General features: G+C 63.4%; 4 protein-coding genes and 2 long non-coding RNA genes across 23 annotated transcripts; 3 read left to right on the plus strand and 3 right to left on the minus strand.

Moving 5' to 3' along the window:
• Positions 1-2,203: 2,203 nt before the first annotated feature.
• SIVA1 (SIVA1 apoptosis inducing factor) lies at positions 2,204-10,282 on the plus strand. 2 transcript variants are annotated; one of them, XR_014809381.1, is made up of 5 exons: positions 2,204-2,355; positions 4,373-4,567; positions 5,021-5,177; positions 6,842-7,481; positions 7,864-10,282. XR_014809381.1 is itself a non-coding variant. In XM_021081564.2 (4 exons), the coding sequence occupies exons 1-4, from the start codon at positions 2,238-2,240 to the stop codon at positions 6,897-6,899; spliced, it is 528 nt and encodes a 175-aa protein (XP_020937223.1). In that variant the 5' UTR covers positions 2,204-2,237; the 3' UTR covers positions 6,900-10,282. The 2 variants fall into 2 exon arrangements, 1 of the variants encoding a protein (XP_020937223.1); XM_021081564.2 differs by having other exon boundaries at positions 6,842-10,282.
• Positions 10,283-12,383: 2,101 nt separating this feature from the next.
• Positions 12,384-33,708, minus strand: AKT1 (AKT serine/threonine kinase 1). Of its 5 annotated transcripts, XM_021081500.2 has the most exons (14): positions 33,407-33,641; positions 30,798-30,935; positions 19,937-20,065; positions 17,897-18,008; positions 17,588-17,735; positions 17,042-17,173; positions 16,896-16,961; positions 15,861-15,929; positions 15,655-15,780; positions 15,339-15,467; positions 15,036-15,250; positions 14,802-14,889; positions 13,399-13,501; positions 12,384-13,177 (listed from the first exon to the last, which is right to left on the minus strand). In XM_021081500.2, the coding sequence occupies exons 2-14, from the start codon at positions 30,841-30,843 to the stop codon at positions 13,098-13,100; spliced, it is 1,443 nt and encodes a 480-aa protein (XP_020937159.1). In that variant the 5' UTR covers positions 30,844-30,935; positions 33,407-33,641; the 3' UTR covers positions 12,384-13,097.
• Positions 33,709-38,324: 4,616 nt separating this feature from the next.
• ZBTB42 (zinc finger and BTB domain containing 42) lies at positions 38,325-42,463 on the plus strand. Its single transcript, XM_021081526.2, has 2 exons — positions 38,325-38,520; positions 39,011-42,463. Exon 2 carries the CDS (start codon positions 39,028-39,030, stop codon positions 40,297-40,299), a length of 1,272 nt encoding a protein of 423 aa, XP_020937185.2. The 5' UTR covers positions 38,325-38,520; positions 39,011-39,027; the 3' UTR covers positions 40,300-42,463.
• Positions 42,464-45,270: 2,807 nt separating this feature from the next.
• Positions 45,271-49,289, minus strand: LOC110258334 (uncharacterized). 2 transcript variants are annotated; one of them, XR_014809382.1, is made up of 2 exons: positions 49,076-49,289; positions 45,271-45,729 (listed from the first exon to the last, which is right to left on the minus strand). It is a non-coding gene; the product is annotated as an uncharacterized LOC110258334 (long non-coding RNA). The 2 variants fall into 2 exon arrangements; XR_002341074.2 differs by having other exon boundaries at positions 49,072-49,289.
• A 27,017-nt stretch (positions 49,290-76,306) lies between these two features.
• On the minus strand, positions 76,307-81,336 carry LOC146402114 (uncharacterized). Its single transcript, XR_014809360.1, has 2 exons — positions 78,660-81,336; positions 76,307-77,949 (listed from the first exon to the last, which is right to left on the minus strand). It is a non-coding gene; the product is annotated as an uncharacterized LOC146402114 (long non-coding RNA).
• A 105-nt stretch (positions 81,337-81,441) lies between these two features.
• Positions 81,442-108,020, plus strand: CEP170B (centrosomal protein 170B). Of its 12 annotated transcripts, XR_014809358.1 has the most exons (20): positions 81,973-82,170; positions 84,906-85,036; positions 91,948-92,037; positions 93,217-93,295; positions 94,023-94,081; positions 95,099-95,237; positions 95,927-96,094; positions 96,223-96,705; positions 96,823-97,547; positions 97,626-97,766; positions 98,229-98,319; positions 98,448-100,127; positions 101,378-101,621; positions 103,525-103,588; positions 104,697-104,856; positions 105,094-105,237; positions 105,316-105,404; positions 105,738-105,831; positions 105,965-106,016; positions 106,172-108,020. XR_014809358.1 is itself a non-coding variant. In XM_084967087.1 (19 exons), the coding sequence occupies exons 2-19, from the start codon at positions 84,932-84,934 to the stop codon at positions 106,734-106,736; spliced, it is 5,112 nt and encodes a 1,703-aa protein (XP_084823213.1). In that variant the 5' UTR covers positions 81,442-81,463; positions 84,906-84,931; the 3' UTR covers positions 106,737-108,020. The 12 variants fall into 12 exon arrangements, 10 of the variants coding, with proteins under 10 accessions (XP_084823213.1, XP_084823212.1, XP_020937176.2 ...); XM_084967087.1 differs by lacking the exons at positions 81,973-82,170; positions 103,525-103,588 and adding an exon at positions 81,442-81,463 and having other exon boundaries at positions 105,734-105,831; XM_084967086.1 differs by lacking the exons at positions 81,973-82,170; positions 103,525-103,588 and adding an exon at positions 81,705-81,727 and having other exon boundaries at positions 105,734-105,831.
• The last annotated feature ends 5,864 nt before the right edge of the window (positions 108,021-113,884 follow it).

Here is a 113,884-nt window from a genome sequence, read left to right on the forward strand (position 1 = left end):
TTGCATGAGTTCGGTTCTGGCCAGCCAGCGTTCCTGGGGTGTCCCCGGCCCCAAGCAAGGCGGGGCTCCATACTTGGCTTTCACAGCCCCCCACACTTCCCTTTGGTGCTATTTGTCCCACCAGAGGGAAGGGACCCTGCTGGCCCTGATCAACACCCCCCCAGAGGCCTGGCACCCAGCTTGGCACGTATCATGGGCTGAATCACGTCCCTAAAACTTACATGAAGTCTCGATTCCCAGGACCTCAGACTGACTGCACTGGGAGAAGGGGTCTTTACAGAGGCCATCAGGTCAAAACCAAGCGCCTAGGGTGGTCCTAGTCTAGCTTGACTGGCATCCTTATAAGAAGAGACGAGGACACAGACACACACAGAAGGCAGGCCACGTGAGCACACGAGGAGGTGGCAGCTGTCTGCCAGCCAAGGAGAGAGGCCTCGGAGAATCCAACCCCACAGACGCCTGCTTCTTGGATTTCCCGTCTCTAGGACGCTAAGAGAATAAATAGCCGTTGTTTAAGCTACCCCATCTGACTACTTCAGCTGAGGACTTTGGCAGCTTCAGAAAACTAATCCAACACTTCATGGGCCCTCGACAAATATTTCTTAAATTAAAGTTAGGTTGAAACATAAGAACTGACCAGGCTCCCTCCTTTTTTTCTCTTTTGGTTGCCCCTCGGCATATGGATTTCCTGGGCCAAGGATCAGATCAGAGCCACAGTTGCAACCTACTGGGCAGTGCCAGCCAGGGATGGACCTGCACCACAACAGAAACTCCAAGCTTCTCTCTCTCTCTCTTTTTTTTTTTCCCCAGGGCTGCACCTGCAGCATAAGGAAGTTCCCTGGCTAGGGGTCCAATCAGAGCTACAGCTGGCAACCTACACCACAGCCACAGCAACCCCAGCTCCAAGCCTCGCCTGCCACCTACACCACACCTCACGGCAAGGCAGGATCCTTAACCCACCGATAGAGGCTAGAGATTGAACGCACATCTTCATGGATACTAGTCAGGTTCTTAGCCCACTGAGCCAGGAGGGGATCTCCACCAAAGTTCTCTTTTAATCACAATGTTTTGCATTTATTTATTGTATCTTAAAAGAGCTTTAAGGCACTTTCAAATCTAAAGGTGAAATTTTTTAAACATTGTGGTGATCATTATACGACTACAGATGTGATAAATTCATTGAGTAGTAAAAAAAAAATAAAAAATAAATAAATAAAATTCCCAAGACATGTAAGATTAAAAACAACACTCCGGGGTTTCATCTATTTCCCGTATACAACAAGCCAAGCGTCTGTTCGGGTACAACTGACTGTAGAATCCTTACGAGAGCAGTGCACAGGCTGGCCGGCGACGCAGCAAGGAAGACAGGTCTTCAGCCCCCCTCCGTCAGCTGGTCTCCCTGGACCCAGGCAGAGGCAGCGAGGACCACGTGATCAGAGACTGGTCCCGCCCCATTCCCCGCGGGGATGGTTCCAGGCTGTGACGTAGAGTCACGTGGGACTCGGCCTGTAAGGCTCGGCCACGTCACCGGAAATCCAGGCCACAGGGGAGCTGGCCGGTCGAAGGCTGAGTGGGTGGCTGGCCCGCCGAGGCGGAGCTGGGCTCGGGTCGTGGCCAGGCTGGAGCCCGATGACTCGGCTGTATAAAGGCACCTTCGTGCGGCGGAGGGCACCTGCCTGCCCCGCAGGGGGAAGTAGGGCCCGCGAGGCGGCCCCTGAAGTGTGCCCGGGGCGTTAAGGCCTCACTCTGCACTTCTTGAGGGCGGGGAATTCCTCCAAACTGAAGAAAAGTGGCTCATCCTCGAACTTTGAGTGATTTATGCGAGGACGTATAAGAGCTTCCGGAGCTGTTTGGGAGCAACAACAAAGAAAACCCAGCACGCCCGCCCTTACGTGCCGCCTCATACGAGTCCCACCCCCATCTCGCCTCCGACCTATTGCAGGCCGCGCCTAACGCGAGTCCCGCCCCCGGCGCGCCCACTGCGACCCTTGACCTCTGCTGGACTTTCCCGCGCCGCCGAGTCCCGCCTCCCGGCGCACGAGCCCCGCCCCGCCCTCGCTCCGGCCTATCCCGCGTCGCGCCGCGCACGAGCCCCGCCCCGCCCTCGCTCCCTGCCTATCCCGCGTCGCGCCGTGCAGGAGCCCCGCCCCCGCCCCTCGCGGGGGTTGGCGCGCGGCCGTGACGTCGCTGGCGGGCCAGGCGCGGCCGCCGAGCCGAGCCGCTCCGGGCCCGCGGCCATGCCCAAGCGGGGCTGCCCCTTCGCGGACGCGGCCCCGCTACAGCTCAAGGTTCGTGTGGGCCAGAGGGAGCTGAGTCGCGGCGTGTGCGCCGAGCGCCTCACTCGGGAGATTTTCGGTGAGTGCCGGGTGGAGGGGTTTCTCGCTGCGAAGCGGGGCCGGGGCAGGCGGGCCCCGCGGGCCGCGCCCCCTGGAGCCGGGGGTCCGGAGCTAGCTGTCCGACTGGGGTTTGGGAGCAATGAGTAGGGCGTCCTGAGTAAGCCCTTGTACGCTACCTCCTGTCCCCTGCCACCCCCACCTCTCTGAACCGCGTGGTGTCGAGTCGGGGCTGTGTCTTGTGGGGATGCCGGACTCGCGCGGTAACCAGCCCTGGTCCGACCAGCACTGAGATCCCTCAGGCGCACTTGGAGGCCGGGGAGGGGGATGTCCTGGTGGAACAAGTCCGCAGCAGTACCCATTCTAACCCCAGACGTATTTCTGGAGCGCGCCTTCTCTGCCAGGCGCTGCAGCTGCGCAGGAGACCCTGCCTCCCAGTCTAGTGGGGGGACCTGCCAGAGAAGGACGTGCCAGAGGTCATCAGGGCAGCGACGGGGTGCTGCAGGACCACCTGCAGGCTGTCAGTGGTCTCATGGAGAAAGAGAGTCCTGCAGAGATAGGCAGGCAGAGAGGGAGAGGAAGGGAATTGCAGGCAGAGGGAACAGCCTACGCGAAAACCAGGAAGCAGCAGAGTGCAGCAGGGCTCAGGGTAGCTGGACTGTCCAGGTCAGACCTGTGAGGGCAGCGAGCTCGGAGGCCTTCTCGTCTGACTGGGTCATGCCGATTTTTAGGTGCACGGGTGCTGTTGATCACCCCTCTGGGGTGGTTCATCCACCGTGGAGTTTGCTTTATCTGGTGGTTGAGGGCCCGAGGTTTGTGGCCGGAGTGTTTGTAATTGAGCGATGCTGCTGTGCTTTAGGGGTGTGGGGAAGAGCCTAGCCGGGGGAGACCCTGCTTCTCTCTCTCCTGCTCCCCCAGCCCAGCCCACCGCCCCCCTCAGCAGCTGCTCTGCCTTTTTTCCTTGCACACTGGGGTTGCAAATGCAAATCCTTTCCGAGGCCACGCAGGCAATAGAAATGAGTGAAGCTGTGGGTGCTCAACCGTTATTCCCGCCCTGGACAGTCAAAAAACGTAAACACTGCAGGCGGAAGAATTAAAAGTTGATAGGGATTAAGTCAGGCTGGTTTTTGACCTTCCTTGACCACAGTGTCAAGGTTTGCAGGGGCTTGTCCCTCACAGGCCCGTGAGGGGGGGGGGGGGTTGCTGGGCTTCCCAGACATTTCCCGAGGGCAGGACCTAAGGTGGCCTGTGTGAACTCAGGGGTAGTGAATGCCAAGCCTGACCGTGGCCTCTTTATCTTGATGGACCACAGGCCTTGGAGGGGGGGGGGGGCTGGTTTCCCCTCAATCCTCCCATCCTGCTCCAAGGGGGAGGGTGCTGGGGCTGTCACCAGCCACTCAAGCTCTGTCACCCAGCAGCTCGTTTCTGTCAGTCACAGAGCGCTGCCAGCTTCTAAGCGCGCCTCCCTGGCTCTGTTGGGATACGGCAGAGAACCACAGACAATGCATTTCTGGGGCTGGCGCCTGGCATTTGACCCTGCGAAAGCCCCCAGCCCTGATGGAAAGCCACTGCTCTAGGTGCTGAGACACCACCTCAGCTCCGAGGGTGGGACTGTCTGTCCAGGACCCACAGAGGTCTCGAGAATTCTGGAGTACTTGTCAGGAGCCCGTTGCTGCCATGTCTTTGGCCCGCAGCTCCAAGGTCGGGGAAGGGGTGTGTACCAGCCGGGGCTGGGTGCTGCACAGGAACGAAGCTGGCTGCTGGGTGCGAAGGCCGAAAGGGACAGCAAGCATGTGAGGCCACCGTGTGGAAAACGAGCAGAGTGACAGGAGAGGAGCCCGGAGGGGCTTGCGGAGTCCAGAGCCTTCCTGGAGGAGGTGGCCGCTGAGCCCAGGCAGGAGGGGAAGGTGGGACCCAGCTCGCCAGGGCACAGCGTTGTCCTGGTGGCTGGATGACAGCTCCGAGGCCTGGCTGGGCGCAGCCCACAGGACAAGGAGGCTGTGCGGGGTGGAAACGGAGGAGTGACTCCTCTTCCCCAGAGAAGACCACCCAGCTCCTCTTCCGAGGGGCCCAGGCCTACATGGACCACGCGTGGGAGGAGGGCTGTGCCACCGTTGACCTGCCGGAATCCCCGAAGCCCGGCCCCACGGAAGCCCCTCGGGCCTCGCGGGGGCAGATGCTCATCGGGCCCGACGGCCGACTGACCAGGAGCCGAGCCCAGGCCTCTGAAGCTGGTGAGTGGGGCCCTGCAGGTGCGCTTGGGACATGGCAAGGGCGTTCCCTTTATTCTCAGTGTGTTTCCTACCTGGGCCGGCGGGCACTGGGTCCCGTCTAGGTGGGGAGAGGCTATTTGGGTCCCTGCGCAGCGTGGTGTGCATCCCAGACTGTCACCTGGGTTGCTGGTTAGAAACTCCCTCACCCCCAGTCTGGGTGGTGCAGGAACCTCTGTGCTCCCCCGAGCCGCAGAAGGGACACTGGCACCAGCCGTCGGGAGCCGTGGGGCGGGGGTCCGGGCACCGGGCGCCCTCCCTGGTGAAACCGGCTGTGTGCTGTGCTCACGCACCGGTTGTCCGGAGCACCTCATGGTAGGTCAGGTGCGGGAGGAGGGTCGCCTCGTTCTCAGGTGGGGAGTTGGGGGCCCCCAGCACTCTGGGTCCCTTTGGGCTGACAGGTGTTCTTCCTTGCAGAGCCGGCCGGGGCCGCGTCGGGGGCCTGCTCGTCTTGCGTGCGTGCCGCGGACGGGAAGGCGGCGTGTGGCCAGTGTGAGCGAGCCCTGTGCGGGCGCTGCGTGCACACCTGCTGCAGCTGCGGGGCCCTGGCCTGCCCCCTGTGCGCCGTCGTGGAGTGAGTGCGGGCCCCTGCGGGCGGGCGGGCCTGATGGGACCATGTGACAGCAGTAAATGCTTCCGCCAGCCGGAGCTTTTCCTGAAGGCCCCGGGACCCTTGCTGAGGCAATCCAGCCCCCGCAGCTTGCCCACCCCGCCCCGCTGCGGTCTATCCGCCCCCTTGGTGCTCCGGTGCTCTAGGGCCTTGAGTTAGGATGTCTCACCTGGCCTCTCGGTGTCGTTGGCTCACTCCTTGGTAGCCGACACCTGTCGGGTGAGGGCGGGAGATGAGCGTTTGTAACCTGAGCTCGTGTCTGCTGCAGGTGGTGGGTCCAGCCTTGCTCAGGAGGTGCCGGGCACTGGCCGGTCCAGCGTCCACTCCACGGACAGGTGTGGCTGGGCTGTGCCCTCTAAGGAAGGTTCTGCACGCTTCAAACTAATTTAGTCCCGGGGTCTTCTGTTTTTCTACTTTTTTGAAATCAGAGCACAGTCCGTTTACAATGTGCCGACCGAGCAAAGCGACCCAGGCCCACATCGACACGTGCTCGCTTGTCCCCAGCACGCTCGATCCCAGAAGGTTGGACACAGTTCCCTGTGCGCACAGTAGGCCCAGGAGTCTTTAAAACCAACCAGGGGGTTCCCTGGTGGTCTGGCAGGTTAAAGATCTCGCATGGTGGCTGCTGTGGCACAGGTTCCCTCCCTGGCCAGGAACTTCCTCCCACCGCAGGTGTGGCCACAGATAAATGCAGACATAAAAGTCACACTAACCAGGAAGAGTTAAAAACATACCTCCCAGGTGGGGGCAGGGCAGGGTGGGTGGCGCTGGCGAGGACTGGCCACCCTGTGCCCTTGGTTTGAGGACTAAGACGGCGGGTGGGTGGCGAATGTGGACTCTGTTTTGTGTTCGCCAGCTTAAATCTTCTCTTCCTGCTTCCGTGTTAAGTGAGGAGGCAGGGCCTGGCCAGTGGCCTTTCTCTGGAGCAGGGCTGCCCACAGCACCGGGCACCCCGCGGGTCCTGGACCAGGCGCTGCTGGAGCCTCTGCATCCCAAAAGCGCCTCCCTCCCCAGGGCGGGTCCTGGGGGCTTCGCTGGTCTCCTCCCTCCTCCCCAAACACCAGCTGCGCCAGGGCAGGGGCTTTGTCCCCGCTGATAAGCAGGTGACTTGCTCCAGGCCACCGCCCTATCGGTCCCCCCGCACCCCCCACCTGCAGCCCGGGGTGGGGCTGGCAGGAGCTGGGGCCGGGACTTGGGGCCCTAAGCGCCCGGCGGCACCAGGCGCTGACTGCCCCGCAGACCTGTCTGGACGCGGAGCACGTGGCCAGCGCCCTGCCTCTCAGGCTCTTCTGCCGGATCCCCCGTGTCTGCTGACTTGCGGGTCCTCGCCCTCCCTGTCCTGCTCCCCCCGTGGCCCCGGGGGCGGGAAATCCTCGCCACGCCCCTCGGGGGGCAGCTTCAGGACCAGACCTCAGGCCCACAGGCGGGGCCGGGGACGGGGCTGGTTCGCGCCGCTCTCCATGGATGCCGAGCTTCGGCCTCTGCCTGGGCTCTCGGCACCTTCCCTCAGGTCGCGAGTCCACCCGCCTTGTGGGCCGAGGAGGTGAGGGCCAGGATCAGTGCCTCGGCACGTCGCCCAGGGGCACACAAGGCGGCGCTGACACCAGCTCCCCGCCCCCTCCCCACAGCTGCAGCAACATTCAGGAGAAAGTGCTGTGTGCCAGCTGTGCCGTGTTCGAGACCTGAGGCAGGAGTGGACAGCGGCCTTGCCTGGACAACCCCGCTGGTGTGGACGCTGGGACCCGTGTGGTGGGCGGGAGGGGGCCTTTCTAGTCCGTATTTTGTGCTCCTGACAACAGGAGTGAATAAACCGTTTATGTTTGGACGCGGGGACTCCCTGGGGCCTGTGGGGAGCAGTTGGTGAGCTCTGCCAGGTGCCACCCCATCGCCCTGCGGCCGGCGGGGGGGCCGGGGCCCCGTCCAGGCCGACCCTGAAATGCCACCAAAACACCTCGACGGGAGGTCGGGGCCCCGCCTGACCTGCCAGTCGGTTCCTTGGAATGCTGGCCGGCTGGGCAACGGCCTTGCTCACCTGGGGGAGGTGCGGTGTGTGGTCCAGGGAGGGGACGGGCCTGGAGGGAGAGTCGCAGGCCGGCCGGCTGTGCTTGGAGCCTCCCCTCCAGGCACTTGGGTCCCGGCTCCCACACCAGGGTCCCTGCAGGGCCGCCTCAGCGCAGTAGGCCCTGCCCCCTGAGGAACCCTGGGCCACAGAATAGGGCGGGAGTGACACGGGACTGGCCAGCTTGGAGGGTCCCTGACGCCAAAGAGGCTGGGCCCATGTGGGGCACAGGCTGCTGAGGCAGGGGTGAGAGAGCATGCGGGGTCACTGCATGTGAGCGGAGGTTGCAGGTGCATGTTCCTGAGCAAGGGCGTGGGACACTCTGGGGCCGCCTCGGCCTTGCCCCGTGAGGCCGTGGCTGGTGGGTGTCTGTGCCACTGGCACTGGACTTGGAGAGCCCACCGTTGGCCGTCCTCACGGGGGCCACCTGGCTTCCTGCAGAGGCCCTGGGCCTCCAGCAGTGTCCAGCGTCTGATCGTTAGGGAGATGCGGGTCCGTGTCACAGGAGAGGCCACCTCACACCCATCAGGACGGCTGCGGTGTAAACAGCAGCAGACCCCAGGCGCTGGCGAGGGTGTGGGGAGCTGGCAGCCTGTGCCCTGGCGCCAGGGCTGTGAGATGCCGCGGCCCTGGTGGGAGGCGGTGAAGCAGTTCCTCAGAAAACTGCGGGGGGATCTCAGCGACGCTGCAGTCCCCCTGGGGTGTCCACGGCCACGCACAGCGGCGGTCCCAGGAGGGAAGGTGTGGCGACAAACCCGTGTCCTGTGGGCTGACCTCGAGACAGCAGCCAGCGACGGCTTCCAGTGGGGTCTTTTCTTTCTTTTTTCTTCTTTTTTTTTTTCCTGGCTGCACCCACAGCATGTGGAAGTTCCCCGGCCAGGAAACTTCGTCACAGCTGCAGCAACGCGGGGTCCTTACCCCTGTGCCACCGCAGGAACCGCCTTGAAGTGATGTCTGGATTCTCTGCTCAGGACTTGAACCTGGGCAGCCTGGGTGAAAGCCAGGGACGCCACCGCTAGACCAGCTGGAGGCAAGAGCAGAATCGCCCTGATTCTCGCCCCTGGTGAAAACAGTGTTTCCCGGAGGCCGAGCCTGCAGACAGGTCAAGGGTTATCGTAGAGACAGCGCAGCGAGCGGGAGAGCGTGGAGAAGCGGCTTACTGTAGACACGAGCAGAGCAGGAGGACCCACCCGAAGGAGGAGTGCGGGTGTGGGTGTCCCCCGAGCGAGGCGCGCGCCAGACAGGTGACCTGAGGTGCTCACGCAGCGCGGCTCTCCAGCCCCTGCCTTCCTCTGGCCGCTTCTCCTGTGTCTCCCACCAGACCGGGTCCAGGGCCCTCCCCGATAGGCGTGCGCATCTTTTGGCCGAGACGATTCCAGAGCAGAGGGTTCTGGCGCCCCTCGCCTCCGATCCCGGGAGTCTCTGTGCATGTGGAGTCGGGGAATCGCCGCCACCCCGGGAGTGATTGACGTGGTCATTGCTGTCACTCCAGCAGAGCTCAGCTCCTGCAACTAACTTCCTCCTCGAGGCGTCAAAGAGAAGCCGGGCCCAGCGGTTCCAAGCCCAGGGGCGCATCTACCTCCCACCTCGCGTCTGCACAGCGCAATATTATTCAGCCCTAAAAAGGAAGGAGCTCCTGGCACGGGCTACAGCACGGATGGCCCTGTGGACACCTCACTGAGTGCAGTGGCCCAGTCACAAAGTAACAGACCCTATGTGACTCCGCTTCCGTGAGGCCCCTGGAGACAGTGGAAGGTGGGGGCCGGGAGGCTGGGGCTGGGTGTCAGCTTTTGATGAAGAGCTCCGGGTGAGAGGCACGACCACCCGGATGTACTTAGCGCAGCCAAGTGGGGCTCCCGTGTGCCTCAGCCAGTTAAGAACCCAGCACAGTGTCCATGACAGTGTGGGTTCGATCCCTGGCCTCGCCCAGTGGGTTAAGGATCCGGCGTTGCCATGAGCTGTGGTGTAGGTCACAGACACAGCTTGGATCTGGTGTTGCTGTGGCTGTGGCGTAGGCCGGAGGCTACAGCTCCAATTTGACCCCTAGCCTGGGAACCTCCACAGGCCACGGGAGCGGCCCTAAAACAGCAAAACAGAAAAGTCACTTGGAGCATAAAGATGCAAGCGAATTGAAAGTGAAAGGACGGACTTGGCTGGACGCCGACCCATCTTTGAGCAGCCTTCCCTGGGGGGGCGGCTACCTGAGGCAGGCCCTCCCTCCGCCACCACGATGCCCCAGCCGGACACCCGGCCTGAAGCCCCAGACCCCCATCTGCAGCACCCAGTCAGAGCCTCTCCGCATACCTGCCGAAACGTGGGCGCTCCAGGTGCTGAAGGCACTTCTGCTCCTGGCTTCCTCTCCTCTGGAGGCTGGCCTGGTGCGGGGAAGGGCAGGGCGGGATGGGAGGGCGTTGCCGCCTCCATGTATGCCAGGCTGCGGGACTGCAGCTCTGCTGGTCCTCACTGTCCCAGGCCACAACTCACCAGGCCCCTCCGGGCCTGCCCTGGCCCCGGAGTTCTCTCCCCGAGGAGCCGGCTCCCTGCCTGGGCTGCTGCAGGTGCCTGCAGGGACTGCCCCCACCTCCTGGAAGGTCAGGGCATTCTCTGGGTGTCCACCCTTTGCTCATTTCCTCCTGGCCTCCTGGTTGTGTTTGTGTCCAGGCTCATGACCTTGAGCCTGTCCCAGGCCATAGGAATGCCCTTAAGGCCATCTCCCAGTCAGCCCCAACCCCCAGCCACCCCATCCCCAAATCATCCGTCATCCCCCAGTCACCCCAACCTCATCCCCCAGTCATCCCCCAAGGGGGTCCTTTGGGAAGAAGAGCTGGTGCCCCTCTCCCTGGCAGGCTGGGCCCCTGATCCTCGGCTCCAGCTTGAGCCACCTCCCGGTTTTTCACACCACGCCTGCCACTTTGGGGCACCATTTGCTCAAAGTTTGAGGATAATGGGAGGCTACTGCTGTATTTTCTGGTTTCTGAAATATACATTTTTCTTTTTTATTGTGTTAAAATACACGTCACAGGAGTTCCCACTGCAGCTCAGTGGTTATCAAACCCAACTGGCATCCATGAGGACTGGAGTTCAGTCCCTGGCCTCGCTCAGTGGTGTAGGTTGCAGGTGTGGCTGGGAGCTTGCATGGCTGTGGCTGTGGCCTCGGCCGGCCGGTGGCTACAGCTCTGATTGGACCCCTAGCCTGGGGACCTCCCTGTGCTGTGGGTGCGGCCCTAAAAAGAAAAAAACAAAAAACAAACAAAAAAAAATTACACATCACATCAAGCCATCTTAGCCTGTTTCCAGTGCACAGATCCGTGGTACTAAGCACAGCCTCTCCAGAACGTACATCTTCCCAAACAAATTCTGTCCCCATTAAACAGTCACTCCCCACTCCTTCCCCAGCCTCCGGCACCCACCATCCTTCTGTCTCCTGGAGTCTGACTACGCCAGGGATCTCAAGTAAGTGGAATGTACTGCTTCTGTCCCTTTATGATTGGCCTCTTTCCCTCAGCCTTGTGTCCTCAAGGTTCATCCATGCTGCAGCAGGTGTCAGAATGCCTTTTGTCTTTTGTTTTTTGCCCTTTTTTAGGGCCGCACCCACGGCACATGGAAATTCCCAGGCTAGGGGTCTAATCGGAGCTGTTGCTGCCAGCCTACACCACGGCCACAGCAACACAGAATCCAAGCCGAGTCTGCAACCTACACCACAGCTCACAGCAACACCAGATCCTTAACCCACTGAGCGAGGCCAGGGATCGAACGGATTTGTTGCCACTGCGCCACGACGGGAACTCCTCCAAAATGTCCTTTCTAAGGCTGGATGACATCCCGTCGTACGGATGGGCCGCATTTTGCTGACCCATTCATTGGTCCATGGACAGTGGTGGTGCATCCACGTTTTAAAGCTATTGCGAAGGATGCTGCTATAAACACACATGTACCGGTATCTCAAGACCTTGCTTCCAGGAGTGGCCGCTGTGGTGCAGGGGGACCGATGGCATCTCTGGAGCCCTGGGACGCGGGTTCAATCCCTGGCCTGGTGGAGGGTTAAGCAGCTAGTTGTGTTGCCACAGTTGTGGCATAGATCTCAACTGCAGCTCGGATCTGATCCCAGGCCAGGAACTCCATATGCCTCAGGGTGGCCAAAAAGGAAAAAAGACCCTGCTTTCGGCTCTTTGGGGTGATCTGTGTACCCAGGAGCGGAACTGCTGGGTCGCGTGCCACTCTGTATTTTAATTTCTTGGGGAACCTCCATACGGTCTTCCAGAGGCTGCACTATCTCTCGTTCCTGCCAGACGTGGACAGGCTTCCAGTTTGATGCATTTTTTTCTATCTGAAATCTGGGTCCAAAGTCTTGTTTAGTAGGTAGCATTTGCTGTGGTTTGGGTATCCCCAAAAGCTGTGTCCTGGAGCCTGTCAAAACGGAGGTAGTGAGGGACCACCCGGCGGAGAACCAGGCTGCTCTGGATGCCCTCGGCCCCATGCTCCTTGCAGCCGCCCCACCCCAAGGCCTTATGGTCAGAATCAGCTGCCGCGGAGCCTGGGGAGACAGGCAGCTCTGCCCCCTCCCCCAGGCCCGGGCGCCAGGTCCGGCAAACGTCGTGCCCTGTGACGGTCCCCGCGTCCTGGCCACACCTGCGAGGTTGAGTCCACCAGGGACAGGAAGAGCAGCAGGCTCGTGCTGGGCAGCTGGTTCCTCTCCGCGCCCACCAGGTGGCGCCCGCGGCACGTCCTGCCCTCCCGTGCCGCCAGACTCGGCGCGGGTCCTAGGGCGGGGCACCTGGGTAACGCCTTCCCCCCCGCAGGTTGCTTTTTCGCACCTTCTCAGGTCCCAGGGCCTGGCGGTGGCCCTGTCTCGACCTTGGCCAGCTCTGGGCCCTTCAGGGTCCCGGTCCTTCCCCGTGACCAGGATCTGCTGGATGGACAGGGCTGGTGCGCAGGTGGCCGTGCAGTCTGGGTGGCCTTCTCGGGGCGTGGGGCTGGGGCGAAGCCACCGAGTCCTGCCAGAGCTGCGTGGGGGACACCTATCCTCGTAGGCTGCCCTCGGGACCGCGAGGCAGGAGGGACAGGGCGCTCCACACCAGTGGGCCGGCCACCTAACTAAACAAGCCACGGAGTTGAAAAGCAAGTTTTATTGAGGAATTTGGAGGGAAAGTCTCATAATAGTAAAAATACTAAAGTTGAATATAAAAAACCGCCGTGGTGCAGCGTAGCGTCTGGCCGGAGGGCGGAGCGATGGCCCCTGCAAAGGGCGTGGGGCGGGGCCGCGGCGACAGCGGGAGGGTGAAGCTTCTATGAGGACAATTGCTAACCAGGGGAGCCATCGGATGGGATGGTCCCAACGGGCAGGGGCAGAGGGGGGCTTCCTTCTGAGATGAAGCCCCCAGGACGCGCGTGAACAGAGCAGGATCTCGCCCGGCCCAGCCCCACGCAGGGGCCGCCCGCCTCCAGCCCCGGCCAGGCCCCGGCCGGCGCTCCTGGCCCGGCTTGCTTCCGGGCCGAGTCGGTGCGGCCGGGAGCGCGGGCGAGGCCCACCCGGCCCGAGAGCGCGCGGCGCGTGGCCGCGCCTGGAGAACCGGATGAATAAATTAGGAAAAACTGCAGGGCGTTTTCCTCCCGGCCCGGCTGGAGGCTGGGGAGGCGGCCCGGGGCCGGGCGGGCAGCCCCCGCCACAGCCGCCACAGCGCGAGCCGCGCATCCCTGGTGGGAGGAGCAGCCCGGTGCGGCCCAAACGCGTCCAGAAACAAAACCCATTAAATACAGGAGGTCCGAGCGCGGCTTCCCGCCTCCCTTCGAAGCCGTCGTCCGGAGAGCGCGCCCGGCTGGCCGCCTCAGGCCGTGCCGCTGGCCGAGTAGGAGAACTGGGGGAAGTGAGGCCTCCGCTCGCTGTCCACGCCCTCCATGCTGTCGTCTGCGGGCACGCGCGGGGCGGCTCAGAGCCCGGGCACCAGCGAGACCCCAGCGCCCGGCAGGCTCGCCTCCTCGCCCCGCGAGGCCCTCCTGCCGCGGCCGCCACCCCCCAAAGGCAGCCTTCCCGAGGGCCGCTGGACGGCCGGCCTCCCGCCGAGGGCAGCGCCGAGGGATGGTGCGCGCGCGCGCCCGGGGGAGCGGAGGGGAAGGCGCGGCCCTCACCTTGGTCGGGCGGCGTGATGGTGATCATCTGCGCCGTGAACTCCTCGTCGAAATACCTGGTGTCCGTCTCGGACGTGACCTGAGGCTTGAACGGTGGGCTGAGCTGCGGAAAGGGGGGCTGGGTTACAGACCCGGACCCGCCCGGACCACGGCCCCCAGGGAGCTGTGCCCCTGGCTTGGGAAATGACTCCTGTCTCCCAGGGGACGGTGTCCAGGCAGCCGTCCCCACCCACAGGCAGAGTTCTGGAAGGAGACCTGCACAGGAGGGGACCCACCTAGGGCCTAGGTGGGTGCCCCTCAACCAAGAGCCCGCAAGCAGTGTCACGGCGCCCCTGCAGGTGATAGGAGGCAGTGCAGCCCAGCTCCGAGGACCCCACCCCCGGGGCAGAAGGGGCCCTGGCCACTTTTCTTTATCCAGCGCTCCTATTTTCCTTTCCGGGTGTCTCAGAAACCGCCGGCAGGCCCAGGCTGCAGAGGCTAATGCCAGACAAGGGGAGGGCAGGGTTCGGGGGCCCACTGCCACCCGGGAGGGGGCCCCGGAGCAGCCGGCCACTGCCCCCTGCCCAGGGCCTGTGCCAACCGCACCAGGTGCCCTGGGGAGGGAGGGGGATGCGATGCCCAAGCCCCGCCCAGGAGATGTGGATGGGGCCCCGCCCTCCCCTGCCCGCTTCCCCTCGGGGGGCCTGGTCCTTCAGGGGTCCACCGGAGGGAGTCTGGTGCCTCACTCGCAGCTCCCGGGTAGCAGAGTGGCCCTGAGCGTGGCCACAGGCAGGACTCCCCACGACGCGGAATGAGAGGCCAAGTGTAAGGGGCCAGGCTGGGGGGAGAAGCAAGCGCCCCACCCCACCCCCACCAGGGCCCTGGCCTGGGGGTGGGGCTGCCCTGGGAACTAGCAGGGACCAGCAGGGTGGGCACTGCAGCCCCCAGAGGGCAGGCCCCTGGCCTGGAGCTGAGCAGGGTGGGGCGCCCGTCTCTCAGGGGCTAGAGGCCCAGCCGGCTGCGTGTGGCCTGCAGGCGAGGGAGACTGGAAATGGGGGCGAGGTGTGCTTGTGACAGGACGTCAACGAGCCCGGGGACATCCCCCTCCTGCCCCCAGCCTGCTGGGCCAGGGCCTGGGGCTCCCGAGTCCCTCAGAGGCAACGGGCAGAGGCACATGTTTAGGAAGCAGCTGCCTCGCTCCTCAGGGGCCTCCTCACGTGTGGGTGAGCAGGTGTGAGCCTGTGTGTGTGCAGGTGTAGGGTGTGTGAGACCAGGTGTGCCAGCAGGGGTGGGGGTGGGAGCAGGTGTGTGAGTGGATGTGCGTGTAAGCGTGTGTGTGCAGGTGTGCCACCGTGTGGGGGTGGGGGTGAGAGCCTGAGTAAGGGTGTGGCTGGGGGGGGGCCGGCCCACAGGCCCCCACGCACCTTCTTCTCATACACGTCCTGCCACACGATGCTGGCGAAGAAACGGTGCTGCATGATCTCCTTGGCATCCTCAGAGCCCCCGCCGAGCCTGGGGGAGACGAGGCCATGGTGACGGGGGCTGCCTCCTGCCCGGCCCAGAGCTCGGCCCTTCCCCCACGAGGTCTCGGGCAGCGGGGGACAGGCAGCCTCCCTGGGGGCCCCGGGGCTGAGCCCGCGGCTGGAGGGGGCGCCCACCGCTGCTTGGGGTCCTTCTTGAGCAGCCCTGAGAGCAGGGACTTGGCCTCGGGGCTGAGCGTGCGCGGGAAGCGGATCTCCTCCATGAGGATGAGCTCGAAGAGCTTCTCGTGGTCCTGGTTGTAGAAGGGCAGGCGGCCGCACATCATCTCGTACATGACCACGCCCAGTCCCCACCAGTCCACCGCCCGGCCGTAGTCGTTGTCCTCCAGCACCTGGGGACATGGGCGCGGGCTCGTGGGGCGCTCAGGCCGCAGGGACGGGGCGGGGGGGGGCGGGGGGCCCGGAGACACGCGGACGCACCTCGGGGGCCAGGTACTCGGGCGTCCCACAGAAGGTCTTCATGGTGGCGCCGTCCTTGATGCCCTCCTTGCAGAGCCCGAAGTCAGTGATCTTGATGTGCCCGTCCTTGTCCAGCATGAGGTTCTCCAGCTGCGCGAGGCGGCCTCGGAGTCAGCCCGTTCCGCGAACCCGGCCCTGGGTCCCCTGGCACGCGAGTGGCGGCCTGGGGGCGGGGTCAGCAAGGCCCCGCCCCGCCCCCCGCGGTCCCGGCACCGCGGCGGCGGCAGCGGCCTGGGGGGAGGAGTGTCGGGCCGGCCCCGCCCCCGGCCCCGCCCACCTTGAGGTCCCGATACACCACGTTCTTCTCGGAGTGCAGGTAGTCCAAGGCCGACACGATCTCGGCGCCGTAGAAGCGGGCCCGATCCTCGGGGAACACCCGCTCCCGGGACAGGTGGAAGAAGAGCTGCGGACGGACCGGAACTCAGGGGGGAGCGGGGCGGGCGGCCACCGCAGCGGGCATCGCGCGCTGGGGCCAGGCCCTACCTCGCCGCCGTTGGCGTACTCCATGACGAAGCACAGGCGGTCGTGGGTCTGGAAGGAGTACTTCAAGGCCTGCAGGGGAAGCAGCGCTGGAACGCGGCCCAGAGCCGCGCGGGGACGCCGGCTGCCCCACGTGGGCCGGCCGGGATCTCGGCAGCTCTCCTGTCCCCTGCAGGGCAGGCCCGGCCGCCTGGCACCTCAAGCCCAAACAAAGGCCCCCGCTGAGCGAGCGCCTCCCTGGCAGAACGCGGCTGCGAGCGGCCGGCCGGCCGCAGACCTCGGGCCTCGGGCCCCGGGCCCCTCCCCGGAGCTCGGCCCCCACACCCCCGGGACCCAGCGCGGTTTCTGCAGGACAGGGTGGCGCGCGGCTGGCGCGTGGACCCACCGAGGGGCGGAGGGCGTGACAAAGCCTGGCCTCCTCCTCACCCTCCTCCAGCCAGACGGGGGCAAAGGGCGGCATGAAGCAAAGGAGACAAAGCCACAGTAATGAGCGGGTCTGGCCGGCTCTCAAAAACGCCTGCCGTTTCTCAGGAGAGAACATCCTTTGAGAGGCGAAATCGCCAGAAGCAGGACCGCTTCTCTGCTCTGCCGCTGCTCTGGATCAGGCCCTGCCCCGGCGCGAGGACATGGTGCCGAGCAGAGGGGACAGGCCCGCGGTGGTCCCAGGGACACGTCGTCCACCGCCCGAGTCCTGACCACCCTCTCCCCGGCTTCCAGGAGCAGACAATTCCAGCTCCTTCCCTGTTGCCCCCAAGGCTGTGGGTTTTCCATGCACCCCCTGGGGCTGAGTTCCCCCAGGGCAGGGGAAGCCCGGGAAGGCCCTGAGGAAGGGTGGGCCTGGGGCTGTGGCCTCCCAGGGTCCCGGCGGGGAGGCGGAGGGAGGGCCAGACCCGCTGCCCACCAGCACAGCCCCCCCCCCCGGCCCGGCACCGGGCACGTCCGCCCGCGCCTCCAGGAGGCCGGCTGAGGTCTGACGGGCTGGCGTGAGGGACGGCCGGACCCCAGCACCGCGCGGGCGCCCTGGGCCGGGGGACTCACCGTCAGGAACGGGTGCCGAGAGTTCTGGAGGACGCGGTTCTCCGTGAGCGTGTGGGCGACCTCGTCCTGGGAGACAGGGCCCCGTGAGCCGCCCGGCCCCCCGGCCCCGCCCGCCCGCCCGCCCCCGGCCCCGGGCCGCCCCCCACCTTGGCCACGATGACCTCCTTCTTCAGGATCTTCATGGCGTAGTAGCGGCCCGTGGCCTTCTCCTTCACCAGGATCACCTTCCCGAAGGTGCCTTTGCCCAGCAGCTTCAGGTACTCGAACTCGTTCATGGTCTGCGGGCGGCAGGCCGGCGCCGGGGTCAGGGGGCGGCAGGGGGCTGCTGGCCGCCCGAGAGCGGTGAGGGGGACAGAGGCCTCGGGGCTGAACACAGCCGGGGGGCTCAGGATGTCCACGGGGTCCAGGGGGCGGCGGGAGCGGTGGCGCCCGGGCCTCCTGGAATCCAGCGTCTCTTCCTCGCTTCCCTCTTTTTAAATTTTACTGGCCTCACCTGTGGCACGTGGCCGTTCCTGACCCGAGCCACTGCGGTGACAACGCCTGATCCTTAACCCCCTGTGCCGCCAGGAAACCCCTCTCCCTCGCTTCTGACCCGGCGCTCTGGGCGGTCGGAACCCGAGGGCCAAGGTTCTCCTGGGCCATCTGTGGGGACCTGTGACCACGGAGCCCTGGGAGCAGGGGCGGGGCCTCACCACGCGGTGTTTGGGCTTAGCCAGGGACACCTCCATCTCCTCGGCCCCGGAGTTCTCGCTGGGCGAGCCCGACCGGAAGTCCATCATCTCTTCCTCCTGCCGCTTGAGCCCGTCGGCCACCGTCTGGATGGCGGTCGTCCACTCCTCCCTGCAGGGCGGTCGGTGAGGCCCCAGCCCCACCCGGCCCGGGCCTCCCCGCCTCGGGAGCCCCAGCCCAGAGCCCCCACGGAGACCCAGGGACACGGCCCGCTGACCCCGCTGACGACGGGGGCTGCGAGGGGCCGGGAGCAGTGGGGAGGGCGCGCCTACCGCTCCTCCGGCGTCTCCACGTGGAACGTTCGCTCGATGACGGTCGTCCACTGCAGGCAGCGGATGATGAAGGTGTTGGGCCGCGGCCGCTCCGTCTTCATCAGCTGGCATTCTGGTGGAGGCAGCGGCCATGTCCATCCGCACCCCCCCCCCCCGCCCCCCGCAGCTGGGACCCTGCTCGGAGCTCAGAGGCGCCCGGTGGCGGGGGGGGGGCTCTGGGGCACCTTCCTTCAGTCTCCCAACAACTCCCCGCCCCCTCCGCCGGCCAGGCCACCGCCCTCAGCCCCCCGGAAGGCGAGGCGTTTGGGGCCCTGGGGAGGGGCCCGCAGGGCGGAGGCACCCGCGTGGACAGGAGCTGGCCCCCGTTCTCCCCGGCACACGAGGACAGCGGCCCGGCCGCCCCCCTTCAGGCGCGAGGCCAGTCCCACGCGGAGGCTGGAGGCGACTCACCCTCGAAGAGGCCGCCTGTCCTCCCTGGAGGCCGCCGGGGCTGTCTCCCCCCACCACTCTGAGGCCCACACCCCGGAGGCACACGCGGCTTAACAGGAGCCGTACTAACAGGAGCGCGGGCACACCTGCAGCCCGGGACCTGGGGGCGCCCCAGGCCTGGAGAGGGGCCGATGCTGGCCCAGCCCGCGCGAGGCGGAGGGGGCCGTGGGGCCCGCGCAGGGGCCTGACATTCCAGCGTCCAGGCCCTGGCAACCGTGAGGGGCCCCAGGCAGGCTCCGCCGAGAGCTCAAGGGAGCGAGGAATGGTCTGCCAGGCCTGGGGGCCGGGAGGGGGGCTGGCGCCCAGCCTTGTGGGCAGGGGACGGAGGAAGCTTTGTGGCCAGCTTTCTGAGTTCCCCTCCCCAACGTGCTCAGCCCACTGGAGCCCACCAGCCGCTCCCAGGACAAGGTGCCTGACACCCACCCCACCCCAGCCCAGGGCCGACTACTCCTCCCCACCAGGAAGAGCCCCTGGTGTAGAGGCCCCACACAGACGCCTCCCCCTCCCGCCAGCTCTGCTCCTGGTTCAAGGCCCCAGCCCCGCCCAGCGCCGAGGAAGCCCCTCTGGCTGGTGCCCCCACCCATGACCCCTGAGAGTCCCCACTCCCCGGCATTTCAGCCTGGGAATCGCTCCCAAGGGGCCTCGTTTGCCCAGTAAGGCAGCACCCCACATAGCCAAACTTCCTTCCTGGGGGGCTCCCATGGGCCCTGAGGCGGCTGGGGCAGGTGTCTGCCTCCGTGACCTCCCCTCACCCAGTCCCTACTCTACCCGCCGCTTTGCTGAGACTTAAGGCGCCGGGTGGGGGCGGGGGAGGGAGCGCTCAGGGCCCAGAGGAATGGGGCCTTGGTAAAGCACCCCCAAAAGGAGCCCCCCAGGCTGGGGCCTCGGAGGGCAGGGCCTCTGCTCCTCCCATTAGGCGCCCTGGAGTGGGGTATGCTGGCTGTGCCCCTGCGCCAGGACGGGCTCCCGTACCAGGACGGCCCCACCTCTGGGGGCCCGGAGGCTGGGAGTCCGTCGGCTTGGGGACAGGCCCCTCTGAAACCCTGGACCAGAACATAGTGGGATGGGGGAGCTGGAGGACCCCGGGCTCCCAGGGCACGTGGCCCAGAGGGCAGAGCCAGCCGCCGGATGGGGACACCTGAGGAGGCGCCTGGGGCAGAGCCAAGGCAGTGCTCTGCCCTTCCGACCACACCCAGAGGCACCCTCTCTGGGCTCACAGCCTGGGCCAGCCCCGGGCAGCGCCCCCCTGTGGGGCTCCAGGCCTGGGTCCCCCCTGCGGGCACAGGACAAGGCCGCAGCAGCCCTGGGTCAGCTCGGCAGGTCTGAGACGCCCGGCCCCGGCTGTGCACGGAGCCCACGCGCCACCACGGGGGTGGGGGGCCGGGGCGTCTGAGACCCTGCGCCGGGGAGTGGGAAGCCGGCCGCCCCCCCCCCCCCCCCCCCGTCCTGCAGCCCCAGGGCCCCAGGGCCGTCGCAGGCAGAGCCCCGCCAGCTCTGCCGCGGCCGGGGGCCGCGGGCCCCGGCCCTGGGCGGCTCGGGGCCCCCACTCACGCGCCACGGAGAAGTTGTTGAGGGGCGACTCGCGCTGCTCCAGGTCCTGCGGCCGCTCCTTGTAGCCGATGAAGGTGCCGTCGTTCTTGAGGAGGAAGTACCGCGGCCGCCACGTCTTGATGTACTCGCCTGCGACACGCGCGCGCCGTGAGGGCCTGTGCCGCCCGCCGCGCCCCGCGCCCCGCCCAGCGCGCCCCAACTCGACGCCCAGACCCTGACGCCTACCAGGGCGAGCAGAGGGGAGGCAGGAGGCAGGGCTCGGCGTGGCAGAGCGCCCACCTCGGATGGGAAGCCTGCCCCCACCTGTGCTGGAAAGGGGGCCTGGGGTCACCTAGACATGGAGGCCAGCCCAGTCCAGAGGGCCTTCCTGGAGGAGGCGGCGCCAAGCCAGCAGGTCTCCAGCAACAGGGAAGGCACCAGCGACAGCCACTCCCAGGGGGTTCAGAGCCGAGAGCTCCCCCCACCACCCTGGCTCCCGCAAGGTGGCGGCTGCAACAGTTATGCCCACCAGAATTGCCCCCCCCCTCAAGCCCGGGCGAGAGGACGGAGCCTGGCATCCAGTGGGAGGGGGCGGGCCGCACACTCAGAGTGGGACTCATGGGCTTGCCCGGCAGACACAAGCCACCTGCAGCCCGTCCCCAGGGTGGGCGCCTGGGAACAACGCCACGCACTGTCCAGGGGTCAGAGCAGTCGTGGGCATCCCGCGGAAGCCAGAGCCAGGCTGGGACCTGCCGTCCTGGACCCTGCATCCCGCCCGTGGGTCACCCAGGTCCTCAGCAAAGTTCCCCCCAGTTCTGCAGCATCAGCGGTGAACAGGCGCTCGCGCTTCAGAACCAAGCAGATGTCCTGTGATGTTCCAGCGACTGCCATTTTTCATACTGACACCCAGGAAAAATGTTTCATTTACATTTTGCCAAGCAAGGAGTTTGAACAACAACACTGAACTTCCCAAGTAGGCAGCCGCCTCCGCAGAGGGTCACCGGGCAGCAGCCGGGAAAGCGGACGGGGTCCCTGAGCCCTGGATGCAGGCACCCGGAGGCCCGTCCCAGACCCCTGGCTGCCCCCGGCCCCGCCTGCTCCTGCTCCCACCCGCTGCCCAGCCCCTGCTCTGCATGGGTGCCCCGGAGACAGACAGAGGCTCCAGCCACTGCAGCTGTCCCTGCCCAGGGGGCCCAGGCAGGGGTCACCACCAGGCCTGGACACCACCTACACAGAGGACCCAGGGCCAGCCAGTGACCCGCCCCTACCTCCAGCACATAGAGTGCTGCCTCCACCCAGCTCTGCTGAGCCTCCAAGCCTGTGGGGACACGGGCTGGAAAGGCGGTGGTACAGCCACCTTCAGCTCCTGCCCTGGGCCTGGCACCCCCCCCCCAGCCACAGGGCCCATCCAGCCTCCCAACCCCCCTCCCCGCTGGCGCAGGGGGCTGGCGAGCAGAGCTGGCTCCAGGGCTGTGCGGCCCACCGCCCGCGCCCTCCCAGGCCCCCACTGCTCGCTCCCACCCGCCTGTGCGCCAGTCTGGAGCTGTCGGCCCCTGATGGAGTGCCTCCCATCCCGCCAGCTGCTGCTCCCCGGGACGCTAACTGCGCAGGGAGAGGGATGAGCGCCTCACCCGTGCAGCCCCCGAATCCATCTCGACTCGCCAACTGCTTGCCAGCCCCCACCATGCCCAGCGCGGCTCCCCCCCCCGGCGCTGCCCCAGCGCAGGCAGCCAGCACAAGTGTGCCCACAGAGGCCTCTGCGCTCGGGCGGCCTGGGCAGGACCCCCACACCACACCGGGCCTCGGAAGCCACTGTCGGTGACAACCTGGGATGGGGACCTGCCCCCACCAGCCACGTGGCCCTGCACCTGCTGTCTACCGGCTTTCGCCCCCCAAGTGGACCCCCCAGGGTAGGGAAGGTTCTGGAACCAACACTGCTGAGCCGGGGAGGGGGGGCCGGTCAGGAGGATGGGCTGCTGGGTCGCTGCCAGCCCCCAGCCCCAGGGCAAGAAAGGGGGCCAGGGCCAGCCCTGCACTGCCCCCCATTCCACGCCACGTGGTCGAGCCCAGGAGCCAGGCACACAGACCCTGGAGGAGCAGGCGGACCCTGGGTGAGGGGCCGGGGAGGCCAGGGCCGAGGCTCTGAGACACACAGACCCTTTTCTTCAGCCTCGGACACTCCTGCCTGCAGACGTCCAGCCAGGCGGTCACTTGGGGGCCGCCAGCTGCGACCTGGGCCGTGGCCTGCATGTGAATGAGCTCAGCCCAGACAGAACGCCTGGTGGGCAGCCGGCCCAGACAGACAGGGCCCTGGGGGGTGGGGCTGGGGGTGACACAGCATGGGGCGAGGGACGAGGCAGGACAGAAACACACAGCCCATGCTGGCAGTGGGGGCTGCGGGCACAGATATGGCAGGTGACAGGGAGGGAAGCCTGTCTGCCTCTCAGGCTGCCACTCCCAAAACAGGGGTCCCCTGGTCCCTGGGGCGAGATGCCCACCCACAAGCAGGGTGATGTCCCAGCAGCCACCACCACTCCAGGAGTCAGCAGTACTGGCCGGCACCCGTCTCCCTGGGGCCTCCACTCCCGCCCCAGCTCAGCAGCCCCGGGCTCCAGAAGGACCAGCACAGCCTGCAGACTCTTGACCAGGGCCCTGGAGCCCCACGGGGCCTCGGTACAGCCTTCGGCACGGCTGGTTCAGCTCCCCTGCACCCAGGTCAGGCCCACCCAGTGGAGAGAACCCTGTGCCTGCGGCTGGGATAGGCATGGAGGAGGGCACTGGGAGGCACTGGTGGCCTGGTGCCCATCTCCAAAGCCCCCCCCCCGAAGGTCTGTCCTGGGCTCTGGCAGGCAGCTCAGCCACCCCCCACCCCCTGCAGTGCCCTCAGAAGCCCAACCCTGGCCTGGGGTTGGGGGAGGAGCCGAGCTGCCCCAGGCCCTCAGCACCAGACCCACCCCTGAGGCCTCGTCCTGCCCCAGCACTAGCAGAGGGGACCCTGCCAGGGGAGCTGGGGGGGTTTCCCGCACCTTGTTCACCAGGAGGGCCCTCCCACCGTCCCAGCTCAGCCCCAGAAAGGGGCCGCAGGACCCTCACGGAAGATTCCTCGCCAGCATCACTGGCCTCGCACAGCCCAGATCACCCCAACAGGCCCACAGCCAGGCCTGGGGACGGGATGGGCGCAGCCGAGGACCTGCCCGCTCCACACTCCCAAGCACGCGTCCCAGGCCAGGTTGTGGGTCAGCACACCCCGGGCAGGAGCCTGGGAAACCAGGACTCCAACTGGGGGGGGCGGGGGGGGGCACAGCCTGCGGGCTCCCCACAGCCCAGGCCTGACACACGCGCGTTGCTCCCCCACCAGGTGTCTCGCGCCCCATGAGCACGGGCCACCAGCTGCCACGCCCTGAGCTGCGTGACCATTCTAAGTCCCCGGCTCTTGGGGAAACTGCTGGATAAACACTTTGCCGCAGCGGTGGTGGCGGTGGCAGGCGGTGGCTGGCAGGGCGCCAGGCGGCACCGAGCTGTTTCTCCACAGTAAAGCGAGCCCCAGCAGGCCCGGGGAGCGGGCGCCAGCTGACAGCGGCCACCGCGGGTCCCCCGCCGCCGACACATCCATCGCTCGCCGACAGCTGCCGGAGCGCCACCTCTTCCAGCACAGCAAGCAGGCACCCCGCTGCCGGCCTCATCCGCTGCCACCGGCCGGGTCATCCTCACGTTCCCCCCCCGCTGGCAGGACACTGGGCTGCAGACAGCCCAGCGCCCGCGCTCCAGCTAGGCCAGCGAAAGCCCTGGAGCCTGAGGACCACTGCGGGGCCGGGAGGGGCTGGTGTTCCGTCCCTGGGGTGCAGCCCTGCCGAGGGCAGCACTCCCAGTGCTCGTGGGGGCCAGGCGGCCAGTTTAGACAAGAGCAGAGAAGGGGTGTCCGCTCCGGCCCAGCGAGGAGGTGACATGGAGGCCAGGTGCTCCCTCAACGTAGCCCCTGAGCCCGGGGGGCCATCCCCAGGCTGCCTGGGTCATTAGCTCCCTGGGGAAACTGAGGCCCAAGCCAGCGCCAACCAGAGGCCCAGGTCCTGCCGCCCAGGCCGGGCTCCCTCCTTGACCCACGCAGAGAGCTCTTCGCATGTCCTTGGTTCTGCCGTCCAGCCGGCAGGGCCCCGAGGCCTCAGCCCCACGCGACAGACGTGGGAGGAAAGGGGGTGGGCGGGTGGGGGAGGGACGCAGTCAGGGACAGGGCGCACCCCCTCCGCCACCGTGGACTTACAGCCCCAGGGGCCCCTCCTGCTGCCCCGGGGCCGTGCCTCTCACCAACCACCGCCCGCCAACCCCACCTGGCTACGTCTCCAAAAACCCTGCCTCCTCCTTGGGTACCAAACATCACCCGCTGCCCAGGCCAGAAAAAGGGGCCACCCTGAGCCCAGCCTGCCATGGCCAAACCCATCAGGGCTCCACCCCAGGTACCCCTGGGATCTGGCCCCTGGCCTGCCCACACTGCCCTCTCCCCTCAGGGCACCTGGCCTGACGGCTGCAGGGCTCAAAGAGCTGGGTCTCAAAGACCTGTGCCGGGTCCCGGGACAGCCACACCTCTGCCTGCACAGGCATCTGGGGGCTGACACTTTGGGGTGGGGAGCTGGGAGGCGGAGCAGGCAGCCCCCAGATCTGTCAGTCTACCAGCTGCGCCCATCTACCAGCCCCCTGGGTCACAGGCCTCAGGTCCGCAGTCCTGGCCTGGGCCCTCAGGCAGCCCTGTGAAGCCGTGGGTTTCCAGAACGCCTCCCTGGGGACACACTCTCACTCCTGGGCCAAGAGCCACCCAACCAAACCCAGAAAGGCCTCGGGGTCCTGAGCAGGCAGAGGCGGAGACAGAGCGGGCGGACGGCGGCGCACAGACGGGCTGTGGTAGCTCCCGCAGGGTGGCTTGGGGCGGGGGGCAAGAGGGATGGCCGAGCCCTCCCCGTGGGCAGGGGCCCTGCCCAGACCCCTTCCCTGCAAACACCCAGAGGAGGCAGAGGCAAGACCTCGGCGTCCAAGTGACCCCCAGCCTCCCTAAGCGAGGCCCGGGTTGGGGTGCAAGGGGCTCCGGGCACCGACACCCAGGAAGAAGCACAACCCGCACAGGAAGGGGCCAGCCCAGAGGCGCAGAGGAAGGCCTCCCAGCCCAACACCTGCTCTTCCCTGACCGGAGTGACATCTGCGGCGGGACAGCCGGGAGGACAGCGGGGCCTGGTGGGGACAGGGCCCCCTCCCTCGGCCCCCTCCTCTGTGACCCGGGGGCAGGCTGCATCCTCCCCGCTCCAGGCGTCACCTTGCTCCCGCGCCACAGCCCCCAGCACTGGCTGTGAGGCCCCCACGGCCCGAGGGGGACGCCAGCGCCTCAGCAGCAGGGCCCAGGGTGGGCTCCCGCCCCTGCTGGGAGAAGCACTGAGACCTCTGGGCAGGCCCGACCACCCTGGAGATGGTCGGGGCAGGGGGCAGGGATCGGTGACCCCAAACCCAGTGCCCCAGCCTAAAGCCCCCAGGGTCAGCAGAGGCGCCACCAAAGAACCGCCACCATCGATCCTGCTGTTTCTGACACACAAGCCTGTCCCTTCTGAAGGTTCAAGAGGAAGCAGGGCGTGGCTAAGCGGGGCGCACGCAGCTCCACCCCAGCCCGGAGCCAGGGCCCTCTGCCAACCCGCCAGGGGCCAGGTCCGGGCTGGGGGGCCTCCTCCTGGGGCTGCGGGGCCAGGCTCGGCGAGGGGGCGGGAGCAGTGGGCATCCACCCTCTGTGGGCACAGAGGCAGCCGCCGGCTCCTGCGCGGGAGGCCCGCGGGGAGGGCACTGGCCGCGAGCCTGGCCGGGTGTGCCCGGGGAGAGGGGACGCCAGCCACAGCCGAGCCAGCCCCCCCGCCCCGCCCTCCCGTGGCACTTCTAGGAACTGGCCTGACGCAACCCAGCCCAGGCCTCTCCCTAGGGCTGGCGCAGGGTAGGGGTCCGGGCCCAGGGCTCCGGACTGGGCCTGGCATCCCAGCCCATCCCGCCCAGACCTGGGTTCCCCTCCTGGGCGTGCACACCATGCCACCTGGGGCAGCTGGGGTGTCCGCAGAAGCCAGCCCGGGACCCCAGCGGCGTCCCAGCCCCCTCCCCTGCCCGGCAGGGCCAGGAAGGAGGCAGGAGCACTGCCCACTCGGGGCCCATCAGGCAGGAGCCCAGGGACACCAAGCGGGGCGGGCAGTGACCCCTCACCCCCCAGCCAAGGACGCCTGAGCTTCCTCTTTTGTTGTTTGTTTTGAAGAGAAAACTCAACGCGCTCACAAAACAGGAAACTCGGCCCCACACCGGCTGGCTGGCCACGACCACGGCCACAGCCTGGTGCCGCCGGGGTCCCAAAGAAAGCACCCCAGCCCCAGGAGCAGGGGCCCAGCACCGTGCCCACCCTCAGCCCGGCTGCCGGCTCGGATCTGCCCCAGGCCAGTGCTGGGCCCTCGCAGAGGGTACTGCTTGTGGATGAGGGACTGCCCGGACTGGAGCTACAGTCACTGCAGCATGACCTGGGCGGCACCTAGGGAGCCCCTCACCCGGCCCGGGGCACAGGGCAAGGGGAGCAGACCCTGCCCCACGCTCCCGCGAGCCCCTCGCCCTGGCAGAGCCCCCGCAGCGGCACCGTGCGCCCAGGCGGGCTGAACAGGTCCCTGCAGGCCTCGGCCCGCTGGCCACTCAGCAGAGCCACCGTCGCCTCGAAAGGGGAGCCAGGCTGCGCCCCCACAGCCCCCGCCCCATGTGAGCCCAGGGCCGGGACCGTGGGTTTCGTGTCAGCAAATGGAAGTGGCGTCTGGGCAGCTCAGAGCCGCCTGAGGGCAGGGAAGCCGCTGCGGCCACAGCAGGAAGCAGGATCCGGCCAGGGCTGAGCGGGGCAGGAAGAGGAGCCACCACGGCCAGGAAGCCCACTCCCCACCAGGGTGCCTGGCACCAGCGCAGCAGGGGTGGTGAGGGCCTGGAGCCGGCGAGGGTCCAGGCCAGAAAGGGGCTCAGGCAGGGGGCACAGCAAGGCCCAAGACACGCCAGGGACCAGCCCCCCCCGGCCCCGTGCCTGGGGTGGAGCTCGGGTGGTGAGCAGGCCCGCGCCTCCCCTGTGCACACATGCCCGCGGGCCTTGCAGGTGGCCGGTCCAGGCCGGGTCCAGGGGCAGGAGCCCCGCTCCCCTCCACCTGCCCGCTGGCTCCTTGGCAGGCCCAGGCCGGCACCCCCTCCGCTTCCCAGGCCCGGCTCGTCCTGTGAGCCCGCAACCCCTTCTTTTAGCCCATGGCCAGCATCTGGCTGCCCCCTTCCCTTCTCCCAACCCACCTGGTCTAGGCGGCCCATCCACGGGTGGGGTCACCCAGGAGGACAGCCAGACACGGGCTCTAGGTTTGGGACCCCGCAGGGCTGGGCTGCCGCCGAGACAGTGCACAGACCACGGGCACCAGGCCAAGTAGGCAGGGAGGCCCGGGCCTTGGGGAACGTCCCGAAGCAGCTGCGCACACCGGCCCGCGGCCTGGCACAGCACACGCAGTCTGAAGACACAGCAGGAGGCTGCAGCCGAGTCCAGCCAGACCTGCATCCTGAAGGAGGGTTGGTTTTTTTTAACTATCAGCCTTCAAAAATCAGGAGAGCACACAAAAGACCGAATCTTTGAAAATGCGCATTTCTGAGCCACACGGAGCCCACCAGCCCCCAGCACCTGCGGCTGAGCTGAGCTGAGCTGCCCAGCACTCGCAGTGGCCGCCATAGCCTGGGGTGTCTGCCCGTCAGCTGCCTGGGATACCCCACTTTGCTCAGGAAGTCGGCCTGCCTCTGGGGACACCCACTCATAGCTTGAGGGCCACCTGTCACACAGGCGGGGTCCCTGCAGGCCCCTCCCAGCCCAGTCCTCTCCCACCCCCCCCAACTTTCTGAGCCTTCAGCAGCCTGACTCCACCCAGGCCTGACTCCACCCTCCTGGGACCGGCTCCCTGGCCAGACACCAGGGGACAGAGGCCCGAGGGCTTGCCTGGTGCTGCAGGTCAGGCAGGGCTGGGACTCGAGCTGCAGCGCTGGCCACCCAGCCCGGCTCTCCTCGGCCCCCCTGGCAGTCAGGACACCGGGGAAGTAGCCGGGGCACTCCTCAGAGATGGAGCCCCTGCCCGGAGGGGCAGGAGAAGGACGGACTGCAGCCACCCCTCAACCGCCAAGTCTGTGCCCACGGGGCCCCTTGAGGGCAGGCCCTGGGCTGGACGCAGGACAGACGCGACAGAAGGCAGACCAGTTCCTTGTACCCTGTCACCTGCGTGGCGGGAGCCGCACTGGCAGTGGCGGCGGGGGATCAGGGGGTCTGTGAGGAGCTGGAGGACAGGCACAGTCCCCCACCCTCACTCACAATCAGACCCTGGCGGGGGGCGGGGGGGTCCAGCCTCTCACCTGTGCTACAGGTGGCGCCGTCTGCCCCCCCAGCCCAGGGCTCCCCCACTGCTCCCAGAGCTGCCCCCAAAGGAGGCTTTAGTTCCTTCGAGGGGGAGGGCACAGCGGGGGTGGGGGCGCCACAGGGAAACACGGAGACGTCCTCAAACTACCCCCTCTCCTGCACCGCCACCTGCCCGCGGGGGACCAAGGCCAGGACGTAGCCGAACACCCCCCCCCCCGACCCAGGCCCAAAAACGCTAGTTCCTCACCCATCATGGGAAACAGCCCCACCTCCCACCTCCAGCCCCAGTCAGAGTCATCCTTGGTTCCCACAACATCTCACCCAAACCCACCCATTTCCCGCCCCCACCACGTGACCTCTGCCCCTGGCCCAGTCACCTACGTCTAGCACACGGGGAGAGCCCACATCTGGAGGAAGAACCGACTGGGAAAAGACGGCTTTTTCTTTTGGAGGGACAGGAGAGGACAAGACACACGGGGGTCCTGGGTTCACTGGCAACAGGGAGTGGAGGGGCAGGGGCGCCCTGGAGGGCAGGCAGGGCAGCCAGCGCAAGAGGGACAGGGCAAGGGCACCTGCGCCAGGCACGTCCCCCACGGCCTGGCACCCACCACACCACACGCCGCCGAGGGTGGCACGTGGTCTGGGGGAGGAAGAGCAGGAGGTGTGGGGCTAGGACCCCCCGTCCTGGCCTGTGGCGGGGAATGGCTGCGGGCCGGGGGCTACTGAGGTTGCGGGTGCCCCACCTGAGGGCCCCACACCCTCTACTGCCCCCGCCTTTCTCCATGGCACTCCCGGCATACAGGCGGGGAAACCAAGGCCCGGGGGGTCAGCAGACTCACCCCTGGAGAAGGTCATGGTGACAGGGTGGCCGAATCAGGGTAAAATCCAGCTCCCTAGATGCCCCACTGTGCCCAACACCCCACGCCCCAGCCCTGCAGAAGGCATCCACTCTGAGTGGCACCGTAAAATTCACCCAGGCATCAGGGGGCCCTCCTGCCTGAGCCTGGCTGGCCAGGGGCTGCCCCAGTAACTGGACCCTGGCAGCCTTGATGCCCAGGCAGCTCCTAGGGCAGTTCTTAATCTAACAGTCAGTCAACAAACAATTGCCAAGGATTAAGAGGTACCGGTCCCAGGTGTGTTCTTGTGCCGCCACAAGGCACAGAGGGAACGACGGGGACCAGGCTCGGGGAGGGGATCTCTGCCCCCAAGGAGGTAAGGCAGACAGAGCAGGACCCGATGGAGCGGGCTCCGGGCACAAGAAGCAGCATTCCTGGGGATCGAGGAAGGGGCAAACCCTGGGGGAGGGGACCAAGAAGGCGGCGCAGGAAGCCTTGGGGGAAGCCAGGCAAGGGGCTCGCCGCGGACCACAGGCCCCTGCGGCCTCCTCGCCTATCTCAAGGCCCAGTGCACTGTTCTCCCTGCAGCTGCCAAAGTGAGCTGTAAAAACACACAGCTGACCACATCCTTGATCCCCTGCTTCGAACGCTCCGCAGCTGCCCGACGTCTCATCTCCATCGCTCCTTTCCTCTCCAGCCTGCTCTGCCAGGAAGCTCCTATGCGTCCCTCAAAACCCAGTCTTGTGACACCCACCTGTGCCACGTCTCCCTGTCTGCTCCACCTGTATCTGAGGATCCGCCTCCCAGCCGCCGGCGGCATCCCGAGGTGAGGAGAGAGGGACACGCTCACCGGAGGATGTGCGTGACAAGCGGCGGGGCTGGTGGCGAGGTCGTGTGGGATCCCAGAGCTTTAGGAGGGAACAGGTCTCGGGGAAGAGGAAGTTGGGGGCAGGTGGTGACAGGCCGATCCCCGCCCTGGAGCACAAGGCGCCTTGCCCAGGGCACCTGGATGTGACGCCTGTCCAACCCCCACTGCCAGGCCCTAAAAACAGAGGGCAGTGGGGCAGGGCTGGAAGGAGAGGGCCGAGGGCCAAGCGCCCGTCCCCCTCCCTAGGCACCGGGCCCTGGGAGAGGGGAGAGGGGAGGCTGGGCGGGCGCCAGGCTCCGCCAGCTCAGCAGCTCCAGCAGAAACACACTCCAAGCTGGGCCCCTGGGTGGCTCGGGGCCCCTACCCCGCACAGCCAGGCCCGAGGCAGGCCAACAGCCCTGCCCTGCCCTCAGGAGCCCTCAGGCAGTGCCCCTGGCTGCCAGCAGCCAGGCCTTGGAATGGCCCCAGCACCTCACTGCCTTCCAGGAAAGCTCTCCCTGCCCTCGGCCCCAGCCAGGCGGCCACACCACCGGCCGCCCGCGAGGCTGCACGCCGGGCTCGCGGCGCCCCATCCCCCGCCCCAGAGGTCCCGTGAGGCCGTGCCCTCCAGGTCGTGGGGACGCCGGGCCTGGAAACCCACCCAGACCAGATCAGGAGCCAGGGGAGGACCCACCCAGCCACGGCCCTGGCCCAGGCCGCACCTGCCACCCGAGGGGCCGCAGGCCGGCTCAGGACCCCGGCCCGGCTGGCCCCGAGGACACTGACCTCGTTTGTGCAGCCAGCCCTCCTTCACGACGGCCACGTCGTTCATGGCGCCCAGCTCCTGCGGGCTGGCACGGCCCGGCCCCCGCTCACACGCTGCTCTCAGCAGGGTCCTCCGAGCCCAGCTGCCGCCAACGGCCTCTGAAAGAAGCGAAGGGATGTGTGACGCTGTGTTGGGCTCAGGGACACGCCTCAGACCCCGAGGTGAGCCCAGGAGGCCCGGGGAGCTGGTCTCTCAGCCTGGCTGCCCGTTCCCACGCCACCTGTCCCCTCAGCCTTCAGAGCCACAGCCTGATGCAGTCACTCACGCTGCTCCCTGGGCCCAGGGTCCCAGCCCCCTGCCACCACCCCTCCCAGACCCCCCAGGCCCTCAGAGCTCAGTGCCCGCCCCCCCAACCCCATTCCCACCTCCCCGACCTTTGTGCTGGTCACCCGCCCACCCCCCAGAGCCCCTTCTGGCAGATCCCAGCCTCCCTGACCTTCAGCCCCAGCAGAGGCCGCCTCTTCCAGGGAGCCCCTCTGACTTCTTGGGCCCACACCACCCGGCCCCCTCGCCCCGGGGAGGGTGCCTGGTTCTCCCTGTCCATGGTGCTCCCGCCCGGAACAGGAGAGGCGTTCAGACATGAGGAGGGCAAGGCCAGGAGTGCAGGCGGCTGGTGCAAATGACAGCCCAGAGCCCTCCAGGGTGACAAGGATCCCCCACACCCATCCCAGAGAAACCCCAGGCCCCTCCTAAACCACAGCGCCCCTGCCGGTCTGAATCCGGTTCATTGATTCAGCCGGCATGTACCAAGCATCTCTGGTTTTGCCAGGCGCAGCACTGGGCGCTGGAGACAAAGAGAGGTTCAGAGGCGTCCTGTCTGCAAGGAGCGCCCGGTCCAGGGTGGTTACAGACCCATAATTACAGCATTCAGGAGGCAACACACTGGGAGGGGGCGCCCACCCCACAGAGGCCCACCGGCAGCCTACTCCTGAGCAGACACTTTGGCCATTGATCCTGCACGGCCCACCCCCTTGCTTCCCCACTGGAGGAACTCCTAGGCATCCCTCAAAACCTAGTTCCGCATCACCAGTTCTGGGCATCCTGGGAAGCCCTCTGCTACCCTCCAGATGGGCACTCCTGAGGGCAGGCCAGCAAAGACTCCCCTCTGGGACCCCCAGGCCGGGCAGAGAGTCCTTGGCACCTCGGGAACGGATCCCACCTTCCGTTCTTCCTACAGCCACCTAGACACTCTCCTGCGGCCCCTTCCCGGCCTCCTGAGGCATGGGCTGGGCACCCAAAAAAGGCCGCTCTGCACTGACTCTTCTGGGCTAAATTTGGACAAACAGCAAAACCCCACCTACTCTGCCCAAGGAGGAAAGTGCCTGAGACACATAGTAGGCCCACAGGCCAGGACGCCATGCAAGGCCAGAGGCAATACCACCAGAGACAGGGCTCTGAGCCCCGGGGCAGGCCCAGGGGGATCTGGTGACAGGACACTAGAGTGGGCGTGGCCTGGAGGCAGAGGCCTGCAGGAAGACCCCTCTGGAGGGCCCCCCACCCCCACTCGGGCCTGCCCCTGACAGAGTCAGACAGCTGTCCAGAGCCCCGCGTGTAAAAATACATCTGCAGAGAAAGGGACACACCAAGCTGGCGCCCTGGCTGCCTCTGGGCGCAGGGTGGGCCACGCTGAGGGGACCTCTGCTTCCTGCTCCTTCCGGACGGTGAGTGCCTTCAGCACAGAGCCGTGTCACTACCTCAAAATAATAAACCACTAAGTAATCTGTGCTCCGAAAGGGTCCCCTCCAGCTGCCCCCAAAACCTTGGGTTATGACGAGCTGGTTGTTCGGCAGGGAGGTGGGGAAGCGAGCCCCCACCAAGGCGCCCGGCCCTCCACTGCGGGGTTCGGGGTTCGCAGCCGTCGCGGGCAGGGGGAGGCTGGACAAGGCTGGACGGCCAGGAGTGAAGGCCAGGCCCCAGAGCACAGGCCCAGCGCCCCAACTCTGTCCACCACGGCAACACCCGGGAACCAAGGCCAACCTCCAAGTTCACCGGCTGCCCCGGGGTCCCTCCATCTGGGGCTCAGGCTCCAGCTGTGCTCCAGGCCCCAGCCCCCCCCCACCCCCCACCCCGGGGCCGGGTGGGCAGCACTTCCAGAACCCACCCAGGTCAGCCACCAGTTTCGGGGCCCAGGAGGGCTGTCGCCCTTTGTGGGCCGGCCTGGGCGCCCGGCCACCAGGTACAACTTTCCGGCTGGGGCAAGAGGAGGGCTCCCTCCAAACGCCCAGCCCCAACCCCGAACCGGGGCCGGGGCAGCCTTTTCCTCCGGCTCCCGGGCACCTCCTGGGCGCCGCGGCCGCGCCCCTCCACCCGGCCCGGGCCTCGCCCGGCCGAGCCGCTTCCCCAAGGTCATGAGGGAGGCCGGGGCCGGCGGCCCGCACCCCCGGCGCCGTCCCGGCCCGCGCCCTCCCCGCCCAGGCCGCGCTCGGCCACTTCCTGCTCCCGCTCCTCCGCTCGGGCCGCGCGCGGCCCGCGCCCCGGCCCTGCCGGCCGCGAACAAAGCGGCCGGGGCGCGAGGAGGAAATCCGGGCCCCGGCGGGCGGCGGGCGGCGCGCGGCGGGCGGGGACTCACCGGGCGCCGCGTCCGGCGGGAGCGCGGGCCTAGCCGGGCCGCGGCCTCCGGCGCCCGCCTCTCCGCATCCCAGCGGGCCGGCCGGCCGCGGCCGGGCTGGAGGCCGCGGCGGGCGCTGCTCGGGCGGGCCTCGCGCGCCGCCGGACCCGGGGCTCGTGCGCGGCCGCCGGCTGGCTCCTCGGGGCTGCGCTGGCTGCGCTGGCTGCGCTGGGCCGGCCGCCCGCCCGCCCGCCGCGCTCCGTCCCGCCGGCCCGCCCTCTCCCCGCCCCGCGCCCGCCCCGCCCGGCCGCCCGCCCACATCCGCCTCCGCCGCCCGGGGCGCCCCCGCCGCGGGCCGGGCGGCGAGGGCGCGGCGGCGGGAGCGCGCGGCGGGCGGCCCTCGGGGCCCGGCCCGCGAGCGGAGCCCGGCCGCCGCCGCCCCGCCGCGCCGCCGGGGCCTGTCCGCGGGCCACGTCCTCTCTGGCCTCGGTTTCCCACTTGGTCCCGGGAGCTCGCCCTCCTCGGCCCAGTTCTGCCCCGACCCGGTCCGAATCCCCCCGCTTCTGCCTGCGGTGTTGGGCGTGGGGGGTGTCGGTCGGTCTGACTTTTAGAACGTGCCCCTAGGAACTGGTTCCAGCTGGGGAACTGGGGGCTCCAGGGGCCAAGATGGTCCTGAAAAACCCAATCCGCAGGACGTCGCCAGGCGCAGGTCGGGGCGGGGGGGGGGGGGGGGGGGGGGGCGTGCATGGAGCAGGCTGGCAGGGAGGGAAGGCTGGACGTGGGCATCCGTCGGGGTGCTGAGGGCCTCCTGTGGGCCAGGCCCTGGTCCCTGCCGGGGACCTTCCAGGAGCTCCCCTCCCTCAGAAGGAAGGTCCTGACACCCAGCAGCCACAAAAGCGGATGGGCAGAGGAGCACAGGGACCGCGTCCACCGGCCACCAGCTTCATCCAGCACACCCAGTGGGGGGTGACCACCCTGAGTCGGGGACAGACACCCAGAGGCCAGGATCCTCCCTAGCGCTGATCAGACCCGGGACACTTGCAGTCCACCGGGGGGGGGGGGGGGGGACGACACCACTAAGGGGTCAGCAGGATGCTGCAGACCCTCCCAGCCCTGACCCCTCCCTGGGCACCGGTGCTCCGCCTGAGCGGCAGGTCTCTCCAACAGCAGCCCCTTCCCGCAAGCCAGAGGCCTCCGGGTGGATGGGCGTCGTCTGGGAGCTGCCTTTCTGGGGCTGGTGTGTACTGGGGGGGTATTTTTGTTCCTCATCCAGGATCAGAGGTCAGCCTGGGAGTACAGACACTTCATGTGGGTCAGAGGTAGAAGCAGCTGAGCGCCCAGGTCAGCGTCCCCAGCTGAAACTGGGGCTCCGTCCTTTGTCTTGGGGCTGACAGAAGGATGCTCCTCAGGAAGGGACCGTCTCCCCTGCTCTGGGGGATGCTCGCCACTCCCCCGGGGGGAGGACTCCCACTGCCGGTCCTCTGCCCTCTCCCACCCCAGTGAGCTGTCCCAGCTCTGCCTGTGTGCCCCCAGTTCCTGCCTCCAGGAGCCAGGAGAGCAGCCAGACACCTAACCCGCGCTCACCCCCCAACCCCACAGGCCCCCACCAGGACTTGTAGGGGACCACTCCCCCCACCCCCCCACCCCCCGGCCTGGGCTGGCAATGCTGAGAAGGCAGAGGAGGGGAGGGCGCCCTCTCCTGGATTGTGTGGTGATGGCAAGCCCTCAGGCTGCGCCAGGCCTGGGGGCATCTTGGCCAGGAGGTTTCGTCAGAGTGATCCTAAGCCCCCCACCCGGCTTCCTCACCATTGGCGCGTCTCCAAGAGGCCCCCTGCCTGCTCCACCACCTGCTGCAAGCCCCGCACCCCGCTCCGTGAGCACCCCTCTGTCTGCGCTGGTCCAGGCTGTCTGTGCCCGTGTGAGCCTGCTCCGTGGCTGGGGCATCTTTGCAGACAGGGCCAGTGCGCTCCTCTGACCTCAGGGGAGGGGAGAGGGAATCAGAGCCCCTCTCCTCCCTCCTGTCCCCTAGACGGAAGGTCAGTGCGAGGACCCAGCTTCCCGGCCCCCCTCAGCTGAGGTTGTGAAGAGCCCCTTAGCCAGATATTTCCAACAAAAACTGCTGCACTGGCCCCCGGGGGAGGATGGCCACCTGCCCCTTCTAGAGCGCAGGGTCCTCGGGCCCTGTCACCTTCTGCAGCTGCCGGCCGTCGGGCAGGACACAGGGGCCCGTTCCCCGGGCTGCCAGGTCTCAGCAGCAGCTGCAGGGCAGGGCCCCAGGGCAGCTCCCAGGCCAGATGGCTGCGTTCAGGGAAGCCCTGCCCCCACCACTGTGACAGCCTCCTGTCATCCTTGCGCCTGAGACCACACCGGGCCAAAGAGGGGCTCCGAGGGCCGAGGGGCAGCCAGCCCCAAAGATAGCCCCTCCTGGGGTTGGAGGGGGACTTAACTCTGAGAGGAGTTTCCCACCTGAAAGGCGGACAGGCCTCTCCCCCTGTCCCCTCCCCACCCCCAGAGGCTCCTCCTCCTTCAGCCGTCCCCCCGCTGGCCTCCCGGGCCGAACCCCAGCCTCTCGCTGGCAGCGTCCTCTGCTTCTGCATCCACCCCTCTCCCTGCCCCACCACCTCTGTCAGGGCCCCCAGAGCCCTTTGTCCTACCAGCCAGGCAGGGCAGGCCAAGACACTGCCCGCCCCAGGGCCTCGCTCCTCGCCTGGCTGGGGAGCTTCCGCCAAGGCTGGGCGGGCAGGACGTCCCTAACAGACACCATCGCCATCCCGCCACTCAAGAGATACGACTGCACCCCTACTTCGTGCCCCCCAACTTCTCCTTTTTTTTTGCTTTTCAGGGTTGCATCTGCAGCATATAGAGGTTCCCAGACTAGGGGTCGAATTGGAGCCGTAGCTGCCGGCCTACACCACAGCCACAGCAATGCTGGGCCCGAGCTGCGTCTGCAACCTACGCCAGAGCTCATGGCAATGATGGATCCTTAACCCGCGGGGCAAGGCCAGGGATCGAACCTGAGTCCTCGTGGATACTGGTCAGTCTGGTTACTGAGCCACAACTTCTCAGCACCTAGGATGGAGCAGACTGGGGTGGAGCGCAGTCACCTGACACTGGGAGCGCGCTGGACGAGGCTAAGGCCGTGAGAGGAAAACGTGGGCTTGGGGCGACCTTAGCGGGGCGATCAGGAAAGACCACTCCCAGGGGCGCTGCTTGAGCAGAGACCAGACTGGGGAGGAGCCAGGAAGGGCTCTTTAGGGAGAAAGAACTTGAGCGGCCAGTCCTGAAAGGCCCCGGGGTCTCGCTGCACAACGGGCCCTGCAGTTAATCTTCCCGTTTTGCCAATGAGAATATTAAGGTTTGAGGAGGTCAAGGGTCATGGCCAGGGTCGGGGGGACAGGGGCAGGGCTCTGACACAGGCAGAGGCAGTCCCATCTTGGTGCTAACCTGACTCGAATTCAGCTCCTCTCGCTGGGGGCGGGAGGTGGGTAGAGAGGGCTTTGGCCTCAGGAAAAAGTCCCCAGAGTGCATGCGCCATGGGCGCCAGGGTGGGCTCAGTGGCTCAGTGGACTGAGTGCGAGTCCAGGGTTCCAAGCTGTGAGGCTGATTTAGGAAATAAAAATGCAAATGTCCAGCCAAATTTCAATTTCAGAAAAACAAGGAATAATTCTGTAGCACAAGAAAGTGGCTTTCCCTTCCACAGACTTCAGGTCCTAACTTGGGTGCCCCCCTGGGCCTCTGGCCACTCTTCAGCCCCCCTACGCACCGGGGTCTGAATAGGATCCCCGGGGGCCCCCCCTCACCCCCAACTCACAGCCAGGGGCTCCCTCCTCCCAGGAGCATGGCTGGACGGCTCCCTTGTCTACCAGGCTGGTGGGGTCCCCATCCTTTGTAATCCAGCCCCTCCCCCAATAGCACCCCACCTCCAGTCAAGGGCTCCTCTCTAGTGCTCTGCTGGACCTCACCCCCCCCCCCCCCCCGCTTTCTTCCATCTCCCGGGATGCGGGGCTGTGCAGGTGGAAATTCCAAAGGGTACTCCTGGATCTGAGTCCTGGTTCAATACCTTTCTTCCTGCTGTGTGGCTGTGGGCACCTTACCTACCCCCCCCCCAAATGGGTGTGATAATCTGCCCAAGGGGATTGTTGGGAAGAGCTGAGCAGCGCTCCACAGGGCAGGGCAGCTGGGGAAAGTCTCACCTAAGTGTCCCCATACACCCCGATGTGCTCCTGCTCCTGAAACACCAGCCCCCACCCCCACCCCATGCCACACAGCCCCTGCCAGCTGTCTCTCTCCCTGAACACTTTCCCTCTTGCTCCAGGCTGGGGGTGGGGGGCTCCCCTCTCTCTCCATCACTGCAGCGGCCCCCTCACCCCATCGAGTCTTCTGGGAGTGCCCCATCCCCAAAGCTTTGGGGACACACAGCTCAGCGAGCCTGGCTCCAGGGTCCGCTGAGAGGATGCGAGTTCCCTGTTCTGGACTCAGGGTGGAGACTTTGCCTGAGTGTTTGGAAGAGAGTCGCAGCTAAACTACTTCAATTCAAAAGGAGGCTTTCGAGACCGAGGGGTGTCATCTTTTCACAGGGCATCGCCCGCGAGGTGGCCGGAGGCCAGGTCGCGGCTGCGTCTTGCGGTGCCTTGTCCTGGCGCTGGTCGGAGAGGAGGTGCTTCTCAGGAGGGGTCCCTTCACAGACGGGCGCCGTTGGGACCCCCCCCCCGGGGGGGGGGGCTCTGCGGACGAGGAGGCAAGTATCGCGAGAGAGCCCCCTCCCCCGCCGCGCCCCGCGTCCCCTCCCACCCCAGCGCCCCGGATGGCGGCGCGGCCCAGGGAAGGGGCGGCGAGGGTGACCTCAGCGGTTCCGCCGCTCCGGGAAGTCGCCTCGGCCCGCCCCCTCCAGCCCCCGCCCGGAGTTGCGCTCTCTGCGGGGCGGGGCGGGGCGAGCGGCGGGTGGTGCCGAGCCGGCCAAGTTGCAGCGCGCTCCGCCCGGGCCCTCCCCGTCCCCGTCCCCGTCCCCGTCCCCGTCCCCGTCCCCGCGCCCTCCCCGCCGGGGCGCGCTGCCCGGAACTCCGCACGCGCCGGGGCGGCACCGGGGAGGGCGCGCGGCGCGGGCAGCGGCCGCCGTGGAGCTCGGGGCGGCGGAGGTGAGCGCGGGGGGCGGGCGCCCGGCTCCGCCCGCCCCGCCCGCCGGCCCGCTCCCCGCAGCCGCGCTGCCATAAATGGGGCCCGCGGCGGCGGCGGCGGCGGCGGCATCTGGCGGGCCGGGCGGCGGCTGGAGGCGCGGGCCGGGGGCGGCGGCGCGGCGGCTCGGGCGTCGGGGGACGCGGCGGGCGGCCGCCTCGGAGTGAAGTTCAGGGGCGCCCCGGGCGCGGACGCGCGCAGGTCCGCTCGGCGCTGGCCCCCGCCGCCCGTGGCCCGGGACCCGCCCCCGCGGAGCCGCTTCTGTTTACTTTCGGTCGAGTTTTTCCTGCTCGGGGCAGGTGCCCAGGGCGGCTCCCGGCGGGCAGTTCCGCGCGGCGCCCGGCGCCTCTCTCCTCGCACCGCCGTCCCCGGGAGGTGCTGGTCGGGCGTCCGGGGGCGAGCGGCAGCCGCCGCGTCTCCAGGCGCGCTCACGGGCGTCCCGTTTGTGCCCAGGTGATGACCGCGGCGGCATGGAGTTCCCGGAGCACGGCGGGCGGCTGCTGGGCCGCCTGAGGCAGCAGCGCGAGCTGGGCTTCCTGTGCGACTGCACCGTGCTGGTGGGCGACGCGCGCTTCCCAGCCCACCGCGCCGTGCTGGCCGCGTGCAGCGTCTACTTCCATCTCTTCTACAGGGAGCGGCCGGCGGGCAGCCGCGACCCGGTGCGGCTCAACGGCGACATCGTCACGGCGCCCGCCTTCAGCCGTCTGCTGGACTTCATGTACGAGGGCCGCCTGGACCTGCGCAGCCTGCCCGTTGAGGACGTCCTGGCCGCGGCCAGCTACCTGCACATGTACGACATCGTGAAGGTCTGCGCGAGCAGGCTCAGGCAGAGGGGCCGCGCGCCGGCGCCGGAGACGCCCGCTCCCGGGGCGGAGCCGCCAGGCCGGCCCCCGTGTCCCCCGTCGGCCTGGACCCCCGAGCTCTGTCCAGCTGCCCGGAAGGCCAGGCTCCCTCCCGCTGGGGTCGAGGCCCCCCGCCCCCCGCTAGCGCTGGGGCCTCCCGCCGGGCAGGGCCCTGGTGAGCCAGACCGGGCTCTGGACCTGTCGCTGAAGCCTGGCTCAAAGTGGGAGCCAGCCCACCCGGCCTGTGTCCTCCGGACAGGCCCCTGCAGCCAGATGCAGCAAGGGGCCCAGCGGCTAGCGAAGGATGAGCCGGACTCACCGTCCGAGCAAGAGGACAGCAGCGGCCCTCGGAGCCCGCCCGGCACCCCGCAGCCAGTTTGCGTTCCTGCAGCCACGTGCCTGGCAGGGGACTTGGAGCCACTGCCAGTCAGTGAGGTGGGCCGTGGGGACCTGGAGCTGGATGCGGAGAGGGGGGCCATCGCGGATGAGCTGGGGCCCGGCGGGCACCTCTGCATCTGCCCGCTGTGCGGCAAGCTGTTCCCCAGCGCCCACGTGCTGCAGCTGCACCTCAGTGCCCACTTCCGGGAGCGGGACGGCAGCCGGGCCCGGCTCTCACCCGATGGCACCGTGCCCACCTGCCCGCTCTGCAGGAAGACCTTCTCCTGCACGTACACGCTGAAGCGGCACGAGCGCACGCACTCGGGCGAGAAGCCCTACACGTGTGCACAGTGTGGCAAGGGCTTCCAGTACTCGCACAACCTGAGCCGCCACGCCGTGGTGCACACGCGAGAGAAGCCGCACGCCTGCCGCTGGTGTGAGCGTCGCTTCACGCAATCAGGGGACCTCTACCGCCATGTCCGCAAGTTCCACTGCGGCCTGGTCAAGTCCCTGCTGGTGTGACACATCCCTGTCGCCGTGAGGCTAGAGGGGAGGGCAGGACCTCTCCAGTGGGACACCAGGATGGAGCCCGAGGGACCCAAGCTCGCTCTGTAGGAGCCCCTGAGGCTGGGCCCGCTGGCAGAAAGAGCACTGCTGCCCCGGAACGTGGCCTCAGATGGGGTGACGCCGAGCCGCCTGGCAGCCCTCCTCCACGCCTTGCCCTCTGCCGCAACTCATTCCTTCCAGAGCCTGCCCAGACCGAGACTCCGTCCCCCTCCCTGTCCTCCCTGGCCAGTCCCGAGGTGGGTCTGAAGGGCCCAGGCTCCCCGACCACCGCCCCCCCCCCTCCGGGATGAGATGAGAAGGCACGTGTATCCTCCGTGTGGAGCTTCCCTGACCCCTCGCCTGCTCGCCCGGGGTGGGGGTGGGGGCGCCACGCTCCGAGAAGGATGCTTGTGTCGCAGATGCTGTCAGTGTGAGTCCCCAACGGGGAGCTCGGATGAACAGGCCACTCTTGGCGGGTGGCAGTGGGAGCCCCTGCAGGGGAGGCCCCGGGCACAGGGAGAGCCAGCAGGGCACAGCTGGTGTTACAGGGGGTGCCGGCCCCAGCAGGGACCCCGGGGCGGCAGGAGAACCAGCCAGAAGCTGTGTGGCTCTGCAGCTACGGCCGCCGGGGTGGGAGGTGCGTCCTGCAGATCCTGGCCTCGCTCGAAGGTGACGCAGAGAAGGTTGGAATTTGGAAATGATTCTCTCTAGAAACAGAAAGAGCCTCTGGAGGTACCAGATGTCTGCCCGGGCGACAGGCCGTGCCACTTCCCTGCCTGAGCACCGGGTCGGGGCGCCTCTGAGCATCCCGTGTGCGCCCCGGGACCTGGGAATGCAGAGCCCCGCCTTAAGCATTAGAGGTCAATCGTAGGCCTGACCCTGGGGCTCACCTGCCCACCAGCTTGGAGTCTACTCAGAGCTGCTGGTCATTGCCAGGGCACTGGGGGTGGGGGGGCAAAGCCTGCTGTCTTTACGGGGCAGTGTTTGCAGGCTGGGGCTCGGGGGAGGGGCTCTGGGCTGGGGTCACTGCATGTGATCCCAGAATGTGAATGACGGGCATTCGTGCTGGGGGCGGGTGTGGGGGCACCCCCGCCTCGCCTGCCTTGCCTGTCTGCTCTCAGGGCAGGTCTTGCTGTTGGAACCCAAGAGGGTGGCGGGGGTGGGGCTGCCTCAGCCGCTGGGGGTCCTGCAGGTGGCAGAGCCCCCTGAACGCCTGGGTTCCTCAGACCCGGTGGGCTCTTTTCTGCTGTGACTGGAAGTGGTGCTGAGGTCAGAGTTCAAGTTTAAGTTATTTTCTTTGCCCCTGACAACACTTGATGTATTTATTGTCTGCCCCGTCTGGAGTGAGAAGACCGTCGGCCTTTGCGGCAGGCGGACGGGCCTCGGCCCTCCCGGTGTGCGGGCAGCAGGCTAGCCCGCGGGCCAGAGAGAGCGGGGCAGGGCCCTCGCCTGTGACTGTCCAGCCCCTGGCCCTCCGCCTCCAGAAGGGCACGCCGTGCCCGTGATCAGATTTCCGCGTGTGCACGAGCACGTGCGCGCGCCCGCCTGTGGGCACCTGCGTCCAGCAAAGGCGGGGCCTGCGCCGGACGGGAGCCCCGCCCGCCCCCCAGGAGGCAGCCGGGGAGGTGGCGGCCGCCCTGGTTTTCCCCAAGGGGTTTCCACCAGGGAAGAAATGTATTTTCCTGGGGCAGGAAGCCTGCCCTCGGTTATCGACACTGGATTCATTGTCTCGTGCAAACAGTTACTGTGAAGTTCATGTGCAGAGAAGTGGTCGGTTTTCCATTGAATCCCTGACGCCGCTTAGATGGACATGTACATAGAAATACACGCGTATGTTTAAGACACTCATCGTGCGGGCTTGTGTAGCAGGGTGTGTGTAGACGCGTTTCAGGGGGAGCCTGCCTGCTGCGTGGGGTCCTCTCCGTGGGGTCCTCCCGGGCAGCCCAGCCTCCTGCCCCGCAGTCTGGCGCCGCCCTGACCCTGGGGGGCGCCTCCAGGCGCACAGAGGACAGTGGCCACACTTAGCGTTTGGCGGGAGGTGATGTTTGCAGGCCTGCTTGCTGTGACGGTCCGGAAACAAGCCCTTCTCCGTGTTCACATCGTCTCGGTGACAGTGGCAATAAAGCCCAGCGCAGGTGGAGATGGCCGTGCTTATTCCTGGGGACAGGTGCACGCGGGAACTGTGGGCACTGCCAGTCTTGGTGGGCAGCGGGCACTCTGGCAGCCTGTCCCAGATGCTGCCTACTGTGTCCTGTTGGGGAGTGGGCTGGGGCAGGGCTGAGGACAGGTCACAGACCTTCTTGCCCAGATTTGTACCCCTGGCCTGAGCCGGAAAAGGGGAGTCCCAGGGGAGCAGGGTGCAGGCTGGGACCTGGTGAGAGGCCTCATGGGTTCCTGGCCTGGGTGGGGTAGGGCGGGTGCCTTCTGAGCAGCCGCAGGCCCCGGAGTTTGGATCTGAGGCTCCTAACTTGCGGTCCTGGGTCCTGCTGTCCCCCTGCCCTCCCCCACCTCTCACTGGTACCCCACCTCCCTCCAGGGCCAGGGTTTGGGGAAGAGGTGGGTGAGATTTGGAGGAGGCTGTGTCCTAGTCGCCCCCCCCCCGCCCCTGCCCTCCACCGTGGAACCCACCCTGATCTCTAAGGGGGCCAAGAGGGGTCAGGCAGGCAGGCCCCTTGGCGGCGCTAGGACCCCCGAGCCAGGCCCGGCTGTCAGGACTGATGGGCACGTGTGTACCGCCTTCCTGCTCCATCCCCACCTGGCGAGGGCTTGAAGCTGGTGGTTCTGAGGCGCCTATGGGCCGTGATTTCCTCGCCAACTCCGGTGTGTGTCTCAAGCCTACTTTGGGCCAAAGCATCCTCCGGGAAAAGCCGAGACAGACCCCAAAGGCAGGGCCGCTTGTGAAGGGGTCCCCAGAGGTCGCGCCAAGCTGAACTGGCGTTGGAAGGGCTGCTGGATCTTAGGCCAGCCTTGGAGGTCCTCCCGGCCGCGACCCCAAGTGCGAATCCTTGCTTCCGTGAGGTGGTGCCCTGCCTGCCTCCCACAGAGACATCCTCCTGGACCCCAATCACTGTCCTGCAGGGAGACGCTGTCGTGTCTCAGCCCAGGCCCTCCCAGAAGCTGGGAGGAAGCTGTAGCCTTGCTAACCAGGCAGGAAGGAGAGCAGTCAAAAGCCAGCGGCAGCCCACCTGCCCACCTGCCCAGCTCACGGCTATGCCCACCCCCCCCTCAGCACTCTGTAGCCCCTATTCCTCCAGGGGAGGAATGGCCCCTGGCCTGGGTGGTGCGAGGCACCTGCAAGGGCCTGGCTGGCTTGCAGTCCCAGAGCCAGCGGGGGCAAACCCAGGACCTCCTTCCACCAACTTCGGGAGCCCCAGCTGCTCTCCTGGCAGTGCTGGGGGTGGGCCCCCTTGGCACCTGGGACAGTAAGGAGGAGCCTCAGAGGGTCCCAAGGGCTCCCATCAGGATGAGCACTCAGGAGCCTCCAGGTGGACGACCAGAGGCGGGCACCAAGGGAGAGGTCACATGCCAGCTGGTGCAGGTGTGCTGGCTGGGGCCCCAAGGAAGCCACCGGCTTGGAGGCAGGGGGAGGTAAGAGCAGTTCTGGCCAGCCCCAGGCTTCCTCCCTGCCTTTCTCTGCCCCTAGGCCTGGGGCCAGCCACCAGCCTCCCAAACCATGCCTGGTCTCACCCTCTCCCTATATTCAATACGGGCTGGCAAGGGAGGCTCAGCCTTGGACACGGCGAGGACAGACACAGGGCGCAGAATGGTTCTGCCCTGCCTCCCAGCTTGCCCTGGCGGCCTCTGCCTGGTCCCCTGGCATTAGCCTTTTTTTTTGGTCTTCTCAGGGCTGCACATGTGGCACACGGAAAGGTCAAATCAGAGCTACAGCTGCCAGCCTCACCACAGCGACGCGAGGCCAGGGATCAAACCTGCGTCCTCACGGACGCTAGTCAGGCTCGTTACCGCTGCGCCACCCGGTGAACACCCCCTGGTGCTGTTCTTGCCACCCAGCCCCATCCCTGTTCCCACCTAACAGCCCAGACCCCGTGTGGACACTGTCCCTGTCATCACTGCACCTGGCCTCCCGCCCCCCGCCCAGTTGGCCAGAGGCCCTCCTTGGCCAGCCGCCCAGTCCCTGTCCCCCTAATTGCTTGTCCTTGGTCACTTCCTCTCCTCTGCCTCAGTGTTCTCACTTGTAGAATGGGCACCTTGGCAGATGCTGCCAAGGGGTGCCTGGGGCATGGTCTAGGGTCAGAGGGCAGTGCCCGCATCAGCAAGCCATCCCCAGGGTGCTGGCTGTGCTGGGTTGTGACATGAGGGGAGCCGCTGGAGCATTGCTGCAGGGCCCCTGGCCCCCTGGGGCTACCTTGCCCCTGGCCCTCATCCCCCCTCAGGGCTCCGGAGGGTGAAGGGTGGTGGCACCAACAGCTACAGGAGTCTGGGGACAGCTGGCTGGAGGCCTCAGGCAGGGGTGGTTCAGAGAGGAAACCAGCTGGGCTGATTAGAGTCCAGGCCCCCACCTGGCGAGCAGGTGGCCCCCGGAGGGTCAGTGACCACAGGTCGCTGGCAAGTCTGGGGGCAGGGGCTCACCTCCCCGATGGACCCAAATGCATTTGTACCCACTTGAATCAAAACCTGTGCAGAGAGAAACCCGTTCCCACACCCTTTTCAGCAGATGGCTGGGCCCTGAAAAGGAGACCCAGGTCCACTGTGCGTGTGTGATGGGGGTTCCTGCCCCTCCAGCATCAGCCGGGAGTCCTGCGGTTCAGCTCAGACCCCACGGCTAAGGACTCCATCCCACAAGACGCGCCCCCCCCCCATTTAGACGCATCACAAGCCCAGGCTGTCACCCATTTCTGACCCCTGGCTGTGGACTGGAGGCTCCCACGACCCCTCCCCGGGTTGGATTCGTGTGCGGGGGCGGCTCCCAGAGCTCAGGAGGACGGGTTTCTAGATCACTGGTTTATTGGAAAGGACGGACCTCGGGAACAGCCAGATGGGAGGCGCGCGGGCCGGGTGTGGGGCGCAAGGAGCTCCCTCCGCAGGGGCCAGTCTCCCCGAAGCTCCCAGGTTCACCGGCCTCGACGCCCGCGTGTTGGGTTCTCACAGACGCCACGCCAGGGCACAGCTGGTGACATGTCACAGGACGGAGGGCCGGACACAGCCTCCAGCCCCGCCCCCCCAGGTCAGGGGTCCAGGCGGAAAGTGCAGCCCTGATATCCCGCGGCTGGCGCTCCTGGCAACCAGTCCCCACCCTTGGGTGCTTCCAAAGTCTCCCGCTCACGGAGGACACCGTGATGAGGGCGTCACCGGGGAAACGCCGAGGGTTTCGGGAGCCCCGCGCCGGAAATGGGGCCAAGACCGGATATGCATTTTCTTCTCTTCTTTTGCTTCTTATGGCTGCACCTGTGTCAAACGGAGGTTCCCAGGCTAGGGGTGAAGTGGGAGCAGCCGCTGCCAGCCTACACCACAGCCACAGCCACACAGGATCCGAACCACATCTACAACCCCCAGCACAGCTCACAGCCACGCTGGTTCCTTAACCCACTGAGCGAGGCCAGGGACCAAACCCGCATCCTCATGGATACTCGTCGGCTGTGTTACTGCTGAGCCGCAGCAGTATTTCTTACGGATGCAACTCAGCTCATTATGTTTCTTCACAGCTGCACCACGTGGCCCTGCCGACTGGGGCCCAGCAGACATCATCCCGTCCTGGAGGCTGGAATCCGCATCCGGAGATGTGGGCTGGCTTCTCTAGAGGCCTCTTTTCATTTTTTTTTCCCTTTTTTAATGGCTGCGCCCATGGCACATACAAGTTCCCAGCCAGAGGGTCAAACCCAAGCTGCATCGGGGACCCACACCGCAGCCACAATAACACCAGACCCTTAACCCTCTGTGCCTGGCCAGGGATCAAGCCAGCGCCTCTGCAGAGACAAGCTGGATCATTAACCTGTTCCCATTAACCAGGGGAACTCTTGTTGCCTTTTTTTTTTTTTTTTTTTTTTTTGGTCTTTTTAGGACCACACCTGCAGCATATGGCAGTTCCCAGGGAGGGGTCAAATCAGAGCTGTACTGCGGCCTACACCACAGTCACAGCAATGCGGGATCCTTAACCCACTGAGCAAGGCCAGGGATCAAACCTGTGTCCTCATGGATACTGGTCGGGATCGTTAATGGCTGAGCCATGACGGGAACTCCTTTTTTCTTTTTTTCCAGTTGAAAAAGAGACCAGGGAGATAGATGGCCCCATGTCATACACAAAAGCTTCCTTGGCCCTTTAACTTCCCAGCGGCTGCATGGGGCTCCTTGGTATGGCTGCACCATCGTGTACTGGCTTCCTAGACATGGACACTGGGTGGCTTCCCCACCTCTGCTGTTAAATACACTCAGCTGCCTCTTCCCACGGGCGCTCCTGAACCTTCCCGGCAGGCAGAGGCACCCAACTCCCTCTGACCTTGTCAACCACAGTGTGTCATCAAACTTTGGGATTGACTGATTGATTGATTGATTGTCTTTCTGCCTTTTGTAGGGCCGTTCCTGCGGCATATGGAGGTTCCCAGGCTAGGGGTCTAACTGGAGCTGTAGCCACCGGCCTATGCCAGAGCCACAGCAACAAGGGATCCAAGCCTCGCGTGCCACCTGTGCCACAGCTCACGGCAACACCGGATCCTTAACCCACTGAGCGAGGCCAGGGATCAAACCCACAACCTCATGGTTCCTAGTCGGATTCATTAACCACTGAGCCACGATGGGAACTCCCAAACTTTGGGATTTAAAATATCTGACAGGTAATAGCCCGTCTCTCGGTCTCCTGCTCTTTGCCCTTGTCTCTTGTTATGTGCGAGCTCCCGCTGATGCTGCGCTCCCGCCCTCTGCCTCCTTTCCTACAACAGGCACTTCCACCCAATGCGAAGGAACTCCCCGAGCTGTTGTCCAGCATCTTTGTGGTTTTACTTCTCTTACTCTTTTTTTTTTTTTTTTTTTTGTCTTTTTTTGTTGTTGTTGTTGTTGTTGTTGCTATTTCTTGAGCCGCTCCCGCGGCATATGGAGGTTCCCAGGCTAGGGGTTGAATCGGAGCTGTAGCCACCGGCCTACGCCAGAGCCACAGCAACGCGGGATCCGAGCCGCGTCTGCAACCTACACCACAGCTCACGGCAACGCCGGATCCTTAACCCACTGAGCAAGGGCAGGGACCGAACCCGCAACCTCATGGTTCCTAGTCGGATTCGTTAACCACTGCGCCACGACGGGAACTCCTACTTCTCTTACTCTTCTATCTTTGAGTTTTCACTGGGCACGGTCAAGCTGTGGCTCTAACTTTGCCACTCTTCAGATAAGCCACACTCTTTAAAATGCCCATCTTCACTGGGTGACTGGGGAGAGCCCCTCCCCCCAAATCCCCACCCGTGTCCAGGTCCGTCTCCCCTCCCACCGCTCTTCCAGCAGCCAGGCCCACGGCTGCACTGAATGGGCCTTGCCGCGTGCTTTATCTCTGCTGGGCTAACCACTCTCATTCCTCTTTTCTCCTGAGTTTTTGGGCTGTTTCTCCTGTTCATTTCCCATGTGAATCTAGCGTGACCTCATTTGGTTCAAGGGGAAAGTGCCATTTATTCTGCAAAATCCACTCCAACCACTTTTTCTCCAGCCCTCGGCCAAAACTCCCAGTTGCCAAATCAAAGAAGCTCTCCTGGAGTTCCCGTTATGACTCAGCAGGTTAAGAATCTGACTAGTACCCATGAGGATGTGGGTTCGATCCCTGACCTTGCTCAGTGGGTTAAGGCTCTGGTATGGCTGTGGCTGCAACCGGCAGCTGCAGCTCCGTTTCAACCCCCTAACAGGGGAGCTTCCATATGCCACACGTGGAGCCCTAAAAAGGAAAAAAAAAAAACAGGCTCTGCTGCCATCCTGCTCTTTACCGATTCTGCCCTCAAACCTGCTCCCTGGCACCTCCTGGCTCCCTTTCTCCCCCAGGGGCTGTTCTTCCACCCCTCAGACCTCGGCACCTGCTGGCTCTCCTCAGCCCCTCAGGCTCTCCTCTCGTGAGGGCCCACTCCTCAGGGCATCTCTCCCTTGCCCACATGCCTTGCTGGGGCCTCCTAAACCAGGGCTGGCTGTCACCAGCTCCCCTCTGAGCCCAGTCACATAGGCAACGCCCCCACAGCTCCTGAGTACCTTCCAGGAACACAAAGTGAAACCCGGACTTCCGCCCACAAACCGGTTCCTCTCTCAGCTGCCCCCAGTTGGTCAATAAGAGCATCAGCCAGCCTGTTGTTCAAACAGACTGGACGTCACCCTGGCTCTTCCCTCTACCTTACTCCCCAGTCCCACAACACCTTCCGTCCTTCTGCCGCCTGTCTGCAAAATAGACCTTGAATCTCTCCACCTCCACTGCCCACACCCCAGGCCCAGCACAAACATCCGCCACACAATGACCCCGGTGGCTTAGAGCCCCCACTAGTTCCTTCCTCCCAGATAACCCAGCCCCTGCCCTCCCTCTGACCTCACTTCCCGCACCGCCCGAGCCTTTCCTCCCTAAGGCCTGGCATCACGGCCCAGGCCCGGGTACCCAGCGTGCTGGGTGCTTTCCTGCCCCGCCAGGTCTTTCCGGCGGGAGGACTGTCCTCGCGACTGATCACGGGGCAGCCTGAGCGGGGGCCGGCCCGGCAGCTGGAGTCCAAGGTCCCCGCTGCTTCTCGCCCCCCCAGGCCTCCGTTACCCGCCGCCCCATGACTCTCTCCTGCCAACGACCTGCCTGTCCTTTGAGGCCACCTGCGGAGGTTCTAGAGGGCACAGCTCGCCACGCCCCCTCCGCGAGTTGTCACAGCAGCGAGACCGGCGGCGAGGAAAGGCGGGCTGCTGGAGAAGGCACCGTGACCCGCCCAGCCGAGGAGAGCGGGCGCGGCCCGGGCCGGGCGGGCGCAGGCAGCGACCCTCCGCCGCCGCCCGCCGCTCGCCCGGAAGTCCCCGGCGCGGACCGCGCATGCTCGCTCTCCTCCCGCGCGCCCGTGGGTCACGTGGCGCGGCGCGCGGGGCGCTTCGGGAAGTCCCCCCGGAAACACGGGCCGCCGGGCGGCGGGTTCCGGCCGCGCCGGGCGCCCGGGCTGCGTGTGGCTCGCGTACCGTCCACGGTGCCGTGTGCCACGGTGTGTGGTCTCTGCGCCCGCCCCGTCCGCCCCGCGCGCGGTCGTCCTCTGGACTTACTTGGCGGAGGCCGGCCTTTCCTGGCGTGTCCGTCGGTGCCTGGCACTGTCACCGCGTTGGAGGCGGGGTTCGGGAGACCGGGTTGAGGGTTATCCGCACGCACGCTGCGACCACCCCGTGCGACGGCAGAACCCCAGGCAGACGACCCTCCGGACAGACCGGAAGCCTGCACACGGGTGGCACCCGCTGGGTGTAGGGCTTCATTCGGGCTTCTCACCCCCTGTTGTGCCCTCCCGGCGTCCAGTGCAGCTCCATCCCTACAGATGAGTAGAGATCCAGGTCCTAAGGGCTCTCGCTCAGCCCTGGGTCGCAAAGCCCGGTGCCCTGGCCTGACCTCAGCGGGGCAGCTTGCATTTCTTACTTAGCTCTTCCCAGTCCAAGTCTCTGTTGATTGGAACGCTTCCACGGCCCGGCTGGGCCCGGTTTGGGGGAGACATCCTGGTTTTGCCCCAGCCGGCTCACCCAGGGAGCTGGGCGGGAAAAGGGGATGACACAGAGCTCAGGTGGGGGGTGATGTCGCACCAGGGGCAGGAGGAATGCTAAGGGCAGCAATGGGATGGAGAGGACTTCAGACCCATCTCCAAAGGCTGAGATAGGTAAGCTCTAAGAGAAAAACCTCCAGCACTAAAGAGGGCTGCAGTGTGGGTGGGGTGCTCCTTGGAGAGCCTGGTTTGGCACACATCTGGGAAGCCTTCAAAACGGTCCATTTCCCTGAGCCACTTCTAATAGTACACAGCTCACGACAGGTGACTTCTCTGGCAGAGACTCCACCGCTCCCACGTCTATCTTCCAGTTGGTTTCTTTGCTTCCTCTCTCCTTTCCTCCAAGTCTCCCAAGTAAATTTAAGCAAATGGATAAAAACGCTTGCTTCAAACCGTGGATAACTCCAGGTGGATGGATAGATGGTTGGATATGTTAACCAAAAGCAATAAAACCAGTTATTTTTGATTCGACCCCTAGCTTGGGAATCTCCATATGCTGTGGGTGTGGCCCTTGAAGACAAATAAATAACCAGTTATTTTTACCAGCAAAATAAGTTTCTTCCAGAGAGGTAAAGAATTGAAATTCAGGGAGTTCCCGTCGTGGCTCAGTGGTTAACGAATCCGATGAGGAACCATGAGGTTGCGGGTTCGATCCCTGCCCTTGCTCAGTGGATTAAGGATCCGGCGTTGCCGTGAGCTGTGGTGTAGGTTGCAGATGCGGCTCAGATCCCGCGTTGCTGTGGCTCTGGTGTAGGCCGGCGGCTACAGCTCCGATTGGACCCCTCGCCTGGGAACCTCCATATGCTGCGGGAGCGGCCCTAGAAATGGAAAAAAGACAAAAAAAAAAAAAAATTGAAATTCAGGACCTGCAACTATGGCAAAACCACCCGACAGTCGCAAAGCAGAAGATACTCTTTTTTTTCTTCTTCTCTTCTTTCTCTCTTTTTTTCTTCCCTTCTCTCTCTCTTTTTTTTCTCTTCTCTTCTCTTCTCTCTCTCTCTCTTTTTTTTTTTTTTTTTTTTTTTTTTTTTGCTTTTCAGGGCCACACCTGTGGCATATGGACGTTCCCAGGCTAGGGGTCCAATTGGAGCTGTAGCTGCTGACCTACACCACAGCTCACAGCAACACCGGATCCTTAACCCACTGAGCGAGGCCAGGGATCGAACCTGCATCCTCATGGATGCTAGTCAGATTCCTTAACTGCTGAGGCATGTTGGGAACCCTGAGGCTACTCTTATAGAGGAAAAGGGGATGCTGGGAGGGGCTGTTGTAAACAAAAAGCCCATTGGAGGAAACTGGGGGAATTGCAGTATGGCGGCTTTTCATTGGCTGTGTTGTTACCAGGCAGGAAAAGAGCTTTCTTCCTCCCCGCAGGGTCCCTTCCTGCTGGGCTGGCAAAGTGCCTCTCTCCCTGTCAGTCTGTGTTGAGTGGTACCCGTGTGAACTAGCTCCTCTTTCCGGCCTCCTGACTCCACTTTGGTGAGCTTTTCCTTTCTTAATTTTCACAGATAAACGACAGGTAGTTGGATGAATGGATTTCAGTGAGAAGCACTTTTGGCTTCAAGTAACAGAAATTCTAACGAGTGCAGTGGTTTGAGCCAATAGGAGTTTGGTTTTTTGTCTCAGCAAGGATCCTGGAGTCAGGCAGGGCTGTGTTAGTCCAGCGGCCGAGTCGTGTCAGACGAGCATCTCTGCAATCCTGTTGGGCTTTCCCTCGTGGTCACAGAGGGTTGCCACAGCTCCAGACACCACATCCATGTTCCAGGCTGGACAAAGCGGGGAAAGGATAGTGGAAGAGATGTCTGTCTCTTGTCTTGGCTCCACGGCTGCGCGTCACTGGCCAGAACTCTGGCACGTGATCAACACCACTGCAGCACAGCTGGGGAGCGGACACCGAGCTTTTCTGGTGTTCCTAGTGGAAGAGAGAAGGGGAAGAGCACGGAGCCAACGACTGTGGTGGAGCCGTCGTTGGGGCTGCCCAGCATCTTTTAAATAGCCTCTCCGGAATTTGATAGGTCCCACCCTGTGAATCCTGTCTCTCCCACCCAGACTCTGGCAGGGTGACATTGGTCCGCCTCCCCTCAGCGCTAGGGGCAGGTGTCTGCCTTGACCCATGAGGGGCGCCTACACCCAGACATGGTGGGCTGCTGGGGCATGAGGTCTTGCTGGCGTGGTCCCAGCAGAGGCAGCTTATTGCCGGGGCCGGGAGTGGTGGTGTCAGCTTCCTGCCGCTGCAGGAACATGGCAGTTCTGGGCTTGGTGGGGGCAGCAGAGCCTTCACCGTGACCAGTCCTGGCAGGGAGGCTGGGCACTATTTCTGGAAACTTAGCCCAATCTGTGAGCCATTTGCAGCTCCTTATAAATCCACATCTGCTTAAACAAACCACAGTGGAGTCTTTTATCCACAGCTGTTCTGGGTTGGACTGTGACCCCCCCCCCCCCAGACGCCGTGTTGAAGTCCTAATCCCCTGTGAATGGGGCCTTATTTAGAAATAGGGTCTTTACAGATGTAATCAAGCTACAGAGGGGTTATTAGGGTGGGCCTCAACCCAGCAGGCTGGTGTCCTGTTAAGAAAAGAGAGGAGAGTTCCCATTGTGGCACAGTGGAAATGAATCCAACTAGGAACCATGAGGTTGCAGGTTCGATCCTTGGCCTCACTCACTGGGTTAAGGATCCGACATTGCCATGAGCTGCAGTGTAGGTCTCGTGCAGATGCAGATGCGGCTCAGATCCTGCACTGCTGTAGCTCCGATTCAACCCGCAGCCTGGGAACCTCCATATGCCACAGGCGTGGCCCTAAAAAAAAAAAAAAAAAAAAAAAAAGAGTTCTCATTGCTGCTCAGCAGGTTGAGAGCCAGACACAGTGTCCATGAGGATGCAGGTTCGATCCCTGGCCTCTCTCAGTGGCTTAAGGGTCTGGCATTGCTGCAGGCTGGTGAGCTGAGCACAGGGCACCAGAGCCACTGGAGGAGTCTCTGGAGGAGTCTGGTGGGGCCAGGGGTGTGGAGCCCGAGGCCACCGTGCCCGCTGCCTTGAGCTCTCAGTGTGCCTTGAAGAGGGATGGCCGGCGCCGCAGAATGTGCAGTCCCTGCTCCCAGTTTTCCAGGGCCTCCTGGGCGGGTGGTGCTTCTGGGGGCATCTCGGCAGAAGCCCCGCCCATCGCCGACGGCTCCGTAGAAACACCGCCCCTGCCCTCCAGGCCTGCCCGAGGCGACGGAGCGCTCTGAGCCAGGGGCATCGTGCTGCAGGCTGTCCTGGGACCCCTCGGATGAGGACTGTGCCCGTGGGCGGGGGCTCGGGCACGGGGCCGCGGGCGGCTGACCACGCAGAGCCTGTGGCAGCGCCTTCAGTTCCGCTGCGAACCAGTCCAACGGGCGCCGCAGGAGCGGAAACCCGCCCCGCAGGCTCTTTGAGCAGCGGACCCTGGCGCCTTCCTGGGCTCACGTCACTGTCGTCCGGGGGGCTCGGCGCCGTTCCGTATAGGTTTGTGAGGGTGCAAGGGCAGGGGCGGAGGTTAGCCCGCAGGCCTGACAGCCCGTCTTGCTGGCCGGCCGCTAAGCCAGGAGCCGCCTCTCCCCCGGTGGGGCCCGCTGGTGGCACCACCTTGTTCCCAGCGCGGTCACCGCCATCGTCCTGTTCGCCTTCGCACCGAACCCACCCTTTGCTGGGCTCTTCAGCGGCACTAACTCCAGTGGGTCCTGAGGCCCAGACGGTGGGAGAGCCGGGACCAGCCCTGCCCCAGGCCAGAGCTGGTGCGCTGGAAGCCCGTGTGTCAGCAAACACGTGGGGGAAACGCATCCAGAATACAAGCTGCCTCCGGAATCCACAGTGGCTCGCAGAGCAAGGCACCTCACTTTGCACAAGCATGGTGGCTGGCCCAAGTGACAGCCGCTTGTCTTTCCCTCCTGGGACAGGGGTAACTGCCAGGCTGCAAACCACCAGCCCCTGGCAATATCACCGCCTGAAACTCCAGGAGGCTTACCGCCCACCGCGGGGCACCTGGTGGGGTTACCGCCTGTGACAACTGGATCCCATCAGGTAATTCATTGAACGGAGCACAGGCGTGGCCAAGTCCCTGGGAGCTGTGCTGTGAGGCAGAGGTAACAGGATCCTCGGAGGACCCCCGGGGAACTGACCCCTGCCAAGTGGAGACAGGTGCCTTCTGATGGTCTAGATCGGTCAGGACTGAGGGGAAATGAAACGGACAGGTCACTAGCTGCCCGCTGGGGGTGAAGCCTGCAGAGTTTGCTCCGTGAAGACACAACATCCGGGAAAGCTGCAGGTGTCGCCGCCTGCCTAAATTTGCCACACTCTCCCTTGGGTCCCCAGGCCCAGCCTGCAATGGCAGAGGTGCAATAAACACATGAATGAGGGTGTGTGTCAGTTTCCTGCTGCTACTGGAGCAAATCACCACAACCGGGGGCTTCCAACAACCCCCCTGGACTCCCCGGGCTCTGGCGGCAGGGGTCTGACGTCCAGGCTTGGCAGGGCCGAGCTCCCCCCGCAGCCCCCAGGGAAGGGCTGTCCCCTTGCCTCCCCAGCTTCTAGAGGCGCCTGCATTCCAGAGCTCAGGCCCCCCCCATCTTCTGACACTGACCCCCCACCCAAGGACCCTTGTGGTGAGTGTGCCACCCAGTTAGTTAACTGAGGGCCACCCCCCCCAAGATCCTTGCTTTAACCACCTCTGCAAAGTCCCATTTTCACAGGTTCCAGGGTTGCAGAGCCTGGGAAGCGAAGGTCTTTGGGGGACCGCCCTTCAAAGGATCCTGCCCCTGCGTTTTCCAGCCTTTCAGGGGCCGTTAGCTTCCACGGCCTCGGGGATCTACTCCGGTTGGGCCTCACAGTTTGGGCAAGGCTGGCCTTCAGCCCCAGGATGTACCCCCACCCTGGGTCTTTGGTCTTTGTCCCCGTTCCTGGCACAGAGCTTCTAAAACCCATTGAATTTCCAGAGCCCCAGAAGTGTCCTTTGTCATTCATAAGGAACTTCCCCCACTTTTTTTCTTCTTTTTTTTTTTTAGGGGCACACCCATAGCAAGTGGAAGTTCCCAGCCTAGGGACTGATTTGGAGCTGCAGCTGCCAGCCACAGCCACAGTCACAGCAATGCCAGATCCTTAGCCCACTGCGCGAGGCCAGGGATTGAACCCGCATCCTCAGGGATACTCTGTCAGGTTCTTAACCGGCTGAGCCACAGCAGGAACTCCAGGAGCCCATTCTTGATCACACCTGAGTTGATGCTAATGAGGTAACTGGGGCAGGGGTCCCTAGGTGGCCTCAGGTGGGGCTGGTCACCAGAAAGCTCTAGGGGCGGAGGGTTGGACCGCTCAGCCCGGCTCACTGACCTGGGAAGCGGGAGGGGTGCTGCAGACTCAGCTCCAATGCCAGGAGGCCGTGGCTTCCGGCTGGGGAACCCTGTGCTGCGGGGCGGGCAGGGCACCCCAGATCCGGGGGGACGGACCTCCCCTCCTGGCGTGACTGTCCTTGGTCTCTCTCGCAGTCAACTGGCTAACGCGAGGAATCGTGTCCCTGAGCTTTGTCAGCCCCTCTACAAAGGAGGGACCCCGAGGAGAGGGTCAGGGACCCCAAGGCGACGCCTGGAGTCAGAAGCGCAGATGACAACCCCAACTTGTTACTGGCATGGGGGTGGGGGGCGTCCTGTGGGACTGAGCCCTCAGCCTGGACCTGCGCGGGGTAGAGAGCATCTGAATCGCTCTGAATCGAGTTGAGCTACCGGACGCCCCGTGGGTGTCCCCAGAGTGGGTGTGGGAGAACTGGCGGGAGGGCAGGCGTTTGCCTTAAACTCGCTCCTCAGCCCCTATGACCTCGATCAGGGACCCACGTCGGCTGACGTCAATGGCCTGGGCACGGGGACAGTGCCCAGGACAGCCCATGGCCCCCGGCCCCACCATGAGACGCACTAGGCCAGACTCCTCCTGCTTGGCCTCCCCTCTGTCCTGGGGGCACTGGAAGGCCCGGGGGTCCGGGTCAGTGCAGAGCCAGGAGGTGGCACCCCCCAGCGGGCGTGGCTGTCCTCCTGCCCTGCTCGCGACCCCCAGGCGGTGGCCACAGTCCTCTGGGATGGGCCTGGAGAAGGGTCTGCAGCAGACACGTGGGCCCTTCCTTGGACGCCCCCCCCACCACTGCCCCCGCTGGCCTGACTTGGGTGGGGGAGCTGCTGAGGGTCTTTAATTCCCCATCTGGTGAGGGGAGCGGGGACCCTGCTTCAGCCAACAACCAGGCAAACTCTCAGAGCTTCTCCCGGACCCGCAGGTGCGACAGCGCACCCCAATCCCGTGGGCACCGCGGGAGCCACAGGCTGACCCACCTCGCGGCCGGCCCTCTGTGTCCCACCCTCCGGTCTCATCCTTCCAGGGACAGGATGATTCTGGGGGCTCCTCTCACGTGGAGTAGCGACTCTGGCCACTCACCTGGCCTGTTGGGCCCCCAGAACACCCTCGCGCACCAGCAGCGGTGGCAGTGACAGTGGTGAGGCGGGGAACACAGGTGACATCCATGCCGGGGACACTATCACAGGGCAGTCCCTGGAGGGCAGGCCCGTTTCCCCAGAAAGGCAGCTGCTTCCCGTGCGTCCACCCGGATGCCCCCAATCCCTCCCATCCAGGCCCCCAAACTCTGCCTAAGGACTTGCCGAAGCTGCGCTTAAGGGGCAGTGAGGCGCTGCAAGCTGCACAGGTTGGCCGTGGCCCTCGTCCCACCCCATCCCTTGCGGGTGAGAGGCTCTGTAAGACCGCCACCGCACAGTGGGAGACTGCCACCATGCTGCACAACCTGTCACCAGCGTGGTCACTGCAGCGTGGTCTCTCGCTGCCCTTCCCTGGGTCTTAGGCAGATGGTCTGAGTGAGCCACCATGCCTACTGCGTGCCATGGAGTCTCGTCGGCCCAGGGCCCCTTTCACCGGTCGGGCTGGAAGGGTTGCTGCCTGAAGATGCCCCGGAAGCCAGCTCTGGGGCCGTATTCACCCAGGCGTCCGCAGGCAGGGCCCTCAGCCGGCGCTGTCGGGGGAGGGTGTCCGCACCTGGGGAGCCTCTCGGGAGCACGGAGCCGTCACCGGCTTGCGAGCGGGAAGGTCAAGGGTGGGCGTGCGTGTTTCCAGAGCCATGAGGAGCTGGGCCCGAGGCGGAGGGCTGCCCAGGCGGTTTCCTGGCAGGGTGGCTGCGCCTGAGACTAGGCTCTGAAGCTGGAAGGAGCCCCAGAGAATTCCCTGCCCTGCCTCTCACTGGCGACCCCCTTGGCCTGAGCCAGCAGGGGGCCCACACCGGGGAGTCCGCGGGGTCAGCCTCTCAGGGCGCAGAGCAGAGCAGAGGCTCCAGGGAGGGGTTGGAGGGGGGCCAGGAAGTGAGACCCAGCGGGGGGTGGGGGTGGCCAGTGCAGGAGAGCCTGGAGCCGCGATGCTGGGGACCCGAGAGGTCTCAGCAGTGGAGGGTCCGGCTGAGGCTGACAGCTGCCCTGGAGCCACTGGGAACCACCTCCCCTTCTATGGAGACATCAACTGTGGGAGCATAAGACTGGGCCAGAGCAGGGTCCCCACCTGTCCTTGTTCCCAACCAAGAGGCACCAGGACCCAGCAGAAGCAGGTGAAGGTCCATCCCAGAGGCAGACCCACTGCTGCCCCTCAGGCCCAGGTGCTGGAGCGAGTGAGCAGACCTCACGGCCGCCCCCTTGCATCATCACAGGTATGGCCCAGGGAGGGACAAGCTAGGGAAGGGGGGCTTGCACTGGGTATGAGATGAGTATTTTAAACAAACTGGACCATTTTGATGCCTGAACATTGTGGACCCTGCCTGAGCCTGAGATGTAATTATGGGATGGAAAGGGGAGATACGACAGAGCAGGGAGTTTACACGCTAATGAGCTGAGATACCCCAGAGGAAGTGGTACGAATGTATGACTGGCTGGATGGATGGGTGGGTGGATGGGTGGATGGTGAATGGATGGGTGGATGGGTGGATGGGTGGGTGGGTGGGTGGATGGGTGGATGGTGAATGGATGGATGGGTGGATGGGTGGATGGGTGGGTGGATGGGTGGGTGGATGGGTGGGTGGATGGGTGAGTGGATGGATGGGTGGGTGGATGGGGGGGTGGGGGGGTGGATGGGTGGATGGTGAATGGATGGATGGGTGGATGGGTGGGTGGATGGGTGGGTGGATGGGTGGGTGGATGGGTGGATGGATGGATGGGTGGGTGGGTGGGCGGGCGGGTGGGCGGGCGGAATGATGGATGGGTGGGCAGATGATCGATATTGGATGGATGGATGTCGGGGGATGGACAGACAGGAAGATGAGAAGATGGATGGAGGCAGGCTCGCTGCTGAGCGCTCTGGGGGTTCCAAAACCTTATCACACCCTCTAGTGATTACTTGGCCACCTTGCCTGCTCCCCAGCCTCTGACTGTGTCAGTGAATCCCTGACTCAGTGACCCGCTGTGTGGACTGAGAGGTGGGGGGGGTCAGTTTTCTGCTGTGCTATGTTGGGGGCAGAGGTGTGGAGGCACAGATCAGAACGAGGTGCAGGTATGCTCTGGGATGTGACCTGGGCTCTGCTGGAGAGCTCACCTGGGGATTCTAGATGATTCTAAAAGGCCCCCAGGACACTTTTGGGTGGGATTCATGAAAGTGGTGGCAGTGGCCCAATAAGCAAACAGAAAAGTCAATATTTGCAGTGTCCAGTTGGTGTATGGGTGTGCGTGGCAAGGACGTCTGACCGGAGACATTTGGGCAGGGGGCAGAAAGATTCAGGCGGAGTTTTTTTAATGCTGGGGGCACAGCAAGTCAGCCAGGGAGTCTGGGGCTGAGGAAGGGCCAGGAGGGGTGACAGGGGAGGGCACAGAGGCCTGGCCATCACTCAGGGATTCCCATTAGTGGAAGCCGCTGGAGGGTTCCATCTGCTGAGTGACAGGACCGACTTGGGTTCTGACTGTATCCCGGCAGGTCTTTGCACAGCACACAGGGTGAGGGCAATGCAGGGGCGATGCTTAGGGAGGGCTGGGCCCGAGGTCAGTCAGGCTGAAGGCTCTCGGTTCTGATGCTCAGGCCAGGTGGGCACCACCCCAAGGGGATGGGCCACAGCCCACTGGGCCAAGCCGTGCAGGGTAAATGGAGCGCTTTGAAGTTTCCAAATGGGGGCTCCTGGGCCAAAGGTCTGGTCCACTTGGGAAGCTCTGGGGACGGAGACGGCTGCTCAGGGGCGTCCCAAGTCATTCTCAAGCCACACAGTGGCCAGCCCCGCACTCTTGCTCAGCGCGGAGGAGCGCCGGCCTGGGGTCCGGCCTGGGGTCCGGCGTCCGCGTGGCAAGGCCCCTCTTCTGTGCTCAGGCGCTCTTAGCGCCCGGGAGGGAGGGCTCCTGGCCGCGGAGGGCGCCGTCCGCATCCCGGGAGCGCTTCTCGAGGCCGCCGCGCCTGGTTCCCGGGGCCAGCGCGCCTCCTGGCGGCTGCGCTCGGAATAGCGCTCCGCGCGGGCCTCCCTCCCTTCCCGCTGCGCGAAGGGGCTTCTCAGCAGAAACCCCCGCGGCCCGGGAACGCGGACCTGCGCGGAAACGCAGCTGACGCGGGTGGACTCCGGATTCCCGCCCCGCTGGCGGGTAGAAGGGCGCACGATCAGAGGGTGGAGACCGGGGCGCCGGGGCTCCATCCGCGTTGGGCAAAAGGGGCAGGAGAGGGCGCCGAGGGTCCGCGGGGCCATCGGGGGCGCTGGAAGGTGGCGCCCAGCTGCTGGGGAAGGGGCAGGGCAACGCGGAGGCGGTGGCTGAACAGGCCGAGACAATTGGGACGCGCAGTCGCGCGGGACCCCTGCGCAGCAGCAGGTCTGCAGTTGCAGGAAACCAGAGAGGAGCCAGGGGAGCGGGGTTGCAGGTGGGTTGGCGGGGGGCCGCTGGGAGAAACGGGAGGATGGAGGCGTTGAGCCGGCGTGGCTCGGTCGGGTTTGCACGCAGGAGGCTGTACGAGCCGAGGGTGGTTGGGCAAGCGGGGGGTGGCCGCCCTGGTCCGGGGGCGGGCACGAGGCCGAACGCCCGCACAAGTGGTGAAGGCCTTGCTGGCCGGTGGAGGGAGGGAGGGAGGGAGGAGGCAATGAGGCTGGTGCCCAGGGCTGGCACCGGAGTAGGGGCTTCGAGGAACCCGAGGGGCAAGGTGGCCTGGGTGGGGACCAGGGATTGGAAGCGGTGGCCACAGGCCTGCGCCGAAGTTGTGAGGGGGGCCGCCCACCCGGCCCGAAGGTGGAAGGTGGGTGGAAGCAGGGGCCGGGGCAGGAGGGTCGGAGGAGCGCCAGGGGCCACCGGGAGAGCGACTCCCTGGCTCCGTGGGCAGGGCGATGACAGGCCAGGCGCGGGTGAGGACCCGGCGAGCGTGTCCGCGCGGTGGAGGGCGTCAGCGCCAGGAGGGGGCCGGGGGTCCACCCCAGGCTGCCCTCTGCCCCTTCCTGCTCTCCTAGGGCAGGAAGCGTGGGCAGCCCCTGGGCCGAGGGCTGGCGGGTGGGGGGCCCACACCCGTGCCCTGGGCTCCCTCAGCTGTTCGATTCTCTCCGAGAGCGTCACTGCAGCCCCTCCCCAAAGAGGCTCCCTTTGGGGTGTCCACCAGGCGCCTTCTCGGGCCCAAGATCCTATTTCCGGTGGCGAGGTGGGGAGGCCCAGTGGCCAGCTGGCGGGGCTGGTGATGGTGAGCATCAGTGTCCCCTCCCAGGGCCCCTGGCAACCGTCAGAGGGAGGGGTGGGGAGACAGGAGGGGACTTCGGGGGGGGGGGGGCCAGGGCCCCAGTGAATTTGGAGACAAAGAGAGCAGGCCGGGCTGGTGTGCGGGGTCGGGGGAGGGAGAGGCACTGCCCCCCCCCCACGTCACCCGGTCTCATCCTCCATCCCTTTACCCTCGCCCCTCCCGGGCTCCCGACGCGCTCTGGTTGCTCCCAAGATAAAGCATTTAGGTTGGATTACAAAAATGTTTAATTTTGTTTCCTGTGTGTGTTTTAAACTTACATGAACAGCAATGTACTTAAAAAAGCGTGCTGTTTCAGAGTTCCCCTCCTGGCACAGCTGAAACCAGTCAACTGGGAACCATGAGGTTGCGGGTTCCATCCCTGGCCTTGCTCAGTGGGTTAAGAATCCCGCGTTGCCATGAGCTGTGGTGTAGGTGGCAGATGCTACTTGGATTCTGCTTGGCTGCGGCTGTGGTGTAGGCTGGCAGCTGCAGCTCCGATTAGACCCCTAACCTGGGAACCTCCAGATGCTGTGGGCATGGACCTAAAAAGCAAAAAAAAATAAAGCATGCTGTTTCTTTCTTTTCGGGGGCGGGGGGGAGGGTCTTTTTTAAGGCTGCACCTGCAGCATCCGGAAGTTCCCAGGTGAGGGGCCCAATGTGAGTGGCAGCGGAGGGCTTACCTACTCCACAGCCACAGCAACGCCAGGTCTGAGCAGAGTCTGTGACCAGCGCCAGACCCTCAACCCACTGGCCAGGGATGGAACCCGTGTCCTCAGGGATGCTCGTCCTGGCTGGGTTCGTAACCGACTGAGCCGCCGTGGGGACTCTCGTTTCTTCCTCTAAGGTGGTTTTCCGCTGCGTGCTTTACTTGGAGCACCGCCCAGATCCTCAGTGGTCGGCTAGGTCATTCTCATTTGTGCAAAAACATCCGCGCTGGGGCCCCCCACTGGGCCCCCTTCTGGCTGCTCAGTCCAGCAAGGGGCCAGGCCTGCTCTGGCCTTCACGCCACCCAGCGTCCTGTCTCGTGGCTTCCTCTGGTGGACACACGGGGCACCTTCCCTTCTGCATCCACGCTTTTTTTGCGCAGTAATGTATCCCTGAGCTTCCCCCACGATGGGCGGGGAGCGGCAGTTGGCTCCTCACTGCCGGGTGGCCCTCCCTGCGAGAGAATACCCACGGCCCAGCTCCAGACATTCGAGTTTTTCCAATGCGGGGTTAGGAATAAAACCACTCTGCTTGTTGTTGTTCTTCTTCTAAAGAGACCTGATTTTTATTTCATTGTATTTTATTATATTTTATTTTTTGAGTCTTGCCTGTAGCATCCGGAAGTTCCCAGGCCAGGGATGGAACCTATGACACAGCTGTAACCGGAGCCACGACAGTGACAATACGGGATCCTCAACCCCCTGACCCACCAAGGAAATCCCATTCTGGTTGTTCTTGCACCTTCTTCTTTTTTTTTTTTTCTTTTTTGGGCCACACCTGCGGCATATGGAAGTTCTCAGGCTAGGCGTCGAATCGGAGCTGTAGCCGCCGGCCTACACCATAGCCACAGCAGCGCCAGATCCGAACCACACCTGCGACCTACACCACAGCTCACGGCAACGCCGGATCTTTAACCCACTGAGCAAGGCTAGGGATCGAACCCAAAACCTCATGGTTCCTAGTCGGATTCGTTAACCACTGAGCCATGATGCGAACGCCTGTCCTCTCTTTCTTTCTTTCTTTTTTTTTTTTAAAGCTTAACTCTCCTTTCAGTGCAAATCTCTCCATTTTACTTCATTTGTTCATGAGTCTTGTATTGAGAAAATGACAAATGCAAATGTCATTAGTAGGACCATGGAAAGGGGGTCACAGCATCAAGTCTCGGCTCATTCAGAGCCCTCAGCCCAATGGGCAAAACAGACCAGACAAACCGACCGCCCTGACTTCCCAGGGGTTGGAAATGCAAACAATATTTCGTTGAAAAATGAGATCTGGGAGTTCCCGCTGTGGTGAAGCAGGTTAAGAATCCATCTGCAGTGGGTGGGGCTGCTTCAGAGGAGCGGATTTGACCCCTGGCCCCAGAACTTCTGTATGCCACAGGTGTGGCCCAAAAAAAAAGAAAAAAAAGGTAACTTTACCTTTCAGTTTTCACCATATTTTTGTTTTGTCGTAGTTGTAATTTCCAGTGCTGATTGATGATGTTTGATTTTTATTTTAATTGTGTTTATTTTTATAGATTCTTTTTTACTACTCAGTGAATTTTATTACATTTGTAGCGGTACAATGATCATCGCTTACAGCATGTCCATCCCCAACCCTCAGTACGGCCCCCCACACCCAACCGGTCTCATTTGGAAACCGCAAGTTTTTCAAAGTCTGTGAGTCAGCATCTGTTCTGCAAAGAAGTTCACTGTGTCCTTTTTTTAGATTCCACATGTCAGTGAAAGCATTGGATGTTGGTGTCTCATTGTATGGCTGACTTCACTCAGCATAAGTTCTAGGTCCATCCATGTTGCTGCAAATGCCGGGATTTCATTCCTTTTGATGGCTGAGTAATATTCCATTGTGTGTATGGACCACATCTTCTGGACCCACTCCTCTGTCGATGGACGTTGAGGTGGTTTCCAGGTCTTGGCTATTGCAAATAGTGTTGCAATGAACATCGGAGTACACGTGTCTTTGCGAGTCGTGGTTTTCTCTGGGTAGACGCCCAGCAGTGGGATTGCTGGATCAATTGGTAGTTCTATGTTTAGTTTTCTGAGGCATCTCCATACTGCTTTCCACAGTGGTTGCACCAATTTACATTCCCACCAACAGTGTACTAGTGCTCCTTCTTCTCCACCCCCCTCCAGCACTTATTGTCTGTAGACTTTTGGATGATGGCCACTCTGGCTGGTGCAAGGTGGTACCTCATGGTGGTTTTGATTTGCATCTCTCTAATAATGAGTGATGTTGAGCATCTTTTCATGTGTTTTTTGGCCATCCGTATGTCTTTGGAGAACTGTCTGTTTAGATCTTCTGCCCATTTTTGGATGGGGTTGTTTGTTTCTTTGGTATGGAGCTGCAGAAGGTGTGTTTATAAATTTTGGAGATAAATCCCTTGTCAGCTGATTCATTTGCAAGGATTTTCTCCCATTCTGTGGGTTGTCTTTTTGTTTCATTTAGGGTTTCCTTTGCTGTGCAGAAACTTTTAAGGTTAATTAAGTCCCATTTGTTTATTTTTGGGGGTTTTTTTTTGTCTTTTTTTTTTTTTTTTTTTGCTATTTCTTGGGCCGCTCCTGTGGCATAGGGAGGTTCCCAGGCTGGGGTCGAATTGGAGCTGTAGCTGCCGGCCTGCACCAGAGCCACAGCAACGTGGGATCCGAGCCGCGTCTGCAACCTACACCACAGCTCACGGCAACGCCGGATCATTAACCCACTGAGCAAGGGCAGGGACCGAACCCGCAACCTCATGGTTCCTCATCGGATTCGTTAACCACTGTGCCATGACGGGAACTCCCTATTTTTGTTTTTATTGTCATGACTCTAGGAGGTGGATCTGAGAAGATATTGCTATGGTTTATGTCAGAGAGTGTTTGGCCTATGTTTTCCTCTAAGAGTTTTATAGTGTCTGGTCTTATATTTAGGTCTTTAATCCATTTTTAGTTGATTTTTGCGTATGGTGTTAGGGAGTGGGTTTTATTTGTTCGTTTGTTTTGTTTTGTTTTGTCTTTTTAAGCTTGCACCCGCAGTATATGGAGGTTCCCAGGCTAGGAGTCTAATTGGAGCTATTGCTGCTGGCCTATGCCAGAGCCACAGCAATGCCTGATCCAAGCTGCACCTGTGACCTACACCACAGCTCACAGCAATGCCAGATCCTTAACCCACTGATCGAGGCCAGGGATCAAACCCACAACCTCACGGTTCCTAGTTGGATTCGTTTCCCCTGTGACACGAAAGGAACTCCTTAGGGAGTGTTCTAATTTCATTCTTTTCCATGTGGCTGTCCAGTTTTCCCAGCACCACTTATCAAAGGGGCTGTCTTTTTTCCACTGTATAGTCTTGCCTCCTTTGTCATAGATTAGTTGGCTGTAGGTGTGTGGGTTTAATTCTGGGCTTTCTATCCTGTTCCACTGATCCATATTTCTGTCTTCATGCCAGTACCACACAGTTTTGATGACTGTAGCTTTGTAGTATAGTCTGAAGTCCGGGAGCCTGATTCCTCCAGCTCCATTTTTCTTTCTCAGGATGGCTTTGGCTATTCTGGGTCTTTTGTGCTTCCAAACAAACTCTAAAATATTTTGTTCGAGTTCTGTGAAAAATGTCCTTGGTAATTTGATAGGGATTGCACTGAATCTGTAGATTGCCTTGGGTAGTACAGTCATTTTGATAATACTGATTCTTCCAATCCAAGAGCATGGGATGCCTTTCCATCTGTTTTGTCATCTTTGACTTCTTTCATTAGTGTCTTATAGTTTTCAAAGTACAAGTCTTTTGTCTCTTTAGGTAGTTTTTTTTTTTTTTTTTTTGTCTTTTTTAGCTATTTCTTGGGCTGCTCCCACAGCATATGGAGGTTCCCAGGCTAGGGGTCAAATCGGAGCTGTAGCCACGGGCCTACGCCAGAGCCACAGCAACGCGGGATCCGAGCTGTGTCTGCAACCTACACCACAGCTCACGGCAATGCCGGATTGTCAACCCACTGAGCAAGGGCAGGGACTGAACCCGCAACCTCATGGTTCCTAGTCAGATTCGTTAACCACTGCGCCACGACAGGAACTCCTCTTTAGGTAGGTTTATTCCTAAGTATTTTATTCTTTTGGATGCGATGGTAAATGGGATTGTTTCCTTAATTTTTCTTTCTGATCTTTCATTGTTAGTATATAGAAATGCAGTTGCTTTCTATGTATTTATTTTGTATTCTGTGACTTTGCCAAATTCGTGCATGAGCTCTAACAGTTTTCTGGTAGCGTCTTTAGGATTCTCTAGGTATAGTATCATGTCATCTGCAAATAGTGATAGTTTTACCTTTTTCTTTCCAATTTGGATTCCTTTTATTTCTTTTTTCTTCTCTGATTGCCATGGCTAGGACTTCTAAAACTATGTTGAAGTTCCTGCTGTGTTGAAGTGGGTTAAGAATCCATCTGCAGTGGGTGGGGCTCTTTCAGAGGAGCAGGTTCGACCCCTAGCCCCGGAACTTCCATATGCCGCAGGTGTGACCAAAAAAAAAAAAAAAGAAAAAAAAAGGTAACTGTACTTTTCAGTTTTTCACCATATTTTCATTTTGTTGTAGTTGGAATTTCCAGTGATAATTGATGATATGTTAATTTTTTTTGTTTTGTTTTGTCTTTTTGCCTTTTCTAGGGCCACTCACGCGGCATATGGAGATTCCCAGGCTAGGTGTCTAATAAGAGCTGTAGCCATTGGCCTACACCAGAGCCACAGCAACGAGGGGTCTGAGCTTTGTCTGCAATCTACACCACAGCTCACGGCAATGCCGGATCCTCAACCCACTAAGCGAGGTCAGGGATTGAACCCACAACCTCATGGTTCCCAGTCAGATTCGTTAACCACTGCGCCACTACGGGAACTCCGATATGTTAAATTAAAAATAATTTTTAAAAATTTTTTTTGCTTTTTAGGGCCACATCCTCAGCATATGGAGGTTCCCAGGCTAGGGGTCGAATTGGAGCTGTAGCTGCCGGCCTGCACCACAGCAACGCCAGCTCTGAGCCAATTCTGCGAGCTACACCACAGCTCATGGCAATGCCAGATCCTTAACCCACTGAGCGAGGCCAGGGATCGAACCTGCGTCCTCATGCTTACCAGTTGGGTTCGTTACCACTGAGCCACAACGGGAACTTCTTTCCTGTGTTTTTTGTTGAAGCTGAACCCGTATAATTTGCAGACAATGACCGGCACAGGTTCTGCTGCAAAACGCCTGTGGAATGTTGGCTGTAACACAGTGTCTCTGATGCTTCTCTTTTCATTCTCTTTCCTTTTAATAGCTGTAATTCGCAGACCATAAGAGTCACCTCTTTAAAGTGTAAATCCAGTGCTGTTCAGCACGTTAGGAGTTGTGCAACCAGCGCTCATCACACGAGGTAATTCCACGACCTGTCATGCCCTCTGTGCCTATGAAGCAGGGCTGCTTGGCTCTTTGTGTCTTCACTGGAAGAGCGTGTCTGTTTAAATCCGCCACCCAGGTTTTGATTGGGATTCTTGTCATTTTATTACGATTGAGTTGTGAGATTTCTTTAGGTGTTGCAGTTGTTAGACTTGTCAGATGTAAGGTTTGCAAGTATTCTCTCTCCCTTGGTGGATTGCCTTTTTCTTTTCTTCCCAGCGTCCTTTGAAGCACAAAAGTTTTTAAGTCTCAGCAGTTAAATGTATCTATTTTGTATTTTGTTGCTTGTGCTTTTGGTGTCCTCTTTAAGGGAACTCTGGCTCATCTAAGGTCTGTTTTCTTTTCTTTTCTTTTTTGAATTTTAGTACCTTTTATTTATTTATTTTTAGACCTCGAGTCCCCAAAAAGAGCTAAATTACGCTCTTCATGGTAGTGTTGGGGAGTCCATAATAATCAAATGGAAACCACCCCGCCTAGGAAGCCACAGCTTCACTCTGTGGCTTTTATTTCAAAGTGGGGGGGGGCCTGTCACCCCGTGTCTTCTTCTTCGAGTTGACAGCTCCGGCTCTGACATGAAGGTCTTCGATGCCCTTGTGGGTACTTCTGTGTATGCTGTCAAGTCAGGGTCCGGCTTCGGGCATCTGCGAGCCGCTGTCCAGCCTTCCCAGGACCATCTGTTGCAAAGACTGCCTTTCCCCAGTTCAGGGGTCCGGATGCCCCCGTCAGAAGCCCCTCGGCCCTGAGCGTGCGGGTGTGTTTCCAGGCTCTCGGTGCTGGGCCCCTGGTGCGCACGTCTGGCCCTATGTCAGCGCCGCGCCGTGTTCATCGCCGCAGTTTTGCGGTTTTGAAGTCAGGAGATGGGGGTCCTCCACCTTTATTCTTTATTTTTTTTTTTTTTGGTCTTTTTGCCATTTCTTGGGCCGCTCCCGCGGCATATGGAGGTTCCCAGGCTAGGGGTCGAATCGGAGCTGTAGCCACCAGCCTGCGCCAGAGCCACAGCAATGCAGGATCCGAGCCGCGTCTGCAACCTACACCACCACTCACTGCCACACCGGATCCTTAACCCACTGAGCGAGGCCAGGGATCGAACCCGCAACCTCATGGTTCTTAGTCGGATTCGTTAACCACTGCGCCACAGCGGGAACTCCTCCACCTTTATTCTTTTTCAGGACTTTTGGCTATTTGGGGTCCCTTGTGATTCCATATAAGCTTGAGGACTGGCCTTTCTACTTCTGCGGGAAAAGGTGCTGGACTTTTCGTTGAGATTGTACAGACTCTGGGTCGGTGTGGGCTGTGCTGGCGTTTGCGCGGTGTTGACCTTGCATGTCCATGAATGTGGGGTGTCTTCCTATTTAGTTTTTCTTTAATTCCTTCCAGTCGTGTTTTATAGTTTTAAGCGTACAAGACTTTCGCCAACTTGGTTAGATTTTTTTCTTGTGTATTTAATTCTTTTTTTTTTTTTTTTTTTTTTTGTCTTTCAGGGCCCCACCTGAGGCATATGGAGGTTCCCAGACTAGGGGTCTAATCAGAGCTGTAGCCACTGGCCTACACGACAGCCACAGCAATGCCAGATCCGAGCTGCATCTGTGACCTACACCACAGCTCACAGCAATGCTGGATCCTTAACCCACTGAGCAGGGCCAGGGATTGAACCTGCAGCCTCACAGTTCCTAGTTGGATTCGTTTCTGCTGCGCCACGATGGGACCTCCGAGTATTTAATTCTTTTAGATGCTATTTGAGGTGGAATTGCTTTCTTTTTTAAAAATTTGTTTTATCTAAGGATGGGTGATTTGCAGTGTGTTAATTTCCACTGGACAGCAAAGAGGTTCATACATATATGAATATATATATATATATATTCAGATGTATACACACACATTCTCTTTCATACTCTTTTCCACTCTGCTTTATCACTGGGGAGCGAGCACAGTTCCCTGTGCTCTGCGGTAGGATCTAGTTGTTACCCGTCCGGTACATAATAGTTTGTGTCCACTAGTCCCAAGGTCCCCTCCAACCCCTGTCCCTCGCCCCCCTGGTACTACGGCCTCTTCTCTGTGTCTGTGAGTCTGTTTCAGTTTTGTAAGTAAGTTCATTTGTATCGGTTTTTTTCAGATTCCACACACAAGTGATATCCTGTGGTATTTGTCCTTTTTCACTCAGCGTGAGAATCTCCAGGCCATCCATGTTGCTGCACAGAATTGCTTTCTTAAGTTCCTTTTATCACCTGCATTATCTGTGTTCTTAGCACTAACCATTACCTAACTTTTTTTTCTTTTTTCTTTTGAGGGCCACACCTGCGGCATATGAACGTTCCAAGGCCGGAGGCTGAACTGGAGCTGCACCCGCCTGCCTACACCACAGCCACGGCAACACCAGATCTGAGCTGCCTCTGCAACCTACTTCACAGCTCATAGCAACGCCAGATGTTTTAACACACTGAGCGAGGCCAGGAATCAAACCCGTACCCTCATGGGTACTGGTGGAGTTCTCTCTCTTTTGTTGTTTTTTTGGGGCCACACCCACAGCATATGGAGGTTCCCAGGCTAGGGGTCGAATCGGAGCTGTAGCCACTGGCCTGTGCCACAGCCACAGCAACGTCAGATCCAAGCCATGTCTGCGACCCACACCACAGCTCACGGCGATGCCGGACCCTTAACCCACGGAGTGAGGCCAGGGATCAAACCTGGGTCCTCGTGGACGCTCGTCAGATTCGTTTCCTCTGAGCCTCGACAGGAACTCCACCCGTCGGGTTCTGAACCCGCCGAGCCACCGCGGGAACTCCTACCTAGTGTTTTAAATGTACGTATGTGTTTGTCTTCTGTCTCCTTGACAAGAAGAAAACTTCCATAAGGGCTGGAGCTTGAGTTTGTGTGTCGTCACCTCTCGAATCTTCAGCCGGGGTCAGGCACAAGGCTTCGTGCGCAAGGGCCGAGCGTCAGTGGACGACGGCGCCACTTGCCTCGACGGGCTTTCGCTTCAGTTTCCAGAGCATTTTTTTCTCACGCCTCCACGAAGATGCTGCTCCGGCAGCTGTGGACATGGATCGCCTGCACTGGAAGTTTATTCTTCGGGCGGACTTTCTCCATCAGGGGGCTGATGTGAACCTGCCTTTCTAAACACATCCAAGGGGGATGAACTGCCTTCCGAGGCGCCATAATGAGTCTCACTTCTGCTGGCAGCACATGGCGGGGGGGGGGGTCCCCTGTATGCCCAGGACCACCAGGCAGCCGCCCGCTTTCAGTGCCGGGCAGCCGGCGGGTGGAGCCCTGTGTCCGTGGTGCTCCAACCACCGGCCTTTCCCTGATGGCTCATGAATTCGAGCCTCTTCACAGGTTGCATGACCGGAGGAATCCCCTCCCTGCGAGTTGTTTGTTTACCTCCTCTGTCCATCTTGCTATTGGTTCGTAAACTCTGTTTCTTGTCCGTTCCAGGCGCCTTCTGTATATTACAGATGTGGCCGTCATTTCTTGTCCGCTTGGCAGACATGTATTGTTCCACACGTATCATTTTTATACGGCTTGTTTGTGGCTTCTTTTTCGACACAAACTTGATATTCTGCAGACTCAGCTATATCTCCCTTTCTCGTGTATCTGTAGAGTCCCTGGCTTGAGGGAAGACATTCTTCTGGACCCCGGATTACACGTGTGCTGATCTAGCTTTTTTCCAGTTCTCTCCATTTCCGCATTCAAAGACTTGACCAGTCTGGCTGCGGACACGCTATGCACGTGTCTCTTACCAACGATTCTCTGTCGAGCCAGCCCCACTCTGCAAACACCTGCCTCCTTTCCCACTGAATTTGCCTCCCTCTTCCATCCTGAGTGAAATTTCTATGCCAGCCCATGGCTCTGCCTATTTCTAAATCTGTACCGTATTTATTGGATCAGCAGCCCAGAGATTGGCCTAATAGCTGGGGTGGCAGCGTCTCCCTGGCTCTTTTCAGTCTTTTCTTGCCTGCTGTTGGGCATGTATTCCTACACAGAAGTCGTAAGATTATTTTCCCCATTCTGGGGTCTTCATGGTGTTCCTGTCTTTTGCTCAGATCCCGCTTTCTGCAGCTTTCTAAGACTTCATAGGTTTTCCCCGATGGCCGAGCAGTGAAGGGTCTGTTGTTGTCACAGCTGTGGCGCAGGTCCAATCCCTGGCCCAGGAGATTCTGCAAGCCACAGGCTTGGCCAAGAGGAAAAGAAAAAGGAAAAAGATTGTACGGCTTTCTTTGTATGGGTCCTCTGCCTTCCTTGATTGTCTTCTTCTTAAGTAGTTTATTTTCCTTGTCACTGTAGTGAATGGACTGGATTTCCCATTTCTAGAAGCTCAGTGTTGGAATAGAAAAAAAATGATTATTCTACGTTTTCCTGCTAACACACCAGATTATTTTATTAAGACCAGTAGTTTTGACGAGAGTCTCTCGGTTGTCCAGGTGTTCAACAAGAGTGGCTTTTTTTGTTTGCTTTTCAGGGCCGCACCCGCGGCACATGGAGGTTCCCAGGCTAGGGGTCCAGTCGGAGCTACAGCTGCCGGCCGGCACCACAGCCACAGCAACGCCAGATCTGAGCCACGTCTGCGACCTACACCACGGCTCACAGCAACACCGGATCCTTGACTCACTGAGCGAGGCCAGGGATTGAACCCGCAACCTCATGGTTCCTAGTCGGATTTGTGTCTGCTGAGCCACAACAGGCACTCCTAGAGGTGGCTTTTAATTCTTCTTTTCCGATGTCTGTGCTGATTCTCTTTCATCTACATTCCTCAGAGGGCTGGCTATCTTTGTCTGCTGTCAGCGGAGGGGGTGGGTCCTGCCTGTCCCTGTGGGACAGAGGAGTCAGCACGCAGAACTGACAGAGGTCTGTCCCTCTTGCACCCCCAGGCGCCTCTGCTCCCCGCCTGGTCGGGGTCTGTGCGGGACACACTGGCGGCTCCCTGCCAGCCTCAGGTCAGGGGCCCTTCAGCAGGGGGTGTAACTGTGAACCCCCACCTTGTAGGCCAAGAAGGAGAAGCGGGGAGTCTGCCCTCCCAGGGGTGGGGGTGGGGCATGGAGGAGCCAGGCCAGCCCCACCACGGGGTGCCCGGTCACCCACGAGGATCACAGAGACTCCCCCACCCCAGGCCACCTGGAACTGGAAGTGATGTGTGACACTCGGGATGGGGCAAGACCAGGCTTCCCGGGGACTGGAGATCAGTGGCGCTCAATCCTGGAACTGCCCCTCGCTCCCGTCTGGGGTGGAGTGCCACCTTTCTCAACCCAAGGCCCCCTGGGGCCCTGGCCTCCCCCCCACCCCAGTCCGCCCTCTCTCTCCGGGCACCTGCACCCTCTCGGCAGAGGCCCCTTACCGCAGGCTCCCCAACCCGGACAAGTGGGGGCAGGCAGGAGGGTAGGAAGGGGCTTGCAAACCGGACACCAAGCCAGTCCGAGGACGGGCCCGGAAGGCCTTAAAACTTCCCGGTTCCTCCCCTCCCCACCCCCGCCACCCGCGTTTCCCCCTCCCCAGGGCTGGACCCCTGAAAGCGGAGCGTGTTGCTAGGATTCCAGAAACCACTTCTGGAAAGGAGGAGCTTGGTGGCTTGGAGACTAGGGTCCCCAGGTCCCTCCACTGTCTCTGGGGGCGTCTCAGCCCCCCCCCCCTTCTTCAACAGAAAAGCAGGATGTAAAACCTCGTCACCTGCCCCCAACCTCCTGGCCGGTCTTCCCCACCTCGCTCCCCAGGGGATGGGGTCCCGTGGCCCCCTCTCTGCCTGGTGGTCTTTAACCTTGCAGCCGCCAGGCCAGGGCTGCTTTTGCCCACCCAGGGCGCCCTCCTCTGTCCGCCAGCGCCTGGCCCCGTGGACACCGCCCTCCTGGGCACACACACTGACAGCCCGGGTTCCAGGGCCTTTGCCTGAGCAGGGCTGCACCGAGCCTCCGCCAGCCAGCCCGCCGGCAGGGTTTAGCTAGTTAGTTGGCAAGTATCCCAGATGCCTGACCTGACCGCAGGGTGGGGCCAGCAAGCCCCCCCAGGGTGGGGGAGACAGGGACCCTGGCACAAAGGGTGTGGGGGACACAGCCTTTGAAGGGGAGGGAGCAGCATGTGCCACAGCCCAGAGTGGGGAGAGCGCTGCCCAGAGCTTGAAGACCAGCGGCGCTCATAGGAGGTGAGGGGCCGGGTCAGGCGGGGCTCCCACGGGGTTCCGTGTGGGACTTGACCCTGAGGGCCACAGGGAGCCACGTTGTGCTTGGGGGCAGCCACTCTCTGTGCAGCAGAGACAGAAGCCAGAGCACAGGTCTAGGAAAAGGAGTGAAGGAGGCCAGGTGCCCCCACCACCTCCCCCCCCCCCCGTCACCCCCCCGCCCCCGGGCCCCAGGATCTGGGGGATACGCTGCTGTCCTTGGCACCGTCTCAAGGGACGAGTCTTCCCTTCTCCCTCCCCCCTCCCCTCCCGCCTTCCTTCCGCCCCTTGTCTCCTGGTCATTTTGAGTGAATGTTGGGAGGGGGAGGCCCGCGCCTTCACGCAAGGTGGGGACAACGCTTATGTTTCACTGGCTGGAAAGTCGCCAACAGGGACCTCGGCTGAACGCCTGGGTGTTTCCCAGGGCACCCCTGAGGCCAGAGCTCCAGTGCCGTCTCCGGCATCGCCAGACTGTTCAACATTCGGCTTGGCTTCCTAGGCTTTGAGCTGCCGTTTCCTGCCTGGCTTCTTAGCCCGTCACCCCAAACAGCATAGAAATGGGCCAATACCTTGAAGGGACGAGCAGCACAAAGGCGAGGCGGCAGCTCCCAATGCCCAGGTTTGTCTCTCTAGGCCTGGGCGGGTGCCGAAAGCTGAGCTGCCCCGTGCTTCTTCGGTGCCTCCCTGAGGAGGAAGGGGGCCGAGGATGCCGGCCGTCTCCAGGTGATTCCCTCTCTCGGCATCCCAGCCCCTCAAGTCCTGGCTGCCTCTGCTGCTGGCAGATGCCTTCGAACAGCTGTTTTAAACACGGCTTCTGGAGTTGCTTTTGGTGCAAGGTTTTGTCTGATGTTTGCTACTCCTCATGGCTGGAAGCGTGATTCAAGGTGATTCTACACTATTCGACGTGCTGTGGGTTTGCTTCATAGACGGTAACGGTAACGCACTGGATGATTTGACTGATGTGAGAAATTATCAACATTGTGTGTGTGTGTGTGTGTGTGTTGCTTTTTAGGGCCACACCTGCAGCATATGGAAGTTTCCAGGCTAGGGGTCCAATTGGAGCTACGGCCGCCCCTGGCCTACACCACAGCCACGTGGGATCCGAGCCACGTCTTCGACCTACACCGCAGCTCACGGCAACGCTGGATCCTTAACCCACTGAGTGAGGCCGGGGATCAAACCAGAATCCTCATGGATCCTAGTCGGGTTCGTTCCCTCTGAACCATGACGGGAACTCCTCTGTGTGTGTCTTAAACTTTGTAGCAGAACAATGAGCGCAATTGGGGAGCTCCGGCTGTGGCGCAGCAGGATCAGCCTGTGTCGTGGGTGCCTTGGCACGCGGGTTCCATCCCCAGCCCAGCACGGTTGGGTTAAGGATCCGGCGTTGCCAAAGCTTGGGTTGCAACTACGGCTCAGATCTGATGCCTGGTCCAGGAACTCCATGTGCCGTGGGGCGTCCAAAAAAAAAGAGTAATGAAAGAGATCAGGTGGCGTGTGTGGTGAGAACCATATTGAGAAAGCTAGTAGATCAAGATAGAGTTTTCCTTTTCTTCTCCTCCTCATGAAATTTGACCCAAGAAAAAAGCACGAGAATCTGAAGCCTGTCCCCCGCCCCCGACAAGTGGTTTCGGAGTGGGAATCTTACACCGAGCTCAGCCCTGGTCCCGTTCCAGAACAGTCTGGAGACGCACTTAATCTACCACAAAGGGACACTACATCCCGTCCCGACACTTGGCGGTCGGCTCCTCGGCGCTGCCCGCGGCGGGGAGGCTGACGTCACCTGACTTGGGAGAAGTCTCTTTTCTGCTCGTTTGATTTGGGTCCAGTTTGAGACCCGAAGACCTTGCTACATTTTAATCCTTTCTGAGGCGTCACAGAACCAGGAGCAACACGTCTGCATGGTGTGTGTGTGCATCCGGGGTGCCGCAAACTTTGAAAAGCATCATATGAGTGTGCGGAGCAGGGTTCCCGGCCTGGGGCGGCCTGGGCAGTGGACAGAGCAGTCCCCGGCTTGGCTCGTGTGCACGCGCCGCTCCAAGGCAGCTTGGGAGGAGCAAGGTGTGTAATTTTAGGGCCGCACCTGCAGGATATGGAGGCTCCCAGGCTAGGGGTCAAATCGGAGCTGCAGCTGCCGGCCTACACCACAGCCACAGCAATGCCGGATTCTTGACCCACTGAGGGAGGCCAGGGATTGAACCCGTGTCCTCATGGATACTAGTGGGGTTTGTCTCTGCTGAGCCACAACAAGAACTCCTGTAGTGCATTTTAAAATATGATGACTTTATTCAAATTTCACAGCTGTAGAAAAAGCACAGGTAAGTGAGTTAAAAGACATGAAGGAGGAGTTCCCGTCGTGGTGCAGCGGAAATGAATCCAGCCAGGAACTACAAGGTTGCGGGTTTGATCCCTGGCCTCGCTCAGTGGGTTAAAGATCCGGCATTGCTGTGAGCTGTGGTGTAGGTTGCAAGCTCAGCTCAGATCCGGCATTGCTGTGGCTGTGGTGTAGGCCAGTGGCTATAGCTCCAATTAGACCCCTAGCCTGGGAACCTCCATATGACGCGGGTATGGCCCTAAAAAAAAAAAGTACACAAAGGAAATAAATGTAGTTAAAAACAAAAAACAAATCTGAGAGATGAAGCAAAAATCCCATTCTGTGCATTAAAATAAAAGGCCATTTAAAATAAAAAGTGTGGATGGGGGCGCAGAGCAAGGTGGGCAAGCATGGGGAGGGCAGGCATGGGGGAGGAGAGTAAGAAGGGGGGGAATGAATGGGGAAGGGGCAAGGGCAGGAATCTGGTGACCTGCGGCCACTGCCCTGCCCACCCATTCTTGGGTTGCCTTGGTAGGGCTGACTTCTGCGTGGGGTGCGGGCGCAGGGGTTATGGGGACACAGCCCCTCCCTCTCTGCCCCGAGGTTTGAGCCCTGCTGGGGCTGACGACTGTCCTGCCACAACCCAGCATCTGCTGCTCCCAACCAGCGCCCCTCAGGCTGGAGCGGTGCTGGCAGCTGCCGCTCAGCGGCCGAATAATTAAACGTGGGCACAATGCAGCTCAGACTTTGCGGACTGGCCCTCCTGCTGTCTGCAGATAATTACCTCGCCCTGAGGCTGCGCCCAGAGGACCGGGGAGAGCGGCCAGGGGCCCCCCAGCCTCTGATGGGGAGCGCGGGGGCCGAGCGGAGGGCCTGTCTGGGCCACCTGCCTCCTGTCCCTGAGTGCACAGGGCTGGCTCCCAGGCGCAGACGAGCCCCCTCCAGGACGCTCCCGGTGGGGCCAGGGGGGCCCAGGCCTGCAGACCATTCTCGACCTGGCCGGGGCTGGGTGGCTTGCACTGGTCGGGGCAGCCATGCAGCCAACACACACAACGGGAAGGCCCCCCAGGAAGGCCCAGGTCCTGGTCACCAGCAGGGGCCGGCAGGGCAGGACGGACGGGGAAGGAAAGAAGGCCCTGCCCCGCTCAGGAAGGAACCTGAGCCTGTGTCTGTCACCTTTGTGTCAGGAGTCACAGGTCACCACTGAGGTTTCTTGCTGGCACTGGCGGCAAAGGCACGTGACACTGGCGGCAAAGGCAAAGGGACAGTCGGGGTCCCAGGTCCCAGCTTGTGTGAATTCAACCAGGGAACCCAGACCTATGGCTCCTGGAGAACCGGGTGTGGGCTTCAGGAGGCTGGTTCCAGCCCACCCCTGCTGGAGGCTGCTGGGTCCAGGGGCATCAGAGGGCAGCAGGGCCTGGGGCCGGGGGCCCGGCTGGGATCGGGGGAGCCCCTGCCCCACTGCACCCCGGCTTTATCTCTCCTATTCATCTGGAAAGGGGGTCTGCCCACTCCGCTTCAAGCCCCAGGCACCAGCTCAGACCCCAGCCCGGCCGTGGTGCCCTGTGTCCTCAGGCTGTGCGGGACACTCCCTTGTCACATGCTGACTGCCCCCATCAGAAAACGGAACATTTTGTCACTTTTTTTTTTTTTAGTTTTTAAGTCATCATTAATATAGCTTCCTGGGTTAAAATTTCAGTCAGAACCGAGGGCGAAGGGTGGAAGCTCGGTCTCCCGCGTCCGGTTCCTGCGGGCTGGGCCCGCCCTGTGGAGTTGGCTCTGTGCCCACCCAGGGAGCTGCTGCGAGGTGCCCACGGCATCTGGAGTCCCTCACTGGTGGCCTTGGATGGATTGCAGTCTTGCTGTTTCTAGCTTTGCTTTCAGTGAGAAGCAATGAGGCAAATCTCAGCCTGCTGGGCACAGAAGCCAGAACCTTCCTGCAAGACAGACCCGGAGAAGCCGCCCAGCTGGCCGGACTTGGGTTTCTGAAAGCTGGTGGGCAATGTCTGCCCACCTCCAGCCTCGGACTCACTCGCTAGCTGGGGGGGCCCGTCTCACCACCACTCCCCGTCCATCCCGTCCCTCTTCAAAACCGCCAGTGTCGGCCAGGCTGTAGGTGGAAACTATTACTTCCCGGTCCTGTGGGTTTGCATTTCTCTGATCTCGGGTGGAGTGAAGCGTCTTTCTTTCTGCAGGGACAGGCTGCTTGCCCGACGTGCTAAACATACGACCGCCCTGCTGGGGATTCGGCCCTTTGTTGAGACCTGAGTTAGCAACGACTTTTCCCAGAGTCTGCGGCAACTTTGACTTCGAAGGGGAGATCTAGGAGTTCCCTGGAGGCTCAGCGGTTAAGGATCTGATGTTGTCACTACCGTGGTGTGGGTTCGATCCCTGGCCTGGGAACTTCTGTACTCTGTAGGCACAGCTACAAATAAAAAATAAAAAAAGATTATATCTGTGCAAAATGTTGCAATTTGTATTTGAATTAAATTTGTTCAAAAATTCTCTTCTGATTTTGTCATGCAGGAAAAAAGCCTTCCTCACCGTGAGGCTGTTAAATACCCAGTCTCTGGTGTTTTCTTCAAATGCTTTGGTGGGTTTTTTTGTTTGTTTGTTTGTTTTTTGCTTTTTAGGGCCGCACCCGCAGCATATGGAGGTTCCCAGGCTAGGGTTCTAATCGGAGCTGCAGCTGCCGGCCTGGGCCACAACCACAGCAACGCGGGATCCGAGCCTCGTCTGCAACCTACACCACAGTTCACGGCAACAATGGATCCTTGACTCACTGAGCGAGGCCAGGGATTGAACCCGCAACCTCATGGTTCCTAGTCGGATTTGTTTCTGCTGCGCCACGATGGGAAATCCTCTCGGGTTTGTTTTTAGCATTTGTATTTCTGGTCCACATGGGATTTATCATGGAGTGAGTTGGGGGCCAACATCGTGTTGCCTTCCGACTGCCGCCCTCTTGTCCCCACACCCTTTGTTAAGGAACGCCCTTTCCTTGTGGTTTTTAAACACCAAAAAATTGTATCTAAATGATCACACAGACTGCCGATCTCTGTGTCCAGTCAACTGCCTGTGACATAATGTTCTGGCCGGTTCTATGACAGATCCTACCCTCCGGCAGGACCAGAGCCTTCTTTTTCAGAATTTTATAGTTTATTGTTTTTTAGGCTTTTTTTTTTTTACTTTTAAAAATTGTAAAAAAAAAAAAAAAAAAAGGAGTTCCCATGGTGGCTCAGTGGTTAACAAACCCGACTAGTATCCATGAGGACGTGGGTCCGATCCTCGGCCTCGCTCAGTGGGTTAAGGATCTGGCGTTGCCGGGAACTGTGGTGTCGGTCGCAGATGCGGCTCAGATCCCGCGTCGCTGTGGCTCTGGTGGAGGCCGGCAGCAGCTCCGATGCAACCCCTGGCCTGGGAACCTCCATGTGTGGTAGTGTAACCCTAAAAGCACCAAAAAAAAAAAAATTGTGACGAAGCAGGTGACGTAACATTTCTCACGTCTGCCGTGTGCAGGTGTGCGGTGCAGAGGTATCAAGTCCGTCGGTGTCATCGAGTCGCTGTGCGGCCATCATTGCCACCTCTTCCCCGAACTTTTCTCATCTTCCTGAATCTGCAGCTCTGTCTCCGGGAAACACTGGCTCCCAGTTCCCAGTCCCCTAGCCCCGGGCAACCACCTGCCCCCTCTCTGTCTCTAGGATTGTTTTTTTGGTCTTTTTTTTGGGGGGGGGCCCGCACCTACTGCACATGGAAATTCCCAGGCTAGGGGTCGAATCGGAGCTCTGACTGCTGGCCTACAGCACAGCCACAGCAACACCTCATCCTTCATCCACTGAGTGAGGCCAGGGATCGAACCCACATCCTCACGGATACTAGTGAGATTCATTTCCACTGAGCCATGACGGAAATTCCCTGTCTCTAGAGTTTGAATACTCCAGGGACCGCGTAGAATTGGAATCATAAAGACTTTGCTGACTGGCTTACTTCACTCAGCATAATGTCCTCAGGATCCACCCGCATTCCCTCCTTTTTAAGGCTAAGTAATATTCCACATTCAGCCTTTTTAAGGCCGAATAATATTCCAGGCACCACATGTTGCTTTTCCACTCATGCAGTGATGGCCACTTAGGATGCAGCTGCCTTCTGACTGTTGAAAATAATGCCGCTATGAACACAGGTGTACAGACATCTGTTCGAGTCCCTACTTTCAGTTCTTTTGGGCACATGCTCAGAAGCGGAATAGCTGGATTGTATAGTACTTCTACTTTTAGTTTTTCGAGGAATGGCTGTGCTATTTTCCAGAGAGGCTGCACGATTTTACCTGCCCCCCACACAATGCATACGTTCTAATCCTCCACATACAGCTTTGTCCACACGGATTCTTCTCTTCTTTCTCACAGTATTCGCCCTGACAGGTGTGGCCCAGTGTCTCACGGAGGTGGCTCTGCATCTCCCTGATGCTCATCCCGACAGGTGTGGAGCGGTGATGCTGCGGGCTGGATCTGCATCTCCCTGACGGCCGATGATGCTGAGCATCGAGAAGATGCTCATGAGAAATGTGCTTGTTGGCCATCTGGGTATCTTCTTTGGAGACAGGGCTATTCAAATCCTTTCAGGCCGTTTATTCTTGCTCCTTTATTCTCTTCATGGACTTCAGGATTGGTCCACACAGTTATAAAAAAAAAATCCTGTAGCTACTCTTACGATTCGTATTCAGTGTATGAATCAACTTGGGGGGGGGGTTGCCCTTCCCAGGGTTTTCTTTTCAGTCTTCACACGGGGTTCCTGGCTAGTCCACCTCGTCCCCCCCCACCCGCCTGCCCCCACTCCATGTCTCCAAGTACCACCTACAAATGATGATACCTAAAGCAGCCCCAGCTTCCGCCTGACGCCCAAACACTCCTGACGGCTCACCTGAGTGTCCTCAGGTCCTTTCATCCTTCTGTGTCAAACTTTTAACAGCTAGCTAACCCCTGCACACCTGCTCTCCTGGCCTGTCCCCTGTTTCCCAGTGACAGCAGGGCGTCCAGGTGACCACCAGGCACCATCTTTGCCTCCTTTCTCCCTTACCTCGGAGGACTTCAGGGTCCTGGCAGGAGAAGGAAGCAAAGAGAGAACAGGACTCTTACAAAGGTCCATTTACCAAGGTATGGGCAAGGGGCAGGGGAAGCCAAAGGGGTGGCGAAGGCCCTAAGAGGGTACACAGGGCCGGAGCAGCGGGGCTGGGGCCGCAGGGCGAGGACCGCAGGGAGAGGGCAGGTCTGTGCCCAGCGGTGAGGGAGCTGGGGAAATTCCCCAACCTCTGGGCTGAAGTCCAAACTCACCCGGAAGCCAGGGGAGAGTGGGGGGATGGGGCCACCGATGATGCAGTTGCTGGGAGGTGGTGGGCAAACCAGGAATACCCAGCCCACTCCTCTGCCGCCACCTCTTCCCTTCCAGAGCCGAGGGTGGACACACACTGGACCGTCCCCCTGCCCCCAGTCCTGTACTTCTCCCATCCGCTTCCCTTGGCGTCCCTTGGCGCCGGGAGCTCTCTGAAATCCTCATCTGAGCAGGTCTCAGGCGGCATCGAATGCCCCTTGGGCGTCACGCTGTCCTTGGGATGAAGTCCAAGCTCCCGGATAGTCTGGCTACAGGTCCCTCCCCTGGCCTGCCCCTCCCCCCACCGCCTGGACCCCTCTGGTCCCCTAGCAGTAGGTGCAGCCACCACAGGTTCTACCCTGAGCCGCGACCGGTGGCGCCGCCCATTGCCTGGCACACTCCGTGCAGGTTCCCCTCCCTGCTCCCACCACCAGGTCAGGGCCTGGCTCTGCCAGACACTGGCGACTAGGGCGGCGGATTATGGAGGGCCGTCGCAGGGCGGGAGCAGGCCCCGGGGCTGCCGGTGCGGGGCAGGGTGGGCAAAAAGCCCAAACCCCCGGGCACAAGCCTCCTCAACCCCATCTCCCAGGCCTTCCCTCTTTCTCGCCGCGCACCTCCTCGCCTTGGTCAAGGCTTACCCCCATCTGCAAGGCAGGAATGCCCGAAGGGCCGCCCTCCGCCTCGGCGTCCCCTGGCGCCCCAGCGTTACTCCCTTCCCCCCTCTCTCCCTGAACACCGGATACCTCTATTGAACCGCCGCGCGCGCGCGCGCAGCTGACAGCCCGAGAGAACGCGCTCCCGGACCCCACCCCCGGCCCTCGGGAGGGTCTGGCCCACACGTCGGCGCCAGGTAGGAAGGCGTCGACGCCCCAAACCCACCGCCCCCGAGCCCAGCCCAGAGCGCCCCAGTCGGAGCGCGGGGGGCAAAGCAGGGCGGTGCAGGCCTCTGGGACTCCCCCTCCTCCTTCGCCGCCACCCCTCATTTGGGCGGGCGGGGCCAAAGGCTAGGGGCGGGGGGTGCGGCTCGAGCTTCGGGCTCCCGGAGCTTGGTTAAGCGTTAACCGCGGGCTCGGAGCCAGGACGCGGGGCTGCTGCGGGCGCCCGGCAGCGCCCGGTACGCAGGGGCGGGCTCGCCAGACGGGGCGGGACGGAGACCGGGAAGGGAGGGGTCTGGGGGCGGGTGGGGGAGACAGGCGGGGCCGGGGCGGCGGGGATCGGGGTGGGTGGGCGCGGGGGCGGGCCCCGCCGCCGAGCTCGGGGCGCGAGCCTCGCTCACCTGGGGCCCGGGGCCCGCCCTAACCTGGATTTCCGGGGGGCGGTCCCGGGGCGGGGCTGGGGGCGGTCCCGAGGGCGGGGCGGGGCGCCCGCAGACGTCAGGGACCCGCCGCGCGAGGCCCGGGCCGCCGCTCTGCCCGTGGGCTCGCCGGGCCGTCGCGATCGTGCGGGCCGCGCCGGGCATGTCCTAGGCGGCGGCCCCGCCCAGCGCTCGGCCGGCCCGGCTGGAGGGCCAGGGCCGAGCGGGGGCCGAGCCGGGACCGAGCCGGGGCCGAGCCGCAGGTAAGACGCGCCGCTCTGCGCCCGCGGCGGCCGGGCCTCCGGGCGCCGGCACCTGCGCGCCTACGGGGCTGCGCGAGCGAAGGACTGCGGGCAGGGGGCAGGGGAGCGAGCCCCGCGGGCCGGACAAAGGCGCGGGGGTGGGGGCCGCGGGCGCACCTGGCCAGGCCGGTCTCTGCCGCCGCGCAGGCGGCCCAGGTCTGTGCCAGGCCGGGAGGGGCCGCCCGGCGCGCGTCGCCGCGGCCTGGGGCGCAGGTCCGGGCTTCGGGGTCCCCGCTCAGCCGCCAGCTGGGCCATGGCCGCCCCCGGCGAGCGCTGATTCAGGAGAAGGCGCCGCTCCCTCCCTCCCCGGGCCCGGCGCTCCCGCCCGCAGCCTCCCGGCCTGGTCTCTCCTCCCGCGGTCCCTCCCTCTGTCTTCCTCCTCCTCCTCCCTCTCTCCTCATTTCCCTTCGCCGCCGCCGCCTCTCGGCTGTCCCTGCCTCTTCTCCCGGCCTGTCCCCGGCCTCCGTTCCGTCTGCCTCTTCCAGCCGCCCCGCGGGCGCTCCCGGCCCCTCCCAGCCCCTGCCCCTGGGCGACTCCACCCCTCCCCTCCCCTCCAGGCGGGTGGCCCTTCAGGCTGGGGCAGCCGAGGGGACAAGTTTGGGGTGTTTATTATTCTCCCTCCTAGCAACGAGAGCCAGCCCAGCCCCGAACCGGCCGCAGGCTGTTTGGGAGCTTCGGCGACTCCAGGCCTGGGCCTTTTCGGGATGGGCTGGCAGTGGGAGAGGCAGCCTGGCTCAGGCACAGCCGCGTAACCAAGCTTTGGGGGTTTGGCCTCCCTCTGCAGTAAGCGGAGGCTGTGGCCTCCTTTGGGTGGGGTCTCCCTTCCCAGTTACTCATGGGGAGCAGTAGCAGGTGATGGCGGCGTGGGGGGGGGGGGCTCCAAGGTAGAGAGACCCTCATCCCTCAGCTGCGGGAGGAGGCCTGGTGAGGGCCGCAGGGCCCTGGGAGGCCCCGCCCCAGCTCCGCTCCTGTGCCTTGGGCAGGGGACCCTGAGGAGGGCAGGGCCCCCAGGCCGAGGGCTGTCTTCTGGGCGTGTGGATTTTTCCGTGTCTTCCCAGCTGTTATAGGCCGAGGGGGTTACAGTCACTGGGCCCTCACAGATGGGTGGGGCCTGGTGTTGAGACCTGGTCTGAGAGCCCTAGGCAGAGACTCTGGGTGTGGGCACTGCAGGGACAGGGCCTGGGGGTGTCTTGTGTGACCCCTGCGCCCACCAGGGTGCCAGCACCATCACCTCTCTCCCTGGCTATTGTGTCACCTGTATACAGTCTCCTGTTTGACCCCCCATCTGTTCTGCACTGAGTCAGGTCATCGACCCCGGAGCCCCAGAGCTGGCCTCTCCGGGGTGTGACACACGCACCTGCCTGGCCCGAGCTTAGACCCCGAGCTGGGCTTAGTGCTCTGTTCTCGCTGTTTTGAAATCCTTTGTGCTTTCGGGACAAGCCTACTGCATTTCATCGGACACTTAGCCCCTCAGCGCTGCAGCATCTCCTGGGCCCTCCAGGGCCTCCCCTCTTGCTCCAGGACAAGCCACAGAACTCCCAGGAGCACTGACTCTTCCTGCTGCCTGGACTGCAGCCCCCAGACGTTGCCATGCCCACCTCCCCGTGAGCCTTCCCCGACCACCCTCCGTAAACAGACCCCTCTGGGCTCTGCCACCCCTGCCCATTTCTCTTTTGCTGCCTGCCTTCCAGCAGCAGCGAAGCCCCGGACGCAGGGACAGTGTGTCTCTCAGAGCCCAGGGCACCGCGTGGCAGTGCTCAGGATGTTTTCCCTGTGTGTGTCTACGCGCGTGTGCGCGTGCAGAGGAGAGTGGCCAGGGCACTTATAGGCAGTGTTCCGGGCGTGCATGTAAGCTGTGTGGGCACGTGTGTGGCACGAGTGCGCCTGCGCATTTGGTCCCTGTGCACCTGGCTGGTGTAGTGGCAGCTCTGGGCAGCAGGGCACCTGGCTGAGAGTATGTGTGCGCCGGCCTGGTCTTCAGGTGACATCGGCCCTTGTCGTCATTCAGGTCGCCACCACCACCCCTCAAGCACCTGGTGCTTCCCCACCCTTCCTGACCCTCCACCGTTGAGTCCAGGACCTCCGGCACCAGAGCACCACCTCCCGCTGGGCTCTAAGGGGCTGCCTGCGACTCCGAACACCCTGGTGCAGGGGTAGAGCCACCACAGTGGCCACCAAGGGGCATCTGGCCCTCTTGGTGGTAGGCGTGCTGCTGGCTCAGGGCTCTGGTCCCCAGCCATCTCCTCCCAGCCCTCCTGCCCTGGCCCAGAGCATCCAGCTGTGGGAAGCAAACCCTCTGCTTCAAAGTCTGCGTCTGGGACATGGACCTGGCCTTGTGTGGACCCTGCTGGGCCACAGTGAGTCCCACCTGCTCCAGCGGGTCACGGGGACACATGTGGGCCTCCATGCAGACAGTGTGGCCGGTGCCCCAGGCACCCAGGCCTTGGCACCCGGAGGAGAGAGGAGGCCTCATGTGGGCCCAGAGGATTAGGTCAGACCAGGAGCCTAGGAGGGGCCCCGGGGGCACAGGCCCACGCGGGGAAGGGCTGGCCTGGATCCCATCATTTCTGGAAGTGGCCACTGCAGAGGTGCCGTGAAGGTGCCAGAACCCCGGAGAGGCAGGATCTGGGCCAGCCTCTGGTGTGTCTGGGGGGCCCGGGGAGGGGGGCCCCGCCCTGACGACTCCTTCCCCCCAGGGCCCGGCGGCCTCCCCAGCGCCAAGATGAGCGTCACTTCCTGGTTCCTGGTGAGCAGCAGCGGCACCCGCCACCGGCTGCCCCGAGAGCTCATCTTCGTGGGGCGGGACGAGTGTGAGCTCATGCTGCAGGTGAGTGGGCACCTGGGCTGGGGCGGGGCTGGGCAGGAAGGCCCCCCCCCCCCCACGTGCTGCAGGCCCTCTGGGGAGAGGCCTGGGCGTCTCCCCTGGGTCCCGGGCCCGCAGCAGGGCTCAGAGGCCTCCTGGGGGTGTGCGAACTGATGGCGAGGGCCCGCCTCTGCGTCTTGGGCCTTTTCGGGTGAGACGGAGCTATCGGGTTGGGACCGTGTCGGGCCCACCTCTGGAAGGCGCCTGGAGCAGCTCTGTCCACAGCCTTGCCGTCTGGGCGCCCCAGCTGGGCTGCGCGTTGGGGAGCCACAGGGCCGGCTCGGGCCACCAGAGCCGATCCATGGAAGGCTGGTGCCTGGGGTGGGAGGAGGCCTTTGTTGGGCTCAAGAGGCGGGCAGGGCACTGGGAGCCAGGACGCCAGGCACTTGGCAGTCAGGGATTTCTCACTGGGTCTGAGTTTGAGTTGAGCCAACCTTGGCCTCCGCGGGGTGCACGCGTCCAGCTCCAAGGAGCAAGGAGCGGTGGGGAGGGGAAAGGGCCTTGAGCCTGTGGGGTCCACCCGGGGTTCCTCACCCGCTGGGGTGTGATGGAGTCGGGCTCCCTGAAGCCCTGCCTCCACCCCAGTGTGGCTCATGGGCCCCTGTCTCCCCAGGCCCTCCAAGCTGCACACCCCACTGTGGGACTCTCAGGGGGTCGCAGGTGGACTGCCCTGCCCGGTTCAACCAGGGGGCCCACTCGGGAGCAGGGTGAGGCCTTGCACAGACCCCAGTCCTTGTGCAGCCCTGGCCGCTGCCGCCCACTCTCCCGGGACATGTGGGGCTTGGGCTGCAGCGGTTCCGGCCATGTTCAGGTTGACTTGAGCCCCCAGCCAAGCCCCTCACCCCGGCTTGTCCCCAGACCCCCAGGACCCCCCCGCCGTGCGTCATCGATGGGTCTTTTGAGAGGCTCTGATCCAGAGCAGCCTGTCCCTTTTTCTCCTCGCCTCTTGCCCTTGGAAGTGGGAGAGACTGCGGCGGTGGCTCGGCGCAGGGCGGGGCGAGGGTATCCGTCTGAGGCCTTGTGGGCCACGTGCCTCCATCACAGCCACTCAGCATCGCTCTTGTTGTCAAGGGTTCTTGTCGTCAAGAGCTGTACCTAAACCAGGTGCCAGTAAGTTTTGTTTGTGGACGTTGCGATGTCAGTTTCATATCACTTTCTCCGGTGGTGAAATAGTCCTGATTTTTTCCTACGGGGTGAAGTGTAAGGACTCTTCTCAGGCCGCGTAGAACCAGCAGAGGCCGTAGGTTGCACCCCCAACCTCCTGGGGGCAGTGGAGGCGAGGTCTGAATTATGGCTGCTGGCCCCCTGATGGTGACCTGTGACGTGACTCCTGTTGTCTGTCCATTGGAGAGGGAGCTGAAGGGGTCACCGCATTTGGCCCTGACCCCTGGCAGGGGGCCGCGTGTTGCCTGCTGGGCCTCTATGGCCTGTCATTAGCCCTGCCTGTCTACCCAGGGTAGCCAGGAGGGCCTCTCGGAGGAGGTGGCCCTTGACGGGAGCCTGTGGGGGTGGGGGAGCTGGAGTGCGCCTGCAGGGATGTGTGGGCCCTGGGGGCCCAGTGGGGTGCTCCTCCCGCCTTCCTGCCCCAGGCCCCCACTCTGCTTGCTTCTCTTTCCCGCTGCTGGAGGAGAGGCTGCTGGGGCGGGGGGGTGGGGGGTGTCGGCGAGCTCAGAGTGGGTTGAGAGTCTGATTCCTAGTTTCTGGGCTGATGGATGGAGGTGCTCTGAGCAGGGTGGGGCCCTCCATGCAGGGCCGGCCCCTGGCCTGGGTGCGCCTGTGATTCTGCCCCTTGCCATCCTGGGCGGCGAGGCCGTGGCTCTGTCGCACGGGGAACCCGAGGCCCAAGGAGGTCGCGTAGGTGCAGCGGGCATGAGTGTGGGAACGCCCCCCCCCCCCAAGGCGGCCCAGCTGCCCCTTGCTGAGGCTGCCCCTTCCTCTTGCTGCCAAAGGGCTGTGCTTCCTGTCAGCCCCTTCACCCCCTACTCCTGTGGGGTCCCTGCTCGGGAGTGCCTTACCTCCCCGCTGCCCCGGCCTAGGCAGCCACCATGCAGTCTTTCTTTTAGCTTCTTTCTTTTTTTTTTTTTTTTTTTTTTTGGTCTTTTTGCCTTTTCTAGGGCCGCTCCCGCGGCATATGGAGGTTCCCAGGCTAGGGGTCAAATCGGAACTTAGCCGCCGGCCTACACCAGAGCCACAGCAATGTGGGATCTGAGCTGAGTCTGCGACCTACAGCACAGTTCACAGCAACGCCGGATCGTTAACCCACTGAGCAAGCCCAGGGATCGAACCCACAACCTCATGGTTCCTAGTCGGATTTGTTAACCACTGTGGCACGACGGGAACTCCTCTTTCAGCTTCTTTCTGGGGGGGCCTGGGCTCTGAGCAGACCCGGACTCTCCCTGGAGGTCCGTGCACCCCAGGGGCTTGGTTCCCACCTCTGCTCAGGTGAGTCACAGGGTCTCTTGCCGTCCTGGGCCCAGCCTCCTGGCTCATCGCTGCCCGGCATCGCGGAGGCAGCTGGAATCTGGTACTGCCGAGCAAAGCCCCCGGATCTCTGATCCCTCCCGGTCCCTGTCCCTGCCACGTGTCCCCCCCTCCCCCTCCCTCACATCTGGGGCGACCCCACGCGGGTACAGCGACAGGTCCCCCCAGGCCTCAGCGGGACCGCAGCCCCGCCCCACCTGCCCAGGCTTTCCGGGGTCCGCCACGCCCACCCCATCCTTTTCGCCCTCTCTCTGCCATGTGCTCCCGGAGCACTTGGCCTGCCTTCTGCGTGTGCTCACATCCCTGGTGTCTGAGTGACATCCGTGTCACTCAGCGGTGACTGGGCTCCCCCTTGGAAGAGCCTTGCAGGGACCCTGCCTCCCGGGACCCCCACCCCAGGGCTGGGCAAGCCACAAACATGTAAACAGACGAGCCCCCAGGTGACAGACCCAAAGGTGACACCGGGTTGGGACAGGGGGCCATAGGGCCGACTGGTGCCAGTGGCATTGTGCTGAGAGCCAAGGAGGAGGAACAGCTGGTGGGGGGGTCGGTGGCAGAGATGCCAGGTGGGAGGGTCGAGGCGGCGTGTCGAGGGGAACCGAGGCTGGGGGCCAGGCCCATCCTGGAGGCTGTGCCACAGTGCAGGCAAGAGGGCCGTGGCTCGGATCTCGGAGGCAGAGGAGGGGAGCCGGCCAGCCTGGTCATGTGCCCCCAGGCTCCCCTGCAGGGCCTCCCGCTCACCAGCAAGCCTGGTACGGAGCTGGCGCCCAGCGAGGATGTCGAATACACCAACACGCGTGGGGACGTGGGCCCAGGTCCCCCGGGGGCCAGAGCCAGGGCTGCCTGCCGTGGTGGCCTAGGTTCTGGTGCGGGGCATGTGTGTGTGTACACGTGTATCTGCACTATGTACGCACACACACATAAGCATGCGCGCACACACGCGGCAGGTGTGCCTGTGCGTCTGCGTGTGTGAGCGTGTGTTTGTGGCCAGGCGCACCCTCTGCTTCCACCTGGTTTGCCCTGCGACAGCCAGGGTTCACGCTGGCCCCTTACCTGGAAACCACGCTCGAGAGACCTGGCTCGGCAGCCCCCCACGAGCCCCCTGCACACACAGGCTGAGGGCGCTGGTGGCCCTGCTGGGGTGGCACTGGGCGAGCTGGCAGGAGGGTGTGTCCAGAGCCCGGGGATTCTGGGTGGGGCTTTTCCCCATGGAGGGTGGCAGGCCCGACTTTCGGAAGCACATCTCGGCTCCGTTTTCCAAACGGCGGGATCGTTTTCCAAAAGCCCGTGTGTCGGGAGCGCCTCAAGGCCACTTTGCGCATCTGCCTGGCACCTGCTTCTCTTACTGTGTAGCAGGGCCACTTTCTCGGGCGTCTGCTTAATGTCCCTTTCAGCCTCGAGGTCTGGGATGGGCGGGCTGCCCCCCCTTTCTGGGGTGGGGGGGCTTCCAGCTTCCGAGCACCTGGGCTCAGGTTTCTGGAGGGGGCTCCTGCCTGCCTGACCCTGGTCCCCGTGCTCCCCGCAGTCTGGGGAGGGGGTTTGGCGGGAGCTGTGCCCAGGGAGTGGAGGGGGCAGCCCAGGCTCTGGGTGTGGAGGTGGGGGCTGAGTCGGGAGGTGGAGGGGGTGGGCTGGCTGGCCCATCTGGAATAGGGAGGTTTGGAGAGGGCCAAGGGCCGGGGCTCGTGGGAAAAGGCGGCCTTTCTCCCCCCCACTGGGAACCCCAGGAATTTTCAGCAGCAGAGTGAAGGGCAGGGCTAGGTGGGGGCTGGGGGGCAGACTGAGGGGTGTGAGAGGGAGGCCAGCCGAGGACTGCCTGGGGCCGAGGAGTGGCTGGGGGCTGGGCTGTAGGGCCTGGTGGGCAGGGAAGTGGGAATTGGCTTTGGCCAGGCTGTGCTGGAGCTGCTCAGAAGGTGTCCGGGAGCTGAGGAGCCGAGGTTCTTAGAGGGAGGGGAGCTGCTCAGGTCTGAGAGGTCGGCACAGAAGCCCCTCTGGGGGGCGCTGCTGCTCCGCCAAGGCAGAGGGCCAGAGTACCCTCGTTCTGCCCACCCTATGTCCACCTCGGCGAGGCAGAGCCTCGAGCTGCCCTGCATGGTCCTCTCAGCACCCTCTCCAGGGCCACGGTCCCCAGGAGGCCTGATGCTTGACTGCGAGGAGGGCAGAACCAGCCCCCAGGGCCATCCAGGTGTTGGGTGGGACTGAGGTGGGCAGCTGGCTGTGCCTGGAGGGGCCACAGGAAGCAGGCCCCCAGCCCCATCAGAGAGCTCAGTCCTCCCCGCTGCCAGGCTGGACTCTGAGGAATGCCTGACCTGCTGGGCCACCAAGAGGGGCGGTTACCTGGCCTGCGGTGGGGCGAGCCTGAGCACGCCGGCCCCCTGGATTCTGATGGTTGTTGTCTAAGCCACCCTGGGGCCGGGTCCTGAGGAATCTCCTCCAGCACCTGCAGCCAGGGGACCGAGGCCCAGAGGAGGGAGCTCAGTGTCCCCCAGCGTTCCCCACCCTACGCTGTCTGGGCCAGGGGCCCAGGACCTAGAGAAGGGAGCTCGGTGTCCCCCAGTGGGCCCACCCCCACCCTGCCTGGGGCAGGGCTGGCGGGAGGGGGAGGGGCTGCATTGCGGACAAGGGGGGGAGTCCAGCGCGGGAGGTTGTGCTTGGCCTCTGGGCGCGGCCAGGGTGGCCAGGGTCTGTCTAGCTGTGGGTGCCAGCTTTGGTTGAGGCATTCAGGATGGGCCAGCAGTGAAGCCTGGGGCGTGGCCAGGTGGTCCCAAAGTCAGACTCAGCTCCCCAGAGACCTGATTCTTTGGGAGGCGGGTGAGCTGGCACCAGGAGCGACCCCCAGGCTCGGGCCTGGGAACTTCCCCGGGAGGGCAACCTGTGTGTCCCTGGGCTCACGTGGGTGGCGCTGGGCAGGTGGCTCGTGACTCCTGGGTGGCCTCTGTGTCAGAGAGGCCCTGGTTGTCCCTGCAGACTCTGTGCTGCCCTCGAAACCACCACCACGCCCCTGCTCCCTTCCAGAGGCCCGAGGGTCTGTGGCAGGATGAGCTTTGGGCCCTGCAGCGGCATCACTGTGGGCACCTCAGGCCTCCAAGCCTGGGGGGGCTGGAACGTGGAGGCTCGCCCTCAGCAGCCCCTCACCAGCGCCCCCTTCCCAGGTTCTACCCTGGTGCCTCGGCCAGGCTGAGTGGCCTTGGGTGGGGGTGGGGCTGGGCCAGGGCCCACCCTCACCCCACAGTGTGCTCAGGTCTCTGGGTGGGGAGGGGGCCATGGCTTCCCCTGGAAACTGGTCGTTTCTGGTGCTGCCAGAGGGGCTGGGCAGGGGGCCAGAATCAGAGAGGAGGCGGGTCTGCGGTGGCGACCGCTGCCCCAGGGGCCTGGACACTTGCCCGTAAGCACTGAGCAGCCTGGAGGCGGTGATGTCGGGGCTCAGGGGCCGGGCCCCCCTCCTGAGGGCCAGCGCGTCCTGTCCCAGGCGCGGGAATGGGCACGGGGGCCTTGGAGGTGGGGGTCCTGGAATCTTGGTGGGGGGGCGCGCCCTGGCCACTTCCGTCATCCTGCCAGGGCTCTGCTGGTCTCTCCCGGGTACAGCTGCCCCGACACTGGGAGCCCCCGCAGTGAGGGGTGGGCGTGGTGTAAGTGTGGGGAGGTGCCCTGTGCCGGGGTCCCCTGCTTCCTGGCTGGTGAGGTGGTCTGGGCTGGCAGTGCCTAAGCAGGCAGAAGGTGACCCTGTGACCCCAACTCTGTCCCCCCGTAGTGGAGGGGCTGTGACCCTCCAGCTTGGCCATGTGAGGTGACTGTGCTCGGGGAGGGTCCTGGGTGGGCTGGTGGCCAGGACAGAGCTGGACGTGCTCAGGGCAGAGGCTCCCATGTGTGTGCACGTCCACGCCCTGGGGAGCTGGGCGTGTCTGGGACGTGTGAGCCCCGCATGCAAAGCTCTGGGGCCTGAGGCACACAGGCATGCATGCGGGCAGTGTGTGGCCTCTGCCAGCACTCACCCTTCCATCCTCCCTGGGGAGTGAACAGCGAGTCACCAATGGTCAGAGGGTTCCCAGCCCTCCCACGGCTGTGACCCAGGAGCAGGCTGACCTCCTAGAGCTGCCATGGGGGGCCGGTCACAAAGGGAGGGGTCGGGGGCAGGCTGGGCAGGAGGAACCAGCCCTGGCATCTTGGCAGATCCCTGTGGCCTGCTCCGGTGGTCAGGACCGTGGCCGGGAGATGTGGCCGAGTCAGGCCAGGGCGGGCTTTCCACGGCACGCGTGCCTGAGGTGTGGAGGCACGGGTGGGGCCTCGTGGGCTCTGAGCCAAGGGACCTGGTGTTGGTTTGTGGTCGGGTGGGGGGGCCCTCCTGCGAGGGGGCCTCTGCCTCTGGGAAAGCCACCTGAGGGGCTCTGTCTCCCCAGTCCCGCAGTGTGGACAAGCAGCATGCTGTCATCAACTACGACCAGGACAGGGACGAGCACTGGGTGAAGGACCTGGGCAGCCTAAATGGGGTGAGTGCTGGGCCTCTGTGCTCACCCCACCACCTTCCCCCCCGTCCATCCTCCCTGACCCTGACCCTGCACCCTCACCCTGGGCCCCGGTCTCTGCCTCCGCCTGCTCCACCAAAATCCTCCCTCTGTGCAGGCCCACCCCCTCCAGGACCCTCCCCCTCCAGGACCCGCCCCCTCTACTGGCCCCACCCCCTCTGTGGCCCCGCCCTCAGCGCTAAGGGCACCTGCTCCATCTACACCCTGGCTCCACCCCTGCCAGGCTCTCCTGTTCGGGTGGCCTTGGGAGGGCTCCTGGGAGCCTCTGGGAGGTGGCACTGCGTCCTGGGTAGAAGGGGAGGTGGGGCCCTCAGGTGGGCACGGGAGGCTCTGGGCTCCTGCAGGCTGGGAAACGGGGCTCCTGTCCTGGAGGCGTAGGTGAGCTCTTTTGTGAGTTGGGGGCTGCAGTGACAGGGAAGTGACACAGGGGAGAGCCCTGGCTGCAGGTGCAGAGAGGGTCAGCACTGCCCCCTGCCACTTGGTCAGAGCCCAAGGACTTCTATGCGACCCAGCTTTGCCGTAGGTCCAGCCTCTCTGACTGCTTTGCTCCCTGTCTGGTCGCATTTGCTTCATCTCTGTGGCGCCCTCGCGCCCGGCTCCTGAGCCCCTCCTCTGTCCTGTGACAAGTCCTCCCTCTTGTCTCTCCTGCCAGACTCAGCACGCCTGCCACACCCCACACCCCACTCCACCCCGCCCCATCACCCTGGCTGTGCCCGAGGCTCTGTGTCTGAGGCCTGGGGCCCTTTGTTCCTCTGACTGCAGCGTCGGGTCCGTGGGCCTCCGCGCCCCTGGCGCAGGCAGCCTGGTGGGGAGGCCTGGCAGGGTGTGCGAGGCCTGGCTGGGGTGGGGCCTGCACGAGGCTCTGGGGAAGAGAGGGGGCCGTTATACAAGGGCGTCCACGCGCTTTGTGCTCGAGCGGATACGTCAGGGTCCCTGGGTGCTGGGTGGCACCTCGGCCCCCCTCGGCCGGTCCTCCAGGCCGTCGGTCTCATGGTCCCTTTGGGTGTGAGGCTGGGTGCCTGGTGCTAGAAGAGTGGTGCCCGGCCCAGAGCAGCACAGGAGGGCCCGGTGGCCGCTTGCTGGGGCCCCAGCACCGCCACCCTGCGCTTGCCAGCTCAGCTCCGGCACCTGCTCCCTCCGCAGACTTTCGTGAATGACGTGCGCATCCCAGACCAGAAGTACGTCACGCTGAAACTCAATGACGTCATCCGATTCGGCTACGATATCCTTTCCCCATGTGCTCACCCTCCGTCCCCAAGCCCCCGGTTGCCCTGCTGTCCTCGAAGTGGGCGGGGCCTGACCGTGGCATCTGGGGCCCCTGGAAGACAGACTCAGGGCTGGGCTCTGACCGAGCTCCAGCTCCTGCCGCCTGCCCCTTCTGCCCGCTGCCAGCCCGAGCTCACTCAGGGCCTTCCTGGCGCCCAGAATCCCCTTCCTGGGGGCTGCCCAGGCTGGCGCTCTGTGCTCAGAACATGGGGGTGGAGGCTGTGCCTCCGCCCTGGGCGGCCGGGACCCTCCACAGGTTGGGCGGGAGTGCACGCTCCCCCCTGCCCACACCCCCTGGCACACCTGCTCCAGGGGTGGGCCCAGCTGAGGCTGAGGCCCTCCTGACCCCTGGAACCTTGGGAGGCCAGGGGCTGAGGGGTGTTCTGGGTGGGAGCCGAAGCTGGGCACATGGCACGGCCTCCCGCAGCCCTGGGGCCTCTGTGCCATGGCCTGGGGCAGCCTGTCCTGCCCTCTGGGGGCAGTGTGGCCTGCATGCTGTCCCCTCAGTGTAGACACCCGCCCATGGTTTTGTGCGGGGCGCGCTTGCAGCACAGTCCCCCACTCTCCCTCCTCACCACGCCTGGGAGCGGTCCTTTCATCTCCCGCAACCCTTGTGTGACCCAAGGCCTCCGTCCGGGCCCTGCCCTGCCCGTCGGCTCTGTTCTCTTTAACGCACCGGTCACATTCCAACATGTATGTGCTGGAGCGCGTGCAGCACCGCGTCCCGGAGGAGGCGCTCAGGGTCAGTGCTGGCGCTCAGCCCGGGGCCCCTGCGTCCCCGCGTCCCCGCAGCCCTCCTCCTCCCCCTGCCCCTCTCCCACTGGCCGACGCCCCCAGGCCTCTTGGCCACCCTGGCCTGGCTGTGGGGCCATGAGTCAGCCCGGTCTGGCCTGCCCTGCCTGCCCTGCCGGATGGCCCAGTCTGGCAGGCAGGGAAGATAGGCAGCCCCACCCCTCCCCAGGCTGATGCACGTGGGTGTGGCTAGAGCCCAGAGGGGGCTGCTGTGCCCAGCAGGAGGGGGTGTTTGGGAGCCCCCCTGCCCGGGGGCATCTTGGGTAGCAGGAGGACCCTGATGGGACCGCCATGGGTAGGGGGGTGCTAGGAGCAGGCAGGACGGGGTGTCCGGAGGTTGATGGGGGCAGTCTCTGGGGACAGCCTCCTGGGGGGTCCTGAGGGAGGGATCCCCTACAGTGCCCTTCCTCCACTCAGGCTTGAGGGTCTCAGCGGGGTCTCAGCAGGTCGGCACCTCCTCTCCCCTTGGCCATTTGTTGGGGAGTCATGGAGCAGACTGGGGGGTCCTGCCCAGAGCCTCACCCGGAGGTGGGGGCCTTGGTCTCATTCTCCAAAGTAACCATGGGTGGCACCAGGAGCGTGGCCGGCCTGCCCAGCGTCCCACGGCCAGTGTAAGCCCGGCTCTGACGACCGCAGAGCTTAGCCAGGTGGGGGCTGGTGTGCACGCACGCACACACATGTGCCTGCACACCGTGAGCTGGACAGGCTCTGCTCCCACCCCCCACAGCTCCTGAGGGCTGAGCTCCCCGCCACCCCTCCTCCGGCTCGGGGCGGGGGGGCTCCCGATGATGGTCGCCGGCTCCCTTGTGGGCGCTGATGGGCCTGGGGACCCCCGGCTCTGAGCCACAGGCAGGTCTCAGCTGTCTGCTCCATGGGAGTCCCTCTAGATGGAGAGGAGGGGCGGGCACCAGGGTGGGGAAGCATCCTCCCAAGGTGGCCCCCCCTCACCCCCGGCTGCCTCCCGCAGCACGAGAAGTACACCAGCCAGCTGCAGGTGGGCATCAAGAGCCCTGTGCCCAAGAGGGGCGAGGCCCTGCCAGAGCATGCGCCTTACTGCGAGGCCTCGAACCCCAGGCCAGAGAAAGGGGACCGGAGACTGACAGCAGGTAGGCTGGCCCTGCAGCAGGTGGCGGGCGAGGGTCACAAGGCCTGTCCCCCCCTCATGGCCCCCACAGGCCCCTGATCCTCCTTACCAAGGAGCCCTCCCTTTGGCCCCACACCCCAATGTGCTTATGCTCCCCTCCCTGCACGCCCGCCTCCAGGCTCACGCTCACACACACATACACACACACACCTGGCAGTGCGGCATGGACCTTGCTGTGTGCGAGTTCAGGCACCCATGTACGCCTGCGTCTCCATACTCTCCAGACACCCTCCCCCCATGCACCCCCACACTCCTGCACCCATGTGGCCAGTCAGATGGCAGTGGCACTTAGCCCCCAGATCACCCATTTGTGGCCTGGACCATTTAGAGAGCTTGCGAGAGGCCAGTGCTGTTGTGGGCTCACTGCCCCTCCCCGGGCACCCTGGCGCAGAGGGCTGGGCAGGGCTCAGGGCTTGGCTGCCCAGGGCCGGGTTCACGGACAGTGTTGTCCCAGGGCCAAGCCTCCCTTGGGGCAGCCGCCTTGCAGGGAGGGCCCAATGGGGTTGAGGGAGGCAGCCCACGCGGTGGCCGCCACCAGGGATGCGGAAATTGGGCTCAGGGCAGTGGGTGGCCAGCCGGGGCTCTGGGTGGCTGCGGGTCCAAGCTGGGAGGTCGTGCCAGGGCCCCTCCAGCCACCCGTATCTCCCCCAGTTGCAGTCTTCCGTCCTGGCTGTGTTGGGGCCTCAGTGACGCGGGGTCAAACTCTCTGTGCAGAGGCGGCGGCCTACCGCACACCCCTCTATGGGCAGCCGTCGTGGTGGGGTGAGGACGATGGTGGCAGCCCTGCTGAGGACCGGCGCCAGGATGAGTCCTACGCGGGTAAGTCCTGGGGGGCAGCCTGCCTGGACGTGCCCTCTCGGGGGCACGGAGCTGGCCGTCCCAGCAGAGGTGAGTGGGACGAGGGCGCCCTCTGTGGCCCTGGCTGAGTATCTGTCCCTTTTCCCCAGAGCGGCCCAAAGAGCCGGCTCAGCAGGGCGGGGACCTCGCGGGGCCCATGGCCAGCTTCCAGGCCCCGCCAGAGCCTCAGGGCTACTCGTTCCGCCGGGAGCCCAGCTACTTCGAGATCCCCACCAAGGAGACCCCCCCGCCACGGACCCCGGAGGTGCCGCCGCACGAGGCGCCCACCAGGGACGCAGAGCTGGGCGGGGGCGGCGCGGCCCCCGTGGTACAGAGCCACGCCTGCTTCACCATCGAGTTTGACGACTGCAGCCCCGGCAAGGTGAAGATCAAGGACCACGTGACCAAGTTCTCCCTGCGCCAGCGGCGGCCCCCGGGCAGGGAGGCCACGCCTGGTGAGACGGTCTCCGCCGAGACCAAGGTGGCCGACTGGCTGGTGCAGAACGACCCGAGCCTGCTGCCCCGGGCCAGCCCCGGCGACGACCGGCACAGCACCAAGAGCGACCTCCCGGTGCACACCCGGACCCTCAAGGGTGAGCCCCCCTGCCCGGTCGGGGGGGCCGCGTGCGCTGTGTTCACCCGGGGCGGGTGTCAACCCTCTTGGGCACGTCCCCCCCCCCTCGGCCTGACGGGTTGGGTCCCCCATCCAGGCCACAGGCATGAGGACGGCACACAGAGCGACTCGGAGGACCCCGTGGCCAAGGCGGCAGGGGCGGCCGGGGTCCCTGCGGATGCCGGCGGGGAGCAGGTGCGGCTGCAGCGGCAGATCAAGCGGGACCCGCAGGAGCTGCTGCACAACCAGCAGGCCTTCGTCATCGAGTTCTTTGACGAGGACACGCCCCGCAAGAAGCGCTCCCAGTCCTTCACGCACACACCCCCCGGGGACCCCAGGCCAGAGCGGCGCCGAGGCCCCGGGCCGGCCGACAGGGACCGCCCGGCCGCCCCCGCCCCGGCCCCAGCCCGGGGGCCGGGCAGCAGCGCGGGGCCGCAGCGGGCCAGCTCGCTCAAGCGGGAGAAGACAGAGGAGCGGCTGGGCAGCCCCTCGCCCGCCGTCCGGGCCTCTGCCCGCCCCTTCGGCAGCGTGGGGCGCCGTTCCCGCCTGGCCCAGGACTTCATGGCCCAGTGCCTGAGGGATGGCTCCCCGGCCGCCCGGCCCGGCCCCGAGAAGCCACCGCCCCCACTGCCCGCTCCCGTGACGCCCCGCGGGGCCAGCCCCGTGGTCCCCTCGACGCCACCGCCACCCCCCGCTGACCCCCACGTGACAAAGGCGCGTAAACAGGAGGAGGACGACAGCCTCAGTGACGCAGGGACCTACACCATCGAGACGGAGGCGCAGGACCAGGAGGTGGAGGAGGCCCGCAAGATGATCGACCAGGTGCCGTGGGGGAGGGGCGGCCTGGGAGCCGGCCTGGGCCTGGGGCTCTGACCCGCCGCCCGCTGTCCCTCCCGGCAGGTCTTCGGGGTCCTTGAGTCCCCTGAACTCTCCAGAGCAGCCTCGGCCGCCTTCCGCCCAGTCATCAGAGGGGACAGAGACGAGCCCAGCGACGGGGTGGCCCAGAGGATGGCCCTGCTGCAGGATTTTGCCTCCCGGCCAGTGAGTGCAACCCCCCAGGTGGAGCTCCAGGTGCCGGGGACTGAGCCCCGACACTGGCCTGGGCAGGAGCCAAGCGGGGAGCGGACAGCGTCTGGGCTGGGGCTGGAGGCCACTGGGTCCTGTTTGTGCTCAAAGGCTCCGACCCCCCTGAGCTGCGGGCTCCAGAGCCCAGACAGCTGGGCTGTACCTTTCCAAAGAGCATGCCCACCTGGCGGGCGGGCCGGGGCCCCTGTGCAGAGGGTCAAGGGGGTCCTGAGGCCCCGCGTCAGCTGGTACCTGGGTATCGGTGCCTGTGGGCGCGCTTGGCTGTCTGAGGGGTGGCAGAGCCTCCCCCTGCTTCTGCAGAGGGAGCAGGGGGCTGGCACGTGGGACGGCACGGGGCCGGGTGGTACGGTGGACTGCCTCGCCCCTCCCCGTGGGCCCTGCCTCCCTGGCACAGACACGCCGTCTTCCTCTCCTTAGGGTGTCCCGGTGCCGGGCTCCCCCGGGGGTCAGAAGTGGGTGTCCCGCTGGGCCAGCCTAGCTGACAGCTACTCAGACCCAGGCCTGTCAGGTAAGTGGTCCCCGCGCTGTCGTGGGGGTGGGTGAGCGCATGTCGCCGTGGCCAGAGGAGGGCCGGGTCCCTGTGCTCTGAGGGCCTGCACGCAGAGGCCGCTCTAACCAGCTGCCTTGTCTCCGCAGAGGACGGCGCCGGGCGCAGAGCCGGGGAGCTGGACGGGGCCCTGCCTGTGCGCCAGCGGCGTCTGCTCCCACAGCTGCCCAGCGACAGGGCTGACAGCCCCGCAGGCCCTGAGGCTGCCAGGAGGAGCGGGCCTGGGCCACCGGAGCCGGGCAGCGAGCAGGCTGGCCCCCTCTTAGGGCAAGAGGACCTGGAGCCCGACAGCCTGAGCGACGCCAGCGGCTCAGACGGCGGACGGGGCCCTGAGCCGGGCAGTGGCCCGCAGGAGGGGCTGGCGTGGACGCGGGGCCGGCGCTCACCCAGGGCCCCCATGGAGCCGGCCCCCACCTCCTTCTTCATCGGGGACCAGAATGGGGAGGCAGCCTTCCCCCGGAAAGCGGCTGTGGCTCCGGGCGAGGGGGAGGCCGCAGGGCGGGCGGCCCAGCCCAGCCCCCCGCCGAGGGACGGGAGGTACGTCAGCACCAGTGGGCGGATGGTGGTCCAACTGCGGACAGGGCGGTCCCCGGAGCCCCCCAAGGAGGCCCTGGGCCTGGGCAGGCAGGAGAGCTTCACCAAGGAGCCGGCCAGCGGTCCCGCAGCCCCCGGTCAGCTTCCACACATCCCCAGCCACCCGCTCCTGCAGGACCTGGCCACGGCCCGGGCCGCTCGCATGGACCTTCACTCTCAGGACACCCACCTGATCCTGAAGGAGACGGAGACGGCTCTGGCTGCCCTGGAGGCCCGGCTGCTCTCCAAGTCCATGGAGGAGCCGGAGGGGCAGGTGGGCACTGCCCCCGGGCGGCCAGAGGACTCCGTGTCCGGGGACTCTGACGTGGACACGGCCAGCACTGTCAGCCTGCTCAGTGGCAAGAACGGTCCCAGCCCGACCAGCCCCCAGCCCACGGGGCTGCCGAAGGAGAGGCTGCCGCCCCCGCCAGCAGCACAGGACCCGGGCAGCGGTGCCCTGAACAGCGCCCGCGAGCGGCTCTCTGAGAAGCAGCGTCGCCCACCGGGCCCGACTGACGCCAGCCGGGGAGAGCCAGCGAGGCGCCTGGCCGTGCGGCGTGGCCATGGGCCCCGGGGGTCCCTGGACTGGCCCGATGAGGAACGAGGCTCCACCCCTGCCCACCCGCCCGGGCCAGACACGGGCCCTTCCGACCACGAGGCCCCTGCAGCCCCTGCGGCAGGACGGCCAGGGCCTCGCCGAAAACCCACGGCCCCACCGCCATCCCCGGCCGCCCGGGAAGAGCAGAGCCGCGGCTCCGCTGGTGTCCAGAAGGTGCAGCAAGTGCTGACCCGCTCCAACAGCCTGTCCACCCCACGGCCCACGAGGGCCTCCCGGCTGAGGCGGGCCCGGCTGGGGGACGCCTCCGACACAGAGGCCGCAGATGGTGAACGGGGGCCCCCGGCCAACCCCGAGCCAGTGGGGCGGCCGGCTGCCGAGCAGGCCAAGAAGCTGTCACGCCTGGACATCCTGGCCCTGCCCCGGAAGCGGGCCGGCTCCTTCACGGGGCCCAGCGACTCCGAGGCGGCCCCCACCCGGCCTGGCTTCTCTGGCCGCAGCGCCGAGTTGTACTGCGCCGGCCGCAAGCCCAGCATGGCCGAGGCTCGGGCCACTGCCAAGAAGGCCGCCAACACCACTGCAGCCCCCCGCCAGCCCTTCAGCAGGGCCCGCCCAGGCAGCGCCCGATACGCCTCACCCAGTGAGTGCTGGGAGCGGGCGGGTGGCCTTGGGCCCCGTCGGCCCAGGCAGGGTGTCTGCCACATCCTGTGCAGTGGCCTCGCGCTGGGCTGTGGGGCCCCCAGTCCCGGGCCTGGAGGAGCCCCTCCTCCCGTCAGGGGTGTGTCTGCACACACACGAGTGCCCCCAGGCCATCCTGCTGTGAGGGCAGCAATCCCCGACCGTCTCCAGGATGGGGGTGCTGTTGCCCGACCTCAGGTGGGCCTGGGGGCCCGAGACCATGGCCTGGGTCTGCCCACTCTTTCCTGAGGTTCAGGGTGGGGACCCTGGTGGCTTGTGAGGCACGTGTGGGGGCCCGAGCCGTCCCCTGTGGGGCGGTGCCCAGGAGGGTTCTCTGCCCTAGGCAGCTGTGGTTGTGCAACTCTGAGGGGCCCTGTGAGCCCACAGACCCCGTAGCCGGGAGCACTCTCCCCCCACCACCCTGCAAGCAGGGGCCCCGTGCAGCGCAACGGGGAGGGGTGGCTGCCGGGGCACTGGGCCCGCCCTGCTGGAGGCCGGCCTGTCCTGAGTGAATCGGTCTGAGGTGTCAGCTCTGCTGGCCTAGCTCCTGCTGCTGCTTCTGCGCCTGTCCCGTACCCCTCCCGCGCTCAGCTGAGCCTCCCCCAGACCCCCTCCTGCCTGCTGGGTCTGCTGGGGGCCCAGGTGGCTGAGGGAGGAAGGGACAGAGTCAGGCAGGATGGCTGGGGACCCCACCTGCTTGGCCCCACCTCGTCACACTGCAGGGTTCGCAGCCACCCTGGGGGCTTGGAACGGGGCCTGGAGGGGGAGGAGGCAGGACTGAGAAGACCCTGCAGGTACAGGGAGGGGCTGCCATGGCTGAGCTTGGGCTCTGGTCACAGGCTGTGTGTGGCCACCTGCGTGGTCCAGCCTGGGGCCATGGCTGATCTACATGAAGAGTTTGCCACTTCCCTGCCATCCCTATCCTGTGGGTACAGAACCAACCCCTAAGCCCAGCCTCCGCCCACTGCCGACCAGCCGTGACCCCGGGTTGCTCCCTAAGGGCCCGTGGAAATGCCAGGCTGCCCGTTCCTGCCTGAGCCTCTGGGCTGGTGGTGACCGTGTGGTCCCTGGAGCCGGGCAGCTCCAATGCTTCAGCTGAAGGGCTCCTGGGTGCAGGGGTGCCAGCTGCAGCAGCTCATCCTGCAGCTCCGGGCCTTTGCTGAGTGCTGCTCTGTTCTTTTCTTCCTTCTGGAACCAATTCACTCACCCAAGACGCGCGTCGCCGGCAGCAGGGCTCAGATTGCACATCCACATCTGAGGAGGAGTATGGCTCCCACCACGGCTCCCCCAAACACACACGCTCCCATGCCTCAACAGCCACGCAGACCCCACGGGCTGGCAGCTCTGTCCGGGCCCGCCCCCGGGCCCCTGGCCTCCGGGACACAGATGATGAGGAAGAAGAGCCTGACCCCTACGGTTTCATTGTGCAGACAGCCGAGATTGCTGAGATTGCCAGGTGAGTGATGGTGCCCGTTCACAGCACGAGCCGTTGATCCAGGGTCCCTCTCCTTGGGACTGGGGTTTGGTTCCTAAATGGGCTCAGGAAATACATGTCAGACGGGTGGATGGATGATGGATGGGTGGATGGATAGAAGGATGGGTGGATGAGTGATGGTTGGGTGAGTCAGTGGACGATGGATGGATGGATGATGGATGGATAGAAGATGGGTGGATGAGTGATGGTTGGGTGAGTCAGTGGACGATGGATGGATGGATGATGGATGGATAGAAGATGGGTGGATGAGTGATGGTTGGGTGAGTCAGTGGACGATGGATGGATGGATGATGGATGGATAGAAGATGGGTGGATGAGTGATGGTTGGGTGAGTCAGTGGACGATGGATGGATGGATGATGGATGGATAGAAGATGGGTGGATGAGTGATGGTTGGGTGAGTCAGTGGACGATGGATGGATGGATGATGGATGGATAGAAGATGGGTGGATGAGTGATGGTTGGGTGAGTCAGTGGACGATGGATGGATGGATGATGGATGGATAGAAGATGGGTGGATGAGTGATGGTTGGGTGAGTCAGTGGACGATGGATGGATGGATGATGGATGGATAGAAGATGGGTGGATGAGTGATGGTTGGGTGAGTCAGTGGACGATGGATGGATGGATGATGGATGGATAGAAGATGGGTGGATGAGTGATGGTTGGGTGAGTCAGTGGACGATGGATGGATGGATGATGGATGGATAGAAGATGGGTGGATGAGTGATGGTTGGGTGAGTCAGTGGACGATGGATGGATGGATGATGGATGGATAGAAGATGGGTGGGTGGATGGATGATGGTTGGGTGAGTCAGTGGACGATGGATGGATGGATGATGGATGGATAGAAGATGGGTGGATGAGTGATGGTTGGGTGAGTCAGTGGACGATGGATGGATGGATGATGGATGGATAGAAGATGGGTGGATGAGTGATGGTTGGGTGAGTCAGTGGACGATGGATGGATGGATGATGGATGGATAGAAGATGGGTGGATGAGTGATGGTTGGGTGAGTCAGTGGACGATGGATGGATGGATGATGGATGGATAGAAGATGGGTGGGTGGATGGATGATGGTTGGGTGAGTCAGTGGACGATGGATGGATGGACGATGGATGGATGGGTGATGGATGGATGGACGATGGATGGATAGAAGATGGGTGGGTGGATGGATGATGGTTGGGTGAGTCAGTGGACGATGGATGGATGGATGTTGGGGGTTGGGTAGATAGATGATGGATGTTTGGGTGGGTGGATGGATGGATGGTTGGATAATGAATGCAGGACAGATGTTTGGGTGGATAGATGATGGTTGGGTGAGTGAATGGATGAGGTTGGATGGAAGGATGGGGTGGATGGATGATGGGTGGTTGGATGGATGGTTGAGTGGATGAGTGCATGGATGATGGGTAGATGGGTAGTCAGATGGGCAGTGGGTGGTTGGATGGGTGGGTGGCTGCAGATCTGCCCAGGAGGGTGGGGGACCTCTGGCACGATAAAGCCTTCACCAAGACTTTTATTAAAGATACATTCCTGGAGGTCCTGCTGCGATGTCGTGGGTTAAGGATCCGGCACTGTCTCTGCAGCAGCTCGAGTCACTGCTGAGGCACGGGTTTGATCCCTAGCCCAGCACAGTGGTTTAAGGATCCATTGTTGCCACTGCTGTGGTGTACGTTACAGCTGTAGCTCAGATTCAGTCCCTGGCCTGGGAACTTGCATATGCTGCAGGTGCGGCCAAGGGATAAAAAATGAATTCCTTCATGCAGTCATTCGGTGGAAGGGTCACCTCCAGGTCGGGTGCTGGGGACAGTGCAGGGTGGCAGGGAGCGAGTGGTCAGTGCTGTGCTGGTTGGGTCCTCAGGGCCTGTGGAGGCTGCAGGGGGTGAGTGGCGAGTTTTGGTGCTGAGGAAGCTGAGCTTGAACAGGTGAGGCACCTAGAAGGGGGTGACCAGAGGCTGGTGGCCCTAGGACAGTAGCCCCTGTGGGGTGGAGGCACACACATCTCCAGTGGTGGCCCAGGTTGTGGGTGGCATGAGGTCGCATCGAGAGGAGGGCCAAGGCCAGGGCTCTTGGGACAGCTGGGGGTGGTCGGAGGGAAGTCACTCACCTGTGCAGAGCGATGCTGGGGAGGCAGAGGCCAGCCAGGGAAATGTCCCCGCCCCGCATCCCTCGGAAAGGGCAGAGCTCACATGGCCATTGCCAGGGGACGGGCCTCGAAGGCCAGTGGGGGCTTCCTGAGCAGAACTGGGGTGGCTGAGGGCAGAGGCCTTGTTCTCAGTGAGCCCTGGGGTGACTGCAGGTGTGGAGGGCTGGGGAACCACAGCCTGGAGCCCTCCCTCTCTCCGCCCTCTCCTGAGAGAGAGGGGAGTGGCGGATGGCCTTGAGGGACACCCCCCTTGCCCCAAGCCTGGCTGAGAGCTCAGGTGGCACAGAACCTGCTGGGTGGGGGGGCGGCTTCATGGACAGTAGGGGGCAAGGACCTGGTCCCCAGCTGGCCTCTCTCCTTTCCCAGGTGGCCCGGGAGCCTGGGGAGGCATGTGTTACCCATGTTGGGGCAGAGGGACTGGAGGATCTAGGCCAGCCTCCCCACCTCCCTGCCCTGTGACAGGCCCCCCGCCTCCCAGGGTCTGCCCGACTCTGACCTTGTCTGTGACCCTGTGCCCACCCCTGCCTGCTCTGTGACAGCCCTGGTGTCCTCCCTGGTGCCCAGAGGAGGAGTAGGGGTGGTGGGAGCCTGTGGGTGTCTCTGTCCTCGGGGGCCCGGCCCCCCCCTCAGAGGCTCGGGGTCTTGAGGCTCCTGGTGGGCCTGTCCCTTCTGCCATTGCTAGTGGACAAGGCTGGAGGCTGCCTACTCCGGGCCCTGCCCCACCTGGCGGCTGCCTCCTGGGAGGGACCCTGCCCACACCCGGGGGGGGGGGGCTGCCGCCTGTGGAGGGCAACGCTGGGTCCCAGCGGCTGCTGCTCCCAACCTCCCTGCGCGGGGGCCGGCCAGGAGGACCCCGCGGGACCTGCCTTCCTTCTCGCTGGCTGCAGGCTGAGCCAGACACTGGTGAAGGACGTGGCCATCCTGGCCCGTGAGATCCACGACGTGGCCGGGGATGGGGACTCGCTGGGCTCGCCGGGGCCTGCCCGCAGCCCCTCCCTCAACAACGTCCCCAGCACCCCTGCCTCCACCATCTCCGCCCGCGAGGAGGTGAGCCTGGGTCCCGGCAGCCCCGCACCCACCTACGCGCGGGCATGTCCGTGGAGCCTGCACTGGGGCCCCACCCGTGCAACCCCCCTCCCCCACAGCTCCCCTGAGAGCAGGGGGCCCAGGACCTGCCACCGCTGGGGTGGGGGCGCCCGGGGACTCTGAGCAGACAGGGCTGGGGTCTGCTCTGTCCACCTGGCGGACGCCCCCACCCCTGGGCCGCTGCCCCTGCCCCCACAGCTGGTTCAGCGCATCCCCGAGGCCAGCCTCAACTTCCAGAAGGTGCCGCCCGGCTCCTTGAGCTCCCGAGACCTGGACCAGAACATGAACGACCGCTGCGAGGACCCCCTGGCCAACAAGACGCGGCCTCGGAACCGCGAGGAGGCAGGCGCCCCTCCCCTGCGGGGCCGGGGCGGGGAAGCAGGGCTTCGGGGGCTGAGCTGACGCCTGGGCCCTTTGCAGGTGATTTTCGACAACCTGATGCTGAACCCCGTGTCCCAGCTGTCCCACGCCATCCGTGAGAACACCGAGCACCTGGCCGAGAAGATGAAGTGAGTCGGCCCCGCCTGCCACTGCTGCGGGAGTGGGCGGGGAGCCCCCCGCGGGTTTGGGAGTGCCCAGCCAGAGGCCGTCAGGATGTGGACAAAGGAGCCGGGGCCGTGCCACGTGTCCACCTGCGTGCCGCGTGGCAGCCAAACCCTGGGAGCCCCCAGGGTGACCCGCCCGCCCCTGTGCCCGGCCCGTGTTGGAACCAGCCTGCCGTGCTCCAGGCTTCGGTGTTCCCTTGTGGAAGTGGAAGGAGTGGCTGGCGAGGCGGGCAGGGAGGGCTTGCCTGGGTTCTACAGTCTCTGTCCTCTGCCCGTCTTGCCCCCGCCCCGAGGCAGGATCCTCTTTCAGAACACGGGGCGCGCGTGGGAGGAGCTGGAAGCCAGGATCAACGCGGAGCACGAGGTGCCCATCCTGAAGACGTCCAACAAGGTGGGCGCCGGGCGCCCGCGGGCCCTGCCCACCCCGGGCCCGGCTGCCAGCCCGCTCGGCCTCGGGGAGCGTGTGGGGACCCTGGGGCCCCTTGCTCCTGCCCCATGCACCCTCCTTTCTGTCCTGCTTCCAGGAGATCAGCTCCATCCTGAAAGAACTGAGGCGAGTGCAGAAGCAGCTGGAAGGTGGGTGTGCCGCGGGCCAGGCTCTGGAGCTTCTGGCAGGTGGCGGGAGGGCTGGCAGGGGCCTTGCAGCCGGAGGACCTTAACCGGCCAGGAGGCCCCCGGGGGTGTAGGGGGCGGGGCAGGACCCTCCGCAGCCTAACCCTCCCCTCCCCCAGTCATCAACGCCATCGTGGACCCTGCTGGGAGCCTGGACGCGCTGCCTGGAAGCCGGGCCTCCGCAGGCCCGGCCCAGCTCGGGAAAGGCTGGCCCGCTGCCCAGAGCCCGTCGTCACCTGCCTCGGCCCTGCCGTCGAGAAGCGTGCCTCAGCGGGCAAACTGCGGGTCCCCTGGGCTCCCGGACCCCCCCTTCCTTCCCGACTCGGACAGGTTCCTGCTCTAGGTGTGGGGGCCGGGGCGGCCCCTGTGCTGTGGGTCCCCGGGCCGCCCCCCCACACCACCCGCTGCTGCGGCCAGTTCTCCACAAAGCCCCCACACGTGCCATACCCCGCGGGTCCCCCCCCACTCTCAGGCACACCCCTGCTGGCTCCTGGCCCGGCTTCTGCCGTGGCCGATGCCAAGGGCCAGCGTCGCGGGCGTGTGCCCAGTATCCCCTCCATTGCTGTCTTTTTTGTCTTTAGCTTTCAAGGGAAGAGTAGTTTGTGCCATTGCGGGCACTCCTGGGCCTCGGAGGGTCCCGCCTCGCCGCACGGGCTGGGGGGACGGTGTACTCGCCCACCCTGAGCCTTTGTGCGGCCGGACCGGGTAGAGGAAGAGGGGCTGGGCAGTGCGGTCTTTCAGTGCCAAACGCAGACCTGGGGGCTTCGTGATGCCCCAGGACTCGAGGGCAGAGCGCAGGCTGGTCAGGGCGCTGGCGGCTCCCAGCCACCCCAGAGTCCAGCGGCCCGGGACAGGGATATGGCCCGTGGGGACATGTGGGGCAGGAACCCCACCGCTTCGAGCCTTTGGTGCCAACATAACTGCCAAACTCATGAGCGTGTGGGCCGGTGGCTGTGCACACGCCCGAGCACGCCCGCGCCTGCAGCTACCCCAGCACAGCTCCACACGCGGGCACGGCCAGTGAGCGTGCAGGGCCTTGGGTGCTGGCTTGCGACGGTCCTGGGCCAGGTGGAGGCAAGTCAATGACCAAAGTGGCTGGAAACCCGGCTTCCAGAAGCTCCCTGGACCACACGCCCTCCCCTGGCCGCCCCCCACCCTCAGACGCGGGGAGCACTAAGTGGGCGCCTCCCAGGCTCTGTGCTCCCCATCCCGAGAGGGTGGGGAGGACAGCCCCCCGGAACCCGTTTCGTTTTCTCAGGATTCTCTCAGCTGGGAACATGCCAGGCCAGCAGAGCTCGGCCCCTCCTGGGGTGGGGGTGGGGCTGATGTTTCTGGAGCCTTTAAGCCAAAGAGCCTGTTGGCTGTGGCAGGTGGGGTGGGGGGGTGCCCACCTCCACCACCCTGGTGTGGGCGAGTCCTGCACCCCGCCTGGCATCTGCGCAAATGTTGACTGGACGGGACCAACGGCTGGGGGTGGGGTCGCCGAGGCTGCACGGGACGCTGGTGGCCGTGCGAGTCCCAGCCGTGCTGGGCGACACAAGTTTACGTTTGGCTGAGTGGAGCTGAGTGCATGGATCCTGTGCGTGTGAGTGGGGGCCCCTCCCGGCCCCGCCCGCGAGCCTGCTGTGTCCACGCAGAGGAGGTGCTAGTCCTGCTGCCCCCCACCCCCCGCATGCCCCACGGCTGCCCACAGCCTGGCCCCCAGCACAAGCCGTGGCCGTCCGTCCACCACACCTCCATCCACAGCCCCCGGAGGATCGCTGTACGAGTTTTTTATTCACAAGTCTTCTCCCCACCGCCCCCCCCAGCCTTCGCCTTGGGATCGGTTAACTTATTTGTCTGGCTTCTTGGAGGCACCTCTGTGCGTTTGTCCTCAGGTGGTCTTATGGATGTCTTTCAGAAAATGGTTATTTTATATGATTTGTCATGGAATTTGTTCTAATAAATCATTCTTCTATCATGTGGCAACATGCCAGCATCTGTCCCCTTGGCTTCGCTTCTCCAGTGGTGGCGTGTGGGTGGGGAGGGGGCCACCACCGCCTGGGGGGCTTGGACCCGGGGGTCTCCCTTTCTGGGCTGCAAAATCTCACTGGACCCCCAAGACCAGAGATGCTGCAGTGCAGACCGGCTGCCACCAGGCGGCGACCTGGGCAAGAAAGCCCTGCCGTTTGCTCCTCAGAACGGGGGAAATTGCTGTGTTCAAGCCATCCGGTGAGGCAGCGTCCAAGAGCACTGTCTAAAGTAGCCGCGCTGTGTCGACATAGCAGCAGGAGGGGCGCAGACACTGGCGCCATCTACTCCCAGGTCCTTCCCCACTTTCTGGCTTCGAGGGGTCCCACCTCACGTGCTCCGGGCTGACGTCGCACGACCTAGTCCCCGGCCCAGGAGCAAGCACGTCACACCGCCTACCGTAGGGAGGACCAGAGGCGGGTTGGAGCAAGTGTCCCGTATGCTCACAGCCCTCAAGGCTGGCCGACCCCAGAGCCTATCCCCTGGGTCACTTGTCCAGGCACAGAGGAATCACTTGAATCCCAGAAGATCCCTGCACCTGCTCTGCTCCCCAGACTCTGTTCTTTTTTTTTTTTTTTTTGTCTTTTTGCCTTTTCTAGGGCTGCTCCTGCGGCATATGGAGGTTCCCGGGCTAGGGGTCTAACTGGAGCTGTAGCCACCGGCCTACACCAGAGCCACAGCAATGTGGGATCCGAGCCGCGTCTGCGACCTACACCACAGCTCACGGCAACGCCAGATCCTCAATCCACTGAGCAAGGCCAGGGATTGAACCTGCAACCTCATGGTTCCTAGTCGGATTCATTCACCACTGAGCCATGACCCCCCATGCCTGTTCTGTTCCCATCTCCTGCTCTGCTCCCCGCACCTGCTCTGCTCCCCAGACTCTGGTCCCACAGAGCTCTGTCCCCGGACACGCAAACCCCACGGCAAGTTGTTCGTTTGGCCCTCTGCAAGCACTTCTCCCCGGTCCCTTACCCGACTGGGTTTCCACGTTTCCCTCTCTGGCCACTTCCAAACGATCTCCACTGTTTTTGTGTGTTTGCTGTGATAAAATCTGTTACTTTGCTGGTGGCAGTGGAAATGTTTTTATTTCCCCTTTTCCTTTCTCTCTGTGTGGTACTCTAAGGCGGTGGTTATTCTCTTTCTGCATTTAAAAAATATCATTGCATCGTGTTCTGGGTTTCATTGCTTACGTGGAGGAGTCAAGGGTCGTTGTTGCTCCTTGGGGACTGTGCCTTTTCTCCTGGCTTTTTGATTTTTATTTATGTATTTTTGTGGCTACGCCCGTGGCATGTGACAGCTCCTGGGCCAGGGATCAAACCCACACCATAGCAGTGGGCCGAGCCTCAGCAGTGACAATGCTGGATCCCTAACCTGCTGAGCCACCGGGGAACTCTTTTCCTGGCTCTTGGAGATTTTCTCTTTGTTGTTCGCTGTTGTTTGGTGGTTTGACCGCAGCGCGCCCAGGAGCGCTGGGATGGCTCTGGGCTGTGACATGCAGCACTTCCGAGTCCTAGCCTGCCTGTCTTTTGCCAGGTTTGCCGACGCCTCCTCCAGCTCTGCGGATTTTGGTCCACCCCACGCCAGCCTTCCCTTTCCCAGCTCCGTTGGTGTAGACGTTGGAGCTTTCTCCCATGTCCTGTGTCTCTTCTGCGCCTTCCCCTGTGCCTTCCACACGCTCTCTCCCTGTGCGCGGGCTTTCCCGTCTGCCGGCCTGAACCGCAGCTCACTGCCCTGCTCTCCCTGCCGTCCAAGTCGCCAGCGGCCCGGCTCCTGCACTTTGCTGTGCTTGGTTTATTTTTAGTTCTAGAATTCCTATTTGGTCTCTGAAAACGCCTCTCATCTCCGTGAACATTCCCGACGTGTCACCTACTGTTCGGAACACGCCGGTGGTGGTGATTTCAGAGCTGGGGCTCCATGGCTCTGGGACCTGGATGCTCTGCTTTCATGTCTGGTTCTGCTTCTGGATGCGCCTGGGGACGCTTCGCTTTAAAATGACAAGCGTTGTGAGTGAAAAGAGAATGCCGATTCTCTGGATGCTGTCGCATGTCCTCAGAGAGGCTCACGCATCCCCTGGCCCAGGGACTCAGCCGGCCCGATGCCGGCTGGGGACGCAGTGAGGCCATTGTTTGCTGTGGTTCTGGGGCTTGGCCCTCCTGGGATCCCAGCGGAGAGCCAGGCGAGCTTATCAGCTCCCCCCAAGTTGCAGGAGACCCTGACCTTGATTCTGTGTCCCCGGAGCCGGAACACCATCGAGCGTTCTTCAACTTGGATCCAGCCGGCGCTGGGCCTCTGGGCCCGGCCAGGGCTGCACAGGAGGGCGCGCACGGAGGCCCGTGCTCTTCTCCGCTCCCCGTCCTTGCACAAACCTTGACCCCCTCCAGCCCCGGTGGCCCTCGCAGCCCCGAGCGCCCGCTTCCGCCCCAGCTCTGTGAGCCAGAGCCGCCCTGCCCCTTGGCAGCCCATCCCGCCCAACGCGGCCTTCCTCCTCACCGCTCCGTCCCTGCCGGGGGAACCCCAGACGTGCTCGCTGGAAATAAAGTCAGAACTAGACAGAGAGCTGAGATAAAAGACAGGGACCCCCCGCCCCACGGTACCAGCACCGGATGGAACGTGAAAGGCGGGGAGTCAAGGAGTGGACGGGTGGGGGCTGGGGGCGCAGTTACGGGCTGGGAGTCACCCCAAGGCTGAGCTCATGGTGCTGCCCGTCCACCCAGAGCAGAAGATGAGGGCTGACGCCTGGTCAGGGGACAGCTGAGGTTAAGAACCTTGTTCAGAACAAGAACAAGAAAAGAAAAACGGAGAAAAAAGAGAGAGCCCTCTTCAGAGGTTCCTGCTGCCGCACAGGGGCTTAAGGTCCGATGTTGTCCCTGCTGTTCGATCCCTGGCCCAGGAACTTCGCATGCCGTGGGGGCTGCCAAAAAAACCCAGTCCTGTTCAGAGCTGAGTGTTCCAAGGTTGTGCCCACGGGGAGAGGGGCCAGAAGCGCTCCGCCCAGGACGCCCGTGAGCCGGAAGGAGGCCTGTCTAGCCCCGGGTCCGGGGCGAGGGAAACGCCTCCGTAGCGAGGACGTGAGCCCTCGGGGAAAGCTGAGCGGCCGATGAGCAGAGCCGAAGAAAGAGCGGGAAGGTTGGTCGCTGCAGGTCAGCCGGCTGCAGGAGGTGAGTCGCGTGCGAGGAAGGCGGCGAGGCGGCCTGGCGGGGGGAGGACGGCAGCGAGATCCGCGTGTCACAGCGCGAGCCTGAGGAAGTCGGGGAGAGGCTTTTCCCAAGGCGACGAGGGGGAGACCTTCCAGAACTGATCAAAGCCACAAATCCTCGAATTCGAGGGGCACGAGTCCCAGGAGGGATGTATAATTATAAGAGGCAGCTTCGACACAACACATAAATCAACTATAATTTAACAAAAAAATAAAAATTATAAAAATAAACTCTAGCTAGAGAAGAGGCTAAGGGACAAATTAGAAGTTGGGATTAGCGTATACAGACCACTATGCATACGACAGAGAAACCAGGAGTTGCCGTGGCAGCACAGCGGAAACGAATCCGACTAGGAACCACGAGCTTGCGGGTTCCACCCCTGGCTTTGCTCCCTGGGTTCAGGATCCTGCGTTGCTGTGGCTGTGGTGTAGACTGGCAGCTGTAGCTCCTATTCCACCCCTAGCCTGTGAACCTCCACATGCCTCAGGTGGAGCCCTAAAAAAAAAAAAAAAAAAAAAAAAAAAAAAAAAAAAAAAAAAAAAAATTTGTTGGGCGTTTCCATCACGGCTCAGTGGTAACAAACCTGACTAGTATCCATGAGGACGCAGGTTCGATCCCTGGCCTCGCTCAGTGGGTTAAGGATCCGGCGTTGCCGTGCGCTGTGGCGTAGGTCGCAGGTGTGGCTTCGTTTGTTTGGAAAGCTCACCGCAGCTTTTACAAGTGAGGCGGTCCTTCTTTCTTTTCTTTCTTGTTTTTGGCCCAGAGTCACTGCAGTGACAATACGGGATCCTTGACCCACTGAGCCACAAGGAAACTGTTTTTTTTTTTGTTTGTTTGTTTGTTTGTTTGTCTTTTTGCCGTTTCTTGGGCTGCTCCCGCAGCATATAGAGGTTCCCAGGCTAGGGGTCCAATCAGAGCTGTAGCCCCCGGCCTATGCCAGAGCCACAGCAACACGGAATCTGAGCCACGTCTGCAACCTACATCACAGCTCACGGCAATGCCAGATCGTTAACCCACTGAGCAAGGCCAGGGATCGAACCTGCAACCTCATGGTTCCTAGTCGGATTCGTTAACCACTGAGCCACGACGGGAACTCCCTGTTTGTTTTTTAATTGACGTGCCGTTTATTTACAATATTATATAAGTCATGGGTGCACGATACAGTGATTCACAATTTTTAAACGTTATACTCCTTTTACAGTTATTATAAAATACCAGTTGTATTCCCCATGTTGTGAAATTCCTCCTTTTTGTCTTTTTTTTTTTAGGGCCGCACCTGAGTATGGAGGGTCCCAGGCTAGGCGTCGAATCGGAGCTGCAGCTGCCAGCCTCCACCACAGCCACAGCCACACAGGATCCAAGCCGAGTCTGCGACCTGCACCACGGCTCACGGCAACACTGGATCCTTTAACTCACTGAGTGAGGCCAGGGATAGAACCTGCGTCCTCACGGACCCCAGTCAGGTTCCTTCCTGAAGCAGACGTGCCGCACGCGGGCCGTCACGAGCGCCAAGGAAAAGCACGTGGGTCTTTGCACGGCGCTCTCCACGCTTGGCGTGTCTGAGATTTTCTGAAAAGAAAAGCACTCTCGGTGAGGCGGCAGAGGGAGAGAAGGAAAAAAAAAGGTCACAGAACTGACGGTTCCGAAAACACAGCAGTTCCTCCAAACCTACGAGAGAGAGTCAACAACTCTGTAAAAACGGCCAAACCCACAAACAGGACTTTGCAGAAGAGGAGACCCCGTGGCCAGCAAACACGCGGGCACACGCAGCAGGGTCCAGGGAGCTGCCCGCTGCAGCCTCCTTCACAGGGCTTAAAACGTCAGTGCCCCCGGGTCTGGGGATCCTGGGGTACCACGGGAACCCTTCAAACAACACCTGGCACCGTCTTGGAAAGTGGAGAGGTACGTCGCACCCGTTAGGAGACGGGGCCAGCGACCCCTCCCCCAGACGAGGGCTGACCCCCAGGCTGCACTGGGACAGCGTGGAAGGAAGTGCAGGGACCTGGGGGGGCAGCCGGTGGCACGTTCCCCCCTCTCTTCCCAGCACCCCCCTTGCTGCCCGGGAACCCTGCCCTCGGGATCTGCTCCCCACCTGAGCAGCATCCTGTTCCCTGGTCACCCTAAGTCAGCAGCCTGGACAGGGCCCCTGCGGCCCCTGCCCTGCCGGCATCTTACCGGTGGGGCCGGGCACACACCCAGACCTCAGGCGAAGTGAAGGGCTGGTCTCAAGCACCCCCCGCCCCGCCGTCTGTGTTCAGAGAGTCCTCATCCGAGTGGGGGGGGGGGGCAAAGGGAGGCAGAGCTCCCGGCTGAGTACGGCAAACTGTAGCCAGGCCTGCCTTTGCAGACAGGCAGGTGAGCCGCCCACCTGCCTTCTCCAGGATGGAGGTCCGAGCTGGCTCCATTTCCCAGCCTCCCTTGCAGCTAGATGCGGCCACGTGGCTAAGTCCTGAATCACGAGACACGAGTGGAAGCGTCTTGCGGGACTCCCAGGATGTCTCCTCTGGGGTATCCCTATGCTCTGCTAGGAGCACGAGGTGATGGCTGAGCTCCAGCAGCCATTGTGGGGCCATGAAGCTGCCAGACACCCTTAGGGACTGGGAGCAGAGAGCTTGAGGGACC

The sequence above is a fragment of the Sus scrofa genome, chromosome 7 (genome assembly GCF_054392235.1).
Source record: "Sus scrofa isolate SSC_HxYL_T2T_F1_AM1 chromosome 7, Sscrofa_HxYL_maternal_Yorkshire_Landrace_v2.0, whole genome shotgun sequence".
In the NCBI taxonomy this organism is placed as follows: domain Eukaryota; kingdom Metazoa; phylum Chordata; class Mammalia; order Artiodactyla; family Suidae; genus Sus; species Sus scrofa.

Coding starts and splice junctions, on each gene's coding strand:
- AKT1 (XM_021081500.2), bottom strand. CDS start 30,843: ATGAACGACGTGGCCGTCGTGAAGGAGGGCTGGCTGCACAAACGAG. Junction 18,009..19,936: donor CAACAACTTCTCCGTGGCGC/GTGAGTGGGGGC, acceptor TGCCTCCACCAG/AATGCCAGCTGATGAAGACG. Junction 17,736..17,896: donor GTGGAGACGCCGGAGGAGCG/GTAGGCGCGCCC, acceptor ACCGCCCTGCAG/GGAGGAGTGGACGACCGCCA.
- ZBTB42 (XM_021081526.2), top strand. CDS start 39,028: ATGGAGTTCCCGGAGCACGGCGGGCGGCTGCTGGGCCGCCTGAGGCAG.
- CEP170B (XM_084967087.1), top strand. CDS start 84,932: ATGAGCGTCACTTCCTGGTTCCTGGTGAGCAGCAGCGGCACCCGCCAC. Junction 98,320..98,447: donor CTCAGACCCAGGCCTGTCAG/GTAAGTGGTCCC, acceptor TTGTCTCCGCAG/AGGACGGCGCCGGGCGCAGA. Junction 101,622..104,696: donor GAGATTGCTGAGATTGCCAG/GTGAGTGATGGT, acceptor CGCTGGCTGCAG/GCTGAGCCAGACACTGGTGA.
- SIVA1 (XM_021081564.2), top strand. CDS start 2,238: ATGCCCAAGCGGGGCTGCCCCTTCGCGGACGCGGCCCCGCTACAGCTC. Junction 4,568..5,020: donor AGCCCAGGCCTCTGAAGCTG/GTGAGTGGGGCC, acceptor TCTTCCTTGCAG/AGCCGGCCGGGGCCGCGTCG. Junction 5,178..6,841: donor CCCCTGTGCGCCGTCGTGGA/GTGAGTGCGGGC, acceptor CCCTCCCCACAG/CTGCAGCAACATTCAGGAGA.